Source organism: Castanea sativa, chromosome 12, assembly GCF_040712315.1.
Source record: "Castanea sativa cultivar Marrone di Chiusa Pesio chromosome 12, ASM4071231v1".
In the NCBI taxonomy this organism is placed as follows: Eukaryota; Viridiplantae; Streptophyta; class Magnoliopsida; order Fagales; family Fagaceae; genus Castanea; species Castanea sativa.
The window spans coordinates 21,475,045-21,619,223 of record NC_134024.1 but is presented as its reverse complement, the minus strand read 5'-3'; the positions used below and the strand labels follow the sequence as shown (position 1 = coordinate 21,619,223).

At 34.9% G+C, this 144,179-nt stretch overlaps 8 protein-coding genes, 1 long non-coding RNA gene and 2 pseudogenes across 13 annotated transcripts in view; 1 reads left to right on the top strand and 10 right to left on the bottom strand.

Annotated features, from left to right (window-relative positions):
• Positions 1 to 3,515: 3,515 nt before the first annotated feature.
• On the bottom strand, positions 3,516 to 6,569 carry LOC142621009 (uncharacterized). Of its 2 annotated transcripts, none has more exons than XR_012841676.1 (3): positions 6,300 to 6,569; positions 6,032 to 6,127; positions 3,516 to 4,410 (listed from the first exon to the last, which is right to left on the bottom strand). It is a non-coding gene; the product is annotated as an uncharacterized LOC142621009 (long non-coding RNA). The 2 variants fall into 2 exon arrangements; XR_012841675.1 differs by lacking the exon at positions 3,516 to 4,410 and adding an exon at positions 4,443 to 5,372.
• A 16,859-nt stretch (positions 6,570 to 23,428) lies between these two features.
• LOC142619149 (aspartic proteinase CDR1-like) lies at positions 23,429 to 24,601 on the bottom strand. Its single transcript, XM_075792224.1, has one exon. The coding sequence runs from the start codon at positions 24,599 to 24,601 to the stop codon at positions 23,429 to 23,431; it is 1,173 nt and encodes a 390-aa protein (XP_075648339.1).
• Positions 24,602 to 32,607: 8,006 nt separating this feature from the next.
• On the bottom strand, positions 32,608 to 37,606 carry LOC142619891 (uncharacterized; annotated as a pseudogene).
• A 1,352-nt stretch (positions 37,607 to 38,958) lies between these two features.
• LOC142620354 (uncharacterized) lies at positions 38,959 to 39,947 on the top strand. Its single transcript, XM_075793735.1, has 2 exons — positions 38,959 to 39,495; positions 39,639 to 39,947. The coding sequence occupies exons 1-2, from the start codon at positions 38,959 to 38,961 to the stop codon at positions 39,945 to 39,947; spliced, it is 846 nt and encodes a 281-aa protein (XP_075649850.1).
• Positions 39,948 to 46,671: 6,724 nt separating this feature from the next.
• Positions 46,672 to 47,843, bottom strand: LOC142619306 (aspartic proteinase CDR1-like; annotated as a pseudogene).
• A 6,612-nt stretch (positions 47,844 to 54,455) lies between these two features.
• On the bottom strand, positions 54,456 to 55,625 carry LOC142619307 (aspartic proteinase CDR1-like). The gene has a single exon (XM_075792369.1). The coding sequence runs from the start codon at positions 55,623 to 55,625 to the stop codon at positions 54,456 to 54,458; it is 1,170 nt and encodes a 389-aa protein (XP_075648484.1).
• Positions 55,626 to 62,332: 6,707 nt separating this feature from the next.
• On the bottom strand, positions 62,333 to 63,505 carry LOC142619308 (aspartic proteinase CDR1-like). The gene has a single exon (XM_075792370.1). It carries the CDS (start codon positions 63,503 to 63,505, stop codon positions 62,333 to 62,335), a length of 1,173 nt encoding a protein of 390 aa, XP_075648485.1.
• Positions 63,506 to 68,667: 5,162 nt separating this feature from the next.
• On the bottom strand, positions 68,668 to 80,522 carry LOC142619889 (uncharacterized). The gene is made up of 8 exons (XM_075793240.1): positions 79,948 to 80,522; positions 78,599 to 78,694; positions 73,560 to 73,674; positions 73,181 to 73,486; positions 72,367 to 72,457; positions 71,162 to 71,495; positions 70,373 to 70,521; positions 68,668 to 69,523 (listed from the first exon to the last, which is right to left on the bottom strand). The coding sequence occupies exons 1-8, from the start codon at positions 80,260 to 80,262 to the stop codon at positions 69,013 to 69,015; spliced, it is 1,917 nt and encodes a 638-aa protein (XP_075649355.1). The 5' UTR covers positions 80,263 to 80,522; the 3' UTR covers positions 68,668 to 69,012.
• A 2,024-nt stretch (positions 80,523 to 82,546) lies between these two features.
• LOC142619960 (4-coumarate--CoA ligase 2-like) lies at positions 82,547 to 90,951 on the bottom strand. The gene is made up of 6 exons (XM_075793371.1): positions 89,733 to 90,951; positions 85,801 to 85,999; positions 84,883 to 85,028; positions 83,688 to 83,755; positions 83,483 to 83,585; positions 82,547 to 82,907 (listed from the first exon to the last, which is right to left on the bottom strand). Exons 1-6 carry the CDS (start codon positions 90,819 to 90,821, stop codon positions 82,785 to 82,787), a joined length of 1,728 nt encoding a protein of 575 aa, XP_075649486.1. The 5' UTR covers positions 90,822 to 90,951; the 3' UTR covers positions 82,547 to 82,784.
• Positions 90,952 to 103,629: 12,678 nt separating this feature from the next.
• Positions 103,630 to 109,550, bottom strand: LOC142619309 (cellulose synthase-like protein D3). Its single transcript, XM_075792371.1, has 4 exons — positions 109,225 to 109,550; positions 107,683 to 108,589; positions 105,894 to 106,701; positions 103,630 to 105,729 (listed from the first exon to the last, which is right to left on the bottom strand). The coding sequence occupies exons 2-4, from the start codon at positions 108,555 to 108,557 to the stop codon at positions 103,972 to 103,974; spliced, it is 3,441 nt and encodes a 1,146-aa protein (XP_075648486.1). The 5' UTR covers positions 108,558 to 108,589; positions 109,225 to 109,550; the 3' UTR covers positions 103,630 to 103,971.
• A 27,562-nt stretch (positions 109,551 to 137,112) lies between these two features.
• LOC142619821 (putative arabinosyltransferase ARAD1) overlaps positions 137,113 to 144,179 on the bottom strand; it is a 12,990-nt gene continuing 5,923 nt past the window's right edge. The window contains exons 8-10 of one of the 4 annotated variants that reach the window (XM_075793113.1): positions 143,849 to 143,917; positions 142,691 to 142,805; positions 137,113 to 137,376 (exon numbers count right to left, since the gene is read on the bottom strand). In XM_075793113.1, the coding sequence (XP_075649228.1) occupies positions 137,297 to 137,376; positions 142,691 to 142,805; positions 143,849 to 143,917 (264 nt within the window). In that variant the 3' untranslated portion in view covers positions 137,113 to 137,296. Of the gene's footprint in view, positions 137,377 to 138,989; positions 139,436 to 139,472; positions 140,761 to 140,798; positions 140,824 to 142,690; positions 142,806 to 143,848; positions 143,918 to 144,179 lie in introns of those variants that run through there. The other 3 variants (XM_075793114.1, XM_075793116.1, XM_075793115.1) reach the window with 3 other exon arrangements.

Below are 144,179 nucleotides of genomic sequence, written 5' to 3'. Positions count from 1 at the left end.
ATAACTGTTTTTTTTTTTTGCCAAATATTTTTAACAAATTGTAAGTAATTCTTAAGTATTCTTAGAGCATGGAGAACGGTGTTCCATTTTCTCAAATTTATAGTGGAGTCCACTCATTAAATTCACGATGGAGTTCACCATGAATATGAAAGGAGAAAGCACTATTTTCTGTACTTCGAAAGTACCTAAGAATTTTTTCAAATTGATAGTAACGTAGAAGAGTGATACTAATGGACAAAAAAAAAAGAAAAAAAGAAGCTTCGTTGATTACGTTTGGTCTTTATTATAGTTGGACAATTGAATTAAATTTTAAAGCAATGGTTTGCAAATAAATAAGAGAAATATTAGATGTATTTATGATAAAGAAAAAGCTATTCATATAAATGAATCAATACCATTATTTTATATAAGTACCTAGTCCAATCTTGCCCCACCCAAAACTTACCAAAACGAAGAAACAAAACCTCCCCCCCCCCCCCCCCCCCCCCCTCCCCCAACAAAAAATGCACATTTATTCAAAAATTGTTTTGTTTTTGATGCGGCAGTAAAAAAGTAACACTAACCAAAAAGAACCACAGAAACATCATTGATTACGTTGTCTTTACTAATTGGACAACTGAATTAGAATTTTAAAGAAATGGTTTACAAATAAGTAAATTACAGGATAAACCTTCATTCAATTATTATAAAAAAAAGGTTAAAAAGACTAGCTTTGGAAGCATATTTTGCAAGTGACAAAAACCATGTTTTATTTCATGCAGTACGATATCATTCATTTATATGACTTTAAAAACTTCTGCTAATTTTTGTTTTATTATTATTATTTTTTTTCTGTTAGTCAAAAAGAGTAAAGAAAATATAAATTAAGGATAAAAAGCCATAGCATTCAAGTATATATAGTAAAAATAATATGTACCTAGCTGAGAGTGGACGCATTTGAATTCTGCAACAAACTGAGATTTTGCACAGTAATAGACGGGTAACAATAGATCTCTTTCTTCTTCACAAACATGACAATAGAATTCGTTAGTCTCATCTTTTACTTCCTCTTCAATAGGTGAATTTGTAAGGATGAGGGGATTTATATAATCTTTGTGTTTAATGACATATGGTAATGGACCGCAAAGAGATGGAGATTGAGATCACAATAGAGACAAGTGAAGGCATATGATTCACAAATATTTGATTTGCAACCGTTGCACTTCAGTTTATCATTCTCCAAATTATCTTCCCTGAAACGTAGAAGGTGAGTGTGACCTTCGTATGTCATGGCAGGCATCATTTCACTGCATTCAGCGTGCAAGAGAAAACCGCAATTATTGTGACTCTCACAAATGTAGGCGATGCTATGGGTATAGGTTATGGAAGTGAAAGCATGGGTTGACTTGCGACAAGCATTGCATGTATTACCTTCTTGCTTGAGCAGGGTGAGAGTGAGAGTGAGAGTGAGAGGGTGGCATGGATGGAAGGGATGGCAGATCTGTTGTGGCAACTCAAGACATGATTTGTGACAGAAACTTTCCTTACAGAATGACAAGGAACCGTTTTTACAAAAATAGGTAGTACCTATGCAGCCTTTCCCACAAACACGGCAATCATGAACTACATTTTCATCATCCTGGAGCTTGTTCTTACGGCGTGATAGTGGATGTCCATGGAGAAAATGATGGATTTGACTTTGAGAGTTGATATCAATATCAATTGTTTTCGGCGACAGAGTGCAATCAATATCCATCGCAATATCATCGCATTGTTTACAGCTATAATACCAATCCTGCTCGTTTAACAGTCTGTAACAAGCTTTGCAAGTAATATCTGGATATGGTTCTGATTGTGTAGTGCAAAGGGTAAGAGGATGGGGATGATAGAAGTGTTGGATCTCTTGTGGCAACTTCATCTCAAAACATGATCCATGGAGAAAGAAGCCACATGGGATGCAACAATAAATTGGATCTGGGTCCGAGCAGAATTCTTTACATACAGGGCACCGAAAACGATTGTAGGGCATCTTCTCAAAGAGTAGCAAAAAATGGCGGTGGTGACGAGATGCAGGAAGGTGCAGTTTTCCTTGCCCTTCCCCTTCTTTTTTTTACCTATACTAGCCTCATTGAAGCGCATTCAAGATCAAGTTCGAAATTGCACTTGTCGCAGCAGAAGATGAAGCCCGTGAAGCAATGGTGTGTACAAACATCGCAGAAGCAGGTGATATCACCGGAGCCAAGTCACTGTAAGGTAAGTGGGTGTTGTGGGTGAAAGGGGCTTTGCAACTGTTGCGGAAGCTTTGCACATGATTCGTGTAGGCCGTATCTGCATCCCTCGCTGCAAATGTAGGTTTGACCAACGCAGTCTTTTGAGCATGCCTCGCAATGGATCTCATCGTTTCTCGTCTTGTTACTCAAAGATAACAGATGAGGGTGATCAAAATGTTTAATTTCCACCATCTCTCTTTCTCTCTCCAATATTTCCTCCCAAATCATGTACCAAATATCAATATGAGCTTCTAATTATATTCTAAATTTGAAGAAGAATGAGTAATGTGCTAAGTGGAGGGTTCGCTTCCCACTGGGGTCAGCTTTGATTCATTCTTTCCTGGTGTCTGTTTCTTTCATTAATTAATTTATATATATATCACTTAGAGATAACAAATGAGGGTGATCAAAAGGGTGATCAAAATGTTTAATTTCCTCTCTCTCTCTCTCTCGTATTTTCCTCCCAAATCATGCACCAAATATCAATATGAGCTTCTAATTATATTCTAAATTTGAAAAAGAAGAAAAAGAAGAATGAGTAATGTGCTAAGTGGAGGGTTTCCTTCCCACCAGGGTCAGCTTTGATTCATTCTTTCCTTGTGTCTATTTCTTTCATTATATATATATATATATATATATATATATATATATATATATATATATATATATATATATATATATATATATATGCTACTTGCTTATTTTGGAATTTGAAATGTGTTTAAGAGCAATATTCCATCTAGAAATGTTAATGATTGGTATGACCTGTGAAAATGACATGAATTTTTACTAGTTAGAGTTAGGATAGCAGATTCAAATAATAAATGGGTCGACGTGAAAGTGACATGAAAAGAAATGTGTCATATGCAGGTCAATTTGCATTACCTGTAATTGACATGCTTGATACGTCACTTTATTCGTGTCAACTTGAAATAATACTACCCATTTAACTCATATAACAAATAAATATATATTTTTTATTTTAGATTTGTGAAATTCCTTTTATATCCAACCTATTTTTTAAACTTAAATATCATTTCAGTAAAAAAAAAAAAGGTTTTTTGAACTTAAAGAGAAAAATGAGTAATTACAAAGAGTTATAAGTGATAACAATATTAATCAAGTGCTTTTTTGAAGCAGGTTAAATTGACCGTGAAAACTCACTTAGTGTATAAAACACTTGTGAATATTTAGACCTCCAAAAACAAAATTTTTAATACAAGCTTATATTCAAACAATATATGTGCGGAATATGAAGTATAAGCAATACCCAAATTATCAAACTACTTTAAGTCATTAATTGATTACAACTAACAGAAATTAAGAGCTAAGAGTAAGGGAAATAGAGATGCAAATACAAGATAACACTGACATGTGTTGTCGAAGAGGAAACCAAAGAACTCGGCGAAAAACCTCTCCGCCGCCCTTCAAGCAGTAAATGATCAGCTAGAAAATCAGTTGGAATACATGAATAGCAATGGACTCTCCAAGCCTAATCTATCCAATGCACCTAAGCCCTCTAAGCTTCTTGCTCTAATAAGGTTAAGCCGAACCGTGTCTCCTCTAGCTTACCGAATCCTGCAATTAGCCCATTACATCAACCAATATGAATTTGTTCTCTCTTGAATTGCTTCCCAAACCAAGAACCTTCTCACTACTCTAAATTGGGTGAGGTAAGGATTTGGCTTATGATCCTCTCATGGGTATGACAATGAAGAGGGTGTGAGTAGAGGAATTTGGAGAATCAAATGTATAAAATTGTGGATGAATCAATCTTGTTTTTCTTTAAGGTTTTTCTCTCAAAATTCTCTCTCTGAGAGTTCTCTAAGCTCTCTACATTTCATGGGTATAATGGTATTTATAGTAGGGTATAAGATGGAATGTAAAGAATCACTTTTCAATAAAACAGGGTGCACTGGTGAGTCACTCGCGACTGGGATGAGTAGCGAGTTCCAGTCACCAGTTACTAGACAAGGCCAAACTGTATTTTTTGTCCTGTAGTGATCCAGTTGTCTTGACTCTTCATCTTCCTGCATGCTTCACACGCGTACTTCATTTTGGCGAGTCACCACTCGCGAGTTAGTCGCGAGTCACCTTCTTGTTGCACACTCTTGATCAAATCTTCACATTCTCTCACACACAACCCTTACATTATTCTCACCTAAATACAGAGTTTCTAAATGCTGAATTACAAGCAAATTTGGCACGGAATAAAATTAATACATAGTTGAATAAATTCAACTTTACAGATCGATTTTGTGTTAACTCAACATGTTTAATATTAAACAGGTTGAAATAAGTCGTGTCACATTTGCGTTAACCTAAAACGACCGTTTATATATAAGTGTGTCAAGTGCATTGTGTTGTGTCAACTCGCTTCATTAATAGATCGTGTTAGGGTTAAAGAGGCATGACACAATTATTAAATGAGTTCGGTTCAAGTTGAGTCATTTAACTGAATATCTCAATCTTAATATGACACGAACACGATACACTAATTCGAATTGACACTCCTAGATTTCCATCAACACTAAATGAGCTAAAAATTTACATACGGAGAAGGTTATCACGTTATAGTGTTTTGTAGTTTGCTTTTTGATCTATTATGCTTGAATCAATTCATTGCGATTTAAGCACTCAATATGACGTGTGGGGTGATGGTGCTTACTTCATATTCGTAGTCATGTGCTTGTTCACCTTTTCCCTTTAGTCTATAATTGGTCGAACACTGGTCTCATATAATTGAATCAAACGGTAAATCTCATTATATTGTACTGATTATGAAAGAGAGAGAGAGAGAGAGAGACGGTACAAGATACACATTATTACAATTTAGTTTCTAGTGCTTTATTCATTTCTCTTGATTTAAGCAATAGAGAATCCCTAAAACTGAAACAATGAAAACTTCTTTTTTGTTCAATTTTTATTCCTTTTAGGTTATTTGTGTACTCTCCTTAGAAGCGAAAAAGATGATATCAATATTGAATTTTGTTGTTGTTGATACAAGATAAAAATTCTACTCTAGTATAATCTAAAGTGTATATGTGTGTGAAACTCCTTCTTAGAGATTTGAACATCGGCCCTTGCCCCCACACTCCACAAGCATTAAGCAATAGAGAATCCCTGAAATTGAAATAATGAAAACTTCACATTTTGTTTAACTTTGATTTCTTTTATGTTATTCATGTACTTTCATTAGAAGCAAGAGGGATAGTATAAGTATTGAATTCTTGTAACTCAACAAGTGGTATTCTTTGAAATATTTCCTTAAATTTTCAAAATTCTATACTAATATTTGTTCCTATATCTTCTATTCTCTGTTACATGTTTATAACTTTATATTAATTAGCTGTGAATTGCATGACAATATGTAAATATTTTGTAATGGGATATATGATATATAATTTATTTTTAAACTATTTGTTACAACAAAGTGTTTTTCTCATAAGAATAAACTATATATTATAATTTATTTTTTAAAATATTCCCAAGATCATATATTAGGATTGCTTCTATGTAACAGAGGTAATTTTCTATTTCACATAAGAATACAAATTCCTTTATCCTAGTCAGACTAAACTCCACACAAATCCCATCTACTAACCCATACGGATCTAGCTTAAAGAACTCATATCCAACTTTGGCCCAAGCCCCTCTCATTAGGATGTTGTTCTATTAAGAAAAAACAGGACAAGAAATTGGAAAAAGTTTATCAAGAAAACACAATCAAATAGAAGGAATAAATGAATCAAAGTGGCAAAAAAAGTTACAAAGAGATTTACCTGCTATATGTGTGATCTGTAATCTTTGGAAAGAGAGAGCTTCAGTTTCACAACTCAACGAAGTTCAACAAATCATAGTCAGTCCATAATCGCTAGCTGAATAGCAAAAGTTAAAAGGTAATAACATGTACATGCCAAATTATCAATTACATGGCATAAATTTTCTATTACTAATTGAATTAGAAAAAACCAAAGAAAAAAAAATCAGACCCATGGAAAGGAAAAGAAGTTTTGAGGAGAGGTAAGGATCTAAGAAAGAAATACCAACCTGAACATTATTTTGCCATGAAAATCACTGCTTGATTTTAGGTTGTGCGATTTCTCCGCTTTCAGTCGCCCAAGGTTTTCTTTTCGGATAGAAATTTGATTTGAGGGAGCACACTCTCTCTCACTCCTTTCACCTCACAATCTCTCTCTCTCTCTTCATTTAATTATCATCTTCAACCAAATGCACTGTTTTACTCAACAAAAGGACAAAACTTAACCAAACCAAAATCATTGTGGAAAGATCATTTGCTCTTTTTATATAGTTAGTAGATTTGTGTTACCAAAATTGCTTTAAAAAAGAGACTTAATTCCTCACATATGTGGAGTTATATTGATCAAGAGAATCACACATCCAGTTACGGTCATAACTTATTATCAGAGTGCAGGAGAAAATAATTAAATTATCAATTTGTATGCATTGGGTTTAGTTTGAATTTTGAAATTAATTTAATCACAAGCATGTGATGATCAACAGAGGGCTTTAGTTTTAGTTTGAATTTTGAAATGAACCTCTCTCTCTCTCTCTCTCTCTATATATATATATATATATAGTTCCCTCTTTTTGTTCCGTCCACCTTCCCTTAAACATAACCATGATTTTGATTTTCGAGTCATATTCGAATTTGTGGTGTCTTTATGTTAGAACTTCATCTCCTTTGGTGTGTATTTTGTTTTTTATTTCTAAAAAGTAAAAAAAAAAAAGATTATAAATTAAGGATGAACTTCAAAAGGCCCTAGCTTCATCTCCTCTAGATTAAAAGGCCCTACTTCCAAATCTAAACAATTCAAATTTTATTAGTTTTTATTTACCTACTTGAGGGAGGACGCATTTGAATTTAGCAACAAAATGACATTAAGCACAATAATAAATGGGTAACAGTGGATCTCTTTCTTCCTCACAAGCATGACAATAGAATTCGTCTGTCTCATCTTCCACTTCCTCTCGAAGAGGTGAATTTGTAAGGAAGAGGGGATGTATAATATGATCTTTGTGTTTAATGGTATATGGCATGGGACCACAGAGAAGATGAAGATGGAAATCACATTCTAGACAAGTGAAGGCATATGATTCACAAACACTGGAATTGCAAGCACTACACTTAAGTTCATTGTTGTTTATTTGTCGTCCTTGAATCGTAGAAGGTGATTGTGACGTTCATATGTTGTTATGGCATGCGTTATTACACTGCAATTGTGACCCTCACAATAGTAAGCGATGAGGTAAAGGCCAACTAATGTGAAAGAATAATCATGGGGTGACCACTTGTGACAAGCTTTGCAATTTCCTAATTCTCTTGTTTGCTCAAGCAGGGTAGGGTGGGGTGGAGCCAGGGGGGTCGAGGGGAGGCAGCCTGCCCAAAAAACACCCTTAGTTCTTAGCTAACACCTATTAAAAAACCACTGCCTACTATTTTTTCCTTTTGATAGAAATATTAACATTGATATTGATATATTTTTGTGTTGTGTGTCTTTTGGTTTTGTAACCATTTTTACATACATGATGCTTATCAAGTGGTATATGTGATGATGTATGTGTTTCACTCTTTATCTCACATGTGTTGTTTCTTTTCTCTTTTTATACACATGTTTCTTGTTTATTTAACTTGTCATTATTTTCCACATGGTACCTTGATGTCTTTTGTTTAGTGCCTTTCAGGAAAGACAAGTTAAAGCCAAGTCAAGATTCCGAACCTTCTTTTTGCAGCAACTTCCAAGGTTTAGATCTTTTAGACTAAGCTTATTTATTCTGTAATCTTGAGTAGAATGTATTCTAGAACATTCAATGTACTCTTGTGATTTTGTCACGGATTGCCAAAGGGGGAAATTGTTGGGGACATATTTTTATGTAATTGGCATATCATTTGACAAAACGCACGTTACTTGTATTTGAGTAAATCTAAGTAGATTCAAGATGATCATTACAAGTGGTTAAATTAAAGACATGAAGATTACTTAAGAACTGCTCAAGAAAAGTGCAAACTGCAAGTCTCGATACCTCCTCGACAGAATCTCGATCTGTCGAGATTCATTAAAGCTCGATAGATGTCCTGATCGATCTAGCTTACGGGTTTCAGATTATAGCCAGCAACATTTTTACTCTAAAAGGCTATTTGTTTATGGGTTTGTATAATTCTTATTGGACTAGGAAAGCTCAAGGTTTGTGTAAATCTATTTGGAATAGGATAGCCCATTAAAGCTCCTATTTAAAGGAGGTGGAAAAAGAAAAACCTAACTCTAGAGAGTTTCATAAGGTTTTCTTTTTGAAACCCTAGTCTCCTCCTACAGAAGAAAGAGTTCTTGTTGCGTTTCTTGTACGCCTTTGGGTTTTGTAACTAAGCAAAGTCTCTTGCACCAACATTGAAGATCTTATTGGTATTTCTATGTAAAGCCGCTGCAAATCAATTACAACAATCAAAGGGTTGCTGTGGAGTTAGTCACGTACTGGGATTCGTGCAAAGGAGTAAGCCGCGTACTAGAATCCGCTCATCAAATTGGTTAGTCACGTACTTGGGAGCCGTGCATTGAAAGGAGAAATAGTTACTACATAACAAGTCCCATTGGGTATTGGGGTAAGGGTTCAACTGTAAGTTGGTAAGGTACTTGAGATTTCTTTACTTGGGATTTCTTTACTTATAACCGTTTGTTGTGATAATAGTGGAATTTTGGGAGTGGTGACCTTAAAATCACCCGGTGCGGTTTTTGTCGTGTAGGTTTTCCCCATTCGTAAACAAATCACCGTGTCTTTTATTTTCTGCTGCATACTTAGTTTAATTGGTGATTTGTTTGTGCTACCACGCTTTGCATCTTAAATTGGTTAATTAATTGAACTTGACTAATTAATTAATTAATCCATCACAAGGGGTCAATACGTTTTTGGCCTATCAAGTGGTATTAGAGCAGGCACACTTTGATTAGGTTTTAATCTTTGCTGTGTGATCCATTGACTCCTGTTGTCATGGAAACTCTTGATTGTTTTGATTTGAATGATCTTGTGTTGAATGATAATGATGATATTCATGATGCCTATTGCAAGCTTTATAATTTTTGTATGAAATCTCTTGAATGTTCTATAAAATTAAAAGCTAAATTTAAAAAGGTCAAGTTTGAAAAAGATGATTTGATTGCAAAATTGGATGAAACTAATAATTTGCATAAGAATTTTAAAAATCAAATTTCATCTCAGGTGGATAAAATTAAGAGTTTGGAAGAGCAACTAGTTGAATTTAAAACTGAAGTTAAAAATTTAACTAGTGCCAAACTTGTTGTTGAGTCAAACTCAAAGGAAAAAGATTTTATATTCCTCCATTTAAAAGGAATAATGAAGAGTTGAAGGCTAATATTGCTAGGGTAGACAAAGGTAAACAATCTGATGTTAACGCTGAAGTTTCTAAACCTATGTCTAAAACTCCTCCTAGGTTGAATAAAAATTCTAAATTTATCCCCACTTGTCATCATTGTCATATTGTTGGTCATATTAGGCATATTGTTGGTCATATTGTTTGTCAACCTCTAAGGTTAAACCTCCTTCTAGGAAGCTGAGTAACTCTAAAACTACTCATGTTTGTCACCATTATGGTGCTTCCGGTCACACTCGGCCTAATTGTTTCAAGTTGTTTCCTCATAAACGAGTGTCCAATAGGTCTCATCCTTTGTCTAAAATCTCTGTACCTATTCTTGGTTAGTTATTAGAAACTTTGAGCTTTTTAACTCAATTTCAGGGGAATTCTAATTCCTCTATGTCCTTTAGTAGTCATACTAGGACACGTGCCTTTTCATTTTCACGGCCAAAGACTCGTGCTGTGTGGGTGAGCAAGGATCCTAAGACTTAATTGTCTTTTTTTTTTGTCCTATGCTTTAATTCTTTCTATCTAAAGTAGGACTCTTTTTGCTTGATTTCTTATCTGCTTTTGGAATCATGCGTTCATGCATTTGCATCTTTCCATTATGCCTTCATGCATTTGCATCTTTCTTTCATGCATTCATAATTGTTTGTCTATTTTTGTTTGGTTGTTTAATTTTTTATTTTTTGTTTTCAAAAAAAAAAGATGGGAAATCAGAAAAATACAAAAACAGTGTGTGTTTGTGTACATCGGTTCTTGTGAACCTTAAAATGGCCATTGAAACAGAGTTTTCTAAACTTTGTATCTCTTGTAACTTAGATGAGCATCTCTATGCACAACTAAGCAAGTGAGCTTTGTGACTCTTTGTTTTTGATGAGTAAGGTTAAGTGATCTCTTGAACTTAACACTCGTATCACTCTTTTTGACGGGTAGGACTAGAAAATCCTAAGAGAAAGGCATAAATAACCATCTCACCACTGTTGCCCGCCAATCATGATATGACATTAGTATGCTTCAGCATAGTAAAAGTGCAATGTCAATGACATCTGTATGCTTCGGCATAGCAAAAGTGCAATGTCAAAAGCTTAACATAATTGGGTATTTCTTTTCTCTCCTTTATATACCCATGCATGGTTTGCTTAGTAAAAAGAAAATATGCAAAGAAAAATAAAAGCAAAAAAAAAAAAAAATCTTTAAACATGATCGCAAGCGTGTTTTCCAGGAGATGTGGGAGTTATAGGATGTATCTCGAAGGTGATAGTTTCCATCAAACAGTTATAACTGTGTGTGAGTTAAAGTGATTTTCTCATATCTCAAATCGTCATAACTTTGAGACACTTATGTAATCTTGCAATGTTTTTCACACACAACACGCAATATTCTTTGTTACTCTTGATACATGTGCAGGTACAATGTGATTTGACCATCACAAGGTTAACATGTGTTGATGTATGCTCACTAAACTGTCTTAACTTGTTTTTGATATATAAAATTGGTCAGACTTGTTTAGTGTGTGTGTGTGTTTTTGGGAGTTCAAGGCTAAACTCTTTGTTGATTGAGAGATGTTTTGAAAGGTTAAAATGTTGGTTGGATCTTTGGCTGAGTTGCATGTTTGATTGCATTCATATCTGTATTTTTCCCTTCTTGAAAAACTGCTTTTAAGCCTTCTTGATACCTTCTCAACACCTCTCAATACCTGGCTTATCTGCCGAGCTCTTCTGTTGCATCTTATTGCAATCTCGACACCTCTCGATAGCTAGGTGGATCGATCGAGATATATCTTGTCTTCTGGATAGATCCTCGATACCTTCTGGATCCATCGAGGTTGGCTCGATAGCTTTTCGACACCTCTCGATCGATCGAGATACCCTTGCATGCATTTCATTTTTCTTTGTTTTGCATTTTTTTGTGTCCATAGCATCTTGTTTTTCTTTTTCTTGTAGGTCTATGGTTCCTTGTTCTCCTCGTTTCCTCTATATCTATTTTCTATCTATTTCCGGTCAAGGCTTTTGGCTTTTTATGCCCTTTGACAATTGTGTCAAAAAGGAGGAGAAATTTGAGAATTGAATGTCATTCCTAAGGAGGAGTAATAGACTTAGGGGGAGAACTTCATGTTAAAGAGAGGAAAGTTTTTTATGTAACTAACTTAGGGGGAGAGTTAGGTTGATACACATTGATATTGATATATTTTTGTGTTGTGTATCTTTTGGATTTGTAAACATTTTTTACATACAAGATGCTTATCAAGTGGTATATGTGATGATGTATGTGTTTCACTCTTTATCTCACATGTGTTGTTTCTTTTCTCTTTTTATACACATGTTTCTAGTTTATTTAACTTGTCATTATTTTCCACATGGTATCTTGATGTGTTTTGTTTAGTGCCTTTCTAGAAAGACAAGTTAAAGCCAAGTCAAGATTCCGAACCTTCTTCTTGCAGCAACTTCCAAGGTTTAGATCTTTTAGACTAAGCTTATTTATTCTGTAATCTTGAGTAAAATGTATTCTAGGACATTCAATGTACTCTTGTGGTTTTGTCACGGATTGTCAAAGGGGGAGATTGTTGAGGACATATTTTTATGTAATTGGCATATCTTTTGACAAAACGCACGTTACTTGTATTTGAGTAAATCTAACTAGATTCAAGATGATCATTACAAGTGGTTAAATTGAAGACATGAAGATTACTTAAGAACTGCTCAAGAAAAGTGCAAACTGCAGGTCTCGATACCTCCTCGACAGAATCTCGATCTGTCGAGATTCATTAAAGCTCGATAGATGTCCTGATCGATCTAGCTTACAGGTTTCAGATTATAGCCAACAACGTTTTTTACTCTAAAAGGCTATTTGTTTATGGGTTTGTATAATTCTTATTGGACTAGGAAAACCCAAGGTTTGTGTAAATCTATTTAGAATAGGATAGCCCATTAAAGCTCCTATTTAAAGGAGGTGAAAAAAGAAAAACCTAACCCTAGAGAGCTTCATAAGGTTTTCTTTTTGAAACCCTAGCCTCTTCTTACAGAAGAAAGAGTTCTTGCTGCGTTTCTTGTACGCCTTTGGGTTTTGTAACCAAGCAAAGTCTCTTGCACCAACATTGAAGATCTTATTGGTGTTTCTATGTGAAGCTGCTGCAAATCAACTACAACAATCAAAGGGTTGCTGTGGAGTTAGTCACGTACTGGGATTTGTGCAAAGGAGTAAGCCACGTACTGAGATCCACGCATCAAATTGGTTAGTCACGTACTTGGGAGCCGTGTATTGAAAGGAGAAATTGTCACTACAGAACAAGTCCAATTGGGCATTGGGGTAAGGGTTCAACTGTAGGTTGGTAAGGTACTTGGGATTCCTTTACTTGTAACCGCTTGTTGTGATAATAGTGGAATTTTAGGAGTGGTGACCTTAAAATCACCCGGTGGGGTTTTTGCCGTGTAGGTTTTCCCCATTCGTAAACAAATCACTGTGTCTTTTATTTTCCGCTGCATACTTAGTTTAATTGGTGATTTGTTTGTGCTACCACGCTTTGCATCTTAAATTGGTTAATTAATTGAACTTGGCTAATTAATTAATTAATCCATCACAAGGGGTCAATACGTTTTTGGCCTATCAAGTGGTACCATAGCAGACACACTCTGATTAGGTTTTAATCTTTGCTGTGTGATCCATTGACCCCTGTTGTCATGGAAACTCTTGATTATTTTGATTTGCATGATCTTGTGTTGAATGATAATGATGATATTCATGATGCCTATTGCAAGTTTTATAATTTTTGTATGAAATCTCTTGAATGTTCTACAAAATTAAAAGCTAAATTTAAAAAGGTTAAACTTGAAAAAGATGATTTGATTGCAAAATTGGATGAAGCCAATAATTTGCATAAGAATTTTAAAAATCAAATTTCATCTCAGGTAGACAAAATTAGGAGTTTGGAAGAGCAACTAGTTGAATTTAAAACTGAAGTTAAAAATTTAACTAGTGCCAAACTTGTTGTTGAGCCTAACTCAAAGGAAAAAGATTTTTATATTCTCTCGTTTAAAAGGAATAATGAAGAGTTGAAGGCTAATATTGCTAGGATAGACAAAGGTAAACAATCTGATGTTAACGCTGAAGTTTCTAAACCTATGTCTAAAACTTCTCCTAGGTTGAATAAAAATTCTAAATTTATCCCCATTTGTCATCATTGTCATATTGTTGGTCACATTAGGCCAAATTGTCCAAAATTGAGGCAAGAACATGGAATAGATGGTGAGAACCTTCAAACAATTGTGGAGATCCACCAACGGCTTCAAGATTCGCAATCATAAGGATCACAGGGTGCTTTTTGTTTTTGACAACTAAAGCGATGTTGTGGATTGAAAGCAAAGGCACCCTTTCGCCTAATCAACAACAATTCAACTCTAGTTTGAAGGCATCACCATACTTGGCCAAAGGAAAAAAATGCCATTTTCGTTCCAGGAGTCTATGAAGGAAGGAAATCCAGTTTTCGGGTACCACAGGAAGTCAGGCCATATCTCGTGACGGTGGTGGATAACTCAAGGACGGGCTCATCGGAAAATGTTCAATCCGACATGGAGCTAACGGTTGAGGAGGAAAACAATAAATGGGAGGAGCATTTAAACGCTGAAATTGTAGGTGTGGAGAATACGTTACAAACAGATGCTGTAGTTATACCAAACGAGAACTCTATCTCAAACGATCCTTATCCAAATTTAAACCTGAATTTAATGGAGAAGAATATTAATTTTGAGGGTTTACTTCCTAAAACTGTTTCTTCTGCTGAGCTCCAAATAAGGGAAATTGATGAGGCCCTATTTAAATTTGGCCTGCACACAGATGAGAAAGTAAATGCTGGTGCTCCAGAGAGTCAACTTTGGGACAAACTTGGTCAAAGTTAATGAAAATCACCAAATAGCTCAGGTTTAATGTAGAAACATGAAAAATGTTGTGGAAATTAGCTATTGTAATGTCATTCTAGAACATTATTTAGACAACATGGTCTATTAACTCTTTACTTACAGATTTAAATTCTACATGTGTGGGCCTACTCTTACGTACCATCTTCAACATGTGACCTCAATTGTCTAAAATAAAAGGGAAATAAATATCCCAAACTCGATTTGTTTACAAACAATAAAGATAATGTTTTTCATGAGTAATAGCTGGGCCCGTCGGTTATGCAGGGCAAATGTGCCTCTTTTTTTCTCTCTTTTTTTTTAGACAAGAAAGTAGGATTTTTTTTTTGGCTTTGCAATTTATACGGAACTACATTTCTTTTTAAGACAAAGAAAGATTTTCTAAGTAGTAGGAATGCCACTTGGCCTAAATGCATTTCCAGAACGTGAAATGAATTTAAACTTTTACTAAAGCTTCTGTTCTTTAATGCTCATCGAATTACTCTATCAACTACCATAGAGTGGAAAAATAAATAAGAGTTCTCTCATGCTAAATAAGAATAAATGAATAGGAAAATTACATATAGAGCTTAATGACTTGTATTTGTTGCTCAACTTCAGTTAAATTTAAAAAAGTTGATTTCTTAATCTTATTATATTAAAGGGAAAAATATTGTGCCTCTCTACTCAGATCTGGTGGCTGAGGCTTGCTTTGGCCTTAGGGGGCTTTCCCTGCCTCTCTGATCCCCAACACACCCCAAAAAAAAAAGAAAAAAAATACTAATATATATATATAGGTAATTAATTTTAGAAAATTTGTCCAATAAAATTACACTTGGCCCCCTAACAACATCATTGACCATCTTCAACAAAAGCATAATTCCCATAAAAAACAAATGAACAAGCCCAAAAAAGATTGACCAAACCACAAAATCACCAAGAGAAGCTCAAGAAAATTTAGCCCAATTATTCAACAAATTAGACCTGGCCCTTAAAAAATTTAAGCAAAACTAGATTGATCTTACAAAGCAAATTCCCAAAACCATTCCATCAAAAAATAAAAAATAAAAAATAAATAGGAAACTGAGCAAAGGCACTTGCTACTTGTGAGAAGGGTTGACCAACTATGCTAGTAAAGCATGACTCTTGAGGCAAAGCAATGAGACCTAGTAAAGGCAGGCAACATGACACCACTTCAGGCTCTAGCCACCAAATCTGAGCAAAGCATCATGATCTCTCTCTCTCTCTCTCAGTATTATCCTCACCAAATATGAGCTTTTAACTATATTCAAGATATGCAAAAAAAGAAAAAAAAAGTCAAGAATGCAAAGCCAACCCAACATAATATGGGGCCAAAGACAAAACATTTATATGAGGCCTTTTATATGTAAACATTAATTAAATAAAATTAGTTAATACTAGTAATTAAAAGAAGAATAATTTGTTGCGTGGAATTCATAAATTGATGAATAATACTAACTAAACTAAAGTTAATTTTATATGAAGGATTGGATATCATAGTTGAAGCATAAATTTTAACAAAAAAAAAAAATTTGAATTTTTTTTTTTTTAAAAGAAGCTTACTTTAATTTGGATATAAGACGATGCATAGTTAAGTAAAATTGTAATCTAAATTTTAATTTTACGTCTTCTTTTTTGGAGAGAGAGAGATAGATAGATAGATAGATAGATATTATTTGATGTCTGACCTTTTAGGAATTAGCTTACAAAAATTAAATTCTCAAATTATTAGGAGAGATTAGTTATCATTGATAATCTAACACATTTGCAACATTTTTTGGTAACATTTTAGGGTTTCAATTGGGTTAAATTTCTATTGCTCTTCTATTTTGGATGCCTTGTTTGAAAAGAAAAAGAGAAATACAAAATGTTCACAATATGATGAGATAATAACTGCAATTTATGAACTTCAAGACAAGCAATGTCAAAGGAAACCGCTTGCCCGGAGGTAGAATTGATGGTGACTTTTTCTTTGCCCAAAACACCTTTGGTTAAACCACTTGCTTATCCATAGACATAATTGCAACTATTTTGAGGAGAACAATGGACTTCGTCCAATAATTGACATTTTTCTGAATGACAAGAAATTTCACTATATGTGTAGGACCTTTTAGGATCGAACTTGGGATGAATACGACTGAAGCACACATCACAAGGTACATATTCTGTCCACACAAGGTCACTACTTGTATCAATAACGCCGTAGATGTCTACTGGTGGAGTGCCAATTGAGGCCTTCATGAGACGCTGACCGTAGTATGGTATTAATTGTGCTTGGAGGACATTATGAGCTGTAACTAAAAGGCCTATAAGAGGTAACTAAAAGGCCTATAAGATAATATGAGAGAAGGAAGCATGGATGAAATTTGACACCAGTTGCCATTGAATTTGGATAGATGAAACCGTACTGGCTCTACTAAAGACTTTTATATTCTCGATTAAACCAAACTTTCCATGTTCGGCCTAACAATTACTTGATTGCGCCATTAATTTGACCTAACAGAAGGGGGGAAAAAACAGAGAGAGAAAAATTCTCTATCCGTGAATGGCATCAAATGTACTACTAAAAACTGGAAATTTTAATAACCATCAAAATTTGCTTCTCTTAACAATATTTAGAACAGAGATTGTAATGAATGCAATAATACCAATATATCATAACAAATCTCTTGTTTCACTGAAGAGTAGGTCATCAATCCTTATTTAATTTTTCCAAACAAAAAACCTTATTTAAGAATAAATTTGGTTAGCTAGGCCCTCAGTTATGCATGGTAAATTCGCCACATTTTTTTTTTCCAAAAAAAAAAAAAGGAATTATTTTTTTATTTGGCTTTGCATTAAAATTACACTTGGCCCCCTAACAACATCATTGACCATCTTAAAAAAAAAAAAAAAAAAGGAAGCAAAACGCCTTTAAAAAACAAATGAGAAGCCTAGAAAAGATTGACCCAACCATAAAATCACCAAGAGAAAAGCTCAAGAAAATTTAGCCCAATCATTCAACCAATTAGACCAGGCCCTTTAAAAATTCAACCAAAACCTAATTGATCTTACATAGTAAATTCCTAAAACCATTCCGTCAAAAAAAAAAAAAAAAAAAGATACTGAGCAAAGGCACTTGCTACTTATAAGGAGGGCTAACCAACTAAGGTTGTAAGGCATGATTCATGAGGCAAAGCAATAAGACCCAATAGATTGGGATAAAATTATTTAATTGAGATTAATATTGTTTTCAGTTTTACAGGTAATTTTTGTTGTTGAGATATCTTTTTCGGTCTTGTATATTTTGTTTTAGATTTTAGATCTTTAAATTTTTTTATGGTCACTAAAATGAGGAAAATGTTAGAGTTACAAGTTTTTTATAAATTACTGATGTGATAAGCGGTTACTAGTAAGTAAACCAATAAGAATTTGTAACCAAAATAGTTTGTAAAAATGTTATAAAAAAGTTTTTGAGTATAACATTACTCATAAAGGAATTAATGATATTGTTAAAAGGAAACAAAATGTAATTTTATAGAACAAAATTGCTAAAATTAGTACACATATATAATAATATTAAAAAAAGTCCAGTTTTGGGGGGGGGGGGGGGGGCATTGCCCCACCTAGTCCAAGGGTGGTTCCATCCCTTCTCTATCTCTCTCTCTCTGACAAAGTATTTGTTGTTATGGAAAAACTAACTCAGCATCTCAACTCACAAATAGAAATCTTGTGCCCCACTCTTTGTGCGTTATTCTTGTTCGTGATATTTTCATTCAAATTATTCCTTGATTTTTGGGATCTCAATTCTATTCTAATGTTTTGTATGTTAAAATAAAATAAATGAGAAAGGATAAAGAGAGAATTATCCTTGCATGCAAGATACATGTTATTACAGGATGTTTTCATTTAATTTGGTATAACTTTTTAATTAGAACTATATTTATTCCTCTTGTATTAAGTAAAATGAAATCTTAAAATTGAAACAATGAAAATTTTCTTCTGGTTTAACTATATTTCGTATAAGATATTCATCTACCTTCATTAGAAGCATGCAAAAGGGTATCAATAATTGAATCCGTGAAACTCAACAAGTGACATTTTCTTAAAATATTTCTCCAAATTATTAGTATTTGATAGGAAAGTTTTTTCTTCTATCTTCTATTCTTACATGTTAATAATTTTTAGTTTTTTCTAGCAACATTAAGGGACCCATTGTTTTGTGGGGGATAAAACCCAAAGCCCCAATACCTAATAATTCTCTTATATAAAAACAAACAAACACTAGAACAATTTTAAAGAAATCCAACTTATGTTTTTCAAAGAGTCTTCTCTTCTCTACACAGGAGGGCCATTGGACAAAAAAGTCAAACCCTTTACAACAATATATATATATATATATATATATATATATATATATATATATATATATATATATATATATATATATATATATTCAAATGGCTCCAATTGTATTACTTGATGAACAAGAAATACCCTATTGCTTCCAATAAGAAATTGTTTTTTTTTTTTTTTTGTATTGAAGAAAATATTTTTCTTCCACACCAAGAAAAATCATTTCCTTCCACAAAGAAGAAGAAGGGAAAAAACTAATTGGATTTGGTTTAGAGGTAATTTATAACATTTGTATAACTTTTGTGATTATAAAATATATATCAAAATTTTTAATATTATGAAATTAATACCAAAGAAATCATCACATAAAACCATTTCTTAGCATATATGCCCACTGTGATTTTGAGATTTGAATTGGGTGTAACCAACTGCTTCAATAATATGTGGCAGGTATATTGAGGGAATCATACATCCTTTGCTCAAAAAAAAGAAAAAAAAGAAAAAAAAGAGAGAGAATCATACATCCTGTTATGGACTTATGGTCAAAATTGAAATTTATATATTCAACGCATGCACACAATATATATATATTCACCAGAGGAAAAATGAAATATGGAACTCAAGTTTAATAAATTGTTACTAAATGTTGTTGTCTTATTTTTTTTTTTTTTGTGGCTAAAAAGGGGTTAGACTTTGGTTCAATTGGGTGCCTTGACATTGTAAATTTACACATTAGGTTTTATTTTGTATTACAAAATGTGCTTTCCCTTAAGGAGAAGGTTCTATCACATTCATGCTGTTGACATACTAACACCTTAGTACCAATGAACAAACTTTAGAATAAATACATATTGATAGGCCAAAAACGTATTGACCCCTTGTGATGGATTAAGTTGATTAATTGGTCAGTTTATTAATTAGTCAAATTAACATGCAAACGCGTGGTAGCACAAAAAAATCACCAAATCACTAAAGTGCAGCCGAAAATAAATTGACACGGTGATTTGTTTACGAATGGAGAAAATCTCCAAGGCAAAACCCCACTGGGTGATTTTAAGGTCACCACTCCCGAGAATCCACTATTATCACAACAAACGGTTACAAGTAAAGGAATCCCAGTACCTTCTACCAACCTACAATTGAACCCTTACCCCAATACCCAATTGGACTTGTTCTGTAGTGGCAGTCTCTTTCTTTTGATGCACGGCTCCCAATACGTGACTAACCAATTGCGCGGATCCCAGTACGCGACTTTAATCACTAACTTGAGAAAGATGTTGGTTGCAAAGTTCTTCAATTCATCCTTACAATGAAGAACAAGAAGATGCTTGGTTACAAAACCATACGGTGCAAAGACACAGCAGCTTCTTCACAAAGAGATGAACTATGGCAAACTTTTTCTCCGATCACAAATTGCTTGAACAGACTTTGCTCAATTCTTGTGCAACTTGTGTCTACTTTTACGGCCCTTAAAATAATCCTTTTATATGTCTAGGGTTGTGAGAAAAGAAGGCCCAAAGACATATCCACGGATTGGAATCAAAACAAATCTGAAAATCTGTTTTCCTTAAACCTCGATAGATAGAGGTGTTGAGGTGCTGTCGAGCAGCTGTCGAGCCATGGGGCTAGAACAGCTTCTTAAAGCTCGATAGATGCAACTGTTGAGCCAGCTGTCAAGCTTTAATGATAAGCACTTCTCAGCTTGTTTCTTGGATAGACTTGCATGACTTTAACACTTGATCTTGAAACCTTATTTCTTGAAGTATTAAAAACATCCTAGATCAACCCAATTACAAGTAAAGTGCATTTTGTCAAAGGATTAGCCAATTACATAAAAGAATGACATATGTTCTTATCAAGTGAACTAGATATGTCCTAACACATATGCTGACATATTTATAAATACAAAGATGAATATGCATGCCAATTTGGAGACGCTCAATGTTCAAGTTTACTGTAGTCCTACTCCTAATGTTGTTCACTTTTTGGATAGAAGAACCTTTGACTCAATTAAGCTAAAACTTGTTGATTTTGCGGTTCTTATGTGCCTAATCTTTGCCTTAAGCACCAGAATATATATGTTAAGTTTAGCAAGAGTATTGTCTACTTGCTTTGTAATAAGAACTAGGAAGATCAAAGTGAGCATGCTCGACTCTCTGCAAATTATCAAAGGCAAATTGAATTATAAACCCTCTAAATTGCACATTTTTGAAGATATCCATTTTTTTAGAGAATCGATAACGGTATTGTTCCACATGCTAAATATGCACTTATATAGCAAGCATATTATTAGACACAAGATGGGTATGCTGAGATAGATATGTTGTTGTGTATAGAGTCCTGCTGTTGCATGAGGTGTTTATTAGGCGGATTTTGGGTATATAAGAGATTACAAAGAACGCTAACTAGCAAGCACGTTATTAATCCTTTTGAGGTATATCCCAAACGTGGCTAACACAACCTTCCATGCAACTGTAAACCTAGGATCTTGAAGCAATCACCAATCAGTATGTATTAAAGCAATATTAGTGAATAGTACAGTTAAGTTACTGAATAATTGGCTGCTTGCTGGTCCTCTAAGACAACGATTTATTGGCCCATTAGTGGAACAAGACTTTCAATTAAAAAGCTTTGTTACACTATCATATTAACTGATTAATTGTTGGAATCCAGCAAATCCAAATATGGCTATCTATTGATGAAATTTGTTCCGTCAAGGCAACAAGTACCTTTTTTGATACCAACAACTTCCTTCAAAAACTTCTACCAAATGTTAGAGTTGGCTTTGGCATTTGTTGCCCAAATAATTTAAAATATATTGTATGGAAATGCACACATGACTGCTTCTTGACCAAGAACCTCGTCTTCGCCCATTCTTCTAGTTACAAAAATGTGACTAGCATGAAACTTCATTACACTATCTTTGCGATGGGCAAAGCACATAAGTCACTTAAATGTCATTCTACTTATCGATATAGTTCTTTCAATTATCCCTACTCAGTCAGTTAAATGTTGATTTTTTAATCACATTATATAAGAGGGAGAAATTAATATCGTGCCTCTCTACTCAGATCTGGGGGCTGGAGCTTAGAGTTAAGGACAAAGTCATTATTTGGCCTTAGAGGGCTAAATAAATACTAGTGTGTGTGTGTGTGTGTGTGTGTGTGTGTGTGTGTGGAGGTAATTAACCTTAGCAAGTTTGTCCAATAAATTTACACTTGGCCCCCTAACAACATCATTGACCATCTTAAAAAAGGCCTTTAAAAAAACAAATGATGAGCCCAAAAAAGATTGACCCAACCATAAAATCACCTAGAGAAAAGCTTAAGAAATTGAACCCAATCATTCAACCAATTAGACTAGGTCCTTTAAAAATTTGACCAAAACTAGATTGATCTCACACCGTAAATTCCCAAAACCATTCCATCAAAAAAGAAAGAAAAGAGAGAGATTGAGCAAAAACATTGCTACTTGTAAGGAAGACTGAAAAACTAAGGTAGTGAGGCAAGGCTCGTGAGGCAAAGCAATGAGACCCAGTAGATGCTGGCAACATGACACCAGTTCAAGCTCTAGCCACCAAATCTGAGTAAAGCAACATGCTCTCTCTCTAGACAAAGTATCTGTTGTTATGGAAAAACTAACTCAGCATCTCAACTTACAAATAGAAATCTTATGCCCCACTTTTTGTGCGTTGTTCTTGTTCGCCATATTTTCATTCGGATTATTCCTTGATTTTGTGATCCTAATTCTATTCTAATGTCTAATGTTTTTTTTTATGTTAAAATAAAATAAACGAGAGACAATAAAGAAAGAATGATCCTTGCATGCAACATGTTATTACAACCCAAGGGGTGCCTTGGTAGCCTACACTATTTGGCAGTCATGATTATCTATGAATGCATTAATATTCTATCAAAAAATCTCCTTTCCTTCAAAGTGCATACATAAACCTAGCTAATGAATTCCATTATTTCATTTCTAAAATTAGAATGAACACTAGTGTATGTGAACCACTATATATTTTGGACAGCCCCCAAATCCCCATGCATTAAATTCAAATTAGATGTAAATTGTAATCGGTAATCTGGGACTTGGTTTCATCAAGGATTGGGAAGAGAATTGGTTAGGAGGTTACTCTTTAAACCTAGGAAACACCAATAATAACACATTAGAACCTTGGTCAATTCATTATGGTTAGGACAGTGTGTGTGGAAATTACCTACGTACTGTAATGTCATACTAGAACCAAATTTAGACAGCATGGTCTCTTAACTTTTTACTTACGGATTCAGATTCTACATGTGTGGGCCTAGTCTTACGTACCATCTTCAACATGTAACCTCAATTGTCTAAAATATAAGGGAAATAAATATCCCAACACTCTAAGCAACAGAAGAAATACAGAAGATATTTATACAAACTTCTTTTTCCTATTTTATAGGAGATACAATTTGGTCCACTTTCAGAAACATATTACATAGATTAATACACGGGTAGGTATATATCTTTCATTGATCGTATAGGTTACATGGAAGTGCCAAACTCTACAGTTTGGTGCAATCAGTCGGCTTGAAGGAGACCATCCTTGTTTCCAAGTCAAACCCAATCAAAAAATTAGCTTGAACAAAGTTGCCATATAATCCTTGGTCACCCAAATCTGCCAATTTAGTTTTTGCATGATTTATAATTGCAAAGCAATAGATATCATATCCTCTAACTGGTTGATTGAAAGTTTGTATAGGCTTTAACTCCACATCTGCACCTTCAAAATGGACAGTCAATATTGGTCCATTATCATTAGTAATTTCAGTTCTATAGCAAAGCCGGTCCCCCAAAAGAGTGTCATTTTTCATGGGTTCAATTGAAATCCGTTTCTTCACTTCCACCTCTAAGCGATTATAAAAATCTGGTGGCAAAGCGAATAGTGTTGATCCTGAATCGATACAAATGTTGCCCTTAGAAACCTTACCTGAAGAGTTAAAGGGCACATATGTGTCTCCAACACTAATTCCTTCTAGTGTCACATTATATTGTTCTCCATCTATAAACATTGGTGTTGAAACCACACCATCACCCACAACTTCACTGCCATTACCAAAACTTATCTTGCTTGTAATATTAGGATAAGTATATTCAATAGCATATGGCAACAAGCAATAAGAAAACCTCTTGCTACCAATTTGTGAAGGAAACGACAAAGGCCCTACTCCTAATGCAATGAGTCCCGTTGTGTGATTACTGTGACTGTAAGTAACGTTGTGTGCACATCCAAAAGCAATATCATAGGAAACTGCTTGCCCGGAGGTAGAAGTGATGGTGAATTTTTCTTTGGCCAGAACACCATTGGATAAACCACTTATATATCCACTGACGTAATTGCAACTATTTTGAGGAGAACAATGGACATCGTACCATTCGTGACATTTTTCTGAATGACAAGAAATTTCACTGTATGTGCAGGACTTTTTAGGATCGAACCCGGGGTGAATCTTATTGAAGCAGGCATCACAAGGTACACATTGTGCCCACACAATGTTACTAGCTGTATCGATTATGCCGAAGATGTCTACTGGTGGAGTGCCAATTGAGGCCTTCATGAGATGCTGACCGAAGTATGGTATTAATTGTGCTTGGGGGACATTATTAGCCATAACCAAAAGGCCTATAAGGTAATATGAGAGAAGGAAGCATGGATGAAATATGACACTGCTTGCCATTGAATTTGGAGAGATGAAAGAGTACTAGCTATACTTAAGACTTTTATATACACAATTAAACTGAACTTTCCATGTCCAGCCTAATGATTACTTGATTGCACAATTAATTTGACTTAACAGAGGGGAAAAAAAATAGAAAGAAGAGAATTCTCCGTCCGTGGATGGCATTGAATGTACTACTATAAACTAGAAATTTTAATAACCATCAAAATTTGCTTCTTTTAACAATATTTAAAACAGAGATCATAATGAATGCAATAATACCAATATATCATAACAAATCTTTTGTTTCACTGAAGAATAGGTCATCAATCCTTATTTAATTTTTCCAAACAAAAACCTTATTTAAGAATAAATTTGGTTAGCTAGGCCCCTTGGTTATGCATGGCAAATGTGCCTCTCTTTTTTCTTCTTTTTTTTCCAAAAAAATTATTTGGCTTTGCCATTTATAAGGAATTACATTTCTTTTTAAGACGAAAACAAGATTTTTTAAATAGAAGGATATATACAACTTAGACTAAAATCAGTCCCAAACATTATATGTATTTAAACTTTCACTAAAGCTTCTGTGACCGTGTTCTTTAATGCTCATCCAATTACTCTACCATTAAGAGGAAAAAAAAAGTTCTCTGGTGCTAAACAAGAATAAATGAATAGGAAAATTACATAAAAAGGCTTAATGAGTTGTATTTGTTGCTCAACTTCACTTAAATCTAAAAAGTTGATTTCTTAATCACATTATATAGGAGAGAGAAATTAATACCGTGTCTCTCTACTCAGATCTAGTGGTTGGAGCTTAGAGCTAGGGACAAAGCTATTCTTTGGCCTTAGAGGGCTTTCCTTACCTCTCCCCACCCCCAAAAAAATGAAAAAAATAAATAAATACTAGTATATATATATATATATATATATATATATATATATATATACAGAGAGAGAGAGAGAGAGAGAGAGAGAGAGAGAGAGAGAAATGCTAGTATTAATTAGGTTATAAGATGGAAAGTATTAACATTTAATGATGTTTTTTCAACCATTAGATCTTTTAGAAATCTATGGCTTAAAAAATATGTAACTCTTATAGAGTTACACCAGGTGTAACTTGAACTCATCTCATATATATATATATAAAGGTAATTAATTTTATTAAGTTTGTTCAATAAAATTAAACCTGGCCCCCTAACAACATCATCGACCATCTTTAAAAAAAAAAAACAAAATGCCTTTAAAAAACAAATGACAATCCCAAAAAAGATCGACCCAACCATAAAATCACCAAGAGAAAAGCTCAAGAAAATTTAGCCCAATCATTCAACCAATTAGACCAGGCCCTTTAAAAATTTAACCAAAACCAGATTGATCTTACACAGTAAATTCCCAAAACCATTCCATCAAAATTAATTAATTAACTAAAAAAAAACTGAGCAAAGGCACTTGCTACTTGTTAGGAGGGCTGACCAACTAAGGTAGTAAGGCATGACTCGTGAGGCAAAGCAATGAGACCCAGTAGAAGTGGGCAACACGCCAACACCTCAAGCCACCAAATCTGAGCAAAGCAACATGGTCTCTCTCTCTCTCTCTCTCTCTCTCTCTCTCTCTCTCTCTTTGTGGACAAAGTATCTGTTGTTATGGAAAAACTATCTCAGCATCTCAACTTATGAATAGAAATCTTATACCCCACTCTTTGTGCGTTGTTCTTGTTCGCTATATTTTCATTCGAAATATTCTTTGATTTTGTGATCCCAATTCTATTCTAATGTTTTGTATGTTAAAATAAAATAAATGATAGAGGATACAGAGTGAATGATCCTTGCATGCAAGATACATGTTATTACAAAGATGTTGTCATTTAATTTGGTATAACTTTTTAATTAATTAGAACTTTATTTATTCTTCTTGTTTTAAGTAAAATAAAATCATAAAATTGAAACAATGAAACTTTTCTTTTGGTTTAAATTTTTTTCGTATAAGATATTCGTCTACCTTCATTAGATACATGCGAAAGGGTATTAATAATTGAATCCGTGAAACTCAACAAGTGACATTTTCTTGAAATATTTCTCTAAATTATTAGTATTTTATAGGAAAGTTTTTTCCTCTATCTTCTATTCTTACAAGTTAATAATTTTTAGTTTACTCAGGCAACATTAAGGGACCTATTGTTTTGTGGGGAATAGAACCCAAAGCCCAAATATACCTAATAATTCTTTTATATAAAAAACAAACAAACACTCGAACAACTTTAAAGAAATCAAGTTTATGTTTTTCAAAGAGTCTTTTCTTCTCTATGTGGGAGGGTCATTTGACAAAAAAATCAAACCATTTACAACAATATATATTCAAATGACTCCAATTTTATTACTTGATAAACAATAAATACCCTATTGCTTCCAATAAGAAACTGTTTTTTTCGTATTAAAAAAAATATTTTTCTTCCTATGGCGGGCCTTTTTGTGTTGCTAGCTTTGGTCTCTCCTGCTGCACTATGGCCCGTGAGTCTGAGGTAAGAGAGTTGGGGCTGGCCGGGCTGGCCTAAATGAAACATACTTTAGGCGTTTCATTTAGGCCAGTTTGTGCACAAGTCGAGCCATCTCAACACAGACGCGTTCTGGCAAAGGTATTGAGTGTACGGTGTGCTCATAGTAAGAGCAACTATTATAGATCTTATAACAGGAAAACAATATGGCAGAATAAAAATAATACTAAACAAATGATGTTAACACTAAAATAAAGGAAAGTAGCTTAATAAGATTATGGCAGAATAATACAACAAATAAAGATAACGCTATAGCAGTCAGTTCAATAACTGAACGATAAACTAATCACCCAACAAGCATAAAAGAAAAAACTTTTCTGCCAAAAAAGTAGGCTTAGCTTCTCAACAGATGCAGGTCCAAGAAGGGAACCAATCCCTAATGTGAGTAACCTCAAGGAATGCTTCTGCCATAGAAGTTACACACATTGGAAAAATTGCCTAAATGGTTTAAGCTTTAATCCTCAATTTCTTAAAGATTGGGTCTGTCAAGAGAAGGAGAGAGAAAGGTAGTCTATTGATGCATGCCTCTATTCCTACCACTTATGCCTCTCTGATTTTTGTGTATTCTTTTCTTTTCTCTCTTTTCTTTCTTATTCTACCTCTTCTCCTTTCGTTTCTTCTGTCCCCTATTTTACTGTTCACAACTACCACTTTTATACTATCTGTCATAGTAGGATTTACCATTTTTACCCCTCAACTGCTTTTGACTCCTTTTGAGTGTCCTTCCAAGACTACCTACTGGCTTGCTAGCTACCATTGCTCTGAATGTGTTGGTTGCACCAGTCCCCATTCCGAAACAAAATTACTTGTCTTGTTTCTTACCTCTCTCTATTTTTCATTACACTCATCTGGATAAGAATTAAACCTCTCCATCACCTACCTCTATGTCATGCATCAAGTGGTCCCAGCCCACACTTACTTCTTCTGAGTAAGATACCATTTTAGCAGAACATTTCTCCCCTCTTTCTCCCCACCACCATACCACACCCTCTGAATACCTTGACCCGTGGCCCACCTCACATCTATTGGCTGGGAACAATTTGGTGGTGCCCTAGCCATTTATGCATACTCCACTTCATCTGAATTTGTTTCTTTTCTGCCTTCACACCATTTTTGCTGCCTCCGTGTTTGTTTGATTTTGCTGTACATTCTAATTGGTGTTTATCTTTTGTGGCTTGAAAGACGTGTGGGCTTTTGGGCTTATGTTCCCTGCCTTTGATCCCTTCCTAGGCTAGGCGTTGCTTGGGCAAAGGCCCTCGTCTTCCTACTGACCCCATGTTTTTCTTCCTTGTGTCTGTGGGCCTCTTGGCTATTGATCCTACCATATCACTTCATCTTGCCTACTATAGCTTTACCCTCCCTTTTAGTTCGTGTTATCTTATGAACTTATGGGCTGACGTTCATGCCGTGCCAGCCTACTTCTTCATCAAACTTGTGCCCAGGGCTTCCTTGGCCCACTTTTCACATTTTTACCTCTTTTGAGCTTTATTGGCCCACATTTCTGCCATGCCAACCCATTTTACTACTTCATTCCTTAGGATTCCTCGGCTCATTTACTTTTTATTTACCTTTTTTACTCCCATTGGCCTTTTGCTAGATTCTTTGGGCTTCCTTGGCCCAATTACCACATCTTTACCTCTTATTACTTTTCGGGTTCATTGACCTTTAAGCCAACCCAATGAGTTTACTAATTCATTTCACGAGCTTTCCCGGCTCACTTACTTCTTCTTTACCTCTTTTTTATTGTTATGGGCTTGCCAGCCATCAGAGCATTCACATTCGGTTTCTACAAAAAATTTCATTTTACCATCTCAAAACTTACTTTATCATTTATACAATATCATTTTACAGCACATCCAACATCCCAACTTTTATTTTCCTATTCAACTTATTAAAATAATATATACTACCCAATAAAATAATATAATCCAATCTCTCTTACTCCATTCTCCACCATCAATCTGTTTATCTTTTCCTCACTATCTCCCTTTCAACCACCCATCATCACCACCACCTCAATCACAAGAAACCCACCACTACGACCGCTAAAAAACCCATCACCACTAACTCTACCACAAGAAACCCACAAAAACACAAAAAAAAAAATCAAAGAAATCAAATAATCCACCACCAAAGCAACACAACAAACACCCATGGCAACACAAATAATCCACCACCACCATAGAACACAACAACACAAAAAATAAAAGAAAAATCCACGAACACCACCGCCATGGACAGAAACCCACAAAAAATCAAAGAAAAATTCACATCAAAACCCATCGGAAATGAAACCCATTATCACCATGAGGCACCGAAAATCAAACCCAAAACCCACCCGAAATTCACATCACCACTGCGAGGCACACAACACCAGTCTCACCACGCCACCCTTACACGCCACGCCACGCCATGCCCACGTCATGCCACTCCGACCTCCACGCTGTGCCACGCCGGCCTCTAACCCAACTCCAGTGGCATGCTTAAGAGAAGAAGACAGAGAGATATGACTCATGTGAGAGAGGGAGTGAGGATGAAGACAAAGATAGAATCAGAGGAAAGAAAAAAGAAAAGAAAAAAGAAGAGAACTGAGTGGCTGAGAGTGAGAAAACAAATAATAAAATATTTATCCAAGATGCTACAATACCGTCATAAAAGTATGACGGTACTATAGCAGTATTGTAAAAATTTTACAATTTGAAGACCGGGTGACGGGGGGTTTTGGACTTTGATGCAAAATATTATCAACATATGACATTTACAAGACCTAATGTGAATGCTCTCAATCCTGCCATTTTAGCCTGTGGGGCTTGTTTCCTTATTCTTTTACTATTTTCTCTTTCTCACCTTTTCTATATTGCTAGGCTTCTTCTGCTATTGGACCATTTTTCAAAAGTAGGCATCAACACTTCCACACCAAGAAAAATCATTTCCTTCCACAAAGAAGAAGAAGGGAAAAAAACCAATTGGATTTGGAATTTTGAGGTAACTTATAACATCTGTATAACTTTTGTGATTCTAAAATATGTAACGACAATTTTAATATTATGAAATTAATACCAAAGAAATTATCACATAAAACCACTTCTTTGCATATATGCCTGTTGTGATTTTGAGATTTGAATAGGGTGTAACCAAAATTGCTTCAATAATATGTGGCAGGTATATTAAGAGAATCATACATCCTTTGCTCAAAAAAAAAAAAAAAAAAAACAAAAGAGAGAGAGAGAGAGAGAGAGAGAGAGAGAGAGAGAGAGAGAGAGAGAATCATACATCCTGTTATGGACTTATGGTCCTAACTGAAATTTATATATTCAATGCGCACGTGCACACAAAAATTATATTGGCCAGAAGAAAAATGAAATATGAAACTCTTGTTTAATAAATTGCTACTAACAATGCTGTTGCCTTTCTTTTATTTGCTAAGAAGGGGAAGACTACTTTGGTTCAACTTGGTGCCTTGACATTGTATATTTACACATTAGGTTTATTTCAATACAAAATGTTCTTTCTCCTAAGAAGAAGGTTCTATCACATTCATGCTGTCGACATACAAGCACCTTGGTACCAATGAACAAACTTTAGGATAAATACATATCCTGACATATTTATAGATACAATGATGAATATGCATGTCAATTTGGAGAGGCTCTCAATGTTCAAGTTTACTGTAGTCCTACACCTGATGTTCTTCACTTTTTGGACAGAAGCACCGGAGACTCAATTAAGCTGAAAGTTGCTAATTTTGCGATTCTTATGTGCCTGATTTTTACCTTAAGCACCTAAATATATATATATATATATATATGTATGTATATATATGTTGAGTTTAGCAAGGATATTTCTTTGCAAATTATCAAAAGCAAATTGAATTATAAACCCACCAAATTGCACATTTTTGAAGATATCCATAACAACGTTGTTCCGCATGCCAGATATGCACCTAAATAGCAAGCCTATTATTAGCCACAAGATGAATATGCTGAGATAGATATGTTGTTGTGTAGTGGGTCTTGCTGCTCCTACATGGAGTGTTTATTAGGCAGATTTTGGGTTTATAAGAGATTACAAAGAACCCTAATTGGCAATCATGCAATTTATTCATTTAAGGTATAGCGCAAATATGGCAAATACAACCTTCCACGCAACTGTAAACCTAGGATCTTGAAGCAATCAGTACACATTATAATAATATTGGTGAATAGTAAGTTACTGAATAATTGGGTACCTGGTGGTCCTTTGCCCAATGTTCTAGTTACAAAAATGTGCCCAAAATGTGACTGGCATGGAAGTGATGAAACTTCATTACACTTTCTTTGCGATGGGCTAAGCATATAAGTCTTTTAGTTACCCCTATCAGAATGGTTTCAAGAGAATCTCAAATCCAGAGTCCAACCAAAAAACACAACATGCCCCATGCCCATAGGGTGCATTGGTAGCCTATACTATTTTGGCAGTCATGGTTATCTAGGAATGCATTTATGTTCTGTAAGAAAATCTCCTCCCCTTCAAGATGCATCCATAAAATTATAAACTTAGCTAGGAGCGCTTTTTTTTTTTTTTTTTTTTTTGTAAAAAAAAAAAAAAAAAAATCTCTTTCACAACAAATTATAGGTGGTAAATTGTTATTGGTTCTAATTTGAATCTATAACTTAAATTACTTTTTTTGCACACTTGTAACAACCAACAACCTTCCACTTTTTCTGAAATTATAAACCTAGCTAATGAATTCCATTTTTTTTCTGTTTTAAAAATAAGTTGAACACCAATGTATGTGTGAACCGCTATATATTTTGGACAGCCCCTGGATCTCCATACATTAATTAAACTCAAAACAGATGGAAGTGTAATTGGTAATCCAGGACATGGCCTCATCAGGGATTGGGAAGAGAATTAGTTAAGAAGTTACTCTTTACACCTATGCAACACCAATAATAACACATCTGAACCTTTGTCAATTCATTATGGTCTAGACATGGTGTTGAATTTAGCTACCGTGATGTCATTCTTGAACCGGATTTAGATATAGCATGGTCTCTTTACCTGCGTATTCAGATTCTACATCTCTGGTGTGTCTACTCTTATGTACCATCTTCAACATGTAACCTCGAGTATCTGAAAATTAAAGAGAAAATTCCCGAACTGGATTTGTTTAAAAACAATAAAGAAAATGTTTTTCATGAGTAATAGGTGCTACATAAGGAAAATGTCAAAAAATGCATTTTTATGTTGTGTTTCATTAATAATGTTATATTTGAAGTGTAAATGAATGAATTAATATCTTTTTTAATATAGTTTGGAACTAATATACATCAATATAGGAATATTGGTTTCTTTAAAACTTGTATCAAGTTAATTAACTTGTCAAAATTGGTGAACAACTCAAGTTTTTTAGCAGAATTAAAAAGACCAAGCTTGAACACAAAAATGGATGGTCTACCTAGTGTTTGGCAGTTGGCTTGAGCTTGCAACAAATTAGACAAACTAAGCCTAAACTCCTTCATACTCGACTTAACTCGTTTACATCCCAACTACAAGAAAACAAATGTAACAAATACATAAACTATGAATAATTCAGTTGCCACCGGCATTAAATTTTATTAAAGCAATCCAAATGCCAAATGGGAGAAAGAGAATTCCCAACTATATGGATAAAAATAACCTATTTTAACAGATACCCCTGTGAATATAATTGACAATTATCATCAGCATTAACATCTAGTAAAACCTAAGATGCTCAATACCAAAATCCCCAAATCAGGAGGGGGCAAATAATCATAAGACAATGGTGCCCTGAACAAAAAGCATGGGCCATTCCTAGCAGCTAAGCAGATAGAAACCTGACAATGCATGGCCACCCGATACAAAAACTGTGCGTTAAACATCAATAATCATACACCACCTTTATCAGCTGCCAATTTCTTTCTCTGTTGATGCTCTGCAACTTTATAATCTACCACTTCCCGAAACAGGTTTGGATCAAGCACACAATTCTCACTCCCATATACAGCAGCTTGGACACCTGCTATCAACTTTGCTATCTCTCTTCCAGAAAACCCCAGTTTTAGCTGCTGCTTCCCTTAAAATATCACAGTCAAACCCTTGATCTCTATCTTCTGCTGTTCCATTTTGAACAAATTTTTAAACCAGCCAGATTTCTTCGGTCCAGCCTGAGCTATATACTTGTCCAGATAGAGTTTTAACAACTTGTAGCGTTCCTGTTCCCCAGGCAATGGAAATTCCAGAGCTTCATCAATACAGTCTGCCACAGCTGAATCAAGATCATCAGGGAGATTTGTTGCAAGAGCAAGTACTATGTCTTTGGACTGATCACCTGTGCGGAAAAGGAGAGCATTGAGTTCACTTCTCTGAGCTTCACCCATGTAGGTCTTATTCCGCCTGCAACATTTGGTCAACACATACAACAAGTTCTCAGCCACGTTTCCAATAAACTAATGGATTTGTCTCATCTATATTTGAATTTCATCATACATACATTACTGGAAATAAGCTAATGCAGAATCGCAGATGTAAGATTGAATAAAGCATTTTAATAAGATATGGGAGTGTAAAGAGGAATCAATTAATGGCGCTTTAAAATAAAATCATTCACTCTTGCATTTGCATTATAACAATTTTTTGAGGCTTTTGAAAGAATTTTTTTTTTACAAAAAAGACTTTACAAATTTGGATATCTCATTATCAGATCAGGGACTAATTTGACTTCCAAACATTCAGTGGTAACGAAATAGATCAGAATGGCTCCAATTGTTATTAACAAAAATGTAAATCATTGTATATTTTCTAATGCACAGATGCCCAAACAGTGATTGTGCTTTTGACAGTAAATAAATACTAGTTATTGTCCGAACTTCCATTAGTATTGAAAACCTCAGAGTCGATCTATTATTATGATTTATCAAAGAAGCCAAATTTTATCACCAAGTCTATGTTAAGTCAAGGATAGCATCCACATTCAAATTCTACAGCTCTTTTTTTTTTTTTTTGATAGGGACATTCAAATGCTACAGCTATTCCAAGGCATATTTGTTTATTCAGTCAAGGAGAGAAGCCAAGGGCCAGATTCATCACATTCTGCCAAAAAGCACTTCATTTTCCATTTGATGTTTAATAACAGACATCTAAGCAAGCGATTGGCAAGCATACACTATGCCTTGTTTCATGTACAGTTGGTTTGGGACAGGTCTTAGGTATGCTAAATATTGCCTGATTAGGGGAAATTTGTGGCTACTTACTCGCACAAAAATGCATCAGCTTCATCAATGAAAAGCAATAAACCTTTCCATGACTTTTTGGCGCAATCAAACAACCAGTGTATCTTGGTGACAGCCTGTGGTCCCAACGGAGCAACATCTCCTCCAGTCATCAATGCATAATCTAACCCCTTGAAGCATGAAAAATAATCATCAGAGAAAAATGCTAATAACGAGGAAGAAGAAGAGGAATGCTGAGGATGAGGATGAAGCAGTAGAGCACATTTTTTTCATACACATATCACAATGACATGAAAACATATCCAACAGCCAATAAGCATGGACATTGTTCCATATATTCACTGACAATCAATTTATTTCAAAATTGCCCAAATTTTTTGTAACATTGTTGTCTATTAAACTGCTGGACAGAAACTATGAATCAATTTCAGTTCCCATGGGTCAGTATATTTCTGGGGCCTTATTTTCCCTTCCAGAATGCCTAAAAGTTCCATTGACATCAAAAGTTTGAAATGTATATGACAAAAAAGTATTTTTATCAACCTTTTAAAATACATCCACAGACTTCATATTTCAACTTCAATTCCAAAGTTTATCAAATTTATTTCAAGCTTAAAGATCATCTAAGATGTGCAATACTCTTTTAATAACTTACAAGCTTGCATTCATGCATATATTTTTTGATGAACTACAAATCTTTATCAGGAGAGAAGGAATATACATCATGCATGTATTTATGTTAACAAATGGAAAAACATTTATATATACATACATAACTTATGAAATTAAACCAACAAGGACATGACATAATATAGTGGTAATATCTTATACAGATTTACGAGCCAGCTTTCTAGCAGCCATTGTTTTTCCTGTTCCTGGAGGACCATAGAAAAGCATGTTCCGGAATGGTGCCTGATGGGATTTTGTATTGGCAGTTGCGCAAGCTAGCTGTTCAATCCTTTTCTGAAGAGATGGGTGTAAGACTACATCACCAAACGCATTTCCATTCTTCGAAGCAGATCCTTCATCCACACCACGAGAGAGAGTGCTCATGGCACGAGAAAACGAGCCTGGCCAAGGGTATTTCCCTCTGGATGACTCTCTAATAAGTGATGGGTGTCCTAATATACTATCTACATAGCTCTATATCACCCTTGCTCCTTCTCTGCAATGGAGAAAATCGACCTGCATAAGCTATTACTTTGCAGATAGAAAATCGCAAACAATGTAATACAACCAACATGTCCAATCAACAAAGTTCATTCAAATACAACTCCTCAAGTAGATAAACAGCCAAATTACTAGGACATTAAAGTTAAAGGGCTTTGACAGATAAAAAATAATCCAATGAAGATTAAGTGACATTGGTCACCGTGCCTGAAGAAATTGGTGCATTTACAGAAAAGTAACCAATTTTAGAAATTAAATATATATACATCTTTTCATAGTATTAAAAAAAATAACCCAACGAAGATTAAGTGACATTGATCACCATGCCTGAAGAAATTGGCACATTTAGAGAACAACAACCAATTTTAGAAAATGAATATATACATCTTTTCATAGCATGCTTGATACTACAAATAACAATTATTCCTGCTTTAAACCAATCCCCAATAAGAGCAACAAAATAATATAAGCAAGAATGACATAGAATTCATCTTTAGTGGACAAAGTATCCCAAGACTCACAAACTTCAGCCAGCCCAAACAAAAGACAACACAAGCAGAGGCATGACTGACTAAAATTTTTTTTTTCACCCCCAGGAAAAATTCACGCCCAAAGGAATTATCAATACCCTAACACAGATTTCACTAAAAAATGAGTAGAAGTAATTCCAGACATGGCCATCTAAACATGGAAATATCAACAACAAAAATCATTAATAGCCAAGAACAATAAATACAACTCAGAAGAAAAATGTCAAGTCCATGCAGATCACCAAGTAAATATCTAAGCTTTCAAAGGAAAAAAAAAACATGCAAATACCAGAAGGATAGTACATACACATCCTTTAGTATGATTTTAACAACTACCTTGTTGTGTAACCCCTGCTGCTAGAGCCGTCACTCCACCAGCAAACACAGCCAACTTATTTTGGTCTGTTAGAATGGCTCTAAAACCCCCTGGAAATGATAGACAAGTCCACGTCAGGTCACACCTTTTCAAGAAAAAAAAAAAAAAAATACAACAACAAACTCTCACTTACAAAACTATTATCAAGAAGTAAAAAATACATTTAGAAAAAATGCCGCAGAACAATGAAGCATCTCAATTGCAGCCCTGTAAGTCCTCACTCAGCTGAACTTTTGGTCTGAAAAATGAATTAAGGAATATAACATGCAATAAGAGAAGCTTGGTTTTTTTAAAGACAGGTCTTGCTCCTCAAGAAACTACTCAACTCCAAACCTTATTCACAAACTTGAATGCATGGCATGAGGAAAATCAAACAAGATAGTCCACTACTTTATGCACAATATCTGAAATTTGGGAATTCCATAATGGCATTTGATTATATGATGAATATTTGACACAGAAACATTTCAATGTAAAATGGTATTGTTACCAAGAGAGTTTATATGCAGTTGACTCTTTTAGTCTTTTTTTTTTATCATTCTTTTTATTTTTCTTTTTTCAAAACAACAAAAATGAGTAATATTGTTCAATTTGTGTAAATACAAGCAGAATACCATATATATTATTGCCTGAGATGAGATAATGTAAAAACGGCATGTTTGTCTTTGTCTTGATTAATTATCTAAAATGGCATAACAAAAAACATGTACCCAACCAGATAGTGAGAATAGGTCTTTCTTGAATCAAATTAGACAATATAACCAATTATATACCTCCAATATGAACAAAATTAGTACTTATGGCAGCTACCCATTTTTCTCTCTCTGCATATTTGCACGATCTACTAACATCCGCCGGTTGACTTCTTCACCTAACTTCGCTTCATGGGCTCTCCTTTCTGCTTCTGCCATAGCCCTCACTCTGATCATTTCTCGTTCCATCTCAGCCTTCTCCCTCTCTGTTTGTCGCCGTTGTGCTTGAATCTGTTCTTCAGTTGCTCTTCGAGCTTGCTCCTGCCTAACAGATGATTCTTCTTTCAATTTTACAAGCTCTTGATTCCTGGCTCTATATAACACATTTTCTGCCTGCCATAGCAATATAGCAAATTAAATTCTCCACCAAAAATAATTTTGTAAGAACCCAGATTAAGGTACTTGCCTGCATCCTCTTCCTTGCCAGGTCATCCTCGTACTGAGCAATTTGGGATTTTGTTTGTGCTTGCTGTTGAGCTAGCTTCTTCTGTTCATCATATATTACCCTTTGTCTCTCCCATCAAGCACAAAATAGAGAAGTTACAAACCAATCAGAATACCAGCATACGCTTTAATATAATATCTTCATAACAAGCATCTACCGGAAAAACTCATTGCTAAATAATGCTTATTCAAAAAGCGGGCACACACACTCACACACACATGCTTTAAGACCCAAAAAAAAACTATAACATATTGATCAATAATATACACAACTTACTTTCTTACACCCCACCCCCCCCCCCACAAAAAAAAAAACAGTTTAAGGCCCATAGAAACATAAGAGATTAATCAAGTACCACATACACAATTATTTTCTTTAATAAATACCTTAATACCCAAGGAAACAACAACAGATTAGTCAAAAAACACACTTTAAGACCCAAAGAATCAACAGATTAGTCGAATCCCATACACAATCATATTCTCAACCAAAAAAAAGATATAGATAAACAGAGAGGGGGGCACTGACAATGGCATCAGTTGAACAGTCGACAAACCACTAGTTGATGTCCCCCTTTGAATAAGGGGATGGCTCAATGTAGATGTTAAGAGTGCAAAGAAGTGTTGCATGCCTCAAGCCACACAGCTAGCTAGTGGTGCAGCAGGTATTGATGAGGGATGCACTAGCCCAGCCACAAGGGCAGCAGGCAGTGCAGCAGTTGCTAATGCTCAGTGCATTAGACAGGCCACAAGAGCAGCATTTGCTGATGGGGTGTGCACTGCTCAGGGCACGAAGCTTGCATCAAAGGACGTGATTAGCTCAGCAGTCTTGGAATTGCTTGAGTCCATGCCACATCATGAGTTCTTCCTCCAGGATCGTTGAGGCAGTTAATTCCACAAATCCAGGAGTTAGTTATTTAGGCTAGCCACGTGTACAGCTTCTGGAAAGTTCAAATAATGGTTTTGGCGCCAATTGTACAGCTAGTTGTTTTCTTTGTATATAAACAGGGGATCATTTAGATTTTTATTAATTCTGTTCATTTCATTGTAATTCATTTTTCTCAATCAATGAAATTCTCCCAATTCTATTTAGTGTCCCTGTTTTACATGGTATCAGAGCCCTAGCGTGTGCTAGTTTCGTGTTTCGATACAACATTTTCTTGCTTACCAAACAGAGATTACTTCAAGAAATTTCTTGAATTCTGATTTGCAGAGTTTCAATTCATCTTGTTGATATTGAATCTTGAAGGATTTCTTTTTTTTTTTCTTCATTTCCAATTTCATTAGAAGTTCCATTCAAGCTCGTGAGAAGCATCAATGGCTTCTGTTGAAGGAAGTGATTCTGATCCTACGCCTAACCAATCCACACAACATGTTCCTCAATCCAACACAAAGTCTCACTCTCCCAATCAATTTTTCCTTAGTGCAAGTGATAATCCAGGAAATATCTTGGTCACTCAACCATTGCTGGGAATGAATAACTATCAATCTTGGTCTAGGGCTATGGTTCTAGCATTAACTGCCAAGAAGAAGATAGGATTTGTGAATGGCAAGATTGCTAAACCTGAAATTGATTCTCCTTTGTATGAAGATTGGGAAAGTTGTAATACAATGGTGCTGTCTTGGTTGATCAACTCCATGCATGTTGATGTTTCAAGCAGCATTATGTACTATGAGACTACGAGGGAGATGTGGCTTGAGTTGCAACGTGTGTTTTCACAAGGAAATAGACCAAAGATTTATAATCTTCAACAAGAAATTTCACAGATAACTCCGGGCCAATTATCAGTGACAGCATATTACTCTAAATTCAAGAAGTTTTGGGATCAATTTATTCATTATGAACCTTTACTAGTCTGTACTTGTGGAGCAATGAAATTCTGAGCATTGCACATGAGAAATCTTATGTGATGAGGTTCCTAATGGGGCTCAATGAGAGTTTTGAGACAGTGAGGAGTCATATTCTCATCCTTAAGCCATTTCCTTAAATGAGCAAGGTGTATGCTCTGGTTCTCCAAGAAGAATCTCACAAAGGTATTGGTCATGGCTCTGCCTTCACACCTAGGCTTGATGCAGTGGTAATGTATGCCAATACTAAGGGGAATTCAGGTAATAAAGGTGGTCCTAAGAAGGAGAGACCCTTGTGCACTCATTGTAACATGCTTGGACACACTGTGGACAAGTGTTACAAGCTCCATGGGTATCCACCAAGTTACAAGCACAAAGGCAAGCCTAATTCCAATGCCAACCAGGTTTCATATCCTCAAGGTCAAGCTGTTGAAGTTTCTTCTAATGCACCTGCTTAGTGTCCTATTTCTTAGGCATAGTGTAAGCAATTGCTTGGCCTTTTCAATTCTGAAAATGATCATGGTGCTAATCACCATGTTGCAAGTGTTAGTACAAGTGTTGTTGTCTCTAGCATGCTATCTGGAGCTACTGCTGTACCTGTTGCAACTGGTGTGCCTTCCACAACTATGACATCTTCAGACAGTGCTCATTCTACTTTTGTTGACACCATGTCAGGTATCAATTCATTGCTTCATTTCACTCCTTCCTTGAAGCATTCTTTTTCTGCCAAAGTAGTTAATAGAGAAGTCTTTCATGCCTCTGCTTGGGTCATTGACACAGGGGCTACAGATCATATGGTGCATTCCATTGCATGTTTCACCACTATCACTGCTACTCTAAACACTTTTGTCAATTTACCTAATGGAGAAGTTGCTTTTGTTACTCATGTTGGCATTGTGAAAATATCAGAACACCTTATACTTCACAATGTTCTTTGTGTTCTATCATTTAGTTTCAATCTTATTTCTATCAGTCAATTAGTTAAGTCCACTGCTTGTTGCCTTATTTTCTTTGGAAATTTATGCTTTATCCAGGACCTTGCTCATTGGAGCACACTTGGTCTGGGTAGAGAAAGCAATGGACTCTAATTACTAGACAAGGGTTGCATTTCTACACCTGTCATTGCTACTTCTGTCCATAGTTCACAAGTTCACATCTGGCACTCCAAATTGGGTCACTTTTCCAATGCCTAATTGGCTTCAATAAAACCAAGTGATGTACCTAGTTTCATTCTTGTTGAAAACTTTAATTGTGACATTTGTCCACTTGCAAAACAAAACGTTTACCCTTTAATAAAAGCTCTCATTTGTCTAAATCTTGTTTTGAGCTGATTCATTGTGATTTGTGGGGACCTTTCTCAGTCTCTACTATTGATCATTGCAAGTATTTTTTAACCATTATTGATGACTATTCTAGATGCACTTAGGTTTATTTGTTAAAGCATAAGTCTCAAACACAATCTATTTTGGAACAATTTTGCACTATGGTGGAAACTCAATTTTCCAAGAAAATTAAAACCTTAAGGTCTGACAATGGGACTGAGTTCATCATGAAAGATTTTTTTGCTAAAAAAGGCATCTTGCATCATTTAAGCTGTGTAGAAACCTCTCAACAAAATGCTATTGTTGAGAGGAAGCACCAACACATCTTAAATGTGGCAAGAGCTCTCATGTTTCAATCCCATTTACCTTTGCGTTTGTGGGGTCATGCTATACTAGCTGTTGTCTATTTAATCAACAGAATTCCCTCATCTGCTTTGTCAAATTAGATTCCTTTTGAAGTGTTTTTTAGACATCCACCTAGCTTTGCACATTTAAAAGTGTTTGGTTGCTTATGTTTTGCTTCCACCCTTTCTAATCATAGGTTTAAATTTGCCCCTAGAGTTGTCAAGTGTGTTTTCTTGGGATATCCTTTTGGGGTTAAAGGATATAAGGTTCTTGATTTGTCTACCAATAGGGTGTTTCTATCTAGGGATGTGGTTTTCCATCAACATTCTTTCCCTTTTGCTTCTGTTTCATCTCATATTGCAGATCCTTTCCTTCCTTCTACTGTTGAAGCTCCCCGCTCAGCTGGTATTGATAATTTTGTTACTTTTGTTAGCATTTCTGATCCATCTTCCTTGGATATTGCTGATACTCCTTCTTCTCTTCAGTTTGTTCCACCTGTTTTACCTTCTCGTCCTATTTCTTCTTCTAGTCCTATACAGGTGTCTCATTCTGATCAGGTGCCTTCTTCATCTCCACCAGTTGCTTCAGTGCCTCCAGTGCCTCTAAGAAAGTCCACTAGAGATATCAGACCTCCTGATTATTTGCAGGACTATGCTTGTACTACTATTGCAGCTGGTGCTCCTTATGATCTTGGTCAATGTCTTACCTATTCTCATTTAGAGCCATGCTATTATTCCTATTTGCTAGCTGTTAGTTCTAGTCCCAAAGAACTTGCCACTTTTTCTCAAGCTGTTTAAGACCCACTTTGGAGGGTTACCATGGACAAAGAAATTCAAGCCTTTGAACTGAATCACACTTAGGATGTGACTACCTTGCCTAGCATCCTGGTAAGTCCCCCATTGGCTGCAAGTGGGTTTATAAAGTCAAGCTTAACCCTGATGGTAGTGTTGAGAGATTCAAAGCCAGGCTGGTTGCTAAGGGGTATACTTAGAGGGAAGGGCTTGATTTCCTTGAAACCTTCTCTCCTATTGCTAAAATAGTTTCAGTGAGGGTCTTGATTGCTCTTGTTGCTGCCAAGTAGTGGCCTTTACACCAATTGGACATCAATAATGCCTTTTTACATGGGGATTTGGATGAAGAGGTCTATATGACATTGCCACCTGGTTTTCACAGTAAGGGGGAGTGTGTGTCAGCCTCTTCTACTACTCCTAAGGTGTGTAAATTGGTTAAGCCTCTTTATGGTTTCAGACAAGCTTCAAGGCAGTGGTACACAAAGCTGTCAGCAACAATAAAGGAGCTTGGTTTTGTTCAATCTCAAGCTGATCATTCCCTATTTGTGCATAGCTAAGGGTCTTTGTTTACTACTCTACTTGTATATGTTGATGATATAGTAATCACTGGCAATGATCTTGCTTGTGTTGCTTCTTTCAAGTCTGTTTTAGATCAGAAGTTTGGCATTAAGGATTTGGGATCACTCAAGTATTTGTTGGGTTTAGAAATTGCAAGAAACAAGAATGAGATCAATTTAAGCCAGAGGAAGTATGCTTTAGAAGTCCTTGAGGAAACTGGTATGACAAGATGTAAACCAGTCCAAAGCCCAATGGAACAGCAATTGAAGCTATCTAAAGGCAGTGGGGACTTACTTTCCAATCCAGGACAGTACAAAAGGCTTATTGGGAAGCTTATGTACTTGACTTTGAGCAGGCCAGATATCACATATGCAGTGCATAGGCTTAGCCAATTCTTGGCACAGCCTAGAGCACCACATATGAAAGCAGCCTCTAGAATACTTCAGTACATAAAAGGAATACCTGGTCAAGGAGTTTTCTTCGCCACTAAATTTGATCTGCATCTAAAGGCATATTGTGATGCTGATTAGGCAGGGTGCCCTGACACAAGAAAGTCTCTAACAGGCTATTGTGTGTTTCTTGGTGATGCCTTAGTGTCTTGGAGGTCTAAGAAACAAAGCATAGTATCTAGGTCCAGTGCAGAAGCTAAATATAAGGCCATGGCCACAACCACCTATGAATTGACTTGGATTTTGCATTTGCTACAAGATTTGCATGTCAAACATGATAAGCCTGTGCTGATGTATTGTGACAACCAAGCATCAATTCATATAGTAGCAAATCCAGTGTTTCATGAGAGATCACTGCCATACTGTGAGGAATAGGATCCTCGATGGTACACTTAAAACCTTCTATGTTTCAACTAAAAATCAATTGGCAGATGTGTTAGGTTCTAAGACCTTAGGGACTAATGTATTAGAACTTCAATGTATATTGTGTTGGCAAACCATGATCAAAACATTTAGTCTAGGTTTAGACTTGCTCAAAGTTTGGTTTAATGTAAGTTTGGAATCGAGTAGTTGCAGGAAATTACTGTTCTACTTCTGCACAGCTCAATCGATCGAAGAATAGACTCGATCGATCGAGAATCGTGTATCAGGAATTTTCTGCAGAATTTTAAGTCGGCCCAAACACAGTTCAAGCCCATTAAGGATTAGGGTTTCAGATCTACTTCTCTAACTATATAAAGGAAACCCTAAGCACGTTTTTAAAGGCTTCTAAGAGAGAGAAGAGAGTGCCTCTTTTTTGTATCTAGGGTTTTATACCCAAAGTTCTCTAGAGTCTTTGTTGCTCATATTACTGTTTGTGTGAATCTCTTGTGAGATCTGAGAGGTGCTTGCCTTCACACAAGTTTGGGATTATCAAGAAGGAGATTTCTTCAAGAACTTGATGATCATTCAGTTGCTGCCATAACAGTTTAAAGATACACAAGCAGGAGTGCTTGTGCTTGCTGGAGAATCCAAGAAAGAAGGAGTCCGTGGTCTCGGAGCTTGCACTTGGTCGTGTCAGTTCTCCGCAAATCCAATTCTCCGCATTTTACATTGATATGATTTTATGATTATGTTAACCTAGATCTGGAATTTGGACTAAGTAATAACTTGGCTTGTTAACTAGGTTAATCCAATTGTGGTTTAAGTGGTCTAAACAAACTCTACAAGATGTATTTACCAAGGCCTTGGGAGTGTAAAGTTTCTTAAGGTTGATCAAAAGGCTAGGTGTTATTAATATTTTTGCTTCTAAAGTGGAATATTCTCATACTGGTGTAGAAGATCAAAAGGCAAGAGTTGTGCTCTTAAGGGGGAGTGTTAAGAGTGCAAAGAAGTGTTGCATGCCTCAATCCACGCAGCTAGCTAGTGGTGCAGCAGGTGTTGATGAGGGATGCACTAGCCCAGCCACAAGAGTAGCAGGCAGTGCAGTAGTTGCCAATGCTCAGTGCATTAGACAGGCCACGATGGCAACAAGCAATGCAGCATTTGCTGATGAGGTGTGCACTGCTCAAGCTACGAAGCTTGCATCAAAGGACATGATTAGCTCAGCAGTCTTGGAATTGCTTGAGTCCATGCCACATCATAAGTTCCTCCTCCAGGATCGTTGAGGAAGTTAATTCCACAAATCCAGGAGTTAGTTACTTAGGCTAGCCATGTGTACAGCTTCTAGAAAGTTCAAATAATGGTTTTGGCGCCAATTGTACAGCTAGTAGTTTTCTTTGTATATAAATAGTGGATCATTTAGATTTTTATTAATTCTATTTATTTCATTGTAATTCATTTTTCTCAATCAATGAAATTCTCCCAATTCTATTTAGTGTCCCTGTTTTATAGTAGACAATAGGAAGCACACCACACCGTCACCTCCAGAAACTTTAGCAACACTTACAACTTCCATAATGGTTGTGAAGGTAAAGAAGCAAGTTTTAGAAAGGTTCGAACGAGGATGGGTACATTGTGCCCACTGAACTGGACACACCATTTTCTCTCACCATTTTCTTCTATAATGTTAGGAACAGGTATAAAGGAGCATAACTGTAATTGAGGTTTCTGTCACCATGTTTCTCTTCAAATTTGATGGATGAAATTTTGCAAGCCCAAGTGGAAAACACCTAGCCATGCCATTTTCTTTCCTCTCCCTTGTCATCTTAGCCAACCGCTAAATATTTTTTCTTTTTATATGTAAAAATTAAGATAATGAACTTGGAATATTGTCCCCACAGCTGAAATTTTAATTCTCCCCCTCAGCTTCTTCCCCCCAACCCCTCAGCTTGATAAATAACTTGTTTATGTTCGTTTGTTTAGAAAACAAGTCAAGTTCAAGCCTTAAGATTAGGCTCCATTATTAAACGAGTCAACCTCAAACATAATGATGTACTCGTGAACAAAATCATGAACATGAGGGCTCGATTTAACTATATATAATATTATATTTTCATATGTATACTTGTCTAAAAATATATTTATATAGACTTGAAATTGGATTGTATAAGTTTGTTAATAGGTTCATGTGATATTAATTATTATTTTTAGTTTATTGATGGTATAAACAGTCTATTTGTAGTAAAAAATCATAACATTGTAAAGAAAGAAAACATTTCAGTCATGGTTTCACAATATATAGCAAAAGAATAAGTTAATCAAGTACCTCTTAAACAAGCTCAAGCTTTCTTAACAAGATAATGAGCTAAGCTTGAACATAAAATCTTTTTTGGTGTCGAGCTCGAGGTTGGCTCGTGTTTGAAAAAAAAAAAATATAAGAACAAGCCAAAACTTTTAAATCTCGACGCGGCTCGTCTCATTTGCAGCCCTACTTTCTCTCTCTATCTTGTCCAAAATCCATCCAAAATAACTCATTGAAACTGAACTAATAATGGAAAGACAGAAAGATGAATGTTAGGCTCTTAGCAAGAAATGTATGCCACTTGAGGCAGAATAAACAACAGGGGATAGCTTGTGATCAGTTTAAGTACACGTGTAAACATTCAAGGCATTCAGCTTGTGCTCAATTCTATTCATTGGGCTCAACTCTATTTCCATCATTAGCAAGCGGTTTTTGTATTCTTGAAATTGTAAAAAGAAAAGAATCTCCAGCCCTAGATAATATAAAAGAGAGGTGAACTCAAAAGACGTTTTACAATTTCCTCTAGAAATACAAAATTTTGTGTTTGTTTTTTTATAGTGGAAATAATTTTATTTTGAAAAATAAAAGTTTTTATTTTTATTTTTTATGATAACGTAGTCGTAGTGTATCTCACTAAAGAAGAGCCCTTTGAACTCACCTATGGCCAGTACAACTAACACCATCTAACAGAACCAATAAGTTGAGTAATCTTGACGCATTCACCCTTGACGCTGTAAGCAAAAGAAGAAATATAGAAGATATATATACAAACTTCTTTTTACTATTTTATAGGACATAAGAAGAAATGAAATCTTTGAACCTTGGATCACACATGCCCCACAATAAATTTCAACATTTCTTTTTCAAATTCATTTAATAGGAAAATAGAATTCATGGACCATAGAGGACCAAACTGCTGATCTCAACCTCCACCCCCTGTATATCTGGAGAGGAGATACAATTTGGTCCACTTTTAGAAACATATTACATAGATTAATGCATGAGTAGGTATATATCTTTCATTGATCGTATAGGTTACATGAAAGTGCCAAACTCTACAATTTGGTGCAATCAGTTGGCTTGAAGGAGACCATCCTTGTTTCCAAGTCAAACCCAATCAAAAAATTAGCTTGAACATAGTTGCCATATAATCCTTGGTCACCCAAATATGCCAATTCAGTTTTTGCATGATTTATAATTGCAAAGCAGTAAATATCATATCCTTTAACCGGTTGAGTGAAAGTTTGTAAAGGCTTTAACTCCACATCTGCACCTTCAAAATGGACAGTCAATATTGGTCCATTATCATTAGTAATTTTAGTTCTATAGCAAAGCCGGTTTCCCAAAAGAGTGTCATTTTTCATGGGTTCAATTGAAATCCGCTTCTTCACTTCCACCACTAAGCGATTATAAAAATCTGGTGGCAAAGCGAATAGTGTGGATCCTGAATCAATACAAATGTTGCCCTTAGAAACCTTACCTGAAGAGTTAAAGGGCACATATGTGTCTCCAACACTAATTCCTTCTAGTGTCACATTATATGTTCCTCCAGCTATAAACATTGGTGTTGAAACCACACCATCACCCACAACTTCACTGCCATTGCCAAAACTTATCTTGCTTGCAATATTAGGATAAGTATATTCAATAGCATATGGCAACAAGCAATAAGAAAACCTCTTGCTACCAATTTGAGAAGGAAAGGACAAAGGCTCTGGTCCTAATGCAATGAGTCTCGTTGTATGATTACTGTGACTGAAAGTAACGTTGTGTGCACATCCAAAAGCAATATCAAAGGAAACTGCTTGCCTGGAGGTAGAAGAGATGGTGACTTTTTCTTTGGCCAAAACACCATTGGATAACCACTTGCATATCGACTGACGTAATTGCAACTATTTTGAGGAGAACAATGGACATCATACCATTCGTGACATTTTTCTGAATGACAAGAAATTTCACTGTATGTGTAGGACTTTTTAGGATCAAACCCGGGGTGAATCTTATTGAAGCAGACATCACAAGGTACACATTGTGCCCACACAATGTTACTCGCTGTATCAATCATGCCGTAGATGTCTACTGGTGGAGTGCCAAGTGAGGCCTTCATTAGATGCTAACCGAAGTATGGTATTAATTGTGCTTGGGGGACATTATGAGCTGTAACCAAAAGGCCTATAAGGTAATATGAGAGAAGGAAGCATGGATGAAATTTGACACCGCTTGCCATTGAATTTAGAGAGATGAAATAGTATTGGCTATACTAAAGACTTTTATATACACAATTAAACCGAACTTTCCATTTCCAGCCTAATGATTACTTGATTGCACCATTAATTTGACCTAACAGAAGGAAAAAATAAATAAAAAGAAGAGAATTCTCCGTCTGTAGATGGCATCGAATGTGCCACTATAAACTGGAAATTTTAATAACCATCAAAATTTGCTTCTTTTAACAATATTTAAAACAGAGATTGTAATGAATGCAATAAATGAATGAAATAATACCAATATATCATAACAAATCTCTTGTTTCGCTGAAGAATAGGTCATCAATCCTTATTTAATTTTTCCAAACAAAAAACCTTATTTAAGAATAAATTTGGTTAGCTAGCCCCTCGGTTATGCATGGCAAATGTGCCTCTCTTTTTTTCTTCTTTTTTTCCCAAACAAAAAATAGGAATTATTATTTTTATTTGGCTTTGTGATCTATAAGGAATTACATTTCTTTTTAAGACGAAGACGAGATTTTTTAAATAGTAGGATACAACTTAGCCTAAAATCATTCCCAAACATGATATGAATTTAAACTTTCACTAAAGCTTTTGTGACCGCTTTCTTTAATGCTCATCCAATTACTCTACCATAGAGAGGAAAAATAAATAAGAGTTCTCTAGTGCTAAACAAGAATAAATGAATAGGAACATTACATATAAGGCTTAACGAGTCGTATTTGTTGCTCAACTTCACTTAAATCTAAAAAGTTGATTTCTCAATCACATTATATAAGAGAGAGAAATTAATACCGTGTCTCTCTACTTAGATCTGGTGGCTAGTTATTAGAGTAAGGGACAAAGCCATTCTTTGGCCTTAGAGGGCTTTCCTTGCCTCTTCCCACCCCCAAAAAGAAAAAAAGAAAAAAAAAATACTAGTATATATATAAAGGTAATTAATTTTGGTAAGTTTGTCCCATAAATTTACACATGGCCCCCTAACATCGTTGACCATCTTAAAAAAAAATAAAAAATAAAAAAGAAGCAAAATGCCCTTAAAAAACAAATGACAAGCCCAAAAAAGATTGACCCAACCATAAAATCACTAAGAGAAAAGCTCATGAAAATTTAGCCCAGTCATTCAACCAATTAGACCCGAGCCTTTAAAAATTTAACCAAAACCAGATTAATCTTACACAAAAATTCTCAAAACCATTCCATCAAAATAAATAAATTAATTAAATAATAATAAAAGACTGAGCAAAGGCACTTGCTACTTGTGAGGAGGGCTGACCAACTAAGGTAGTAAGGCATGACTTATGAAGCAAAGCAATGAGACCCAGTAGAGGCAGGCAACACGACAACACCTCAAACTCTAGCCACCAAATCTGAGCAAAGCAACATGGTATCTCTCTCTCTCTTTGGACAAAGAATCTGTTGTTATGGAAAAACTATCTCAGCATCTTAACTTACGAATAGATATCTTGTGCCCAATTCTTTGTACGAATAGATATCTTGTGCCCAATTCTTTGTTATGGAAAAACTATCTCAGCAAAGTAACTCTTTGTGCGTTGTTCTTGTTCGCGATATTTTCATTTGGATTATTCCTTGATTTTGTGATCCCAATTCTATTCTAATGTTTTGTATGTTAAAATAAAAATAAATGAGAGGGAATGATCCTTGCATGCAAGATACATGTTATTACAAAGATGTTGTCATTTAATTTGGTATAACTTTTTAATTAGAACTTTTTTTTATTCCTCTTGTTTTAAGTAAAATAAAATCTTAAATTTGAAACAATGAAACTTTTCTTTTGGTTTAACTTTTTTCCGTATAAGATATTCGTCTACCTTCATTAGAAACATGCGAAAGGGTATCGATAATTGAATCCGTGAAACTCAGCAAGTGAGATTTTCTTGAAATATTTCTCTAAATTATTAGTATTTTATAGGAAAGTTTTTTCCTCTATCTTTTATTCTTACAAGTTAATAATTTTTAGTTTTTTCTAGCAACATTAAGGAACCTATTGTTTTGTGGGGGATAGAACCCAAAGCCCCAATCTACCTAATAATTCTCTTATATAAAAACCAACAAACACACAAACAACTTTAAAGAAATCAAGTTTATGTTTTTCAAAGAGTCTTCTCTTCTCTATGTGGGAGGGCCATTCGACAAAAAAATCAAACCATTTACAACAATATATATTCAAATGGCTCCAATTGTATTACTTGATGAACAATAAATACCCTATTGCTTCCAATAAGAAACTATCTTTTTGTATTAAAAAAAAATTTATTTTTCTTCCACACCAAGAAAATCATTTCCTCCCGCAAAGAAGAAGAAGGGAAAAAAACCAATTGGAGCAGTCAAGATCAAGGTAGAATTTGCACTCGTCGTCGTTGCAGCGGAAGATGAAGCCGCTGCTTTTATTGCCATAACCATTGCAGTTGCCACTGGTGAAAATGTTACTTCGCTGTAGGAGAAGTGGGTGGTCTGTGTGATAGGAGCTTTGGATCATTTTCGGAAGCTTTGCACATGATTCGTGCAGGGCGTAGTTACAAAATAACCTGCCACAAACGTAGGCCTGACCATCGCACAAGCTTGAGCAGGCCATGTACATCCTCCATAACAGATGCTTGTGATCGAAATGGTTAATCTCCATATCTCTCTTCCTCCTCTCCCTTTCCTGTATTTTTCTCCCAAATATAAATATGAACAATAATTATATTATAAAGAGTAATATGTGTTGCACATAAACTATTTTACACTGCCTAAAAATATAAAAAACAAGCATGAGTAAAGTGCTAAGGCCAAGTGGAGAATAAGTGTAGGGTTCCCACCATGGTCAGCTTTGGTGCCTTCCTTGAGTCTGTTTTCTTGCAAGAGAGACAGGAGATTCCTTGTGAAATGCAAGCAACAAATTTTATTGAGCTTTAATTTCTTGTAATTTTATAGTTACATTTCAGCAATAAAATTTATATAATTTTGCCAAAAAAAAAAAAGCACTGAGTGAATTATTGACAAGTTATTATGTAACTTTGCGTGGTAATTTTTGTCCCACAGGGCAATTAGTGCCGTGAGTTTCCCCCATTTACACCGACTTTGAAGGCAAAGAAGAGATCAATTTGTTGTTATAATTGTTTTTAGATACAAATTACACACCCTAAATTTGCTTAAAAATGAATTCAGTTCCATAACTTCATATTCATTCAATTCAATTTAATCCTCTAATAATTAGTTTATCAACAAAAATTACCAATAGCCAAAATAAATAAATAAAAAAGATCAATTGACTAATTTTACCTAAAGTAAACAACTTGATCTTTTAAAAATTTTAAACAAAATAATTTTGTCTTTATCCTGCAAGCCATAGTATGCATCAAAGACACTTTATAAAAAAAACCCTAAGTGGCTAAATAATAAAGCAGGAGACCGGAGCCGCCTCATGCAGCTAGCAGCAAAATCGTCTCCTAATTTCAAGCCTTGACTCCATTACTGGCCCTCCCATTAGTAAGAAGTTACTTTACCTTTCTATAACTTAGCCAATCCCCACATTCCTTTCTAGTCAAATTTCCATCTAATTTGTCTGTTTTAGTTCATTCCAGACCTCCCCACATTTCTTTCTAGCGTACTGCTTCCTTAGGAAGCCTTCCTGTCACTTCTCTTACGTTCATTTTTTGTTCTTTCAAATTTTCTCAAAAAACTCAGAAGCACCATGCGTCTCTTTGTCTCTGTCTTTCTCTCGCAGTGGCTCTAGATCTGGTGTCGTTTTCAGCATCAGTACCATCTTCGATTTTTCTACCTCCAAGCCATTCACGTTTTCAGTCACCTCTGCAGGCAACAAAAGATAATTAATTATCTTGAAATTTCTAATTTTGGTTTTGATATCTTGAACTTTCTATATTACTCAGAAACATCTTGTTGGTTGAATTTGATTGATAGCTGCTTAGCTGTTTTTTAAAAGTTACAGTTCATGTGTAGCTATTGTTTCTAATCGGTTATCCAAAAAAAAATTTGTACATCAAGCATGTTTCTAACATATATACGCCTACAATGATTTTGAGAAGAGAATCGGGTAAACTAAAACTGTTTCAACAAAAAAAGAGCTGTTTCGTCACATATGCGTAGGTATATTGACCAAGAAAATCACATACTGTTATTGTCTTTTCTTTTTTGGTTTTAATATTTTTGGGCATACCATGGCAAATGAACACGCCTCTCTGTGTGCAATGTAGTTATGCAACAGAGAAGTTCGAAATTTGACATTAACTAATAGCATTGACATGTGAATAATATTAATAATTATGCGTACTATCAAATTTCTTTAAAAGAAAATTTTTCAAAATATACGCCCGCTGTGAATGAAAAGAGGAAGTGATCTCTTCTCTTCAATAAATAGGTAAGTTCTTCACATCTACATGGCTTTATTGACCAGAAAATAGGTGACTCTAGGTTGATAAATTATGGCAATAACAGTTCTTTTACCTACAGCATAATGAGTACACATAGCTGACCCGCGATAGAATAATGCAGGAATAAATAGACATACATGCATACAATAGACATTTAACTTGGTCGTTGATAAATTATTTGTTGCGTTAAATTCATAAATTGATGAATAATACTAACTAAACTAAAGTTAATTTTATATAAAGGATTTGGATATCATAGTTGAAGCGTAAATTTTAACAAAAAATAAAAATTGAAAAAAAAATTATTTTATTTTTTTAAAAGAAGCTTACTCTAATTTGGATTTAAGACAATGTATAGTTAAGTAAAATTGTAATCTAAATTTTAATTTTACCTCTTCTTTCTTAGAGAGAGAGAGATAGATAGATATTATTTGATATATGACTTTGTAGGAATTAGTTTACAAAAATTAAATTCTTAAACTATTAGGAGAGATTAGTTATCATTGATGATCTAACACATTTGCAACAATTTTTTGAAACATTTTAGGGTTTCAATTGGATTAAATTTCTATTGCTCTTCTTTTCTGAATGCCTTGTTAGAAAAGAAAAAGAGAAATACAAAATGTACTACATAATGTTCACAATATGATGTGATAATAACTGTAATTGATGAACTTCAACAACCTAATTAATGAGTGTTTGAATTTTTTTATTATTTTATAATTGGTGACTTGTCAGTTTGTAAGTCTATAGTTAAATTTCAAGTATCCCTCGCATCACTTATTAGAAAAAAAAAAAAAGTGCTCAATCATTTATAAAATTTTGAGCCTTTTACAATGAGAATGACCCTTTTTTTCCTAGGGGAAATTTGTTTTTGTGGTGGGGTCTTAGGCCTAGTCCTTGAGCCGATCTTGTTGCCAAGAAAACAAACAAAAATGAGAGAAAGGAATCATTTTTTTTTTTCACAATTAGCCACATAAAAATTTTCCATCTACTGCTTAAACACAGAGATCATTTCGACAAAATAATAAAATGCTAAGGACTAAACTAACACATTTGAAAGGTCAGAACCAAATTAACATAATTTAAAGGTCAGGAACCAATTAATTAATTTACCCTTGAAACTTTGAATGGTTAATACTTAAATGTTGACATTTTATAAAGTTAGTTGAATGTAGTGTTGTCTTGTGTACATATTGTTATTTTTAACATCAACAATGATTATCTTCTTTATAGATGATTATTAAACGTAAATAAGATGACAAATACAACTTTTATTTTAGGTGTCAACTTTTGAATTGTGCATATTGCACTCGTCAAGATTGCAATTAATGCAAATTTTGTCAAACTATCCCAAAAACAAGAGTCATTTCTAAAATGTTCCAGTTAAATTTTTTTAATAAAACTAATAGACTTTTGTTCCATTTCTCTCCCAGTCAAAACAATTTTTTTTTTGTCTTTTTCTATGATCACGTTTATTTTTTCTTTTTCTTTTTTTTTTTTTTTTTGGTGGAGATATTAATAGCAGTTTAAATTTTTATTTTGTGGTGGAGATATTATTTTTATTTTAAATTTTTACTATCTCAAATAAAAAACGATTTATTACTAAAAAAATAGTTTTACTTATTAAATATATGATAAAAATAGTCTTCTTTTTTTTTTTAAACATTTTGTCGCTCTGAACCCTAAGTCCTAGTTCCATCTCGAGACAAGAGTGATGACAGCTCTCTAGAATAATTAAGATTTTCTAGCTCCTTTTGGAAATCTTATTCAAGATTCTCAAGTTTAAGACGAATCTTTCTAGCGGTACCTACTTTCTCTTGTCCGTAGAAAGGGAAATACCACAGCTCATCTCCTATTTTGCAAAGCTAAAGAAATAGTAGATATTGTTATTTGGTTGGATAGTTTTCTTTCTGATGTTTCTGTTTGAGATCAATTGTTTCTTGTAATTTGTTTCGTTCTTCATTTGATTAATACAAAGTCTTGCCAGTTCCTAAAAAATAAATAAATGAACAAAGCGAAGCTGTTGCAGAAGACAAACATAGAAAGTAAAAACATTTCTTTAAGCTAGAAATGTAATTTAGTAATTAGATTGTAATGAAAATAAATGTCTTCTTTTTTTTTGTTAAAAAAAAAAGATAATTAAGCTATATATATAAAGTATGAATAGGTATATATCTTTCATTGATCGTATATGTTACTTGAAAGTGCCAAACACTACAGTTTAGTGCAATCAGTCGGCTTGAAGGAGACCATCCTTGTTTCCAAGTCAAACCCAATCAACAAGTTTGCTTGAACATAGTTGCCATATAATCCTTGGTCACCCAAATCTGCCAGTTCAGTATTTGCAGTATTAGTAATTGCAAAGCAGTAAATATCATATGCATGAACCGGTCGATTGAAAGTTAGTATAGGTTTTAACTCCACATCTGCACCTTTAAAATGGACAGTCAATTTTGGTCCATTTTCATTAGTAATTTCAGTTCTATAGCAAAGCCGTGTCCCCGTTAGAGTTTCATTTTTAATGGGATCAATTGAAATCTGCTTCTTCACTTCCACCTCTAAGCGATTATAAAAATCTGGTGGCAAAGTCAATGGTGGTGATCCTGAATCGACACAAACGTTGCCCTTAGAAACCCTACCAGAAGAGTTAAAGGGCACATATGTGTCTCCAACACTAATTCCTTCTAGTGTCACATAATATTGATCTCCCACAGCTACAAATGGTGTTGAAACCACACCGTCACCCACAACTTCACTGCCATTGCCAAAACTTATCTTGCCTGTAATACTAGGATCAGTATATTCAGTACCATATGGCAACAAGCAATAAGAAAACCTCTTGATACCAATTTGGGAAGGAAAGGACAAAGGCCCTAATCCTAACCCAATGATTCCCGTTGTGTGGTCACTGTCATGGATGGTATTGTTGTGCGCACATCCAAAAGCAATGTCAAAGGAAACCGCTTGCCCGGAGGTAGAAGTGATGGTGACTTTTTCTTTGGCAAAAACACCTTTGGTTAAACCACTTGTATATCCATAGACATAATTGCAACTATTTTGAGGAGAACAATGGACTTTGTCCAATAATTGACATTTTTCTGAATGACAAGAAATTTCACTGTATGTGCAGGACCTTTTAGGATCGAACTTAGGAATACGACTGAAGCAGACATCACAAGGTACGCATTCTGTCGACACAAGGTCACTACCTGTATCGAGAACGCCATAGATGTCTACTGGTGGAGTGCCAATTGAGGCCTTCATGAGATGCTGACCGTAGTATGGTATTAATTGTGCTTGGGGGACATTATGAGCTGTAACCAAAAGGCCTATAAGATAATATGAGAGAAGGAAGCATGGATGAAATTTGACACCGCTTGCCATTGAATTTGGAGAGATGAAACTGTACTGGCTATACAAAAGACTTTTATATTCTCAGTTAAACCGAACTTTTCATGTTCGGCCTAACGATTACTTGATTGCACCATTAATTTGACCTAACATAAGGGAAAAAAAAAACTGGGAGAAGAGAATTGTCTATTTGTGAATGGCATTGAATGTACTACGTACTAAAAATGGGAAATTTTAATAACCATCAAAATTTGCTTCTTTTAACAACATTTAGAACAGAGATTGTAATGAATGCAATAATACCAATATATCATAACAAATCTCTTGTTTCACTGAAGAATAGGTCGTCAATCCTTATTTAATTTTTCTAAACAAAAAACCTTATTTAAGAATAAATTTGGTTAGCTAGGCCCCTCGGTTATGCATGGTAAATTCGCCACTTTTTTTTTCCAAACAAAAAAAAAATAGGAATTATTTTTTTTAATTTGGCTTTGCAGTAAAATTAAACTTGGCCCCCTAAGAGCACTATCATCAGGTATCTTAAATGTGTTAAATGCTATAATATAACACATCTGACATACCAAACACGAAAAAGGAAGCTTCATTAGCTGTGCAAAATGTCTTAAAAATTTGAGACATGCTACAGTACCGTTCCATCTTTGGAACGGTACAGACAGGTGTGTTAAAAAAAATCTTTTTTATTACTTTCTCTCTCTTCTTTTATTACTTTTCTTTCTTCTCTCTTCTTTTATTACTTTTCTTTCTTCTCTCTTCCTTTTTCCTTCTTTCTTCCTCCGCCTGTTCCTCATTTCAGTCACTCCCTCTTCCCTTTTTCTTCTTCTTTCTTCTCCAGCATCTTCATTGGCTTCGGGTTCTTTCTCTCTTTTTTTCCTTTTTTTCGTTCCCTTTCTCTGCACTTCTTTCTCTATTTTTTTTCCTGTCACGAAGAAGAAGACGATTCCGATTGAAGGGACTCGCCGATCTGAAAGGACTCGCTGATCTGAAGCAGAGCTCGTCGATCTGAAACTCAACTCGCCGATTGAAGCTTGCCGACCCAACCCAAAGCTCGCCGATCTGAAACTCTTGCCGTATGTCTCGGTATATATTCGATCTTTGCTCGTCGTAATTAACTATTATAATTGATTTGGTGGATTTGGGATGTGGGTTTGTTTGATTTGGTGGAAGTGGGTTTGTGCCGGTGGTGGGTTTGGGATGTGGGTTTGTTTGATGTGGTGGAAGTGGATTTGTGCCGGTGGTGGCTGTGGCTATTGTTGCAGCGTGGTTGTTGGTGGCTGTTGTTGCGGCAATGATGGTTGTGCCACCATTGTTGTTGTTGGTGTTGACGATGATGATGATGATGATTGGAGGAAATATATTATTTTAATGTGTAGTAAATATTATTTTAATGTATAGAAGTGAAGGATAAAACATCTGATAAATTGGATATTATAAAATGATGTGGTAAAATAATAAAGTAGGTGTTTGATGTGTCAAAATGAGATTTTTTTTTTTTAAACATCTGATGAGAATGCTCTAACAACATCATGACCATCTTTTTTTTTAAAAAAAGACGCCTTTAAAAAACAAATGAGAAGCCCAAAAAAAATTGACCCAACCACAAAATCACCAAGAGAAAAGCTCAAGAAAATTTAGCCCAATCATTCAACCAATTAGACCAAGCCCTTTAAAAATTCAACCAAAACCTAATTGATCTTACACAGTAAATTCCCAAAACCATTCCGTCAAAAAAAAAAGAAAAAAAGATACTGAGCAAAGGCACTTGCTACTTATAAGGAGGGCTGACCAACTAAGGTTGTAAGGCATGATTCATGAGACAAAGCAATAAGACCCAATAGATTGGGATAAAATTATTTAATTGAGATTAATTTTGTTTTCAGTTTTACAAGTAATTTTCGTTGTTGAGATTTTTTTTCGGTCTTGTATAATTTGTTTTAGATTTTAGATTTTTAAATTTTTTTATGGTCACTAAAATGAGGAAAATGTTAGAGTTACAAGTTTTTTATAAATTACTAATGTGATAAGTGGTTACTAGTAAGTAAAAAAATGATGAGTGGTGTGCCCATATGCAAACCGATAAGAATTTGCAACTAAAATAGTTTGTAAAAATGTTATAAAAAAGTTTTTGAGTATAACATTACTCAAAAGAATTAATGATATTGTTAAAGGGAAAAAAATTTAATTTTATAGAACAAAATTGCTAAAATTAGTACACATATAATAATATTTTTTAAAAATCTAGTTTTATAGGTAATTTTTGTTGTTGAGATTTTTTTTCGGTCTTGTATATTTTGTTTTAGATTTTAGATTTTTAAATTTTTTTATGGTCACTAAAATGAGGAAAATGTTAGAGTTACAAGTTTTTTATAAATTACTAATGTGATAAGTGGTTACTAGTAAGTAAAAAAAATGATGAGTGGTGTGCCCATATGCAAACCAATAAGAATTTACAACTAAAATAGTTTGTAAAAATGTTATAAAAAAGTTTTTGAGTATAACATTACTCAAAAGAATTAATGATATTGTTAAAGGGAAAAAAATGTAATTTTATAGAACAAAATTGCTAAAATTAGTACACATATATAATAATATATTTTTTTTAAATCCAGTTTTGGGGGGGCCACTGCCCCACCTAGTCCAAGGGTGGTTCCATCCCTTCTCTCTCTCTCTCTCTCTCTCTCTCTCTCTCTCTCTCTCTCTTCAGATTATTCCTTGATTTTTGTGATCCCAATTCTATTATAATGTTTTGTATGTTAAAATAAAATAAATGAGAAAGGATAAAGAGAGAATGATCCATGCATGCAAGATACATGTTATTACAAGATGTTTTCATTTAATTTGGTATAAGTTTTTAATTAGAACTATATTTATTCCTCTTGTATTAAGTAAAATGAAATCTTAAAATTGAAACAATGAAAATTTTCTTTTGGTTTAACTATATTTCGTATAAGATATTCACCTACCTTCATTAGAAGCATGCAAAAGGGTATCAATAATTGAATCCGTGAAACTCAACAAGTAGCATTTTCTTAAAATATTTCTCTAAATAATTAGTATTTGATAGGAAAGTTTTTTCCTCTATCTTCTATTCTTACATGTTAATAATTTTTAGTTTTTTCTAGCAACATTAAGGGACCCATTGTTTTGTGGGGGATAGAACCCAAAGCCCCAATTCCTAATAATTCTCTTATATAAAAACAAACAAACACTCAAACAACTTTAAAGAAATCCAACTTATGTTTTTCAAAGAGTCTTCTCTCCTCTATGCAAGAGGGCTATTGGACAAAAAAGTCAAACCCTTTACAACAATATATATTCAAATGGCTCCAATTGTATTACTTGATGAACAAGAAATACCCTATTGCTTCCAATAACAAACTGTTTTTTCGTATTAAAGAAAATATTTTTCTTCCACACCAAGAAAAATCATTTCCTTCCACAAAGAAGAAGAAGGGAAAAAACTAATTGGATTTATAACATTTGTATAACTTTTGTGATAATAAAATATATAACAAAATTTTTAACATTACGAAATTAATACCAAAGAAATCATCACAATAAACCATTTCTTAGCATATATGCCCATTGGGATTTTGAGATTTGAATTGGGTGTAACCAAAAATGCTTCAATAATATGTGGCAAGTATATTGAGGGAATCATACATCCTTTGCTAAAATTAAAAATTAAAAAAATTAAAAAAAGAAGAAGAAGAAGAGAGAATCATACATCCTGTTATGGACTTATGGTCAAAACTAAAATTTATATATTCAGGGCGTGCACACACAATATATATATATGCGCCAGAGGAAAAATGAAATATGGAACTCAAGTTTAATAAATTGTTACTAAATGTTATTGTCTTTTTTCTTCTTCTTTTTTGTTGCTAAAAAGGGGTTAGACTACTTTGGTTCAATTGGGTGCCTTGACATTGTAAATTTACACATTAGGTTTTATTCTGTATTACAAAATGTTCTTTCCCTAAAGGAGAAGGTTCTATCACATTCATGCTATTGACATACTAGCACCTTAGTACCAATGAACAAACTTTAGAATAAATACATATGCTGACATATTTATAGATACAAAAATGAATATGCATGCCAATTTGGAGACCCTCAATGTTCAAGTTTACTGTAGTCCTGCACCTGATGTTGTTCACTTTTTGGATAGAAGAACCTTTGACTCAATTAAGCTAAAATTTGCTAATTTTGCGGTTCTTATGTGCCTAGTTTTTGCCTTAAGCACCTGAATATATATGTTAAGTTTAGCAAGAGTGTTGTCTACTTGCTTAGTAATAAGAACTAAGAAGACCAAAGTGAGCATGCTCGACTCTCTGCAAATTATCAAAAGCAAATTGAATTATAAACCCTCTAAATTGCGCATTTTTGAAGATATCCATTTTTTTAGAGATATTAATATATGCACTTAAATTGCAAGCATGTTATTAGACACAAGATGGATATGTTGAGATAGATAAGTTGTGTACAAATTTATTAGGCGGATGTTGGGTATATAAGAGATTGCAAAGAACCCTAACTAGCAAGCACATTATTAATCCTTTTAAGGTATATCCTAAATGTGGCTAACACAACCTTCCATGCAACTGTAAACCTAGGATCTTGAAGCAATCACCAATCAATATGCATTAAAGCAATATTAGTGAACAGTACTGTTAAGTTACTGAATAATTGGTTGCTTGGTGGTCCTCTAAGACAGCGATTTATTGGCCCATTAGTGGAACAAGACTCTCAATTAAAGAGCTTTGTTATGCTATCATATTAACTGATTAATTGTTGGAATCCAGCAAATCCAAATATGGCCATCTATTGATGGAATTTTTTCCGTCAAGGCAACAAGTACCTTTTTTTATACCAACAACTTCCTTCAAAAATTTCTACCAAATGTTAGAGTAGGATATTGCATTTGTTGCCCAAATAATTTAAAATATATTGTATGGAAATGCACACATGACCACTTCTTGACCAGGAACCTCGTCTTTGCCCATTCTTCTAGTTACAAAAATGAGACTAGCATGAAACTTCATTACACTATCTTTGTGATGGGCTAAGCACATAAGTCACTTAAATGTCGTTTTACTTACCGATATAGTTCTTTCAATTATCCCTACTTAGTCAGTTAAACATTGATTTTTTAATCACATTATATAAGAGGGAGAAATTAATATCGTGCCTCTCTACTCAGATCTGGTGGCTAGAGCTTAGAGTTAAGGACAAAATCATTCTTTGGCCTTAGAGGACTTTCCCTGTCTCTCCCCATCCCCCAAAAAAATGAAAAAAAATAAATAAATACTAGTGTGTGTGTGTGTGTGTGTGTGTGTGTGTGTGTGTGTGTAGAGGTAATTAACCTTAGCAAGTTTGTCCAATAAATTTACACTTGGCCCCCTAACAACATCATTGACCATCTTGAAAAAAATGCCTTTAAAAAACATATGACGAGCCCAAAAAAGATTGACCCAACCATAAAATCACCTAGAGAAAAGCTCAAATTAAATTGAACCCAATCATTCAACCAATTAGACTAAGCCCTTTAAAATTTTGACCAAAACCAGATTGATCTCACACCATAAATTCCCAAAACCATTCCATCAAAAAAGAAAGAAAAGAGAGAGATTGAGCAAAAACATTGCTACTTGTGAGGAAGGCTGAAAAACTAAGGTAGTGAGGCAAGACTTGTGAGGCAAAGCAATGAGGCCCAGTAAATGCTGGCAACATGACACCAGTTCAAGCTCTAGCCACCAAATCTGAGTAAAGCAACATGCTCTCTCTCTAGACAAAGTATCTGTTGTTATGGAAAAACTAACTCAGCATCTCAACTTACAAATAACAATCTTATGCCCCACTTTTTGTGTGTTGTTCTTGTTTGCAATATTTTCATTCGGATTATTCCTTGATTTTGTGATCCTAATTCTATTCTAATGTTTTTTTATGTTTAAATAAAATAAACGAGAGAGAATAAAGAGAGAATGATCCTTGCATGCAACATGCTATTACAACCCAAGGGGTGCCTTGGTAGCCTACACTGTTTGGCAGTCATGATTATCTATGAACACATTAATATTCTATCAAAAAATCTCCTTTCCTTCAAGGTGCATACATAAAATTATAAACCTAGCTAATGAATTCCATTATTTCATTTCTAAAATTAGAATGAACACTATTGTATGTGAACCGCTATATATTTTGGACAGCCCCCCAATCCCCATGCATTAAACTCAAAACAGATGTAAAGCGTAATCGGTAATCCAAGACTTGGTTTCATCAGGGATTGGGAAGAGAATTGGTTAAGAGGTTACTCTTTAAACCTAGGAAACACCAATAATAACACATTAGAACCTTGGTCAATTCATTATGGTCTAGATAGTGTGTGTGGAAATTACCTACATACTGTAATGTCATACTAGAACCAGATTTAGACAGCATGGTCTCTTAACTTTTTACTTACGGATTCAGATTCTACATGTGTAGGCCTAGTATTACGTACCATCTTCAACATGTAACCTCAATTGTATAAAATAAAAGGGAAATAAATACCCCAACGCTCTAAGCAACAGAAGAAATATAGAAGATATTTATACAAACATCTTTTCCTATTTTATAGGAGATACAATTTGGTCTACTTTCAGAAACATATTACATAGATTAATACACGGGTAGGTATATATCTTTCATTGATCGTATAGGTTACATGGAAGTGCCAAACTCTACAGTTTGGTGCAATCAGTCGGCTTGAAGGAGACTATCCTTGTTTCCAAGTCAAACCCAATCAAAAAATTAGCTTGAACATAGTTGCCATATAATCCTTGGTCACCCAAAGATGCCAATTCAGTTTTTGCATGATTTATAATTGCAAAGCAGTAAATATCATATCCTCTAACCGGTTGATTGAAAGTTTGTATAGGCTTTAACTCCACATCTGCACCTTCAAAATGGACAGTCAATATTGGTCCATTATCATTCGTAATTTCAGTTCTATAGCAAAGCCGGTCCCCCAAAAGAGTGTCATTTTTCATGGGTTCAATTGAAATCCGCTTCTTCACTTCCACCTCTAAGCGATTATAAAAATCTGGCGGCAAAGCGAATAGTGTTGATCCTGAATCGATACAAATGTTGCCCTTAGAAACCTTACCTGAAGAGTTAAAGGGCACATATGTGTCTCCAACACTAATTCCTTCTAGTGTCACATTATATTGTTCTTCAGCTACAAACATTGGTGTTGAAACCACATCATCACCCACAACTTCACTGCCATTGCCAAAACTTATCTTGCTTGTAATATTAGGATAAGTATATTCAATAGCATATGGCAACAAGCAATAAGAAAACCTCTTGCTACCAATTTGTGAAGGAAAGGACAAAGGCCCTGCTCCTAATGCAATGATTCCCGTTGTGTGGTTACTGTCACTATAAGTAATGTTGTGTGCACAACCAAAAGCAATATCAAAGGAAACCGCTTGCCCAGAGGTAGAAGTGATGGTGACTTTTTCTTTGGCCATAACACCATTGGATAAACCACTAATATATCCACTGACGTAATTGCAACTATTTTGAGGAGAACAATGGACATCATACCATTCGTGACATTTTTTTGAATGACAAGAAATTTCACTATATGTGCAGGACTTTTTAGGATCGAACCTGGGATGAATCACATTGAAGCAGACATCACAAGGTACACATTGTGTCCACACAATGTTACTAGCTGTATCGATAATGCCGTAGATGTCTACTGGTGGAGTGCCAATTGAGGCCTTCATGAGATGTTGACCGTGGTATGGTATTAATTGTGCTTGGGGGACATTATGAGCTGTAACCAAAAGGCCTATAAGATAATATGAGAGAAGGATGCATGGATGAAATTTGACACCGCTTGCCATTGAATTTGGAGAGATGAAACAGTATTGGCTACACTAAAGACTTTTATATACACAATTAAACTGAACTTTCCATTTCCAGCCTAATGATTACTTGATTGCACCATTAATTTGACCTAACATAAGGGGGAAAAAAAAAAAAAGAAGAGAATTCTTTGTCCGTGAATGGCATCGAATGTACCACTATAAACTAGAAATTTTAATAACCATCAAAATTTGCTTCTTTTAACAATATTTAAAACAGAGATTGTAATGAATGCAATGATACCAATATATCTTAACAAATCTCTTGTTTCACTGAAGAATAGGTCATCAATCCTTATTTAATTTTTCCAAACAAAAAACCTTATTTAAGAATAAATTTGGTTAGCTAGGCCCCTCGGTTATGCATGGCAAATGTGCCTCTCTTTTTTTCTTCTTTTTTTTCCAAACAAAAAATAGGGATTATTATTTTTATTTGGCTTTGTGATTTATAACGAATTACATTTCTTTTTAAGACGAAGACGAGATTTTTTAATAGTAGGATACAACTTAGCCTAAAATCACTCCCAAACATGATATGAATTTAAACTTTCACTAAAGCTTTTGTGACCGCTTTCTTTATTGCTCATCCAATTACTCTACCATAGAGAGGAAAAATAAATAAGAGTTCTCAAGTGCTAAAGAAGAATAAATGAACAGGAAAATTACATATAAGGCTTAATGAGTCATATTTGTTACTCAACATCACTTAAATCAAAAAAGTTGATTTCTTAATCACATTATATAAGAGGGAGAAATTAATTACCATGTCTCTTTACTCAGATCTGGTGGCTAGTTATTAGAGTTAGGGACAAAGCCATTCTTTGGCCTTAGAGGGCTTTCCTTGCCTCTCCCCACCCCCCAAAAAAATTAAAAATAAAATAAATACTAGTATATATATAAAGGTAATGAATTTGGGTAAGTTTGTCCAATAAATTTACACATGGCCCCTGAACATCATTGACCATCTTAAAAAATAAAAAATGAAGCAAAATGCCCTTAAAAAACAAATGACAAGCCCAAAAAAGATTGACCCGACCATAAAATCACCAAGAGAAAAGCTCAAGAAAATTTAGCCCAATCATTCAACCAATTAGACCCGGGCCTTTAAAAATTTAACCAAAACCAGATTGATCTTACGTTGTAAATTCTCAAAACCATTCCATCAAAATAAATAAATAAATTTTTTATAAAAAAAAAAAAAGACTGAGCAAAGGCACTTGCTACTTGTGAGGAGGGCTGACCAACTAAGGTAGTAAGGCATGACTCGTGAGGCAAAGCAATGAGACCCAGTAGAGGCAAGCAACACGACAACACCTCAGGCTCTAGCCACCAAATTTGAGCAAAGCAACATGGTCTCTCTCTCTCTCTCTCTCTCTCTCTCTCTCTCTCTCTCTCTCTCTCTCTCTCTCTCTCTCTCGACAAAGAATCTGTTGTTATGGAAAAACTATCTCAGCATCTTAACTTACGAGTAGATATCATGTGCCCCACTCTTTGTGCGTTGTTCTTGTTTGCGATATTTTCATTTGGATTATTCCTTGATTTTGTGATCCTAATTCTATTCTAATGTTTTGTGTGTTAAAATAAAATAAATGAGAGAGGATAAAGAGAGAATGATCCTTACATGCAAGATACATGTTATTACAAAGATGTTGTCATTTAATTTGGTATAACTTTTTAATTAGAACTTTTTTTTTATTTCTCTTGTTTTAAGTAAAATAAAATCTTAAAATTGAAACAATGAAACTTTTCTTTTGGTTTAACTTTTTTTCGTATAAGATATTCGTCTACCTTCATTAGAAACATGCGAAAGGGTATCAATAATTGAATCCATGAAACTCAATAAGTGAGATTTTCTTGAAATATTTCTCTAAATTATTAGTATTTTATAGGAAAGTTTTTTCCTCTTTCTTTTATTCTTACAAGTTAATAATTTTTAGTTTTTTCTAGCAACATTAAGGGACCTATTGTTTTGTGGGGGATAGAACCCAAAGCCCCAATCTACCTAATAATTCTCTTATATAAAAACAAACAAACACACGAACAACTTTAAAGAAATCAAGTTTATGTTTTTCAAATAGTCTTCTCTTCTCTATGTGGGGGGGCCATTCGACAAAAAAATCACACCATTTACAACAATATATATTCAAATGGCTCTAATTGTATTACTTGATGAACAATAAATACCCTATTGCTTCCAATAAGAAATTGTTTTTTCGTATTAAAAAAAATTTATTTTTCTTCCACACCAAGAAAAATCATTTCCTCCCACAAAGAAGAAGGGAAAAAAAAAACCAATTAGATTTGGAATTTTGAGGTAATTTATAACATCTGTATAGCTTTCATGATTCTAAAATATATAATGAAAATTTTAATATTATGAACCAAAGAAATCATCACATAAAACCATTTCTTTGCATATATGCCCATTGATATTGAGATTTGAATTGGGTGTAACCAAAATTTCTTCAATAATATGTGGCAGTTATATTAAGAGAATCATACATCCTTTGCTCAAAAAAAAAAAATGGAAGAAGAAGAAGAAGAAGAAGAAGAAGAGAGAATCATACATCTTGTTATGGACTAATGGTCCAAACTGAAATTTATATATTTAGCATGCACACACAAAAATTATATTGGCCAAAAGAAAAATGAAATATAGAACTCTTGTTTAATAAATTGCTACTAACAATGTTGTTGCCTTTTTTTTATTTGCTAAAAAGGGGAAGACTACTTTGGTTCAACTAGGTGCCTTGACATTGTAAATTTACACATTAGGTGTTATTTCAATACAAAATGTTCTTTCTCCTAAGAAGAAGGTTCTATCACATTCATGCTATTGACATACAAGCACCTTAGTACCAATGAGCAAACATTAGGATAAATACATATTCTGACATATTTATAGATACAAAGATGAATATGCATGTCAATTTGGAGAAACTCTCAATGTTCAAGTTTACTACAGTCCTGCACCTATTGTTCTTCACTTTTTGGATAGAAGGATTGGTGCAGGCTGAGACCCGCTACATAGGCTAAATCAAAGATTTAACCTAATGATAGGATGAATAGTTTAGGGATGCCACTAAACCGAAGGTAGCGGATGTCACTCAACGCTATTAATCGCAGATGTCACTCAATGCGACCAAGTCACACTTGATTGTTGGGAGAAATCACTCAACTCTAAAGCAAGGACACTTACAAATGATTTTCTAAATAGAAACTTTATGCCTTCTTCTAATTTCTTATTGATAATTATAGGTGAATACATTGCATTTGAAATAAATGTTTTCAACTAAATGTTTGACACTTCCAATACAGATGACAACTCCCTAGACTGACTTCACATCACCCTGTGATTAGATTTATTAGGTTGGAACAACTACTGACAAGACTCATGAGTAACTTTGACTAAATAATAAAGATAAATAAAAGACAACTAGACTGATAAAAAAATGACACATGTTGCCTATGTAGCTGCCACATAAATGCTCTTACATCAAGCACCGCTGACTCAATTAAGCTGAAAGTTGCTGATTTTGTGGTTCTTATGTGCCTAATTTTTACCTTAAGCACCTAAATATTTATGTTGAGTTTAGCAAGGGTGTTGTCTACTTGATTAGTAATAAGAACTAAGAAGACCAAAGTGAGCATGCTTGACTCTTTGCAAATTATCAAAAGCAAATCGAATTACAAACCCACCAAATTGCACTTTTTTAAAGATATCCATAACAGTGTTGTTCCGCATGCTAGATATGCACCTAAATAGCAAGCTTGTTATTAGCCACAAGATGGGTATGCTGAGATAGATATGTTGTTGTGTAGTGAGTCTTGCTACTTCCACATGGAGTGTTTATTAGGTGGATTTTGGGTTTATAAGAGATTACAAAGAACCCTAATTAGCAATCATGTCATTAATCCATTTGAGGTATAATACAAATGTGGCAAATGCAACCTTCCATGCAACTGTAAACTTAGGATCTTGGAGCAATCAGTATACATTAAAATAATATTAGTGAACAGTAAGTTACCCAATAATTGGGTAAACACAACGTGCCCCATGCCCATAGGGTGCATTGGTAGCCTATACTATTTTGGCAGTCATGGTTATCTAGGAACGCATTTATGTTCTGTAAGAAAATCTCCTCCCCTTCAAGATGCATCCATAAAATAATAAACTTAGCTAGGAGCGCTTTTTTTTTTTTTTTTGGTCAAAAAAATCTTTTTCACAACAAATTATAGGTAGTAAATTGTTATTGGTTCTAATTTGAATCATAATTTAAATTACTTTTTTTGCAAACTCTTAACAACCAACAACAACCTTCCACTTTCTCTAAAATGATAAACCTCGCTAATGAATTCCATGTCTTTTCTGTTCTAAAAATAAGTTGAACCGCTATATATTTTGGACAGCCCCTGGATCCCCATGCATTAATTAAACTCAAAACAGATGGAAGTGTAATTGGTAATCCGGGACATGGCCTCATCAGGGATTGGGAAGAGAATTGGTTAAGAAGTTACTCTTTACACCTATGCAACACCAATAATAACACATCTAAACCTTTGTCAATTCATTATGGTCTGGACATGGTGTGGAATTTAGCTACTGTGACCGGATTTAGATATAGCATGGTCTCTTTACTTGCGTATTCAGATTCTACATCTCTGGTGTGTCCACTCTTATGTACCATCTTCAACATGTAACCTCGAGTATCTGAAAATTAAAGAGAAAATTCCCGAACTGGATTTGTTTAAAAACAATAAAGAAAATGTTTTTCATGATTAATAGGTGCTACTTAAGGAAAATGTCAAAAAATGCATTTTTACGTTGTGTTTCATTAATAATGTTATATTTGAAGTGTAAATGAATGAATTAATATTTTTTTAATATAGTTTGGAACTAATATACATCAATATAGGAATATTGGTTTCTTTAAAACTTGTATCAAGTTAATTAACTTGTCAAAATTCGTGAACAACTCAAATTTTTTAGCAGAATTAACAAGACCAAGCTTGAACACAAAAATGGATGGTCTACCTTGTGTTTGGCAGTAGGCTTGAGCTTGTAATAAATTAGACAAACTAAGCCTAAACTCCTTCATACTCGACTTAACTCGTTTACATCCCAACTACAAGAAAACAAATGTAACAAATATATAAACTATGAATAATTCAGTTGTCACCGGCATTAAATTTTATTAAAGCAATCCAAATGCCAAATGGGAGAAAGAGAATTCCCAACTATACGGATAGAAATAACCTATTTTAACAGATACCCCTGTGAATATAATTGACAATTATCATCAGCATTAACATCTAGTAAAACCTAAGATGCTCAATACCAAAATCCCCAAATCAGGAGGGGGCAAATAATCATAAGACAATGGTGCCCTGAACAAAAAGCATGGGCCATTCCTAGCAGCTAAGCAGATAGAAACCTGACAGTGTATGGCCACCCGATACAAAAACTGTGCGTTAAACATAAATAATCATACACTACCTTTATCAGCTGCCAATTTCTTTCTCTGTTGATGCTCTGCAACTTTATAATCTACCACCTCCCGAAACAGGTTTGGATCAAGCACACAATTCTCACTCCCATAAACAGCAGCTTGGACACCTGCCATCAACTTTGCTATCTCTCTTCCAGAAAACCCCTCAGTTTTAGCTGCGGCTTCCTTTAAAATATCATCAGTCAAACCCTTGATCTCTATCTTCTGCTGTTCCCTTTTGAACAAATTTTTGAACCAGCTAGATTTCTTCAATCCAGCCTGAGCTATATACTTGTCCAGATAGAGTTTTAACAACTTGTAGCGTTCCTGTTCCCCAGGCAATGGAAATTCCAGAGCTTCATCAATACGGTCTGCCACAGCTGAATCAAGATCACCAGGGCGATTTGTTGCTAGTGCAAGTACTATGTCCTTGGACTGATCACCTGTGCGGAAAAGGAGGGCATTGAGTGCACTTCTCTGAGCTTCACTCATGTAGGTCTTATTCCGCCTGCAACATTTGGTCAACACATACAACAAGTTCTCAGCTACGTTTTCAATAACCTAATGGATATGTCTCATCTATATTTGAATTACATCATATATACATTACTGGAAATAAACTAATGCAGATGTAAGATTAAATAAAGCACTTTAATAAGATATGGGAGTGTAAAGAGGAATCAATTAATGGTGCTTTACAATAAAATCATTCACTCTTCCATTTGCATTATAACAATTTTTTGAGGCTTTTTGATGGAATTTTTTTTTTTTTAATCCATAAAAAAAGACTTACAAATTTGGGGTCATTCCAAATCTCATCATCATTGCAGGGACTAATTTGACTTCCAAACATTCAATGGTAACAAAATAGATCAGAATGGCTTCAATTCTTATGAACAAAAATGTAAATCATTGTATATTCTCTAATGCACAGATGCCCAAACAGTGATTGTACTTTGACAGTAAATAAATACTAGTTATTATCCAAACTTCCATTAGTATTGAAAACCTAGAGTCAATCTATTACTATGATTTATCAAAGAAGCCAAATTTTATCACCGAAAGGATAGCATCCACATTCAAATGCTACAACTTTTTTTTTTTTTTTGATAGGGACATTCAAATGCTACAGCTATTCCAAGGCATATTTGTTCATTCAGTCAAGGAGAGGAGCCAAGGGCCTGATTCATCACATTATGCCAAAAAGCACTTCATTTTCCATATGATGTTTAATAACAGACATCTAAGCAAGCAATTGGCAAGTATACCCTATGCCTTGTTTCATGTACAGGTGGTTTGGGACAGGTCTTAGGTATGCTAAATATTGCCTGATTAGGGGAAATTTGTGGCTACTTACTCGCACAAAAATGCATCGGCCTCATCAATAAAAAGCAATAAACCTTTCCGTGACTTCTTGGCCCAATCAAACAACTGGTGTATCTTGGTGACAGCCTGTGGTCCCAGCGGAGCAACATCTCCTCCAGTCATCAATGCATAATCTAACCCCTAAAAGCATGAGAATTAATCATCAGAGAAAGATGCTAATAATGAGGAAGAAGAAGAGGATGCTGAGGATGAGGACGAAGAAGCAGAGCACATTTTTTTCATAAACATATCAAACAACCAATAAGCATGGACATTGTTTCATATATTCACTGACAATCCATTTATTTCAAAATTGCCCAAAATTTTTGTAACATATGTTGTCTATTGAACTGCTGGACAGAAACTATGAATCAATTTCAGTTCCCATGGGTCAGTATATTTCTGGGGCCTCATTTTCCCTTCCAGAATACCTAAAAGTTCCATTGACATCAAAAGTTTGAAATGTATATGACAAAACAATATTTTTATCAACCTTTTAAAACACATCGACATACATCATATTTCAATTTCAATTCCAAAGTCTATCAAATTTAATTCAAGCTTAAAGATCATCCAAGATGTGCATCACTCTTTTAATTACTTACAAGCATGCATGCATGCATATATTTTTTGATGAACTGCAAATCTTTATTAAGAGAGAAGTATTATACATCATGCATGTATTTATGTTAACAAATGGAAAAACATTTATATATACATACATAACTTATGAAATTAAACCAACAAGGACATGACATAATATAGTGGTAAGATCTCATACAGATTTACGAGCCAGCTCTCTAGCAGCCATTGTTTTTCCTGTTCCTGGAGGACCATAGAAAAGCATGTTCCGGAATGGTGCCTGATGGGATTTTGTATTGGCAGTTGCTCCAGCCAGCTGTTCAATCCTTTTCTGAAGAGATGGGTGTAAGACTACATCGCCAAACACATTTCCATTCTTCGAAGCAGATCCTTTATCCGCACCACGAGAGAGAGTGCTCATGGCACGAGAAAACAAGCCTGACCAAGGGTATTTCCCTCTGGATGACTCTCTAATTAGTGATGGCTGTCCTAATATTCTATCTACATAGCTCCATATCACCCTTGCTCCTTCTCTGCAATGGAGAAAAGCGACCTGCATAAGCTATAACTTTGCAGATAGAAAATCACAAACAATGTAATAAAACTAAGTACTAACATGCCCAATCAACAAAGTTAATTCAAATACAACACCTCAAGTAGATAAACAGCCTAATTACTAGGAAATTAAAGTTAAAGAGCTTTGACAGACAAAAAAATTAATCCAATGAAGATTAAGTGACCTTGGTCACCGTGCCTAAAGAAATTGGTGCATTTGCAGAAAAGTAACCAATTTTAGAAAATGAATATATACGTCTTTTCATAGTATTAAAAAAAAATAACCCAACGAAGATTAAGTGACATTGATCACCATGCCTGAGGAAATTGGCACATTTAGAGAACAACAACCAATTCTAGAAAATGAATATATACATCTTTTCATAGCATGCTTGATACTACAAATACCAGTTATTCCTGCTTTAAACCAATCCCCAATGAGAGCAACAAAATAATGTAAGCAAGAATGACATAGAATTCATCTTTAGTGGACAAAGTATCCCAAGACTCACTAACTTCAGCCAGCAGATTAACCCTAACAAAAGACAACACAAGCAGAGGCATGACTGACTAAAATTTTTTTTCACTCCTAGGAAAAATTCACGACCAACACCCTAAGAAAGACTTCATTAAAAGATGAGTAGAAGCAATAACAGACACAGCCATCTAAACATGGAAATATCAACAACAAAAATCAGCAATAGCCAAGAACAATACATACAACTCAAGAAAAATGTCAAGTCCATGCAGATCACCAAGTAAACATCTAAGCTTTCAAAGGCAAAAATGCACATACAAATACCGAAAGGACAGTACATACACATCCTTTAGTATGATTTTAACAACTACCTTGTTGTGTAAACCCCTGCTGCTAGAGCCGTCACTCCACCAACAAACACAACCAACTTATTTTGGTCTGTTAGAATGGCTCTAAAACCCCCTGGAAAAGATAGACGAGTCCACGTCAGGTCACACCTTTTCAAGAATTAAAAAAATAATACAAAAACAACAACTAACTCAGTTCCAAAACTATTATCAAGAAATAAAAAATACATTTAGAAAAATTGCCACAGGAAAATGATATCATTTCAATTGCAGCCCTGTAAGTCCTCACTCAGCTGAACTTTTGACCTGCAATATGAATTAAGGAATATAGCATGCAATAAGAGAAGCTTGGTTTTTTTAAAGACAGGTCTTGCTCCTCAAGAAACTACTCAACTCCAAACCTTATTCACAAACTTGAATGCATGGCATGAGGAAAATCAAACAAGATAGTCCACTACTTTATGTGCAATATCTGAAATTTGGGAATTCCATAAGGCATTTGATTATATGATGAATATTTAACACAGAAACATTACAATGTAAAATGGTATTGTTACCAAGAGAGTTTATATGCAATTGACGCTTTTAGTCTTTTTTTTTATCATTCTTTTAATTTTTCTTTTTCAAGACAACAAAAATGAGTATTATTGTTCAATTTGTGTAAATACAAGCAGAATACCATATATATTATTGCCTGAGATGAGATAATATAAAAACGGCATGTTTATCTATGTCTTGATTAATTATCCAAAATGGCATAACAAAAAACATGTACCCAACCAGATAGTGAGAATAGGTCTTTCTTGAATCAAATTAGACAATATAATTAATTATATACCTCCAATATGGTCAAAAGTAGTATTTATGGCAGCTACCCATTTTTCTCTCTCTGCATTTGCACGATCTACTAACATCCGCCGGTTGACTTCTTCACCTAACTTTGCTTCATGGGCTCTCCCTTCTGCTTCTGCCATAGCCCTCACTCTGATTGTTTCTCTTTCTATCTCAGCCTTCTCCCTCTCTGTTTGTCGCCGTTGTGCTTGAATCTGTTCTTCAGTTGCTCTTCGAGCTTGCTCCTGCCTAACGGATGATTCTTCTTGCAATTTTACAAGCTCTTGATTCCTGGCTCTATGTAACTCATTTTCTGCCTGCCATAGCAATATTGCAAATTAAATTCTCCACCAAAAATAATTTTGTAAGAACCCAGATTAAGGTACTTGCCTGCATCCTCTTCCTTGCCAGTTCATCCTCATACTGAGCAATTTGGGATTTTGTTTGTGCTTGCTGTTGAGCTAGCTTCTTCTGTTCATCATATATTACCCTTTGTCTCTCCTATCAAGCACAAAATAGAGAAGTTACAAACCAATCAGTATACCAGCATACGCTTTAATATGATATCTTCATAACAAGCATCTATCAGAAAACCTCGTTGCTAAATGCTTACTAAAAAAGTGCGCACACACACACATGCTTTAAGACCCAAAAAAACTATAACATATTCATCAAATATTATACACAACTTACTTTCTCACCTAAAAAAAAAAACTTTAAGACCCATAGAAACATAAGAGATTAATCAAATACCACACAATTATTCTCTTTAATAAATACCTTAATACCCAAGGAAACAACAAGAGATTAGTCAAAAAAACACACTTTAAGACCCAAAGAATCAACAGATTAGTCGAATCCCATACACAATCATTTTCTCCAAAAAAAAAAAAAAAAAAAAAAAGGAGAGAAAAAAAAAAGATACAGATAAACAGAGAGAGGGGCACTGACAATGGCATCAGTTGAACAGTCGACAAACCACTAGGTGATGTCCCCCTTTGAATAAGGGGATGGCTCAGTGGAGACAACAGGAAGCAAACCACACCGTCACCTCCATAAACTTTAGCAACACTAACAACTTCCATAATGGTGGTGAAGGTAAAGAAGCAAGTTTTAGAAAGGTTCAAATGAGGATGGGTACATTGCGCCCACCAACCTGGACACACCATTTTCTCTCACCGTTTTCTTCTAGAATGTTGGGAACAGGTATAAAGGAGCCTAACTGTAATTGGGGTTTCTGTCACCATTTTTCTCCTCAAATTTGATGGATGAAATTTCGCAAGCCCAAGTGGAAAACACCTAGCCATGCCACTTTCTTTCCTCTCCCTTGTCTTCTCAGCCAAACCACTGAATTTTTTTTTTAATAAGTAAAAATTAAGATAATGAACTTGGAACATTGTCCCCACAGCTGAAATCTTAATTCTCCCCTTCAGCTTCCCCCCCAACCCCTTTGTTAGAGTTGTAAATGAACCAAGCTATTCACCAAGCTCGGCTTGAGAAAAACTTGTTTATGTTCGTTTGTTTAGAAAACAAGTCAAGTTTAAGCCTTAAGATTATGCTCAATTATTAAACAAGTCAACCTCAAACATAATGATGTATTTGTGAACAAAATCATGAACATGAGGGCTCGATTTAACTATATATAATATTATATTTTCATATGTATACTTATCTAAAAATATATTTATATAGACTTGAAATTGGATTGTATAAGTTTGTTAATAGGTTCATGTGATACTAATTATCATTTTTAATTTATTCACGATATAAAAAGTCTATTCGTAGTAAAAAATCATAATATTGTGAGGAAATAAAACATTTTAGTCATGGTTTCACAATATATAGGAAAAGAACAAGTTAATCAAGTAACTCTTAAACAAGCTCAAGCTTTTTCGACAAGGAAATGAGCTAAGCTTAAACATAAAATCTTCTTTGGTGTTGAGCTCGAGCTTGGCTCGTGTTCAAAAAATAAAAGAACAAGCTTGAACTTTTAACACTCGGCTCGGCTGATTTACAGCCCTACTTTCTCTCTATCCTGTCCAAAATCCATCCAAAATAACTCATTGAAACTAAACTAATAATGGAAAGACAGAAGGATGACTGTTAGGCTCTTAGCAAGAAATGTATGCCACTTGAGGCAGAATAAACAACAGGGGATAGCTTGTGATCTGTTTAAGTACACATGTAAACATTCAAGACATTCAGCCTGTGCTCAATTCTATTCATTGGGCTCAGCTCAATTTCTGGCATTAGCAAGCGGTTTTTGAAATATAGGATCTCCAGCCCTAGATAATATAAAAGAGAGGTTAACTCAAAAGACCTTTTACAATTTCCTCTAGAAATACAAAATTTTGTGTTTGTTTTTTATATTAAAAATAATTTTATTTTGAAATATAAAAGTTCTTTTTTTTTATAACATAGGGAACCTTTCTAAAGAAGAGCCCTTTGAACTCGCCTCTAGCCAGTACAACTAACACCAGCTGACGAAACCAACCAGTTGAGTAATCTAGACACATTCACCCCTAATGCTCTAAGCAAAAGAAGAAATATAGAAGATATATAGACAAACTTCTCTTTCCTATTTTATAGGACATAAGAAGAAATGAAATCTTTGAACCTTGGATCACACATGCCCCACAATAAATGTCAACATTTCTTTTTCAAATTCATTTAATAGGAAAATATAACTCATGGACCATAGAGGACCAAACTAGTGATCTCACCCTCCACCCCCTGTTTATCTGGAGAGGAGATACCATTTGGTCCACTTTCAAAAACACATTACATAGATCAATACATGAGTACATCTTGAGAATTTTATTCCTTTTAACTATATATAATGTGTGTGTTTGTGTATTGTTAGGTTCAAGTTACACCACTCAACATTTTTTTATTGAATGCAAATTTCAACAAAATTTACCATTGTATTAGATTTCCCTCTTATACTCTACATGCTTGCAAAATTTCAACATATCCAAGATCAATAACCATATCATCAATCAAATGTTTAATTTCAATTTTTTGTATTTGAATTTGAGTATAAAAGATGGTTTTTTAGATCAAATAGAATATAGCATCCAATTGGCACCTTAACTTGATATGTGTGTTAAGAACATAGTAAATATATAATCCAACAGTGATTTTTGAAGTAATAATCCAATAAAAAGTTATTAGGTGGTGTAACATTACTTAAAAACTTAAACCCAACCCTATAAATATATATATAGATAGATAGATAGATAGATAGATAGAGAGAGAGAGAGAGAGAGAGAGAGAGAGAGAGAGAGAGAGATCTTTAACAAGAAATCCCAAAAATAGCAACTCATCACAAACCCCAAACTCGAGACCAATCAAACAAAGTCCGGATAAGCAACTACCTCAACTGATTTATAGTTCTCATAACATCCTCAAAAGGGCGGTTGTTCGTTCCCTCCAAACCAACCACGCAAATATGCCAGTATCATATTCCAAACATCTAAGAAATATTTCCCCAACCAGTTCCTCCAACCAAACAACAAAGATGCAACTTTTTCTTGCACCACCATTGAATCCCAAACATCAAGAAAACTTCACTCAACAAGGTATGAGCATACTCACAATCAAGCAAAAGATGATCCACTATTATTTCCCCACAACATCAGCACATGCAACCCTAATTAACTAGGAAATCCTCCTCTTTGAAAGGTTATTGATTGTAAGAATCCAACCCCAAGCTATTGTCCATAAAAAGAATAAAAAGAACTACGCCCTTTAGGGGACCTTCACGAGTCAAATGCTCTTCCAGGAGAAAGAAAGAGTGAGGAAGCACTAATAGAATTATAACAGGATCGAACATCAAAAGTACCTCTCCTAGTCAATCTCCAAATCATCTTTCCATCTCCCTTCCCCCTAGGCAACTTGGAATAAAGAAACTCAATGAAAGAAAACACTATCTCCAGCTACCAATTGTGAAAAGCTCTATGGAATTGTAAATCCCAACTCATATTGCCCCAATCTGGAGGAAAAATCACATCACAAATCAATGGTTCCTTAGAAGCTAAGCACACAAACAAATCAGGGTAGGATTCTTTAGAGGAAGATGCCCACTCCAAGGATTGTACGAAAACCTAATGCGGTTACTCTGTCCACATAAGTGAAGAAACTCTCCCCACCCACTCTAATGCAACCATAAGCCCCTTTATCAACTCTAGCAGTCCAACCCATCTATCTTCACCAAATTTGGTTGCAATTACTTCATGCCAAAAATGGTTGACTTCACGTCCGAAGCACCATAACCACTTCCTAGTAAAGCTTGGTTAAAATTCCCAATCCTCCAAATCCCCAAACAACCTATCTCAATAGGGGAGCAAACATTACCCCAAGCCACTAGCAGGTATTTGAATTCTTCCTCTGTCAGCTCCAATAAGAAATTCTTCTAAATTTTTTCTAATCTATCAGCCATAGATTTAGGAACAATGAACAAAGATAGATAATAGATCGGAAGGCTAGATAAAGTGATTTTTAACAAAGTGAGTCTACCACCCTTAGACAAATATAAATGTTTCCAAAGGGATAGTTTCCTCTCCATCTTCTCTATAATAGGATCCCATATCGAAATAAAAGGAAAGGAGCCCCAAAAGGCATACTAAGGTAGGTCATTGGCAAACTACCAATTTTGCAACATAAAATATTTGCTGGAGCATTTAAATTGCCCCCCTTGACTACTGGGAAAATCTCACTCTTGGCAACTTCTACAATTTTATTAAAGTTTTGGTAACTAAAAGTGACATTGAAAAGTACATTTTCAAGGGTTAGTTGAGTTGACAAATAAAGAACTCAAAAAGAAGCACCAAAAAATATTGGGAAGTTTTAGTTAAAAAAAAACAGTTACAAGTACTTTATTCAACACAATAACTGACAGACATAAAGGAAACATTGATTATACATTCAAAAAAAATTCAGATAATGGAAGTGATTTGACTTCAGTCAATCAAGTAGTATCCTTTATCATATGCAAATTTGAAACATGGTTTTGGATCATCATTAAACCAAGCAGATGCTTTTATATATAAAGTTCTTGTCAAGACAAAAAAGAAAATGTCACACCAGAAGGCTGAAGATCTACTTAACATTCACAAGTAACTTCACTTAATTTGCTATGATGATTAAAAGCTAATAAAATTTACATAGAAGAAGAAAATGCTAGATAGATGAGCAGATGCGCCTTTATATGGCGGATTTGCAGTTACGGAATGAAAAAATATTTAAAGAGTACTGATCTCCAAAATGCATATCTAGCAACCAAATAATTTTACACACACACACACACACACATATATATATATGAATGCATAAATACACATAGGATAAACATGCAGGTTAGTCAGGGCTCTCACTTAGCTTAAAGTATGGTAATGAGGAAGGGATAAAGAAAACAGTGTCTTACAGTCTCAGCTTGAGCTTGCATGGCCTTGAACTCTGCAACCTTCGTCTCCATCTCCGCCTGCCTTGTCTCTTCCTGCTTTTTTATAACTTCAAATACCTATAACCACAAAAAAGCACCCATTTTATTCCCTCAAGTCATCAATTCTGCGCAAGCCAACAGTTTTTTTTTTTTTTTGATAAGTAAGCAAGTCAATGGTTAAAAACATATTCAATGGACATTCTTAAACATGTATTCTACTTTTGGGGTCTGAACAACTAAACTGGCCATAGAAAAGCATCTGGTGGGTGAGAACTTCATAACTTCAAAACTTTCATCTCCCTTATGAGAACCAACGTTTGAATCCCCCCCCCCCCCTTCTGCACTTGTTGTAACAACTAAATCATTAAAAAAGTTCTTATTTAACACCAAAAATAAAAAAAACTGAAATTTATTATTTCTGTCCTCCATTTTCCTCAGCATTCAAATAGAGTGCATATGCTCCTAAAAAGGCTCTAAACCAAATACACTATAGTCCAATCCATTCTATTATTTTATTATCTGCCTATTCCATTCCTTACTTTTAGAAACTACCACGCATAATGTAATACGCCAATTCGTCGATATAACATTCTTGAACAAGCTTTTTATATAATTTGCTACCTGCACCCTTCATACAAGATTGGTTTCTATGGCCTTCTAATTTTCTAACACATCCCTACAAGATGGAACTCATGACCCCTCCACCTCCTGTTTATTAGGGGAAGGAATGTCATTTGATCCAATGATAATTGGCCTTAATTATAGAGCAACATAGAAAAAGAATGAATTTATTACATTGAATCTAGACCTTCATTTCTGAAATTCCCCAAAAACAAATCCCACCAGTCAATTGAGACTGAAACAACAGTTTTACTTAACTAACATAAGTCTTCTTTTCTGAAAGACCAAAGATGCTAAGAATGTACAAAAGTTCAACATTGTTGTTACTTTTCTTTTGTTTTCCTCAGTTAAACAGTAATGATCTACTTGGCTTGACCGACATCACTGATTCATTTTATCAAAAAGCCAAATTGTATTGACATCTCCCACGTTTCCTTACTCAGCAGACAGGGCTTAGGAATTAACATAAACTATCAATTAAACTCAAAAGGCCAGTATTTTTCCAAAATAAAGTAATGCATGGAACAACTTATCAAAGCAAAACCCCAAAGCCTATTAAAAGTTTAAAACCCATAAAAAGTAAACAAAACCCATTTGTAGAAACTACACAAAAACAGCATATCCCATCAACAATACTTCATAAAAATGACAAAACCATGAACAACTCCCATAATGAAAAGAAAAAACTTTTTAAAAGCGAAATTCCAAACCTTCTTGGCATGATTGGAACTGCTGATCTCCCTCAACGCCTTGGCCCCCCTCTCCAGCGCCTCAGGATCAAACCCGGCCGACGTGGTTCTCGGGTTATCATTCCGAACCTTAGGCAAAGCCGGAGGCTCAGACTCTTTATTAGCCGGAGCTTCCGGTGGCAGATTGGACGGCTGAGATTGCCCAGAAGGAGAAGAAGAAAATGGAGAAAATTTGAAAGGGCCATCAGCATAAGCCACATGGGCTTGGGATGACAAGGAAGCTGTGGCAGAGGCTGCAAGGGCTGAGATGAGCCCTATTGCGTAGGCTTTACCCATTTTCTCTTTTTCTTATTTCTGGGGTTTTTGATAAACCCTGAGAGATGGGGTTTTTTTCTTGGTTGGTTGGTTATATGGGTGTGAAAGTAAATGTGAGTTTGGGTTTTGGAAAAGGTTTTAATAGGGGAAAGAATTAGCTTGCAGAGCAAGAATGTGGAAATTCTCAAATGTTCTCTCTCTTACCATAGAAGATGGTAGAGAGACAAAGGTGTGAGTGTGTGAGAGAGACTTTGAGGTGTTCAGGGTTTTGGTAGGGTTTGTGTTACTCTTTCTTTTTGGGTGTTGTGGCGGTTTTAGGATTTTGGACCCCAACGTTTTAACCCGGTTCATTTTTGTGGGCTTGGGTCATTTGTCCACCCTCTAGCTTCTTAGTTCTAAAATGGGTCGCACCAAATTGGGTTTTTTTTTTGGGGGGAGGGGTGTGTTTAGGTTTGGAATTTAGTGTGGCTGGCATCCAACCTTTGAAGATATATATAATACAAAGAGATTGACCTTTGAAGATATGTACAATAAAATGAGATTTTATGTATATATATATTGGGTTAAATTATTTCACTCTTTAGTCTTTTACTCATGAAATACCTTGAAAATCTTATAAACCGATAAAGTAGAGAATTGAATTTGAAACCTCAGAGTTTCAACACGTCTTTCAAATTAATTAAGTACATTACCTAAGTGTCCTTGAAGGAACATATAGTAGAAGAGTTACTTGTCATGTTTTAATAACAAAAGGATTTAAAGAGTTTGTTTTTGTTTACCACAATCTTTCTATTAAATTTTAACAAGTCTAATATACCATGTTTAGGGTTTATTGGAGAAAATATCTTATAGGAAATATATATGGTTTAACAAAACTCTTTGTGACACCACATGATAATTTTTTTTATATAATTGATATTTTGGAAATTCCATTGATTGATTACATCTTTTTTTTTTTAGTACGCACTACAAATTTCTTGCTAATAAGATGTTATTTATTATCTGATAATTCGTACACTTATGCTTTGGGGATAACTTTTAAGCAAAAGATAAAAATTGAAACTTTTTTTATATATGGGATAGTTATTGAATATTTGATCTTTGACCATTATGATATTTTTCAAGCATGTAGGCTATAAAACAACAATGAAATGTAATGAAAGAATTTCCAAAAATAAAATCCGATAGAAATTATTATGTGGTAGAATATATATATATAGAAGGAGTGGTATAGTATAATACTGATAAAAGTTGCAAAATTTATAACTTTAACCAAATGTTATGGATAGGTGTTATTTAGATCATACATGTGTTTGCTCATAAATATTCATATGACCACTTCAAAGATGGTAAAATTATTCAGTGCATTATACATTCCTCTCACATAAAAGTGAATTTTATGGGTTTCACGCATGAAACTCACAATTATGTTAAAAAAAAATAAAATGTAGTATACTAGATGTATCCAATGATTTCTCCTTCAAGGGCTTATCTTTCACTATGATTCTCTCACATTCGACTTACAAAACATACATGCACCTTAAGAGCGTGTTTGGATTGAGGGTTAGGAGAGAGAAGCAAAGGAAAGGGGATGGAGAGGCTTTAATGAACCTTATTTGGACATTTTTTTAGAGAGGAAGGGGGAAGGATTTGAGCCCTCCAAAACCCCTCATTTTTTAATTTGGGGGAATTTGGAGGGGGGGGAGGTGAGGATTTTACTAATATTAAAAACTTTAAATGATCTTTTTGTTCTTATAATGTCAATTTATATCTATCTCTTTAAAGCTAGCAAAAAAAAAAATGATCATAGATTCATAATTGTCAATTTATACAGGTAATCTCCTCCCCTACTTCGTTGATTCAGTTTCAAATCTAAGAGTTCCTCACTTGGAATTAATCTCATGAATTTTTCCCTTTGGAAATTAGTATATGCCCATGATTGGCTCAATTTTAACATCAGTTCTGGAACTTATATCCCATGTAGAGGGTCTGACCCTAATCAAAGTAGCAATTGGTTGGTCGAACGGGAACTCACATTTGTCCAGTAATTTGAGTTTTAAGAGTAATTCTCTGGTATCAATATTTGAAGCTTTGTAATGGTTGGCTTTAACTTTTGCTTTTAGTTTCTTCTAACAAGAAAGAACTTCAAATACACAAGTTATAGCCTGTTTTTATTTACATTGACAAATGTTGCATGCTCATAAACTTACCTTTTGTAAACTAATCTCTTTGACAGTCTTAATTAAAGGTTATTTCCATATTTTGTAATATGTAATAAAGAAGATTCATCAATCATCTAACAATGTGATACGTAATGTTTGAGATTAATGAAATAAGTAACCAAAAGAATTTTCTTAGATGACTCTTATTATAAAAAACAATGTAGTGACTACACATCAAAATTACAAAGTTGAAGGAGAGGAGATCCCTTGAGAAGAATGATGACTTTGTGCAATGGTTTCTTTGATCTGCTCTGTACCTTGAAGGCTAAGATAGGTGACTTATAATGGCTGAGGAAATATAAAACCAGAATTAAGAGAATTCTAAGGCATAGGGGAAGCTGTAGCCAACTTAGCTCTGAGATCTTTTCTTAAAATCTTTCCAGAGGGGGACTTTGGAATTGCATGAACAAAGTACACCTTGTGTAGTCTCTTGTAAAAAACCACCTGTTTGGTAAAGAACACATGACCATCATGTTAGTTATAACCCCCGATTAAGGCAGGATCAACTGGTGTAGTTTTTTTTTTTTTTTTTTTGTCATCCATTCAGTTATACATAAGCAGAATAAATTGCATATGACCATGGATGAATATTAAAATTTTCCGTTGCCTTTTGCACTTGCTATTCATTCAAACACCCAATTGACATGAATTTTTCAAAAACTGCAATGATTTAATATTAAATACACAGTTTCTCAAAATGCACAAAAACTAATTTTGCTTTAACTCATTTGTTGTCTTTAACTCCAACTTCTCCTGTGACCACTCCATTACAGAAAGAAATACTTTTGAGCCTTTAATGCTAAAGCTATGGAAAACAAAATCATGCCACACCCAAGGAATGTCCAAACGTCCACTCTAGTCATTTTCAATACTTTGTATGATTGGAAGTAGAAAATTTTTATAATGTTTTTAAATATAAATTTGTGATGACTTTTTAGCACAACCTTAAAGGTTTAGATGTGTGTGTGTTGTTTTTTTCTTGTTATAATGATAGAGGGATGGCAAAAATTCCTTTGTACCTGTTTTGCTATGAATTCTTTCACAGCCTCTTCAGTAAGTTCATAGCCATTTGATCTCACCACGAATGCAACAGGAACTTCACCAGCAACATCATCTTTTTGCCTGTTAACATAAGGAATTTTAGACACATTTATATTTTCATTACACTAGGAAAAATTTTCACCTTGTGGCTTCTTAATAAAGAGTAGTCTAATTGGAGCTTACGGGACAACAGCTGCATCAGCAATTGATTGGTGGCTTACAAGAAGAGCCTCAAGCTCAGCTGGCGGCACCTGAACAAAGTAATAGAAGGTTTTATTAAACATAGAATGCTTTACTTTAAGGATGTTAATATGCATCCTAATTCTTATCAAGGAAATAAAAAATTGCATTGCACATTAGTACTAGAACTAGAAGTCAAGTGATAGCTCAAAGGTATCAATAGCTTGAGTTCTTTTGGTACCATAATTTTTATTCCACAACTTTTGTCATAATTCTGATCAGGACCAGCCTAAGATAGTTTGAGGCCTAAAGTGAAAATTTTAAAGGGATCTTTTTATATCTCATTTAAATAATATTTAAGTTTTTTAAAATAATATTTAAAGTGACACTAATCATATTCATGTCACATTAATTTGTAAGTTTTTTGTCGTAAAATTTGTATTTTCTTTAACATTTTTCATTCACTTAATGGTGATTGGATTGTATTTCTCTTCTTCTTTTTTTCTTTTTTTGAGAATATGTTAAACTTACTACAAATTTTACTACAAAAAAACTTATAAACTGATGTGACAATGAGGTAGCATTTTAACAAAAGAATCAATGAGTATTAAATTACTCGCACATCAATTTATAGGACCTATGTAATCAAACTTATAATATACTAGCATAACTCTAATATTTTAGGCTTTTTAAGAGTGGGAAAAAAATTTACAACTAACTCACATTTTTTCCTTAATTACATGAAATAAAATAAAAAAAATTACTGCCCCCATATTTGGGGGCCTTCTATGTTAGGGGCCTTAGGCCATAGTCTAAATGGCCTAGGCTTAGGGTCAGTCCTAATTCTGATATGGTAAAATTGTAATTGAGCTATTTATTACTTTCATATTGGCCTACCATTTTTCTGCAATAATCAAAATTAGTCACATCATGGTTGTGGCAAAAATTGTACCCCAATAATATTTCTAGTAGCTTTCATGTTTTATTACAGAAAAAAAAAATTAAGGCCATTTGAAAAAAAAAATGGTGTCCTGACTTATTTGTCAAGTATTATATTTAAACAATGATTTCATGAAGATAACATCTTTAACATAACAATAATGTGTTTCCTTTCCATAGGCCTCAATAAAGGAAAATAACCTATAGATAGGGAGAAATAATGGGTAGAAAAATTCTATATATAATAGGGAGAACATGCCTGGAAGCCTTTGAATTTGATGAGCTCTTTCACTCTGTCAATAATATAAACCTCATCATCATCATCTACATAGCCTATGTCACCAGTGTGAAGCCAACCCTCAACATCTATGGTGGTGGCTGTGGCCTGGGCATCATTCAAATATCCTGTAATTTTTTTGTGGGATATTTGATTATTGTTAAATCAAAGAATTAGGCTAATTTTGAAACAATAAAATATCATAACCATGAGCTGCATAAATAAAATAAAATTGATTATAATATCAATTGACCTCTTGGGATAAGAACAAATTTTTGGAAGTATTGGATGTTTGGTAAAGTACAAAATTGGTTCACTTTAGTATTAGCTAAACTGTATAAATTATATATAATAAAATCAAGTTCAAAGTTTAGGTGGTTTTATTTTATATTTAACTTATATAAAATAAGTGAGTTTCAATTAACTCAACTGATAATATTTATGGAAATTAAAATCTATAGAATCTATTCAATGATTATTGTTTTCTATCATCATGCCAAGATACAAATTTTTTTTTTTTTTTTTTTTGTGGAGTGGAATTCAAATTTAAATCTTTTATTCAACAAGCGACTTTAGTAACCTACTAAAGAACCAAAGTTAAAATAACTTTTTATAATACAAAAAATGGGAGAATAAATAATATATGATCCAATATTGAACAGAAAAAGGGGGAAAAGATTTACAAATCATAAACATTTAACACCAATTGTATTGTTATTAACTAACCTGCTTTCATTATATTATATGCTAAGCAACCCTTCAACTATAAATAAACTAAAATAATAGGCAAAGTTGACTAAAACTATTGGACTAGTTTGCTTAAAAGATGAAATAGTTTCAGCCTTGATCGTGCTGTATAGCTTATAATTATCCAAATGATATAGTAGATAAGAACTAAACCTTTCATAATCTGAAATCCACGAATGCAAATCTCGCCAGGTTGGTTGTACCCAAGTGAGCAACCAGTTTCTGGGTCAATGACTTTGAGCTCTGCATTCCTAACCACTGTACCACATGAGCCTGACTTGGTTGGAAATGGCTGCTTTGCAAATGCTAGGCACATCGATAACACAGGCCCAGCCTCTGTCATACCATAACCCTGTAGAGAAGAGATAACATTTTATTCAATAATATGGTACCAAATGTCACATTATGATTCAGAAATTAGAGAGAAAAAAAAAAAACTGAAGAATTAGAAAAAAATATTGGTCTTAAGTATATGATAAATTTTTTTAATATCATGTTAAATATTTAGAACCAACTTCTATCAATATCTGGATGTTGGACTTGTATGTGGGTTTTGGACCTTTGGTAGTGTTAGAAAATGTTTTCAAATACAGACTATAGGATGTTCTATCAAAGTTACGCATAGCAACTATGTGGAATATTCTCTTATACAAAATTAGAAAATACCAGTTGAAATGTTCAAGTCCAACGAGGAACACATACTTAAAGTTTTAAACAAAACAAAAAACAAATATTCTCTCTCTCTCTCTCTATGTGCGCACGCGCGTATGACTTTATTTTTTCAAAATAACAAAAATATTTTGCAAAAGAGATTTACTTATATATTTTTATCAACTTATATTTTCCCCTAAAAAAAACTTATATTTTAAATGCCCCTAAAATTAATGACTTGTACATGAAAAAAAAGTCAATATCAAAAATAAAATAAAAGAAATAACAATAAATTAAAGAGTATATATATTAATTAACGAAAGAGGGTCATCACCTACAAGTTAGGTAATATTTAATATTAAATAAAAGGAGAGGGAGCATTTTTTAGCTCTCAGTGTTTCTAAACTTTTTGGAAATATGTATGTTATTTTTATTCAAGAGTTATGCCTTTTTAGATATACACCGTAAGTTTTTTTTTTAAAAAAATTTTTCCATTTTCCTACGTGTGTTAAAAATATTTTTTTTATATAAGATAGAATTTCTACTCTAACTTAATCTAAGTATATATGTGTGTGAAACTCTTTCTTAAAGACTTGAACCCGGCCTTTACTCTCAACACCCCACAAGCATTTATATTTATAAAATGATCATCACACTAAGCGAAAGCAGTGCGACTTAAAGATACTTAATATTCTAAAAAAACAAAAACCTTTTGGAAATATTAATGTTTGTCATTAATGCCACAATATTGGTTTATTCTCGTGTCAGTTCCACAAGGATCGCATGACTGGCAACGAGGACTAGTGTCATATTTTTCCTTTTCACAACGGAACCATCTCAGCCTCCACATGAAGAAATTTCTCTCAAAAAAGAAATTTCATGAAGAAGTTGTGCCCACTAATTAATTATTACATCAGTGCACAGCCAAGTTTACACTGATTAATAATGATTAATTACTCTAAAAGCTACCCAATGTTTTAGTATCTTCAAATCTTTATGAATTTCCCAAAAATTTTGCTAACATTTAAGTAAAATAAAATTTCCCTACTTTGTAGTTTATAACCTTTTTCTTTTTTTTGATACGTTGTGGTTTGTAACTTTGTAAACGCATTTTCATTGATTTCTCAAAAAGTTTAGCTAAATTTTAATTAAAATTAAACTTTTCTACGGTTTATTTAACCATCTTCTTCAATACTCTCTAGTCTCTGCCTAAGATTTTATTAACTAACAAGTTAAGTGACACACTCAATTTTACACATAATTTTCTTGAACTGGATTTCACATTGATGATCAAAGGCGAAGGGAGGGGCATGGCCCCCTAGAGTAAAAAATAATTCCTCCTCTCTCTTATATTTTTTATAAAAACTAATAATTTTAGATATAAATTAAATAGTAGCCTCCTAATTTTTTACTAAAAACATATAATAAATTTATATAAATGATTAATGTATCATTTTTATTTTCTTTAATTACTCTTGTAGCATAAGAAACTCTATAAGTCAAGACATATTTAACATATTTCATAAAATAGAGGATAGAATAGAACTTCTATCTTATATATATATATATATAAAAAATAGATATATTAATACACTATTTTTTTCCCTCTAATTACACTGGCTAAACTAAGACATTAATCAATTTTAGTAAAGGCAGGAATTGAATCTTTTTTTTTTTTTTGAGAAATGACAAGGATTGAATCTAAAATCTCTTATTCAACCATCAAATATTTTTCTAATTAAGCTAACATGTACCGACCATTTAGAATATATGTTAAAAACTTTGTTATACGTAAGAAAAAACATAGATTAAATCATGCTAGAAACATATTTAATGTATAAAGCAATACACACACACGAATATTCATACCAAGCAGTTGTTATTTACTATTAAATCCATAAAATCATATTTTATTCATTATTTTAAATTACAAAAATTTAAATTTAAACAATTGATTGATGACATAACTATTGATATTTAATCATCTTAAAAATTTTGCAAGCATAACTATTGTCATCAAGGGAAAGCCCAGAGCTGAATTATTTATTTATTTTTTTAATCTCTGCCACTGCCTAACATGCCATCGAGAGCAAAAGTGATGTTATTATTTTTATAATTAATTCACCTGGATACAAAATTGTAAGTATCACTATAATTTTTTTTCTTTAATTTTATTTATTTATTTAGGGTTTGGATCCCCAAATCCAATGGGCAAGACCAGGCTTTAGAAAGTTGAAACTGATTCCAAGTTGTGAAACCCGTACCATATCCAAGATCAACCACCAATCTCTCACAAGTCACAATACAAGATTGGTCACTAGTCATTGCAACCCAAGATCCTGATCGACTACCACAACAGTCCACAACACTCCCAGACCCAAAATTGCTAAACCATGGACCACTGAGCCGCAACCCATGTTGGAACTAGGAAGGTAAGTCCTAACGCCTCCTACCTCATCAAACCATATAAAGTACAATTTAAACGCAGCCCACAAAAAGTACAAAAATGTTTTCAATTTTTCAGTTTCCGTGTGTTAGAAGGAGAAGTAATAGTTTTTCAACAAATTTTAAATAATAAATTATTATTAAAAAAAAATCAGTAATTTAAATTAGAATTAACAACAGTTTATTATTTAAAATTTATTATGAAAGTATTGTGAATATATTATAATTATAACACTTCTCATTAGAATGTATATTTTTGAGTTCAGTTAACTAGTGTTCATTAAGGTTAAGTTTTTAAGTAATGTAACAGTTACAAATTATTTTACAATATTTTTACAAAATATTTTGTAGCCAATTTCTTATTGATTTTCATCTAGACTCACAATAACATCACTTTTTCAACTTATCAATAATCACTTACCGCACTAACTATTTGTAAAAAAAACTTTATGAAAAAGTTGGTATATCTACCGTTACTCTAAATTTTATATTATAATTATTTTGAGAGTCAAGTAACATTCAATAAAAAAGATATTTGTTTTTTAAAATTTGGCAATTCTACATAATCTTAGAGGACTTCTCAGGCTCTTACCAAAGGTGTGGGCGTTATTGTGGACCCACACCTTTAGGAAGAGTCTGAAACAGTGCTCTGAGTCTTATCTAAATATTTATGCCTTTTATTCACGAGTGCCAATTTTCTATCCCACTCTTCTTATTCTAGTCTATACTCTACTAATAAAAATTTATCAGGTATTCACCTAATTAATTAAATATTATCATTATTAACTTATTAATACTACCGTTATTAATTAATAGTAGTATTTAATTAATTAGGTGAACACGTGTTAAATTTTTATTGGTAAAATATAAAGTGAAGCAAAAAAAAAGTGTTACAGAAGATTTGGACTCCCCACTCTCATGCCGTGAAATCCGCCCAATCTTAAATAAGCTAGCTGTGTTGTGCAGTGACAAAAAAGAAAATGACAAACCTGGCCCAAAATCGCCTGAGGAATCCTACTCTGGAGAGCCTCTACGAGCTCCTTTCCGAGCGGCGCCGCCCCAGAAAGCACCACTCTAATGGAGCTAAGGTCGAACTTCTCCACCATCGGATTCTTTGCCAATGCCAGCACTAGCGGCGGCACCACTGCTGCTATTGACACCTTATGCCTCTGTATCAGCTCCAACAAAGTCCCTATCTCAAACTTCTGCATTAACAACACCGCTGACCCAGTTCTGAGCGAGCACAGAAGCACACTGTTGAGTGAGAATATATGAAACAATGGAAGCACACACAGCACCACGTCTTCTGGTTTCAAGTACAGGTTTGGATTGTCTCCATCAACTTGCTGAGCCACACTTGTTATCAGGCTTTTATGAGTCAAAACCACTCCTTTTGGAAGCCCTGTGGTTCCAGAAGAGAAAGGTAGAGCCACTGGGTCATCTGGGTCGATTTCAACTTTTGGAATTTCGTTCTCGTTTGCCTCAGAAATCACAGAGAAATGCAAACAATTCTCCGGTGGATCATCCACTGTGATCACCACAAAATCATCCCCGAGTTTTGGATAATTCTGATCACCATGGTCTTTAAGCTTGTCTACGTATTGTGACTGGGTTACGATCAGTTTAGCACGTGAAGCAGTGATTTGCTTGAAAACTTCAGCGGAGGTATAGAACGGGTTGGCGGTGGTAGAGACTGCACCGAGCATGGAAGCTCCAATGAAGGAGAAGACGAATTCAGCGCAGTTTTGGAGAAGAATCATGATGCAATCTCCTTTCTTGATGCCAAGGTTGGATAACCCAGCTGCGATTTTGAGTGAAATGAGATGAGTTTCGGCGAAAGAGTAGGTTTTTCCGGTGGAACCAATGATGAGACATGGTCTATCAGAGAACTGTGAAAGGTGCTCGAAACAGTAGGTGTGGAGTGGTAGGTGATTGGAGATAGGTATGTCTGGTAATTTTGATTTGAACACACAAGGTGGGGTTGTAGTTTTATCCAAAGGTTGATTTGGTGTGGAAGAGATTTTAGGAGAGAGTGTTTCTTGGGTTTGGGGCTCAATGGATGAAGCAACAGAAATCATGGTGTTTGAATGAGTGTTTTCGCTTGTGTTTGTTGCCTTTCAATTTCTGTATCAAGGGGTTGGTTTGTGTGTGTGTGTGTGTGTGTGTGTGATATGTATTCAAGAGAAAGAGAAGGGGGGGTTAGAGAGTGAGAGAAAGTTGAGATGTGAAAGTAATAAATACCACAAGAAATGACGTTGGAAAAGAAAGGGTAGGTAGGAACCAATAGGGAGTGTGGGTGTGTGTGGGAGTTGGGGAAGTTGGGGTTAGCTATAGCATATGAGAGTGGAGTTTGGTTTGGAAGGAAATGAGACGAAGCAGCATGCCTCACCTCACATTCAATGGCCTAATTGTTTCTTTATCCATCAAAGCTCTTACCTACCACCCCCCCCCTTGATCACTTTCATAGTAATGGCCTAATGGGGTCTTCCACCTCTTTTACTCTTAACGTATGGTTCATGGGGGTACACACTACCTGTGACACTTAAATTCATTTGAAGATAACATTTTTCTTCTTTGAAACATTTTTAATTATTCTCCCCTGCTCTATTTCTTTCATTTTGACCTTTTTTTTCTTTCTAATTAAGTAATTAAATAATAATAATAATAATTTTCATTGGATTTATAGAGATGTAAATTTTTTTTTCAATCTCAACAGTTCTCAAAGAAAATGTCCTGGCCATTTTGTTTTCATTTTGTCTTTTGTCTTTTATGTTGAAGTGTTTTATTAGATCTCAGTTTACTCTTCACAATGACACGAAATCAGGGGAGACTAGTGAGACACCAAAGGATTGGCAATAAGTCTTAATGTATCTTTTTTTCTTTTCTTTTTTTTTAGCAATTACAATCTCCTCCTTTAAAATTTGAGAGAATGACACTTCACTTCAAACCTTAAAGAAAAAAAAATATATTTCCTCTATTAACATCTGTTTAACCAAACTTTGTTAAATTGATATTAAAATTAGTGCATTAACTTGCCTTTTACTTAATGACAAGTTTCCAAAATAATTCTCCCTTTTGGAATTAAAATATTGTTTTGAATTTTTAATTAAAGAATAATTTGTAGTTGTAAGTCTTTTAGTGCTTGATAAACTTTATATTTTAATTAAAAATTTATCGGTTATATTTTAGTTTACTAATCGTGATTAAACTTTGTTAAAGAAAATCTTATAAAAATTTAGAATATTTTATTACTAATATAAGCAGGAGGAGGGGAGTTTGGATTTGGGGTGAAGTGTTATTTCCACAAATCTCAAAGGAGAATAATGTAATTACTCTTAATTTTTTTTCGGAAAAGTTAATAGATACTTAAAGGGCATTGATTTATAAAATATTTTTTAAAAATATATCTAAAAAAAAAGTAACTAATATTTTTTACATTTTTTTTTATATTTCCCATAAGTAGTATCAAAATTTTATCTTAAATTGTCCATTAAAAAAATATCTAAAAGCGCCCGTTAATCCTTAATCAGATCTAATTTTTTTCATGATTGTTGACAATGACTATTGTAATTATTGCACAATTAAAGTAGTATTATTGGCGAACCCATATGAAAGTAATGTAAATTTAATCACAACATATCATGCTACCATCTTCTCAAAAAAAAAACTTTTCATGCTACTGTACATCATTGGCATAATAATCATTCTATAAATACAAATACTTATGGGGTTGAAGAGCAAGAATTGAAGTTTAAGTTTTAAGGAGGAAGGTTCACTCACATACACTTAGACTGAGTAAAATCACAAGTCTAAAGTTACGTATTTGTTCATTAAAAATAAAATCACACACCCCTATGCCTCTAGCAATGTAATAACATGAACTTTGTATTACAACTCATCTTTTTAACTATTTTACTAATTTTAAATAAAACAATAATGCAAAGGCGAGTTAGATAACATGAGCTCAATTTTTTAATGTAATAATCTATCATTCTTCAATATCAATTGACTGAATAAAATAATAAGTCTAGAGTTACGTATTTGTTCGTTGAAAAATAAAACCACACACCCCTCATGCCCTCTAGCAATGTAATAACACGATACTCTGTATCACAACTCACCTTTTTAGCTATTTTATTTATTTTACATAAAACAATAATGGAAAGGCGAGTTAGATAACATGAGCTCAATTTTTTAAAGTAATAATCTATCATTCTTCATAAAAATTGACCATTCTATAGTAAAATTTGAAAATAATTATATAAACCTTAGATCTTGATAGTATTTTCAAGTTAAACCATGAAGTTTTTAAAAGTCTTGTGAACTTTGTAGTGTTTTTAATGAAAAAAAATCTAAAGTTCAAATTCCCTTCACATTGTAAATTTTCCATCTGATCATTAAGTTTAACAAAAACTAATGTAATGTTGTTACAAAAATTAATTCCATGAGAACTGTGATATTCTGTAAATGAAAAAAAAAATGAGCATAGCATATATAATGTAGGGGGAAAAATAATTTTCTCTCTATATTTGGGAAAATTCATAATTCTCTCATTTATTTTTGAAACCAACTAGTTTCCCCTTCTGTATTTGGAAAATAAGCAAATACCCTAAATCCGTTACTTTACAATTAAATCCAGCAGAATCACATTAATTACAAATGCAATCCAAGAAGACAATAATGCGATCCTCAATGTTTTATCTTCATTATGGCATACGACTAAAAAAAAATTTCAAAAGATTCCCATAAATTTAACCGAGAAATTAACAATTTGGGGGTATCTGCTCATATTGAGCTCATCAAGCACAACTACATCATCGAATCCACTTGACCAATATAGCCTCTAGCAAACTGTTTTCTCAATTTCTAGCGCATGATGACCAAAGACTTAGAGATCCGTGCATTAGGATTCCAGAACATATAGAAACTCATATTAAGTTATCATTAATACAAGGAGAACACTCTCTCAAAAGGAGGTCTTGCTGGGACATTTGTACCAAGCATGGTCTCCAAATCCAAAGTGAAGATCAGTAATTGTTTCAAGTGAAATTCTTGCCAGGGTGGTTAATACCGTATCGGTACCAGCCGTACCGGCTAGTGCACCAGGACCGGTACACTTTTATTTTGTACCCAAAAAAATACCGGCTATACCGGACCGAAACACAAAATGCTATGTGTGTGTGTGTGTGCTTTTTTTTTTTTGTAATTGTGGCAGTTTTTGTCTCTAAAATAATCAATAATGAACGTATTTTGTAGATAATTTCTTTATTTCACCTAACATTTGATCTCTCCAATTCTTTTACTTAATTTGGATTTGGTGTTTGAATTAAGAGTTCCATTTTCTTCTTTTTTAATTGTTTTACCTGCATCAATTCTAATCTCCAGTTGATCTTTAGGTTCCTGTATCAATGAGTACACAATAGTTGAAATGAAAGGTATTTATGAGACTAAAAGTTGGAGAGTCTGTGTGTGTATGTGTGTGTAAATAGAGATTTTGTGTGTGTATCTGTGTGTGTGTATATATATATATATATATATATATATTAAATATATAAAATAGCGGTAAACTCGAAACGATACACCGGTATTGACCGGTATCCGAAATATATCGTACCGGTGGCCAAACCAGTACAGCCTCCGGTACGATATTAACTTCCTTGAACTTCTTGCACAAGGCTATTACAAACCAAGCTATTGTTGTGGTGAGTTAGATATGGATTGGATATTTTATGAATCGGGAAGAGATTCACATGATAGAATATATAGTTCAAATGAGTTTGAGTTGCATGTAGTCATGTGAGTAAGTTGTACTATAGATATCAATACTAGAATTGGGATATTATATCTTGTAAACTTCAATTTTGTCTTAGTTAATTCTTCAGATTGGTGGTAAGCTACAAACTAGTGGTAGGTTTTTTCAGTTAAGGTTTTCACTTCCTCTAAATCCATTTTCACATTTAAAATAAATAAATAAAACACAAATTTTTACTTCAAATTTATCATATACATATATAATTTAGGCAAAAGATAAAATAATATTTTTTATTTAAAAAAAAAAAATTTAATCTTGGAGAGTCACTTGCTTAAAATGTTACTAGATTTATAAGAACATTCACATCAAATGTACTAAAATAGTTATAATACTATTTTAGCACCGAAAAAATATATTATGTACTACATCAAAGGTACCAAATAAAAGTCAAATTTTTTAACACCTAACTACAATAAACATAAAAAATATTATTTAAATAAAAGTTCGAGAGAGAGAGAGAGACTTGAGTTGTAAAAGAAAGAATAAAGGACATGAGTGGTAAAAGAATAGATATTTGATGTTGAGTAGATTGTAAAACAATTAAAATAAATAAAGTAACATTTTTAGTTGTTAAAAACTAAATTTTTTTTAACACTTTTTTTTTTTTTTGAGACGTTTGACATGAATGCTCGGCAAAGCAAACATGGATATAAATTGATTTGAAGATATATTGAAATTCCCAATAATATTCCAAATCCCATTGATGCGCGCAGAAACGTATAAAATGAGTTTCTTAGAACTAAACGTTATATGTAAGAAACGGCCAGTCTTCGAAATGGCACATGCCCAACGTGTAATGAACCTAAATACCTAATTGCAACAATGAGCGTAGAGGGGTCCGCCGTTGAAATTAATGGACAAATGGTCCATTCACATACATATAAAATATCTATCTCTATATCATATTTCTCATCTATTTAGAGTTCATTTGGGATCCCTTATTTTATTGAAACTAAAAATTTTTTGCTAAAAGTACTATAGATAAATGCAAAAGATAATTGAAATAGTACGTGAGATCTATGAGTAGTATCAAAGAGTGTAGTAGGGCCCATAAATAATAGTAAAAATAAGCTAAATAATAAAATAAGTTGACATTTTAATTTGGAGCCAAACACACACTTAGGATGTGTTTGGATACTGCTTATTTTGCTGAAACTAAAAAATTATTGCTAAAAGTATTGTAAATAAAAATAAAAATTAGTTAAAATAGTATAGTGGGCCCATGAATATTGCCAAAAAGTGCAATGGGCCCGTAAATAGTATCAAAAATAAGTTTTTTTTCTTTTTTAGAATTATAGCAAAAATAAGCTAAATACTGAAACAATTTTAATTTTTAATCCTAACCTAAACGCACACTTAGGGTCTGTTTAGGATTAGCTTATTTTGCTGAAATTGAAAATTTTTTACTGAAAGTATTGTAGATAAAAGTAAAAGTTAGCTGAAAAAGTACCGTGAGACCCATAAATAGTATCAAAAATGCAGTGGAGCCCATAAATAGTAACAAAAATAAACTGAATAGTAAAATAAATTGACAAAAATAATCTTGCCAAACAAACACTTAGTTTATTTAATAGAGAGCTCCAAAAATACTCTTATTTTGTTGGGTGACAGAGGAAACATTAGCTTGGAGTTTTGGTTAACAGTGAAAAAACAAGGTAGATACCCTCAAAGGGTTAGATGGCATGACTCATTAACTTAGAAAAATGCATGTTATCAGACAAGTAGGTCGGATCTTACTATTTGTTTCGGCTCAACCAAAACAAAAACCAAAAAAAAAAAAAGAGAACCCTACAATTATGCCTCTATATCCAAGGAAAATATAAGAGATTGTCTGTATCCAATAATTAAGAATAGTGTAAATTAGTTTATAAAAAAGGGGAGAATAAATTAGACTAACTTTTCTTCATCGAGGTTTATCAAAATAATACTTCCTTCAAATAAGTGACCGAGTCAAAAAATTTCTTCAGGGGAGGCCAAGCTAAATTTCTTCGAGGAGCCAATCTATTCTTCGATGGATTAATAAGAAAATTCATTAGACATCAACTAGAGTGAGGAAGAAGATTTTTTTTTTTAATTTTTTTTCCGATTTATCTACGACTACAAGCATGCATACTTGCCATTGAGGTGAACATCAAATGTATAGTCATTGAGGTGAAAATCAAAGTGTTTCAAGTTTTTTATTGTCTTTTCTATTTGGAATTTTTGGCAGGATGTGATTTTTTTTATCTAGATTTCAAGATTCATGTAAAATTGTGACTTGTGAAACACTCAAAGTAGATCTTGGTTTTTATACATGATTTGTATGAGATGCGCATATCTTTCTGACATAATGCGAAATGTTGATTATGGGTCTGATATCATGTAAAACAAGAACTGAGAATATGCATTCTATTGTGTATAGCAACTGAGGTACATAGAGAGAGGTATATATATTATATATGAAGGCATGAAAGTCTTAAAGACTACAAGGACTGCTATTATTGTCCGTAGGGACTAGTAAAACAACTAAAATATTACTATGGGTCTAAGCCCACATATGGGTTTTAGCTAATATAACTTAACAAATACAATTGGAACGCATTGCTGAAAAAGCTAGAGGAAACAGGAGAATAATCTAACTGAAAAGTGAAAACCCAAAGTAGGAGCAACTCCTAAAACAGAGGATAACCTACTAGACAATACAAAACTTAAAAGCCCATAATCAGCGGCGGAGCTAGAAAAAAAAATTTAGGAGGGTCAAATTAAATATAGGCGTAAATGCACTTTTAGTCCCTACATTTTGACCCTATTTCTATTTTGGTCCCTACATTTTCATTTTACCACTTTTAGTTCCTAAACCAATTAACGCGTGTTATTTTAGTCCCTAGCGTCACTCAACAAACCGAAAATGCTGACGTGACTAATGGAGGAATTAAAATATTATTAAAAATCCACCGTGGCACTCATTACCCATGCCACGTCAGATTATAATTTAAAAAAAAATTAATTTCTCAATTTTAACAAAAGAAAAATGTATACATCCGTTTAGATATGTGTTCATCTTCAACAAGAATACTAAAGAACACAAACCCAGATTTTAGACATAAGAACACATAAGAACACCCAGATTTTCTCACATTTTCATGCCCTTTCTTGTCAACCAAACATAAGAACACGAACACAAACACAACCGATCTCCAGCAAGAACACAAACACAAAACCAACAGCAGATCTCAGATTTTCTCAAACCAAAAAACCCAGATTTTCTCAAACCAAAAAGCCCAGATATAAAGGATCACAGCTCAAGCCCATATTTTCTCATCTTTCCGAGAAACCAACACAAAATCAATTTAAACCAAACACAAACCGATCTCCAGTAAGAACACAAACATAAACCCAACAGCAGGTCTAGAGCAAACCCACAAATATCAAACCTAGAAAACAAAGTAACCCATAAATTTCAGAACTAAAAATTCAAAACAAACAAAGACCATTAGAGCAAGATCCCTTCAAACCCAACCGATCCTTGCAACTTCCCAATACAAACAAACCCATATGAAACTGAGAACCCAAACCTATATAAAACTAAAACCATAACCGAAGATCTGAGATTTTGAACCTGAGAATCCGAGTCTTCAAGTGGAGGTGTCGAAGCCTTCGATTTCGACGTGGTTGGCCGCCTTTACTGGTCCACAAAGCTCCATTGTTGAAGTGAGCCCGAGTTTTAGATTTGATCTAGACGAAGTCCCATTCTTAAGCACTCAATCAATTAAGGAAAAGAGAAAGATCAAAGACCCATAAATCCATAAGCCCGAACCAACCACCAAAAAAAAACCCAGAAAACTAAAATTCCATAAATGAAAATCGGCTTCTGTGGGAGAGAGAGAGAGAGAGAGAACATATGAATGTTCTTTGGGAAGAACTTACTTTTCCAAAAAAATCTAATTAAAAACGTGCATGTGGCATCCAACCCATCTATTAATGCTTAGAAATTGGGAATTGGGAGATATACAAACGCATGGCAGCCATGTGTTCAAATTTTTTTATTTATTTTGGGTGTGTTAATATTGATTAATATTGTGGTTGTAAATTGGTTTGGTATTTTGTTCATATTTGGGTATTTTGAGTTTGTTAACATTTGGGTATGTGATGGGTTAACTAATGATATTGAATTGGGTTTGTGTTGTTGTTCAAGTTAAATTAGATCTTAATTCATGTTACTCTTAATTTTAAATTCTGTTTTTTATTTTGTTAAATTGAGAAATTATTATTTTAACTCATATTTTCTTTTGTTAAAATTGAGAAATTAATTTTTTTTTTAAATTATAATCTGACGTGGCATGGGTAATGAGTGCCACGGTGGATTTTTAATAATATTTTAATCCCTCCGTTAGCCACGTCAGCATTTTCTGTTAGTTGAGTGACAGTAGGGACTAAAATAACACGCGTTAATTGGTTTAAGAACTAAAAGTGGTGAAATGAAAATGTAAAGACCAAAATAAAAATAGAGTCAAAATGTAGGGACTAAAAGTGCATTTACGCCTTAAATATAACAAATTTTTTTGAGTAAAAAAATTATAAACTAATATTTTATAAATTAAGTTCAACTTGTGTCATACACTCTTTTATGATACTAATTTTATTTACAGTTAAAGTTAATATAAAGTAAGTTTTCTAGCAATCTCTCTTTCTGCATACACATTAAAAAATAACTGAGTTTCTCAAAAATAAAAAATAAAAATAACTGAAAATGCATTTTCAATCTTGGTAAGAATCTTTGTTTTGATAAGTTTGATGTTGAAAATACACATTTCATAGTTGTTGTTAAAACAACAAAATTAAGTACAAGTCTAATTAATCTATCAACAGTACATAAATTGTTCATTTTTAAGCTCTCACCGACGCATATCATAATTCAAAATATATTATTTAGATATGGATGTTTAGATTTTCCATATAACTAATTAAAAAAATGGTAGACAGTGAAGGGTAAATAATTATTTAAGAGCTATCTAAAATCCAAACGATTGCACAGTGTATAAAACTTTTGTACAGTTCCTTAAAGAAAAAATATAAAGCATCAATGTGTAACAAACAACACTAACCTACCATATATTATTCAACAACCACAAACCTATAGTATTTTATTTTTTTGGTATTTACCATTTGGAATTGTTAATGGAGAAAATGAGTTTTCGATTTGGAGGGGCCAAAGGCTGATTTCTAAAAATGGGCTTAAAGGGCATTTTTCTTTAATAATTCAAAACTTTGAACAAAAATTATAATTTTGAAGGCCTTTTTTGGGATTTTCTAGAATAATTCAAAAGGTTTGAGGAGTTAAAAGGCCTAACTTGTAAAATACGAGATGTCAATAACTACATTTTTCTATAATTTGTTGTTGTTTTTTTTTTTTTTTTTTGTATTTGTAATGGAAAATTGAAAAAGCTAGGGGGGCCATGGCACACCCTAACTTCACCTCTGCCCATAATAGACCTAAAACAACTCTTTCTTAAGTGGTTTGGCTCTATTAGTCTATGGATGATAGAATTGGATTATCTTCTCTGGCCTTAAAAAAAAAAAAAAGGAAAAAAACTTAGATATTTTGCTTTAGAGAAAAAAAAAAGGGGGGGGGGGGGGACTTCAATACATTTTTTTAGACACAATTCCTTAGATTTTTCAATTAAATTCAATCATGCAATTTTATTAAACAATGAATCACATGATTGAATTTAGTTGTAATTAGAAAAGATAACAATATTTTCGTTGCATTGGTCAAAATCACCATGTTCCTAAAATTAATTTAAGAACTTAAGAAACTGTACATAAGTTTTTTCCTGATTAGTGAGACCGATTATTATATAAGAGGAAGGATCATTATTCTTGGGATACTAAATATTTACTCATATTATAAATATATATATATATATATATATATATATATATGTATGTATGTATATAACCTAGACATTACAAACACTTCATTTAAGTTGTCATACCTATGTCGAATACGGAACACACTTGGGGACACTTTTGCACTCGCGTCCCAGCCATGTCCTTTATTTTCTTTGAAAAATTGTGGGACACAAGGACACTTATCTTTTATTTCTTTTTTAGTTTTTATCTTAAACACTCATCTAGTTATTTTTATTTACACCCTTTTAAATCTTATTCTTTGTCTATAGTCTGATTTCTAAATATCATATATAAGTCATGTATTCACTTTATTAGTCTATTTTTTCAACAATTGTCATGTCACCGTATCGCACCCATACTCGTGCCCCTGTTTCATAGTATATAACACTACCAGTAACACGAGTCTATAAAGTGACTTACAAAGACAACATCATCATGATAACTTAAATGGAGATATTAAACTAATAACAAACCAGAAGAACCCAAAAACCTAAGACAGATAACAGGCCCTAAAAACCAAGTGCAAAGCCATGAGTTACTCCAAATACATCAGTGCCATAATCAGCAGAGGGCCAGAGATCTCTGAATGGAATTCCAGGGTAAAAACAGTTCAATCTTGGAGTGAATTGGTTTTTGTTTAGCTATTGCTAAATTCAAAATAGTAGCCGATACATATTATAAGACTAGTGCATAATTGCATATTGGCGTTTTCCAACAATGACTTGATTGTTCAGGCCAAAGAAAAAAGTCAAAAACAAGGACTTCATTGTGAAAATTGTATAACTAGTTGGCCCATGTGCAAACTTTCAACATCCCTGATTTAGTTAGTACTGCAAAGGTTTCAAAATTATAGTACACTAGATAGACCCCACTATTAACACCATCACACAGGTCACAAAGAATTTCAATATTCTTCCATGAGACAACCATGGAGAAGACCCTGATTTGTGTGGCTTGGCATTTGGTTGAGTTGGAGTTGGGGCAGTTGCTGGAGTAGGATTAAGTTCACCAATTGGTGTTGTCGGCAATGGCAACGATGGAGCTGGTGCTTTAGCCTCTGCAACAGGAGGACTTGAGCTGTTAGAGCAAGAAGGTGAGGGAGGAGAAGTGTTATTATTCTCTGGCATCACTATTAGTGACAAAACTCCATCAATGCCATGGCACCTAATGGAAGACCCTGCTGAACAAATATTTGGGCTAATGATTTTCACATTGTTCAGAGAGAAATTTCTCCTACCATTGTTTGAGATTTTGAGCATGTAGTCCGGCAATGAACTAGGTATGATAGAACCTGTAGGGATATGCTGTAGATAATCGAAAAGCAGAGGTGATGGGATTGAATGGCGGAGTAAGAAGTCGAAAACAGTGCCTTGTGGCATCAAAGTCCTTGATAACATCCGGTCATTGGGCATCAAGAAAGTGACATTGGTTTGGATTCTTTGGTCAAGAGAGACCATGTTGATTAGAGTGACAAAGGTGAAGTAGTTGGCTCTTTGCATCTCTGCAATGGCATCAAGAAGTTCATGGTTTTGGTTCCTTACAGGATAAGTAATGGGGGTGGCCGCTGAGACAAGCGCTCCTAGAAGAATTGCTAATCTGATTAAGGCTGCCATGTTGGTCATTCTCTGCTTGATGGGTGATGAAATCTCTCTTAATATGAAGGGGGTGCGAATGAGTTTGTGACAGATACTGGGGAGGTTAGCTAATCTTTCAGGAAAAAAAGAAAGAGTTTAGCTTGGACATGCCACTGTGCTTGCTTAACAACTGGGTTTCACACTTCCTGCATGCATGTATTGGAGTAGGACTATTTTAAGGGTAGGACTTACATAATAGGTTTTCTTGTTGAAGTTTGTTACCACTTGCCACTACATTTTGGGCTATACAATATAAGGTTTGAAGAATTCCTTTCCAATTTGTGTGAGGTTGAATAGCAGGGCAGAATCACTGTGATTGACTTCAATGATTCTGCCAACTGATCTCGGCAGCCTAACTCCAAAATTTAACGTAATTAGATAGTCATACACTAATTCTCAACTCCAGCTTTGTTCAGTTCCAAGTTCCACTTTTTAATATTTTTCAAGCTTGTTACTCAAAATTGTTTTTACCGAGTGTTGATTTGAAAATAGGTTTTTTTTTAGATTGGTAAATAGTGGGAGAATGAGAGATAAGGTTCAAATCGCAAACATGACATGAGACACTCTTAACTTTCATTTAACTTTTTAACTTATTTATTTGAGAGGTGCTACGTCCACAACATTTTTACAACATTTTCACAACAAATCATAGGTGGTTAGTTATTATTGGTTCAAATTTGAACTTAACACTAAGATTACTTTTTTGCCCCAACAATAACAACCAGTAACAACCTGCCACTTAAGATTTGTTGTAAAAATGTTGTGGACATATCATTTCTCTATTTATTTATATACAACTTTTTAAAACTTCATTATATACTCAACCAACTAAGCAAATAAGTTTTCAACAAAAAATTACATTCAACTCACTAGAATTTTTTGCGGATAGGAAATATATTGCATCCAGGGAAAGAGTATTCTTCTTTATTGCAACTTTTGAATTATAAAACAAAAACAACTTAATACCCAAAAATTTTACTACAAATCAAGTATTTTTTTTGCGCATAGGAAACATATTCTTGTTTCCAGGGGAAGAGTATTCTAGAACTGTATATGATATACCTATTTTAGTGCATTGTTCAAATACCCTAAAACCATTATAGATGAACTAGGGTTTTTTTTTTTTTTCAGCTAGATAATAGTTCGATGGCACTTGTGCAATTTGACAATTAACAATTTAAAATGGTAAAATATGATTAGAGGCAAAGGACCAGTCTAGGAACAACAAAATAAATAATCACGAAGTTAATAAAGCCGAGAGTGTTTATTATTTTCTTTTTCTTTTTTTGGAATTATTAGGTATGGAATAATTTTCATCTTTAGCCCAACTATTCCACTAGAATTATAAGAATATATTCAGAAGCTCACACCAAAAGAGGAGGTTCACTAACACTAAGGCCTACCTCGGGCACAATGATATAATTTTGAGTGGTCAGATTACAAACTGCAATCAAAGCTGACTTCCAGGCTACATCCAAATTTCAGACCAAATGTTTCTGTCCAATCTAGAATTTCCAGATCAGATGACAACAAAAATGCCACCACCAATTTGAAAATTAAAATTTATAAATAAGTAACAAAAGAAGATGAACTTCGAATTATACAGAAGAATGAATTAAATTATCCTAACCCTTGAGGTGAAAATGAGATGTTTAAATTAAGAATCCATATAAGACATCATACAACAATCACAAAATCTGGGAAAACCACAGTTTTTCCCATTCTCTTGCTCCCATCCATCATTAGTCAGATTGCTAAAAGCTCCAAACATTCAAATGGGCTCAAGAAAAAGAACATACCTAGTCCATTCAGATTGCCTTTTTGATAGAGAAATAATTTAATGAAGGAATATTGCTGAACAAATTCGAGTTGACAGGAAAAAATGACCTATCAGGGGAACTGGAATGAGCCTCCAATTTGATCAGTGCTAGAAGGGGGACTGATTGCCACCCAAAGGAGGGATATTGTGATTGCAATGAGTCCTGACCATACAAAAACAATGGTCGGTGTCCTCCCTCTTCGTCCCATCAGCCCTTTGGCGAAAGGGTAGAGATGAGCCAGGACCCAAAAACTGAAGAAAACACCACCTATTAACTTGCTCCACTGTGGTATAGTACTGTATATCGTTCGGCTAAATCCAACAGCAATAGCAATTAAGTTGACCATCATGATTGTGATTGGTGGTATCATCAAGGATGTCCATTTGACTACATAGAGATCAGCATACTCATCATCCACATCATCACCTCCTGATTTTGATGTCAAAGTGAAAGAAATTTCAATCCCAGCAAGGACTTTTAGAAGTCCCTGAAGCACAGCAGCAAGGTGAGCACTAGTCCCTCCAATCAACCAAAACTGCTCATTCCTCCACCATTCCTCTAGCTCAATGCCAGACCATTTAATCTCAAGAATAGCAAGCATACATAGAGTCAAAGTGATAACAAGGAGGTAGACAAGGAAAGTGACATTGAGGGTCTGGACAATGAACTGGCCAGAGAAAAGCGAGAGTGCTGGGAGAAAGCAGTATACAATCAGGAAGATGGAAGTAAAGGGGTAGATGCCAACATTAAGGTATGCTATTCTCTGCAGAAGCTTCATTCTTGGACTGGCAAGAAGGGCATTGTTGCGGGAGAAGAAAATCTCAACTGAACCAGTAGCCCACCGCAGGACCTGATGGAGCCTATCGGTAAGATTGATAGGAGCTGTTCCTCGGAAAGCATCACGCTTGGTCACACAATACACCGATTTCCACCCCCTATTGTGCATCCTATACCCTGTGACCACATCTTCAGTAACTGACCCATAAATCCAACCAACACGTTGTCCCCACTCCGTCTTGTCTTCATACCAACATGAGATAACACTGATTGCCTCCGCAACAGTTGATGCATCAAGAAGCTCACGGGGGATAGTGAGAGCACCAGGTGGGCGTCCATTTTTCACAGCTGGGTGATCTGCAAGAGGACGACCTTGGAACTCTGCCACTGGGATGGAATCAATGAGGAAAGTTGAGTTTCCAAACCTTTTAGGAAGCAAAGAGAGGTTCATCTCTTCATCATCAGAATCACCCATTCTCAGAGATCGGTTCTCTTCTGGGGTGTTTGCAACTGAGGAATGCTTTTTGGTACGGCCAAAGCAGCAACTGCAGCAGCCGGGGTGGTGTTCTTTAGATCTAGGTGGATCAAAACCATAAAGGGCTATCCTTCGAAAGAGGCATCCAGTTCCGACATAGACAGGGCCCATAATCCCATCAAGGGCTCTCATGTTGATATCAAAGAAAACAGTGTTGTGATTGGCATATCGATCAGATGGATCAATCCCCTCAAACCTCTGGGGGAACTGAACATAACAAAGGCGATCACCTCCTCTGTCCATCATGAAGCACATGCCCTCCCTCATAGCTTGGGAGTTGTAGATGTAGTGGTCACAGTCAAGGTTGAGAATGAAAGGGCCATTGGACATAATGGCTGAAGCTCGAACCAGGGCATTCATGGCCCCAGCCTTCTTGTTGTGATCATAGCCTGGACGCTTCTCACGAGACACATAAACAAGAAGCGGGAGACGAATATCAATGTCAGTGACGTCAATAAGCTTGGTATCATCAGCAATTCCGAGTAGTGGTTCATCACTGGGAGGTTTCAACATCACCTGTATCATTTTAAGGGGAAAAGAACTCAGCCTTATTCTGTCTACTTTTGTCCTCTTGTCATTTATTTTCTTAATCTAAGTTATCTAGTCAATAAATAGAGAAAGGGCCAACCAAAAACTGATAGGCCAACTATCAATACAAACTAAAGAGATCATAGAAATACCTGTATTATACCAGCATGGTCTCCTTTGGAGTGCTCAGATGAAGATTGCAACCAAGTCCCTGGCCAATGAGTTCCATCAGCCATCCATGTTGCTTTTGAGATCTTCACACCCTCTACTTGTTCATCGCCCCTGTTCTGTCTCTGAACCTTCATGGCCTTGATTTCCTCCCGAGCATGATAGGCATCTGAACGGCGGCGAATAGAGTCAGGCAAGCCATTGATCCGGACCTTGAACTCATCATACTCACGCTTCACTCGTCTACGATCTTTGACAAAATCTGACTTTACTTTGTTCTTGTAAGGATCCCTCTTCAAACTGAAGTAAGATTCTGGATTCCTGGGCTCAATATCATGTTTACGACAGAATGGAACCCATATATTAGCAAAGCTTGCAGCTTCGGCCATGGCCTCAAAGGTTAGAAGTGCACCTCCATCGTCAGAAACATAGCAAGCAAGCTTTTCAACTGGATAATCAGCTGCAAGAATAGATAAGATAGTGTTTGCAGTGACCAGTGGTGGTTCTTTCTCTGGATCTGCAGTAGAGACAAAGATATCTACGCCTGGGAGATCAGATTTTCCAGTGGGGTTGCTGGGACTAGGTGTTTCAAATTTGTCCTTTAAAACATTAAGATCTGTAGCACGATTGATTGGGCAGAGTTTGGGAAGTTGATCAAGCAGCCAAGAAAAAGCAAACCATATCTCACAAACTACAGACATTCCCCATAGCCACATTGCATCATTGTTGGGGTGGTTGATCCTCCACATCAAAAACAATGCAAGAACAGCCATACGAATGACAATTAGAAGCCTGCATACCAATGCAAAATAAAGCAAAAGGCATTGATCAGTCTGAGGATGAAGGAAATGACAAAAGGAACTTATCAAATAAATTCTACAGAAAACTCAGAAAGATGTCTTTTTTTAAGGCCCTTAATTATGGCCTACATTTAACATTATATATTACAGGAACTAGGCTGTTGGTTCAAGAATATTTAAGTGATAAAGCACGTTATAAATAGATCCATATTAAGAGGGGATCTAAACAGTTCATAGACATAAGATGTAGTTCTTTTTTTTTTAAGACTAGTTATTTAGACTTCACTAGCAATAGACCAAATTAAAGTTGATTTCAATAGGGCACCAATGCAAATAAAAATAGAAAAAATAAAAGGATAAGATACTCAGGCAACTTTAACTTGTATATACTTCCTTCAACCATTTTTTTTATTTATCATGAAGGTCCAATTTGCAAAGATAAACATGGAAAATCAAAAGTTACATTATCAGCAACTGATTTGCATAGATGAACCAAAAAATAAATATCAGTGTATCCATTGAAATAAATACTTTCACCAACTATTATCCTCAAAATATGATAGTATGAGACTATCATGGCTTGACTAGGATGGTTGGACATGATCTTCTACACACAAGGATAGCATGAGAGAAATAATTTATACATGCACACACACACATGCTTGATCTAGGAATCACAAAGCTGATAGTTTTAGTAGTTTAACATCATATTATACTTCAAATTGGGGACGTGTCCGCACATGCGCAAGGCATGTGTGCATGCATGTCCTTGTATGCCTTCTCGTTAACATTCACTACTTATACATGATTGGACGATATGAAAATGTTGCAGGATGTCAGTTGAAAATTTGACAAACATCCTTTTATATAGAAGAATTCTCCCATTATAAGAAATAAGATCTAAAGGAGAATAACAACAGCATCAACAATCAAGAAACAGACAGCATCAACAATCAAGAAACAGAGACCATACCTATATGGGCTGATAATGGCAGCAGGTATCTTCAATTTCCGTGTAAGTGGCCTCCACGGTTTGTTCATCAACTCCGTTGGCTCAGTAGTTTCATCATCTTTCCCATTTTCAAAACCCCCATCCTTTGGCCATATGGCATTCCCATATCCATAAGTCCCCCTGGTTTCAAACAGCCACCGATTGTGATCAAAGTCCCCAGTTTGACTCCTCATCAACACCGACTTTGTTGACTTCATCAACGACAACCTCCTCTCCATTTTTGACATCCCATTTGGCGGAGGAAGGGGAAGTGGCCGCCCACTACTATCCACAGCTCCTTCATCCAAATCAGTGTTCTTATAAGGCTCCTTACACCCTGGACAAATCCCACCCCCAGTTTTCACTGCATCAATATAACAGTCCCGACATATTTTGAAATCACACTCACAAGGAAGAATGTCCGAGCCACGCTCATCACTCATCACATTTGCATCACACCCAGGAATTGCACATGAAGAGCCTTTTGCACCAGCCATCTGGGGATGGCTTGTATCAGACTCAATCACCTTGTCCATGAGATGAGCTCTAGTAACACTATTAAACCCACCTGTAAAGAGTGAATTCGACACATATTGTTCTTCAACCTTTTGCGATATCATTGGATCCATAGGCTGGTTATCAGGGGTTGGCGGTATATGTACTGTATAGTTCATGAATTCACCACTCCCAAGCTCACTATCAAGATCATCCCTGGAGTAGCTGATGTAACGACCGGAGGGAGTTCTCCGGCCAAAGGTCACAGTTGGAGGCAATGGAGGCTTGTTAAGAGATTCAGAAACCGCATCAGAAGACGTCGATAGATTTGATCTACTCATGTGAAAGGACTTGGACGCCATAGTCAAACACTAACTGCAACTATCCCAAGTTCCTGTTGTTTCAGAAACACAACAAATTCATCAGCATAGTTTCAATTCACCACAACAAAACCCACGACCAGATCTTAAATATGCCTTAATTGAAACAAAAATTCAAAGTGAAATTTTTTTTTTTTGTTGTTCTACATTTTTATTCCCGCAACCAAACAGACCAATTTTAGCGGTACAAAACCTTTGACACAGTTTACACTACGTCAAAATCTTAAGACAAAAAAAAAAATCCGAAAAATGTGGTAAAGCAACAGATCATCTTCTAATCTCTAAAATCTCTGTTTGGTTCCAAAATATTTCAAAAAAAAAAAAACGACTACGAAGTACTACTACATGAGATCCAATTTTCTTTTCTTTTTTTCCTCCTAAAAATCTGAAAAAAAAAAAAAAATCCAAATACTCAGCAACCAAACAGACCATAAGACAAGATCACCAGTTCAAAATCCTCAAACTAAGTAAAAAAAAACACTCAGAAATCTAAGATCCAAAAGAATTCTCATCTCATTTTCTGAGCAACCAAACAGACCATAACAACACTATCTCAGTACTACTACTACATTTTTTTTTTTTTGAGCTGAAAAAAGAAAAAGAAAATAGATCACAGAGCATTGAAAGGGAAAGAGAAAAGGGGGTGTACCTTGTTGTGTGTAAAACTCCTTTCCGAGACTATTAGGCAAAATGAAGGGAAAAAAAAAATGCAGTGGGTTTTTATGAAAACGAAGAGACTATAATATAATAGTTCAAAACTTTGAAGCAATCTATAGGTAGTAGTATAGAAGAACTGTTCAAACAGGGTGACTTGTTCTACAACAAGCAGAACAGGCCTTTAATTCCATAATAATTCCAAAGACTCCTTCGTATTTGTCACAGACACGAGCTTAAAAACACAACACAGATAGAGAGACTTGGTAATAGAGAGAAAGAGAAAGAGACAGAGAGAGAGAGAAGAGAAAAAGAGTGTTTGGGGACTTGGTATTTGGTCGTGGGAAAAACTATATGGGCACTAATAGGCCATGATTGAAGGGAACATTGTTTTCTTTTTTTTTATTTATTATATTATATATTATATTTGATTTTGATATTCTTACTATATATGTTTTTTTTATTGTAGAAAGAGAAGGTTCTGAGATTTGATTTGAGGTAAAAGAAAATATGTTGTGCTGTGTATATGTTTGGGTTTGGGTTTGTGTTTGCGTATCGCCGGCTTCTTATTGGACCGCTGGTTCGTACGTGTTTTTTGTGTGTTTTTTAAGGTTAAGACTTAAGAGGAGAGTGTTACAGTTTTGGTTTTTTTTTTTTTTTTTTTTGGTTTAGGGTTGGGGTTTAGGACAAGACTGGAGTTAAAATAGGCTTTGTGTTTTTTTATTCACCGAAAAGCGAAGTAACTTAATTTTAAAGTCATGAAAAAAGGGTTCTATGTTTTGGATAAGATACGTATTATGTTTACAATATTTTTACAATATTTTCATAAAAAATTATACGTGGTAAATTGTTATTGGTTTTAATTTTAACCTACTACTAAAATTATCTTTTTGTCCATCAATTACAAATCGTAACAACCTATCACTTCAAATTTATTATGAAAGTGTTATACAAATGTTGTGGATATATCATTTGTCTTTAGATAATCGACTCGACTTATGGAACAATTAGTCTAGATTCTTTTTCCTTTTAACAAAATTTTCACCATTGACGAGGTGGCAAGTTGTAAATGACGAATAAAAATAATAAAACGATGCCAATAGTAAGCTCAAATGATAATTAATAGCGACTTAATAACTTTATAATTGTGAAATTTATTGTAAAAATATTGTGTATACCGCATTTTTTCTTATGGAAATGATCTTGAATTATTTTTTTTCTTTTTTTCTTTCTTTCTTTCTCATTTTGGGGAATTTTTTGGGTTAAAAAAGTGAAGTGAATTTTTATGATATTTTTGAACAAATTGTGTCACAAATTAGGGAGATTTGATAATAATATATTTACAGGCCTTCAACTTTGGAAAGAATGACCATGGTTATTTTTCTTTCCAATTTAGAGTTTAATTATTTAATAACTGATTCATTTATCTTTTAATTAGTACAAAGGTTTTTTTTTAATCTAATTAGTACACTGTGATTTTTTTCTTTTTATAAAAGTACACTATGAATTTTTTTTTTTTAGGGGGTACACTATGATTTATTGTTTTGTAAATTGGGTGTTTTGAGAATGAGTCATAAGTATTAAGTATTAAGTATTGATATCTTCGTTGGGATGATTATCCAAAATAATAGTCCAAGAGAAGACAATCAGACACGACCATTTCTAATATTGATGTCGTAGGAGTAAGTAGTATATAACATAAGAGCAAGAATTTGAATTATCCAGCTTAAAATTGACCTTTTATTTATCATTAATTAATAAGACTTGTTACAATTCAGACTAATGTAACAAAGCGTGTATACTTAGCTGTTGTTGTGTGTAAAATGTGAATACGCGTTGACGTGTCAACACGCTAGTTGTTATTGTGCTGTATAGCATGCCTTTTTGCCTTTTTCACATTAGGCGAGTTCGTTCAGACTAAATTACCATAAATATGTTTTTTTTTTTTCTTCTTTCTTTTTTAAGAAAAAATATTAGGTATGTATACATAAAAAAATAAATAGATCAATTCTATAAGTTGTATTATAATTAATTTGTGCTCGGTTGTCCACACGTTTCTTTGAGATTACAAAAGTGCCAATCTCTCCTAGGTATCCACTTTCTGTTGGCTCGTGTATAAACCACATTTTTTCTTTTCTTTTCTTGTTTCTTAGATATATATAATCTACTAATGGCATCTATCTATTATATAAGAGAGATATTTAAGATCTGTTTGGAATCTGCTTATTTTGCTGAAGCTGAAAACTTTTTGTTGAAAATATTGTAAATAAATGTAAAAATTAGTTAAAATAGTACAGTGAGACCCATGAATAATATCAAAAAGTACAGTGGAGCCATGAATAGTAGTAAAAATAAACTGAATAGTAAAATAAGCTGGCAAAATTAATCAGACACTTAATATATGAAATAATTATTACTAGTGTACACTATAATCTAGTCTAGTATTTAGGGTTTTTTTAACATAAAATGTAGGTATAGTTCCTTAATTGTAGATGTATTACACATTAGTTTTTCCAATTTAATATAAATGTGTGATTCTATTAACCAATGAAACACAAATAGTATTATCTTTTAATTGAGGAATCTGATATACAAAACTAAAGAATGTAGACTTAAGTTTTATTTATGTTTTTTCTATGACAATTGTAAGTGCACAATTGCACCTGGACCCAAAGACAATCACGGGCTCAGGCCCAATAAGCCTTAAACAATAAAATTTGTAGAGCGTGGGCTTGAAACCTAGGTTTGAAGTACTGGGAGCTCGATAACAGGCTTTTATAAACAAATAAAGGTAAACAACGAACAATAATTGCAATGGATATCCTCGAACTCGAGCCGAAGACTACTTCTTTATTATTTCTACTTCTTCCTTAAAGATTACACTTTCTCAATTTCTTTCTTAGCTACCGCCCCCCTTTTCTTTGGCCTTTACCCCCCTTTTATCTTCACACTTACGATACTTTTTGAACGGTGACTAGAAGTTTCCATTTGTTCGGGCGTCACCTCACGTTAATGCGGCGGGAAATAGGTGCGAGCGCTTTAATGCGGAGGTGGCGACCTTTACCCTTGATATTTTCTTTAATACTAGTGCATCTCAGAAGATTCGGGATGTCCCTTTTAACCACTATTCTTTCCCGAGTTGTGCCTTGACCTTTATACTGAAATCTTGAATTCTCTAGGATCTGTCCGAGGTGAAACTCTCTCTCGGCGATATCCTCGGACCCTCGGCGTATGTGCCAACTCATAGAGTTTAATCTGGAGCGAGTCGGCCTCCATGTTACGGCCCCAAAAGGCCCATATGCCCACTTGGGCCCTTTTACTCCCCACAATAGCCCCTCAAAACTCTATTTTTTCATCATCCGAGGAGAAAAATAGGGTTTTGATCCAACGAACACTTCCTCCACACTTTTTGCAAATAACCACACGTGTGAAAACCGTTTCGCGTTCCGGAGGGTGACACTTGGCGGTTTTATTTTCAAAAACGCGCGCATTTATTACTGTAAGTTATACCTTGTCCCCCACGTTCAACGGTGAGATGAGCATCCAACGGTCCTTATTATCCCATGAAAATTTGGGCGGGACAAATATAATTTCGAGGCCGCTTCTCGCACGTCGTGACACTTCAAGAATCTGCGCCTTCATTTATTTCTCCAGAGACTAATCCCATCAAAACATCAGAAATCACCTTTTGTCTACACAACTCCGTGGAAACTCGCATGACTTCAAGTCTGTAAGTTCTTATTCCTTTTTTTCTCTTAACCCTTTATCCTCGGACCCTGTCCTCGGCTCTCCTTATAATCATTCCCCCTTTTAGAATTTAGCCTTTCGTTCATATTTGATGGGAAAATTCAAGTGTCTAGTTGATACCGCCTCTGGAATGGAAGGCTTCAGAGCTAAGTATCACATTCCCGGCGATGTAGGTTTAAAATATTGTCCGGCAGAAGCCGTGGCCGGCTCTAGAAAGGAGGGAGAGGTTATCATCCCAATGATAGCCTTTGTAGAGGGTGGGATGACCCTCCCAATGAAGCCTGTAACTAGGGAGTACCTTCGTAACCACCAGTTGTGTCCCGATCAGTGCCTCCCAAACGTTTTTAGAGTTTTGGGTAGCGTCGATACTCTAAACGAGCAAATGGGTCTAAACCTCACCTGGCACGATGTCGTCTTTCTGTACGAGTCCCATAAACTCTCCAACGTAGGTTACTACATTAAATCCCGCTCCAGCATCGTTAGGCTAATCTCCTGCCTTGAATCCAACAAAGGCATGAAGGATGACTACGATCGTCTACGGGAGCGGCACAACCCGGCCTCCATTGCCCGATTGAGTGGGGAGATCCAGGTGCGACACCATAGGATTAACCTCCCCCCCCCCCCGCACAAACTCCTCTAATACTCACAAAAATGCGCATTCACATGTATTCACGTTTATTTAGGTTTATTATATGTTGTGTGAATCTGACTATGTTCGTTTGATTTGGTGTCTTCCTTTGCAGATAAGTAACACGTGCACCCACGCTTAAGCCACTGCAACGTTGCAGATCTCAACCGAAGTCTTGTGCTCAGGGTGTTTGTCGGCGAGGACCTACTGACTCGGGCTGCTCATCGATTCTAGGGTACACTCTCATTTCTTCGGACTTCCGGGGAGATAGAAAACGCCATAGTCGCCCGGTGGCCGAAGGCGAAGGAAGATAAACGTAGCCCGGCCCCACTTTTGGACGACCACGATCTCACCGACGCCCACTCACACCGTTTTATACACACGGCCCGTAGCGGCAATTCCCCTCGCCGTGCACTCTCGGGCAACCGTTGTTCCGAGAAGAGCGAGGTGTCTTCTTCACACACGCTAGACGAGGAGATAGAATAGTTCCAAGCTTGAAGACAGAAAGACCTCGAGGGAACCCGGTTCGTCGTACTCTACGACGAGGAAGAAGAAGCCACGAGGCTTACGGAATTGTAGGGGTTAGTCGTTGCCCAACCGGAAGGGACGAATCCGAAGAGGATATGGACGGATGAAGGGTCTCCTTAACCAATAGAGGCTGCGAAGGTTGTTGAGAGAAAGACGGGGGGTCCCAAGCTCTTCCATCTTTGCCACCTCCACTCCTCCGGTGAGCCAAAACTTCCAGCCGAGGATCCCAAAAAGAAAAGAAAGGGGAGGCCGAGGGGGAAGAAGCGCAAGGACCCCGAGAAACCACGACAACAACCCCCACCGGTTCGACGGCGAAGGCCGGATAAAGGCAAGGGTAGGGCCCGCTCGGTTGAAAGCGGGAAACCGGGGGACGTGGCCGAAGTGCGCCGAGCACCGGCCACACTGTCCCCCAACTTAAGGCCCGGACGGTGCACCCATCTCTTGCCAATCCGGTATAAGGGCGGTTCAACAAGGCCATGCCCACCACTGGCCGAAGTGTTGGAGCGCCCTCGCTCACGCCCAGGACATGAAAACCTTGGAAAAATGAGCCGGCCACAACTATTCCTCTCTTTAAAAAAGGATTTAGCGGGTAAGTTTAACCACTTTTAGGAAGATTCCATTTTTAACAATATCGGATTATTCATAAGTGTCTTGCTATATCGACTTCCTCGCACTTTATTGCGGGCCATTCGGGAAGTCTTCGTGGCCGAGAAATTTATAGAAGACACTCGAAAGAAGGCGGAGGCGAGCTTGAAATCGAGCCGGAGGCGAAGTCCTTGGGCACGGCCACTTGCGAAAATGAGAAGCTTACCTCGGAGGTGGTTGAGCTAAAGAGAGAGAAAAATGGGGCCGAGGCGAACACAGAAGACCATGAAGACCCGGATAAGAGCGGCGCAAGCTTCTTCGTGAAAAGATGACGAGCTCTCCCAAGCCCAAAGGGAGCGCTCGGATTTGGAGAAGGAACTTGCGCGAATGAAGGAGGAAGCCGGCGCATTCCATCGTTCTCTAGAAGCCGCCAAGCAGGCGAGTTATGAGGAAGGGGTAGCGGTCACCGAGGAGCAGGCGACGAAGCCTTTGCGGCCTTGTGCGGGAGTGCGTCAAAAGGTGCAGGGGAAGCTCGAACGTAGCAAGAGTTCCTCTATCCTCGGATGCGAGGAAGTCAGAGAATGTTCGACTTCCCCGGAGATACAAAAGATTGAAGAGGCTCCTGCTGCTACTCCTACCCCTGAAACAACTCTCCCTGCTCTTCCTCCCATGGTCCCAAAGCTAATTCCAGATCCTACAGAACCTTCGGGTTCCAGTAAAGAAAAGGAAGGAGACGGGGATGCCGAGAAGGACCTGAGCCAGAATGTGGAGTCCAACGTCCCTCCAACAAAGGCAGCAGACAAAGGAAAGCAAGTCTTTGTCTCCCTTTGAGTGGAGTTGAGAAGAGCCCAGAGGCCACCAGCACTTCTCAGCAAGACCCCCCTCCAAAAGCTTAGGACCTAGCTTAGGACTTCTCTTTTTCCATATTTGAATTAAATATGTAATGTATATTTGAATGATTAATGAAGAACAATTTCATTTGATTCTTACCTATGTTGCATCCATTTTACTTTATTCTTTTTGTATTTGTCATAAAGATTGCCATTAGTACATCGTCAAAAAGGGACAGAACAAACAAATCTAACTTCAAGTATTACACAATCATAACCTCCACGCAGTCATTCGCATGTTTTAGTATTAATGACTTAACAACAGATGACATGGTTGAGATATTTTAAACAATGCCTTGGTAAAAAAAAAAAGACCTCATATAATGGTTAAACCCTTATAATGTGTGGTTTTGTTTTTAGTAGGATGTAAGATCCAAGGACCATTCCTTACATAAATTTGCTTAACACTTAAAGATATAGAACTTTAAGATCCGATCTAACAAACAGTAAGGCACTAATTTCCAGACGCAATAAGAAATTAACTTTAATCAAGTTTGCAGTCCGAGAACAAGACTTAACCAAGTTTTTGTTTGATTATTTAGATCAGTAACTTCAAATGTTAATTTTCCCAAAGTAGGAGGTCCGAGGACCCGGCATAACTAAGGTTCTGTTTAACAAACGACAAGACATCAATTTCCACAAGGTTTGTGATCCGAGGACTACACTTAACCAAATTTCTGTTTGATTCTTAAGGATTGTAACTTCAAATGTTAATTTTCCCAAAGTAGGAGGTCCGAGGACCCGGCATAACTAAGGTTCTGTTTAACAAGTGACAAGATATCAATTTCCACAAGGTTTCTGGTCCGAGGACGACACTTAACCAAGTTTCTGTTTGATTCTTCAGGATTGTAACTTCAAATGTTAATTTTCCCAAAGTAGGAGGTCCGAGGACCCGGCATAACTAAGGTTCTGTTTAACAAGTGACAAGATATCAATTTCCACAAGGTTTGTGGTCCGAGGATGACACTTAACCAAGTTTCTGTTTGATTCTTAAGGATTGTAACTTCAAATGTTAATTTTCCCAAAGTAGGAGGTCTGAGGACCCGGCATAACTAAGGTTCTATTTAACAAGTGACAAGATATCAATTTCCACAAGGTTTGTGGTCCGAGGACGACACTTAACCAAGTTTTTGTTTGATTCTTAAAAGTAGTAACTGCATGCGTCAGAGGTACTCATAACTTTGAAATGTTAACTGACAAAAGCACATTTTATTAATAATAATACCTTCTAAGATTATTTACATTCCATGGGCGTGGTACAATTCTTTCATCTAGGTCAGCTAGCCGATATGACCCTATGTCTGCTACTGAAACAATGCGATAGGGGCCTTCCCAATTGGGTCCTAGCTTACCCCAAGCTGGGTTCTTAGAGGTGCCCACAACTTTTCTTAGCACAAGATCGCCAGGTGCAAGTGGCCTTAGCTTCACGTGGGCATCATATCCTCGTTTTAGCTTCTGTTGATAATAAGTCATTTGGACCATAGCTGCCTCACGCCGTTCCTCAAGTAAATCAAGACCTTTCTCTAGGAGTCCCTTGTTATTCTCTGGGCTAAAAGAGCTCGTCTTTAGGGTAGGAAAATCAGATTCCAGAGGTATCATCGCCTCGGCTCCATAAGTCATAGAGAATGGCGTTTCTCCAGTGGACCTGCGCGGTGTGGTCCGATACGTCCACAGAACATGAGGGAGCTCTTCTACCCATCTGCCTTTCGCATCGTCCAACCTCTTCTTGAACCCGTTGACTATGACCTTGTTAATGGCCTCGGCTTTTCCATTTCCCTAAGGATAAGCTGGGGTGGAGTACCTATTTATGATACCCATGTCACCGCAATACTTCCTGAAAGCTTTGCTGTCAAATTGGACACCATTATCTGATATAAGTGTATGTGGTATTCCAAATCTAGTGACGATGTTCTTCCACACAAACTTCTTGGAATCAACATCTCTAATGTTTGCCAAGGGCTCCGCCTCGACCCATTTAGTAAAGTAATCTGTTCCTACAAGCAGCCATCTTTTGTTACCTACTGCCCTTGAAAATGGCCCCACTATGTCCAATCCCCACTGTGCGAAGGGCCAAGGACTGGAAAAGGGGTTAAGAACTCCTCCAGGTTGATGGATGTTAGGGGCGAACCTCTGGCATTGATCACATTTCCTAGCGTAGTCTTGAGCCTCCCTTTACATATTGGGCCACCAATAACCCTGAGTTAGAGCTCTGTGGGCCAAGGACCTTCCCCCAGTGTGGCTGCCACAAATCCCTTCATGCAGTTCTTCCAGAAGTGCTTCCATTGAGTCAGGGTGCACACACAGCAAGTACGGTCCTGAAAAGAATCGTTCATACAGTTTCTGATCCTCGGACAACCAGAAGCGTGGCGCCTTTCGACGTATCTTATCTGCTTCCGATTTTTCCTCGGGAAGGATGTCATTCTTAAGAAAAGACACGACCGGGTCAATCTAACTAGGTCCAAGCCTTACTAGATGGATGCGAGCCACATTGATGGGGGTAAGAGTTGGCTTTAGCAAATCCTCCACAAGGATAATCCTGGGCAAACCCTGAGCCGAAGATGTTGCCAATGTGGCTAAAGAGTCTGCATGGGTGTTTCCACTCCTAGGAATGTGAGCTAAGGCAAAGGAGTCAAATTTGGCTACGACGTCAATGGGCCAAATATTCCTACATTCTCGGGGTCTCTAGCCTCCATGGTCCCCATGACTTGGCCGACCACTAACCGAGAGTCCGAGAACACATGGATTGCCCTTCCACCCATCCTACGTACCATCCTGCATGCCTACCCAGATCGCTTCATACTCGGCCTCATTGTTAGTAGCCGAGAAGGCCAATCTTAAAGATTTTTCGAAGACAATTCCTTCAGGGGACATTAGAACAAGTCCAACACCAGTACCCTCTCTCGATTAGCAGCCCCATCCACATACACTTTCCAAGCCGAGGGCATCGCGGCCGTAATCACTCCAACCGATTTTCCATCCATGTGTGCTTCTTTTACAGTTTCTTCTAGCAATGGTTCAGCAAACTCGCCACCAAGTCAGCGAGGACTCCGACCCTTCACCGAGGTGCGAGGCTTGTATTTAACGTCAAAAGCCCCCGAGATGGTCCCCACTTTGCTATCTGCCGAGTAGTCGGCACTACGCAGCACCGCCTTGAAGGAAATTGGTCGGACAACCACAAGCAAGGGACTCCGGAAATAATGAGGAAGCTTTCGCGTGGCATGAACTACGGCCGGTAAAGTGCTTTCTCCAAGGGTAGATAACGCACCTCGGCATCGTTTAAAGATTTGCTAACGTAGTATACCGGCCTTTGCACCCCGTCATCATTCCTTATAAGGACCAGCGCTGACCGCATGGACAAACACGCCAAATAAGCAAATAAGACCTCGTCCGCCGGACGAGACAAAATGGGCGCCGAGAAAGATATTGCTTCAGTTGTTAAAAAGCTAACGCGCAGTCCTCGGTCCATTGGAACCATTTCCATTTGTTCAACAACCGAAAGAAAGGACGACATCGGTCACTCGACCGAGATATAAATCTGTCAAGGCGGCAATCATTCCGGTTAATTTATGGACTTCTTTTGGGTTCCGAAGGAGGCCGCAAGTCCCGAATAGCCTTAACTCCGTGTTCGGGTTTACCTCTATGCCTCTATGAGTGATCATGTACCCCAAAAATTTTCCGTACCCAACGCCGAAAGAGCATTTTAAGGCGTTAAGGCGCAACTTATACTTTCTTACCCTGAAGATGTCACTGTGTCTCTCACGTGCGAGGGTATTGTTTTGCTCTTCACCACCATATCATCCACATATACTTCAACGGTCTTCCCGCAAGGTTGTTGTTCAAACATTCTAGTCATCATCCTTTGGTAGGTAGCCCCCAGTATTCTTCAAACCAAATGGCATGACCTTATAATGATAATTCCCGTTGGAGTAATGAAAGCGTCTTCTCTTGATCCTCCAATGCCAAGTGGAATCTGGTGATACCCCGGAAGGCGTCCGAATACTCATCTTGGATGTCCGACAGAAGCATCCACCGCCTGATCAATACGAGGCATTGGGAACGAATCCTTGGGGCAGGCCTTGTTCGGACCGCAAAGTCCACACATACCCTCCATGTCCCATTCTTCTTTTTAACAACAACAAGATGGGGCCAACCACTCGGGGTAGAAAACTTCTTTGATAGCCCCAACCCTCTTCGAGTTTAAGAACCTCTTCCTTCACAGCCTCAGAATGTTCTCTAGAAGATCGCCGAGGTGGCCGCCTTTCGAACAATAGCCGGGTTGACATTTAAATGATGACAAATGAAGCTCGATCAACGCCCTGAGCTTCATAAGGATCCCACGCAAAAACATCAATATTGTCCTTCAAAAATTCTAACAATTCCATCTTCTTCTTGGTGTGGCAAAAGTATACCGACTTGAAAGAACCTCTCGGGTCTTCTGGCCATCGGAAACTTTTCTAACTCCTCACAATGTGTCTCCTCTCTCCGTCACCATTCCAATGAATCAGAGCTATTAACTCGCTATAAGTCTTTGGTGATTAAAGCCGAAGGCTCGGCTTCTGTCCGATGCGCACGTCGCCGATATGCACCGCCCGGCTACCGATCGGGTCGCCGAGGATTTCCTCAACACATTCCCCCCCCAGGGGAATTTAACTTTAACATGCAAGGTAGAGGAGACAAACCTCCAAGCGCGTGCGGCCCAAAGGCCTGGCGAGGATGGCTGTATATGGAGAGTACGCGTCAACCACAATAAAGTCCACCTCAACCGTTTCTGAGCCGGATTGAACGGGCAAACGGATCTGTCCCTTCGGCACAACGGCTCTCCCTTCAAAGCTTATAAGCGGCGAATCATACGGAGTAAGATCTTCCAACTTCAACCTTAACCCCTTAAATAGATCAGGGTACATGATATCTGCACCGCTGCCCTGATCTATCATCACCCTCCTCACATCGTAATTCCCTATCCTAAGCGTAACTACAAGAGCATCGTCGTCATGGGGATGGGCCCCTACCTTATCCTCGTCGGAGAATCCTAAGACGGGCAAAGTGCCCTTCATCCTCTTCGGCCTGCTGCCCACATCCTCGGCCTGAGAATGGGAAACCGCCATCACCCTAGTGGGACCTGAGCCGGTCCTACCAGGTGCAGCGAAAATAACATTGATTGTTCCCAATGCCGGCCGAGACGAATTGTTCCTCTGATTGTTTGAGCCTGACTAGCTGCCCCGACCTCGCAGGTCGACACAAGTGCCGGCGCTTCAGTTTTCCTTCACCGACAAGCTGCTCCAAATGGTTCCAAAGGGTCCGACAGGTTCTCGCAGTGGCCCACATCCCGATGGTACCGACAAAAAGGTTCGGATTCCTCTTCGGGGCAGGTCTCCCCGACATCTTACCAGCCACTTGAAAAAGGGCTCCTTGCGAACTTTTCTAACAACCGATGCACCGGTTCTCGAACACAAGTGCTCACGGCTCGAGGTGCCGCCGAGCCGACTACCCAACGTAATCTCTCCTCGGCCTGTTGTTGTGGTACCTGTCCGACCTGAAATCCCTTCTCTCCTGTGGGATAACCTTCTCCTTTCCCTTACCTTGCTGTTGGTCTTCCTCCACTCTCTTATACTCGTCAATACGGTCCATGAGGCGACGTACACTACGGACGGGCTTTTTAGTCAAAGACTTTCTCAAGTCGTGATCAGTAGGAAGGCCTACCTTAAAGGTATTAAGTCCCACCTCATCAAAGTCACCATCTATTTCATTAAACATCTCCCGTATACGGCCGGAGTATGCTTTCAACGTCTCCCCTTCCCTCATGGTCATGGATAACAGCGAGTCCAATGGCCGAGGTACTCTGCTACACGTAATGAACCGCGAAGTGAATGCTCTAGTAAGCTCCCCAAACGAACCTATGGACCCCGATTTAAGGCCGTTGAACCACCTCATAGCAACAAGTCCCAAGCTAGAGGGGAAAACTTTACACATCAGGGTCTCGTTGTGAGAGTGCACCGCCATCCTCTGGTTAAAGTGACTCACGTGCTCCACCGGATCAGTCCGGCCATTGTAGATGGTAAAAGTGGGCTGGGTAAACCTTCTAGGAAGCCTTCATTTCTCAATCCTCCGTGTAAACGGAGATTTGGAGAGTTGGTGCAACGCCCTACTCATAGCATCGTTGCCTAAGCCCCTAGAACGAAGCTTCTTACGTCCTGTGGGCCATCGTCCTCCTCACCGAGGACGTTGCACCGGTGGGGGAGCGCGACCTTGAGCCGTAGCCACCTCCCTATCCTCCTCCGAGGAAGAATTAGACGAGGACGGTGAAAACCTACGTTTAGCACGGCACAACTTCCTCTTCAAACGATTGATTTCCCTCGCATGGACTCGAACCCTCCTCGTGGGTAGTGCTACCCCCAGCGAGTATGGCTAGCCCCCGGGTATTCTGCGTGTGGACGCTTCCCTCACGATCCCTTCGACGTTCAAGACGCTCGAAATGATCCTCCGGTTGTGATCCCTGTGACTCTGCATGGTGAGCACCTAAGCCTGCCATAGTATCCCTACCTCTAGACTAGATTTCCCACAGACGGTGCCAATTGTAAGTGCACAATTGCACCTGAACCCCAAGACAATCACGGGCTCAGGCCCAATGAGCCTTAAACAATAAAATTTGTAGAGCGTGGGCTTGAAATCTAGGTTTGAAGTACTGGGAGCTCGATAACAGGCTTTTATAAACAAATAAAGGTAAACAACGAACAATAATTGCAATGGATATCCTCGGACTCGAGCCGAGGACTACTTCTTTATTATTTCTACTTCTTCCTTAAAGATTACACTTTCTCAATTTCTTTCTTAGCTACCGCCCCCCTTTTTCTTTGGCCTTTACCCCCCTTTTATACTTCCTGCCCTGATACTTTTTGAACAGTGACTAGAAGTTTCCACCTCACTGTTCAGGGGTCACCTCCCCATTAATGCGGCCAGGGAAATAGGTGCAGAGCCTTTAATGTGGAGGTGGCAGCCTTTACCCTTGATATTTTCTTTAATACTAGTGCATCTAGAAGATTCAGGATGTCCCCTTTTAACCACTAGTCTTTCCAGAGTTGTGCCTTGACCTTTATAATGAAATCTTGAATTCTCTGTGATCCGTCCGAGGTGAAACTCTCTCTCGGCTGTATCCTCGGACCCTCGGCGTATGGGCCAACTCATAGAGTTTAATCCTGGAGCAGGTCGGCCCTCCATGTTACATTCCAAAGGCCCATATGCCCACTTGGACCCTTTTACTCCCCACAACAATCTTTCTCATATGATAAAGGTAATTTTGAAGGATTTTTTTTCCAAATCTATTAATTGGTTATTATGGCTCATGTTATTTTTTTTATATAACATACTTTATATTTATATATATATATATATATATATATATATATATATATATATATATATATATATGTAAGTAAATTAGTCAAGAGAATCCCACTCCCCTGTGTGTGTGTTCAATCCGTGTTTTTCTCAACAAAAAAAAAAATGTCCAAGAGAATTATAACACAGTGATATAAACTGTTTTTATTTATTAGGAAAATCAAGATATTGTACTTTGTAACTGAGGCATCAAAACAAATAAAAATAGTTAGTGAATTGAAAGTTCATTACTGTCCGCAATAAATATGTTTTATTTTTTTTTTAAAGAAAAATGTTACATGTTTACATATACAGATACGAAGATCAATTTTAATGCAAGATTAAAGTAAACAGATCAATAAATATTATCTACTGATTTGTATATTATATATTTGCTCAGTTGTCCACACGTTTCTATGAGATTACAAAAAATGCCAATCACTACCAGGTGTCTTCTTTCTATTGGCTCAGATATATACCTTTTTTTTTTAATATTAAAACAGAAGTGTAAACTAGGTGTCCTTTTTCTGTATTGATTCAATTATAGACCACATTTTTCTTTTTCTTTTTCTTTTTTCTTAAATAAATATAAACCATCATAGTGCACTGCAGGGCAGGGAGCCTAATTCCTGCAATTGATTGGGATTTTTGAATTAAAATGTCACAATCCAAGAGTAACCTTCGGGGGAAGATATTTGGAATCCTCAAATGCACCTAAGATATATGCATGTTTTCTTGTGTGGGTTACATATAACTATAAGATTTATATATTGTGAAAAGAAGAATGCATATATCTATCTAATTTGTGAAATAATTATTGTTTGTATCCGATATAGTCCAATATTTGGAGGAATTTTTGGTGTGTGCAAAATGTAGCTATGGTTCCTTAATTGTTGATATATTACACTGTAGTTTTCCCAATTAAATATAAACGTGTGGTTATATTAATTGATGAAGTACAAAAAGATTTATCTTTTTCAAAGATAATTAAATTCAATATAATTACATATTTGAATTAAATTGAGGGATCTAATGTATTGCAACTAAAGAAATTAGACCTAAGTTTTACCCATTTTATTTCCTATCTACAATCTTTCTCATATGATAAACTTAACTTTGAAAGATTTTATTTTTTCAATCCATTAATTGGTTACGGTTCATGTTATCTTTTACATTTACTGATAATAAAAATTTAAAGTAAGTGAATTAACCAAAAGTCTTATATCTCAATGATATAGCATGCTTTCCTTTATTAGGAAAAATCATGGTTCAAAACTTCAAATACCTCCTCCCCCTTATTATAACTATTGAGTTTTTTGTGTTTTTTTTTTTTAAAGGTAAGTGAATTAAAAGTACATTACTGTCAACAATTAATTTTAAATACATCATATAATTATAAACATCAGGGGTAATCATTCAAGTGTCACATAGTGACATACATGGGTGATAATTGATTGTCGTGTATTGTCTTAAAAGAATGACAAATTTTAGATATAATTCTGCAAGTGCAATATATTAAACCCCACCAATAGAAAGAGGAGTGATCCAATATCAAACGTTTATTCTCATATGATTTGGATTAACATCTTGAGTTTGAATCCTCAAGAATTCATAAGTTTGTTCTTAATATATCTACCGGCTTATACTATTAGAATCTCAAATATTGATTGTGTGTGTTTAGTATCCGCTGTTTATAAACTCAGTATACAACTACAAAAGTTATGCCCTTTTGTAATTATATTTTAGTTATATAATGTATTATAAACCTAGTTTAAAATACTAATATTACATTTTTTATATGTATTGTAATAAGTATTACTATTTACTCAAAACAAAAAAAAATCCAAATATAATTGAGTTTAAGATACGAATGAACCCACTTGAGAAAGCATATGCAATCCTCCATTCCTCACAAAGAACCCTCAAACATTAGTTTATCATCTACACTAGTCTACACCCAAGCAAAGCAAAAGCCTTATAGGAAATAATCGTCCCTACCCTTTTGTCATTAGAAAAAACACAAGCTCTAGCAGCGTTCAAATTGTGAATCATTACCTTGTATTCATAGGAGATTGAAATGTGATTTAACATAAAAGCCATTGACCTAAACATCACAATTCCATATGCGGAAATAACGGAACAATTTTTGTGTGAGTCCCTATCTCTCATACGTGTTTTGTGACTTTTGGACTGTCCGAGACTGAGGCTGAGATTGGGACCTTTAGGAGCGTGAACATCACAGTCCAATCATGGGTTTCTTACTTTCTTTGATGGTAAATTGGTACCCACACATCCATGTTAATGTACTCAATCACCATTTCTTTGCACTAATCTATATATTTATATATAATAATAATAAATAAAACTGAGAAAAAATTAAATTAAATTTTTAAATTAAATTTTCAATTTTATGCTATGTGTTTTAAATTATTTATTCTTAAAGAGTTTTATTTCTTAATTTTAGAATTAAATGTAGGACCACATTATAAATATTCATCAAAGTGAGGTATTAAGTACAAAAACCAAAAAGTCTAGAATGAATGTATCGTTAAAAAAAAAGTGCTTCACAATATAATAATAATAGATGAAGTTGAGAGAAAATAAAATTGAAGTCTAATTTTGTGCCACGTGTCTTATTTAATTTTAAATTTATGTGTCAAGTGAATTATTAGATGCAAAAATCAAAGAGTCAAAATTTAATTAAATTCTAAATTGAATTTTATTTGAAGTTCAATTTTATGCTATGTGCCCCATCTAATTTTTTTAAATTGTATGCCAAGAGAAGTATAACATTTTCTATTTTATATATATAATTGTGATTGGTTTTAAACGTACTGTGCATATGTACGGAGTTACATGCTAGTAATAGTAATAGGTGAAGCTGAGAGAGAGAAACAAAACTCAGAGAAAATCTAATTAGATTTTAATTGGATTCTCAATTTTGCATCATGTGTCCCATTTAATTTTTAATTTTGTTCCAAGTGAATTATTAAATGTCAAAATCAAAGAGTCCACATACAATTAGATTCTAAATTGGATTTCAATTGGAGCTCAATTTTCTGCCATGTATCCATCTAAGTTTTTAATTTTTGTAGCAAATAAATTATTGGGTGCAAAAATCAAAGAGTCTAAAACCAATTTTATATATATAAAATGAGAAACCATTTCTTATTTTAGAAGTGTATGGTTTTAAAAAAAGTGCAGGCTAATACCATGTATAATTTGAATATCTTCTAAACAAAATGTATAATTGTGATAAAATCCAATTAAATTCGAAATTTGAGTCTAATTTTGCATCACGTATCTCATCTAATTTTTAAATTTGTGTGCCAAGTGAATTATTAGGTGCAAAAATTAAAAATTCTAAATTCAATCAAATTCAATATTGAATTTTAATTCAAATTCAATTTTGCACCATGTGTTCCACCTGATTTTTTTAATATTTGTGACAAGTAGATTATTAGATGCAAAAACTGAAGAGTCGAAATCTAAATAGATTTTAAATCATATATATATATGCAATTGTAATTATTTTTAAATGTATCTGTGCATATGCACGGGGCTACACACTAGTATTAATAATTGGATAGTAAGGGTGTGATTTAGTGGCAAGAAGCTCTGGTGATATATCGAACTTGGGAGTTTAAGATATGGTCTATGTTGCTCTTGGCCTAATTTTTTTTAAAAAATATAACAGTATATATTAGGTATTAATTTTAACAATTTTGTTTTATATAATTACACTTTGTCCCTATTAACAATATCATTAATTATTTTAAGATTATGTTATAATTATAAACTTTTCCACAACATTTTTTCAAATTATTGAGATAACAAATTTTTATTGGTTCACATTTGAGTCCACCATTTACACTACTTTTTTACTTACTAATAATCAATCACCACATTAGCAATTTATAAAAGAGTTTGTAGCTATCTCATTTTTTCTCCTTTTAAAGACCATAAAAAAATTTATTAATTTAAAATCTAAAGTAAAATATACAAGCTTAAAAAAAATTAGTTCAATAACAAAAATTACCAATAATAAAACTAAAAAAATTAAATCCAATCAACAAAATTTACCCAAAACAAACAACACGTCCTTCAAAAAAATTTTGTTGATACTCAACAACAAACACATATATCAAGGTAAAAATTTTGTCGTTACGCTTGTGGTCTGTGTAGGATCCACTTATTTTACAAAAAGTACTGTAGATAGAGGTAAAAATTAGCTGAAACAATACAGTAGGACCCATGAATAGCACAAAAAAGTGTAATGAGACCCATGAATAATAGTAAGAACAAGCTGAATGATAAAATAAGCTAGTTTTTTAAGCTAGAGCCAAGGGTGCGTTTGGCATAGATAAAATTTGTCAACTTATTTTACTATTAAGCTTATTTTTGCTACTATTCATTGGTCTCACCGCATTTTTTGATATTAATCATTGGTTCCACTGTATTATTTCAACTAATTTTTACATTTATTTACAGTACTTTCAACAAAAAAATTTCAGTTTTAACAAAATAAGCGGATCTTAAAAAAAAAAAAAAAAAAACTCAGCAACTTACTGCTGCATATAGTCAACAATAAAGATGCCTCTCTAACTTCAAATTCTAACTCCATACCTGGTTTAAGAGTTATTGATGTGAGTAATAGCAAATCTCACTAATTCTAAGGTAATCTCACCCATACGTGACAAAATTTAATTGAACGGAGATAATGGCCACATGCGCCGGGGTCCCTTTTTTTTTTTTAATTAAAAAAAAATTAACTGGAGAGTGCATTATACTCGCATTGGTTGCACTTGCGCTTGCACATCAGCACATGGTCCTATCCTCCCACAGATGACAGATACGTCGAGCCGCAACGTAAACTTTTTGTATTTAAAGACGTGAACGAATCTTGGTTCTAAAAAGTTCCATCTCCATTCGCACTCTGCACCAACCGCTTTCCACGATAGAGATGCAAATAACCAAATATGAGAATAGTTTCAAGTTTCCCATTTCAATAATATAACTGTTTTTAGATACGTTTCTTGTGCTAAAATTGAAAAATTATTGTTAAAAATATTATAAATAAAAGTAAAAATTAGTTGAAATATTACAATGATAGTTATAAATAATGTCAAAAAGGGTAAAAGTAAATTGAATAGTGAAATAATGTTAATTTTTAATCCTAACACAAACGCACATTAAGGATGTGTTTGGATACCGCTTATTGCTGAAAACTGAAAACTAAAAACATTATAACAAAATAATTTTTAAATGTGTGAATAGTACCGTGAGACCCAATTTTAACTTAATTTTTGCATTTTTTCATACTTGTGGGTCCTGTGAACAATGCATGAGACCCACATTTAAAATGCCAGAAGCAACTTTTTTCATTTTCATTGCAATCCAAACATACACTAAGAGTGTGTTTGGATGTCGCTTAATCTAAAAACTGAAAACTGAAAATACTATAACAAAATAATTTTTAAATGTGTGAATACTACCGTGGGATCCAATTTTAACTTAATTTTTACATTTTTTCATACATGTGGGTCCCTTGAATAGTGAATGAGACCCACATTTAAAATGCCAGACGCAACTTCTTTTCATTTTCATTGCAATCCAAACATACACTAAGGGTGCGTTTGGATATCGCTTATATTGCTGAAAACTGAAAATATTATAACAAAATAATTTTTAAATGTATGAATAGTGCCATGAGACCTATTTTAAATGAAAATTTTGGTAAAAAAAGAAATTTATGGGTCCCGTGACAGGATCCATTGACAAACATTCCCACGTAAAATAATGCGCTTCTCAATAAAAAATAGAAAAAAGAATGGAAAACGTAAACGTAGACGAGTAATAAACCCTATCCAAGCGCTCACTAAATGTCATTTTCTCTTTTTATTTAAATATCTTTTGATAGGTTCAAAATATATAAGTCAGACTTATTTTCTGCACAACTCAGTTTCAAATTTCAAAAATTCGAGATATTTTGCGTACTTTATTCTTATTTTACTAATACTAAACTAATGAAGCTATATATCATATTTTATTTCATTTTATTTTATTTTAAGTAAATTAAGCATAATATTTTGTTTCTTAACCATCATCATTTTTTTCCCTTACTGTGTGCTTTGAATATATCCTCACATAAATCATCAATTTTATAATGACAATTTTATATTATATTTCCTTATAATAAGTGAAAAGGGAGAATTTGAACCCAAATTTTCTACCTAGAAGAGACCACACCACATATTACCTTTGAGTCTCAGTTTTTTAACAACATTTAAATTTAAACAATATTTATTGCACTTTATTATGGTTAAATTGATAATATCTCACACTTTTTTTTTCCTAACAATTTAATGTTCACAATAAAAAAGAAACAAATATTGCATAATTACATCCATCTCAACTGACCACAGTGGTGTGGTACAATTGGTAGGTGACTCCTGAGACTTCATCACATCCCAAGTTCGAGTTCTCGCAAGGACTGTAATTATAATTTCTAGTAAGTCCTAGAAACCAATAGAGCCTTAGAGCTCTGGTTCGAGCGGGTGATACCCATGGGCTTACCTAAATGTACTGTGTGACGTAGGTGAATGACTACTACACGCGAGTCCCATTTTTTTCTTCTCCAAGAAAAAAAAAAAAACAACCATCTCAAGTTCTCAACTGATCTTGACTCATAGAGATATATTACCCTTTATGGTAAAATAAAATTGGTAGTTGATACATTCTAAATATTTTGAATGCTAAATACATTAGTATCTTTACGTCACTGTAGATTTTGAATTCCACAAAGACATTAAACATTCTCACCATGAAACAGAGAATGGTTTTATGCACCCATTAAAGGGTCTTTTACTTTTCAGTTTTCACCTAAAGTCAAGACTATAATTAAATTATAATTATGCCTTAAAGTCACCACTAACCACCATGATGACATTAATTAATTAAGACTTGTTCAAAATTCTATCATGCTACTTTGTCTGTCCAAAAGTCTGTGTGTGTCTATATATATGTATGTGTGTGTGTTTTGCGATTCACACTCATGTTGGTCTCAATTATTCTTCAATCCCCTTCTAACAAATACAGTAGATTACAAAATGAGATTAATCCTCCACCTTTTATAAATGTGGAATTTGATCCTAGATGCACAATACTAAAATCAACGCCAAGAGATTTGCTTCATTTTAACTTAAATCTCATTTTTAAACACAAATCTTATTTACGATGCATATGGGTGAAAATTGCATGCAACCTTGGCTTTGTTTGAATGTGTTACATGAAATGTTCAAAGAGAATTTTAAAGTACAAAGTTTGGCTACAAACTTATGTGTAGTCTAAGATTACAACTCTTATTAAACAAATTAATATAGCTACATATTTTAAAATTTTAACTGTTGAATTGCGTGTTATTTATATATAATAATAATAATAATAATAATAATAATAATAATAGTAGGTGACGCTAAGAGAAACTCAAATTAGAATTCTAAATTAAAGTTCCAATTTTGCCCTATGTGTCATAAATTATTAATTCTTAAAGAGTTTTATTTCTTAATTTTAGAATAAAATGTGGGACTACATCATAAATATTCATCCAAGTGAGTTATTAAATAAAAAAATTAAAGGTCTATTTTTTTTTTAGAATACTAAATATTTTTAATACTCATACACATGGGAAGAGGAAAGAAGGTTTTAAAAAAACTTACAGTGGTAAATATCTAAAAGGGCCTAACTCTTGAATACACAGCACAAACTTTATACCTCTTTTAACTCATATTCATTTTCCAATGTGGGATTAACCCACAGTTTTTTCTTTTGAGAATACTAAATATTTTTAACACACACACACATGGAGAAAGATGAGAATGTTTTAAAGAAACTTACAGTGGTCTAGAATAAATGAATCGTAAAAAAAAAAAAAGAGTGCTTCACAATAAAACTAAAGGTTTATAATAAATGAATCGTAAAAATAAAAATAAAAAGTGCTTCACAATAATTTTTTTATTTTAAATGGACAATTTACATTTTGTACCTAATAATATATTTACAAATTTTTTTAAAGAGTTAACAAAATATAAAAATGACTATTAATAATATTTAAATTATATATAGGAAATATTTATTGCATCTTATTGTATATCTTTTGTAAGGACTAAAAGCTCATAAAATCAACTTCAAAACGTTCCTGCTGCTCTATTCACTTGAAAGTCCTCATACAATACATTTGGTAGAGAGGGTTCAACAACAAAAAGCCCCCTTCTCGTAATCTCTTGATTCCTATTTATACTATTCTCTGCTTTCATCGTAGCCTTACACCTTGCAATCTGCGGTCCTTTTCCCGTGACACTTGTCCGTCGGCAATGGAACAAGATTCCACTTTGCATCCCGTACTGTTCAGGTCATGTCCACATTAATGCGACGGATAGAGGAGATGCTTGCTAATTAATGCGGCCAGAATGGTTGTTGCCAAGCATTTAATGCAACCTTCCAAATCAGCCTATTACAACCAGATATTTGTAACATGCCCCTTATTTAGTTATCGCCCATGCCACCTCATCTTCGGGCACACCTGGAGAGACCTCATCTTTCATTCTAAATGTTGGCCTTCCTCTCTTCGGGTCTTCGGGTTCTTAGGTCCTCGGGTCCTCACATCTTTAAATATATCCATGTATATACATAAGGTTACAAGCTAGTGTTCTTAAAACAAATATCAAATATTGGATGTTATTTACTATTCAATCCTTAAACTTATTTTTTATGTATAATTTTATGTTACAAAAACTAGGAATTTAAACATTTGAGTAATGAGTAATGACATAACTATTGATCTTTAATCTTTTTCAAACTTTGCAAGCATGGAAGATATTAAAAAAAAAATGTAATGCAATAATAAATTTGTCAAAATTCACGTCTAATTAAAAAAATATATTGAGTAAAGTTATAATCTTAATCTACAATTGTCCAACTTTAAATCCCCGTGATAGTCTACTCTTTATTAATTAATAAAGGCTATTTTTAGTTTATTTGCATGATTGTTTTGTCGCTATACAGATACTATATAGAATTTCTTTCTACTATGATTGTCCTCTGGAAACTGGAATTCAAGGAAATAAAAAAAAAAAGGATAAAAGTAGAGCTTTCTCTTTCCTTATGTGTACTTAACCACAAGGTCCAAAACTACCACCTCGAACTCGATTCATCAAAGTTTGGTGTTTGGTGGTTAAAGAAACAAAGGGTCAACAGTTCATCCAAAAAAAAAAAGAAAAAAAAAGAAACAAAGGGTCAACATGTTAAGTGGGGTAGGTGTAAAACTTTGAAGTTTCATTTTCATTCAAGCCCAAAATTATCTTAGCCGTCTCCCATGTGGCCGTGTCCCACATGAGCGACCATTAAGGGTTTGTTTTTAAAATAAAAAAAAAAAAATTTATGGGGATCATTAAGTATTTTGATAATTCTTCGAACAGTCTCAAATAAGTTGTTACTAATTGACCAATAATTATACGAAATTTATTAACCAATCATTTTAGAAAATTTTGATACTATTTTTATAAGAGATACAACAATTTTTCAAAAAAATAGTTTTTTATTTTTATTTTAAAGGTGTTACCCATTTACTCTTGCCTTTTTTTTTTTTTTTTTTTTTTCTCAAGCCCAAGAAAGTGAGATAACTGGAGATTGAATAATACTACAAATAATATATGTTTTACAACATTTTTTAAAACAATTGAGTAGACAGATTTTTATTAGTTCTTATAAAAACCTACCGTTAACATTACTTTAATATTTACAATAACAATCAGCCACTTTGACCTAATGTGAAAAATTTTGTGACATAGGCTTATCGATAAAGATGCTATTTAAAACCAAAAGATATCTTATTTGGTACATAAGTTTAAACACATGTTTTCAATTTTTAAATAACATTACACGTATTTTCACACATTTTTTCACCCATACGTATTTTTAAAAAATTTGAAAATTATTGTTTAAACACACGTATTAAATAGGCCCAGTCTCCTATAGAATCTGAGATGTGTCCTTCATATAATTGACACAAATATGAATAGAAAAATATTGTTATTATCTAAGCAAATATAATTATAATTGGACATTTTATGAGCCGATATACTATGGGCCATGGGTAAGAAAGGCCTCTTTGCTTGCAAAAGAGCAAAACGAATCTGGTCTCCTTGGAGGGCGATACCATTGATTAGACAGTTGGACTTTTGTGTTTATTTCACATGTTTTGTAAGACTCCATAATATGGCCCAGTGGGACCACCATCCCTATGTCAGTCCGTTCTACATGGGCCATGGCCTCCTTTCTAATTAGCTGAGAGATAAAATCACAGAAAAAGTTGCGGCATTCCCTCCTCCTCATTTTGATTAAAAAAATTGTCTATTTGGATGTTTAATGAGAGAATCCTGAGGCGCCCTTGTTTTGCTTTCAAAAACAAAATAACAGAGTTCTATGATTCTATCCTTTAATAATAGCATTTTTATAGATTACTCATTTTTTTGTACTGATACTATATGTGGGGGTGGGGAGTTGAACCTACAAACCCTAATTAATACAAACTAATCCAAGGGTATTGGTTGAACACAATGGGTATATATAGTGGCTAAACAAAGCCAATTATTGCAATGAATGTTATCGGACTCGTTCCATTTGTTTGTAACTTGAGACTACCATTCAGACACATATTTTCTCAAGTAAACTGAAAGGACAACTAGGTAGCAAGTCTACTATTAGACCTTAGTTCAATTTTTTGCTAAAACTCTCTCCCTCGTGCTCTATAAATAGCCCTTCATTCAGCATAACAGGGTATGTTTTTCAAGCTCTATGCACTGTAACTCTTTTTTCTTTTCTTTTTTCACTTTTTTTTTATTGGTTTTTAAACTTAATTATTAGAGCCTCCCTGACCACCCCCCTCTTTCTGGTTGGTCTTGGTTGGTCTAAGACCTTCTTTAATAGGTGAGTGGTTCAATCAGGAAGATCCATCATAGTTCAGTTGAATTGTTTATTGCGGTCCCATTGTATCCACCAAATTTCACCCACCCAAAATATTTGTACAAGCAAGTCTAACATTAATAAGACTAATGAGCTAAGTTATATAATGTTCAAGTTCGACGCCAAAGAACACAAATGACGAAGTTGGAAGTCTTTTTTGCCCAAACTCTGCAGGGTTAAAATCTGCCCGAGCTTGAACCAACTTCCAAATAAGTAGAATAGTAGCCAAACTTGAGCAGCTCAGATAATTTTAAAAGCTAAACTGGTCATTGTAAAGATAAAGAAATTAACTATACTAGTTGGATGGACTTCTGGGTGTGTAAATCTAATGAGAAACCTAATGAAAAATGTTGTAAAAACAAGACACCAAGGGTTTCAACTTTCCATTGTCAAAGAATGACCATAAGCCAACAGCATGAAAAGGAGCAGCTGTCCAAATGATGTTTTGCCTTTGATGATCCCAAACCATTAGGTCGGCTGCCAATAATGCTACAGAGTACAAACTACTTCTCACAACAAAATTCATAATTACTGAGCTGGTCGGCTGTGAATGTGGATGCAATTGTGAATTTTTGTTGTGGAAAAAAGTTGAGTTCATAGGATTTCTGGGTCTGCTACTGAAGTCTACCGAGCTACATCAATTACTTATTAGTTATTACCATCTTATTCTTTTTCTTTTCTTTTTTGAGAATCTACCATCTTATTCTTATCCAGGAGAAATTGAAAGGAAAATCACCATATTTGCTGCTCTTCAATTCTTCCTCTCAAGACTGGTTCTCAAATTCTAGGGAGTTATTTCAAAATAATGAATGGTTGGGTCTCAAATTCTAGGGAGTCATTTCAAAGACGTCATATTTGCCACTTTTCGATTCTTTCTCTTAAGAGTAGGTTTAAACATGACTAACGGACTAACGGTCAAAATAAAATATCATTTTCATGCCACATAGATTGCCATATATACCACCACATCAACGACTAAAAAACATACCTACGTAAAAATGAGATCTACTAGTACCACAAAATATTTCACAACTTTTACCAGAACTCACAACTGGCCTGGTGGGTTGTAAAACATTTTGTGGCGCTAGCATTTCTCCGTAAAAATTCCTAACCAAAAGCATGAGAGAAAGCTCCTAAAAGCACTATTCAACGTGATGAGTTGTGAGTGGTAAACAAAATGAGAAATGCTAGTGCTACAAAATGTTTCACAACTTTTACCACCTTGTAAAACATTTTGTGGCGCTAGCATTTTTCCGTAAAAATTCCTAAACAAAAGCATGAGGGAAAGCTCCTAAAAGCACTATTCAACGTATTCATTTTCCAACTTCATCTTCGTCAACTACAGCTTCTGAGAGCGATAAGAGGTAAGAATTAGAGCATAAATGAATTAAATGTGAATTCAAAATCAGTAAAAAGGAAGGGAAAAATAGAAAATATAAAAATTAAAAAGAAAGAGAACGAAAGCAGAGAATAAAGGAAGAGAGCCGAACAGGTATGTACCTCAACCAACACATGAAGCAAGATTCGGGTCATGGGTCTGTCTGTACTATGTATTTTCCAATCTGAGCAGAAGCCAACAACTCCAATCTGAAGAGCGACTTGAGACAAAACCCGGCGAATGGTTTGTTTGGTTTCCACGATTTTTTATTTATTTATTTATTAAATATTGGGGTTTTTTTTTTTTTTCCACAGCTGCTTTTATTTATTATTATTTTTTGAAACATGTAGAAAAATAATATCAACTAAATTTATATTTAGGAGTCCATGGAAATAACACAAAAAAGAATCGACATCAACAAAGGATTTATTAATCTAAAATCTCTATTGAGACTGGCAACATATGTGGTGGTATACGTGACAAAAAGATGATATTTTATTTTGACCGTTAGTCACGTCAATATTTTCATTCATTATTTAATGACATAGACTATTTTGATACGATATTAAAAAGTTAGGAACTAAATTGACATATTTAAAATATTAAAGACCAATTCAATATTGTATAAAGGTTAAGGATTAAATTTGTAATTTATCCTACATTAATTTGTTGGAATCCTAAATTCTAAATCACGTCACTCAGTTTGTAACTTTTTTTTTAAAGATCCAAAATTCCAATTGGGTAACTATTAAAAATTTTTGATATCTTTTATTTTATTTAAAAAATAAAAATATTTATAACTTTGTTTAAGAGTAATTTTGGAAACTTTTATCTTTAAGTGATATTCTATTAAAAATTTGAGTTTTCTAAACACGACCAACAATTAGTGACGGATGGAGAAAAATTTTTAAACTAAAGTGCAAATTGCACTGGCTAAGTTTAACTTAAATTTAATCCAGTTTTCTACCTTTACTTGTGTTCAATTGAGTTCTCTTACTTTCATTTATTCAATTCAAGCTTTTTGTTCAATTTTATTAATAACTTTCCACTAAAAAAGTTTTTTTTTTTACATGAAAAAAAATCTATAAAATTAATTAAAAAATTATGTGAGGATTTTTTTTTTCAAAAAAACTTTTTCATTTAGTTAAATGCATACTTAACAGAAGTTTTATTTTAAAGAAATTGACCAAAAACCCTAAATTAAATAAATTTAAAACTTAGAGAGCTCAATTGAATTTTAGTTAAATTTAAAAGGTGTAATTTGTAGTTTAGTCTAAATTATAGATTAAAGATCCCTTTGAAAAAAACGCATTTAGCTGAAACTGAAATTTTTTTATTGAACGTATAGAAAAATTAAAAATTAAAAGCTAACTAAATAGTACAATACCCATAAATAATACCAAAAAATGTAACGAGACCCATAAATAGTATAAAAAAGAAACTAAAAACTAAAATAAGCTGAACTTTTTATCACATCCCAAACAAACTCTAAATATTGATACGTAACTTGTAAGGGATCTTTCGTTTTCATTTATTTAATTACTTGCTTTTTAGTTTTAACTTTAGCTTTGTTACATGAATAAATATATATAAATGGTAGACAGGGCCTTTTCAATTTATTTATTATGAATTTTGAAGTTTTATGTTAGGACTTTCAAATAAATCAAGGAGATGCGACAAAAATAATAATGACTAATGACACACACACACACATATGTATAAAAGCATGTGAAGACAAAGGTCTGACACTCGTAGTTAAAAAATAAGAGTTATGCTAGTGCCATAACTTGCCCATGTGGCGAGTTGTAAATGGTAAAGAGGTGTCCCAATATAGATCCATCATCAACCTTCTACCATTCATAGCTCTCCACATTGACGAACTATGGCACAAATTGTGCTACTTTATGTGGCACAATCATAACTCAAAAAATAAACCATTATTTCCTCTCATAATTAACTTGTCTGGCCCTCCATGATTGCACTGGTTTGAAGTCACTTGAAAAAAAACAAAAAACAAAAAACAAAAAAAGACAAATAAGCAAACGTGGGATATATGGTTGGCCTGCATGCATAATGCATTAATGTATGTGAAATTTTATTTATTTATATAGTAAAATGGGGAGCTTTAATTTAGTAGTAATTTTAATTTATAATGGCATTCATGCTGAAAAATGAAAAATACAAAAGTTTCTCTCTAGTCTAGTGGTCTACACCTGATTAAATAATTAATTAAAACCAAATGGCCGACCGACTAAAATCCCATTGTCCTCAATGTATCAGACTATCTATCTCCACCTCCACTTTCAATTTTTTTTTTTCCATAGATATTCAACTTCTTCTTAAACCAACAACTTCAATAGTAATTAAGCCATGTTGAAGCCGGAGAGGAACCCATTTCCTTTAGTTTTGAAATTCTACCTATCCTTACTTGTTCCTTATTGTTTATCTGCAGCAGCACCCACAGGCACAGACCGCATCACTTCTTGTTTGACTCATCATAACATTAAAAACTTCACCACACTCCCTGGCAGTGGCCATGGCCGCGTAGAAAATGATCAGTCATCAACACCTTACTATGAGCTCCTCAACTTTTCCCTTCAAAATCTGAGGTTCGCGGAGTCCATGATTCCGAAGCCAATAGCCATTATACTGCCAGAGACTGTCGACCAGCTACTGCACACTTTGATTTGCTGTAGAGAAGGGTCGTTGGAAATTAGAGTAAGGAGCGGTGGACACAGTTATGAAGGGACTTCGTACGTTGCCACTGATGGAGCTCCATTTGTCATTATTGACTTGATGAATTTGAATCGAGTTTTGGTGGATTTGGGGACTGAAACGGCCTGGGTGGAGGGGGGAGCCACACTGGGTGAGACTTACTATGCCATTGCTGAGTCGAGCAAAGGTAGTCATGGATTCTCAGCTGGGTCATGCCCCACTGTAGGGGTTGGTGGGCATGTTGGAGGTGGTGGATTTGGCTTTTTGTCCAGGAAATATGGACTTGCAGCTGATAATGTGGTGGATGCACTTCTTATTGATGCTAATGGAAGGTTGTTATCCCGGGAAGATATGGGAGAGGATGTGTTTTGGGCAATTAGAGGAGGTGGTGGTGGTGTTTGGGGGATTGTGTATTCTTGGAAAATCAAATTGTTGAAAGTGCCACCAACTGTGACTGCTTTCATAGTGTCTAGACCAGGCACCAAAAGCCATGTAGCAGAGTTAGTACACAAGTGGCAATACGTTGCACCCTACTTAGAAGATAACTTCTATTTGTCATGCTTCGTCGGTGCTGATCTGCCAGAAGCTGTAAGTCTAGGAATATCAGCTACGTTTAATGGGTTTTATCTGGGTCCTAGGAGCAAGGCCATATCCATTCTAAACCAGGTGTTTCCTGAGTTGGGTATTGCAAAAGAAGATTGCAAGGAAATGACTTGGATTGAATCAATTGTTTTCTTCTCTGGCCTAATCAATAACAGCTCAGTCTCCGACATGAAAAATAGGTATCTGGAAGACAAGGGGTATTTCAAGGTCAAATCTGACTATGTGAGAACTCCAATTTCTATTATGGGCTTAAGGGCTGCCCTGGACACACTTGACAAGGAGCCCAAGGGTCATGTCATCTTAGACCCTTATGGTGGGATTATGCAAAATATATGCAGTGAATACATCCCTTTTCCACATAGAAAAGGCAATCTTTTTTCAATTCAATATATAGTGACTTGGAAAGAACAAGATAATAGCAGAAGCAGCGAGTACATAGATTGGATAAGAGGATTTTATGATTCAATGGCACCATTTGTTTCAAAGGGTCCCAGGGCTGCTTATGTAAATTACATGGACTTTGACCTTGGAGTGATGAAATTGGTTAATACTAGTGTTCAACCAGAGGATGCTGCAGAGATTGCTAGGCTATGGGGTGAAAGGTACTTCTTGAAAAATTACAATAGACTAGTTCAAGCCAAGACACTTATTGATCCAAATAATGTCTTCCGTAATCAACAAGGTATTCCTCCAAATCCCCAACCAATTTCAAAGCAAATATATAAAGAGTGAGATCCTGAGATGTAAACTGGTAAGTTAGGAACAAAAATCTGTATTCTAGTGTGTAAGCATATAAGAATCACAGACGCAAGCTAGATTTGCTGGTCTGTGTCTGTGTGTGCGTGTGTGTGTGAAAGTTGTTCCTATTTCTATGTTCATCTCTGCATAACAAAAAAGTTATACAACCACACAAATGCTAAGCTGTAGAACACAAGGATCACGAGTGCGGCCTAATCAATTCAATTTCAATCATTTCCTATAATTACATATTAAGTTCCAAGCATACTACAAAATAACCTTTGTCTACTTCCACACAATAATGTACTTTCAAGTCAATTTCATTAAAAATGGAATAGAGGATTTGTATTCAGCTCGGTATCTCTACACACCACTACCTTTATTACTTCCATACATATAAGTAAAATATGACATTGTGAACGCATATGTAACATGTCCTTATCTCTATTATATGATATTACCAATCAAATCTTATCATGTCACTAGTAAAATAAGCATATGGAACATCCTAATATCAATATGCAATCTTATGATGTCACAGATAAATCTTACAAGTCACTTTTACAACAACGTATGCTTAAATTCGATTCTCATATATACAGATAAGTCATAGAGAACCCAAAATTACACCACATAGAAAAAGAAGAGAGAACTTGTCAGAAATTTTATTCACCAAAGTAAGAGTGCCCAGCTAGGAGCCTAGGACTACAACCGTTACAAAAAATTTATAACAAAGAAGTCTTAAGAAGGCTAGAAAACCTTAACTGCCAAATACAGTGATCAAACTATCCAAGGGTAATGGCTGTATACAATGGTTAAGCATAGTGGCCAAACAAGCCAATTATTGCACTGAATGTTTATTGGACTTGTCCCATTCGTTTACATCTTGAGACTAGTGTCTTGACAGACATCACCTCAAGTAAGCTGAAAGGACGACCAGCTGGCAGGTCTACTGCTATGACTTAGGTCAATTTCCTGTCAAACACCTCTCCCTCTCATGCTCTATAAATAGCCCTTCACTCAACATAACAAGGTATGTCTTGCAAACTCTATGCACTGTCACTCCATTTTTCACTTCTCCATTGGTTTTTTAACTTAACCATCAAAGCCTCCCTAGCCACCCCCTCTCTCTGGGTGGTCTTGATTGGTCTGAGACCTTTAACAGACGATCAGTTTGATCAGGAAGGTCCAACACAATTCAGTTGAAGTTGAAGTGCTCATTGAGGTCCCATAGTGTCCACCAAATTTCACCCACCCACACTATTTGTACAAGCGAGTCTAACGTTGCTGAGACTAATGAGCTAAGTTATACAATGTTCAGGTCTGGCACCAAAAAACACATGACGAAGTTGGAGACTAATGAGCTAAGTTATACAATGTTCAGGTCTGGCACCAAAAAAACACATGACGAAGTTGGAAGTTTAACCAAACTCCGCTGGGTTAAAATCTGCCCAAGCTTGAATCAACTTCTAAATAAGTAGAATACTAGCCAAACTTGAGCAGCTCAGATAATTTTACAAGCTTAGCCTGTCATTCTAAAGATAAAGAATTTAATTGTGCTTGTTAAATTTCTGTATGTGTAAATCAAATGAGAAACCTAATAAACATTCCCCTGCCTACTTAGCTTGCAAACTCTACAAAAATGAGACACTGAGGGTTTCAGTTTTCCATAGTCATGACCATAGCCAGCAACATAAAAAGAGAAATTTTCGAAATGATATCTTGCCTTCAATGATCCCAAACCATCAGGTCGGTTGCCAATAATACTACAGACAACTTTTCTCACAACAAAATTTAAAATTGCTGAGCTGGTCAGCTGTGAGTGACGGGTGCAACTGTGAAATGGTCTGCTGCAGATGCATGTTGAGCCTACATCCATTGCTTATCACCGTCTTATCCACAAGAAATGGAGAGGAAAAACTTCACATTTACTGCTCTTCAATTCTTCCTCTCAAGAGTGGGTCTCAAATTCAATGGAGTTATTTCAACTACTAATTAGATGGAAATTTCCAGCACTATGGAATACAATTAGCTGATTTTCTGAAAAAAAGTTTCTCCAGTTTGCACCATAGATTGCAACATCACGGAGTTCAGTTTCATTACACTGTCACTTATTAATATTTATAGTTTTTTTTTAAATGGTGATTAATATTTTTTTCAATTTTTATATCACCTCTCTCTCATTGTATTAAATATTTTTTTTCCTTCTAAATTTACTTGTGATTTAAGAATTAAGCTTATTTAAGTTGTATTGTTTTCTATTAACCTTATATTATCATGAAAATTTATTTCAAAGTTTGTTTCTATTTTTTAGAGATATTTTTTTTTGTCAATTTTACTAATATTTACAAATTTAATATCTTTAATTTTATTTTAATTAATTATTAAGAAATTTATGACATCATTACGGTTCGACCTAAAAACCTTGAACATCTCCCTTTTTAGTTCTTTGAACAGTTCGGTTTTTAAAATATTGTGCGTGTCAAAACACCAAAACTTAAAATTTTTAGTTTGAAGGAAATGTATTTTAGTATTTGAAAGAACCAAAGCTAAAACCTTTTTTTATATGGAAATATATGATACATCTAATCCCCTTTGAACCAGTTTTTCGAACCAAAAAGTTATAAAACTGAAACAACTAAAGCTAACTAGTTCTTGACTGGCCTGGTTTTTTAGTTTGCCAAACAACCCTAAAACTTAAGAAAGTATCATGATACCTCCTGTGATGGAACCTACAAAGTGGTTGCCATACACTGAACAAGAAAGAGAGAGAGATTGGGGGAGGAGGTTGTGCTTTTGGATAGAGAGAGAGAGAAATGCCTAAAACTTTGAGGCTGTGAGAAGTCAACCAGGTTTTTGAAACTACACTTTCTGATGATGTTGTTCGATTGGTCATTCGCTTCAGTGAAGTTCTCTTTTTCAAACTTATTCAAGTTTCTTGATTAATGTACTCTTTGGCGTCAAGATGTCATCTACATCTTGTATAATCCCTATGTACTTATCTTTGATTCCAATAAAACTTATTACTTATAAAAAAAATCACAAGCAATATATATGGAAACAAATTTCATTCACAATCCAGCTAAATGACAAAGAGATTACCGCCAACAAATTAAGAGACAACAGACCAAAATTTGACAGAGTGGATAACTGAATATTACATTTGACCTAGCAGCATTACACCCATGCATAAAAGAATATTTTAGTCTGAGAAGAGAGAGAGAGAGAGTAGCAATTCATTAAGATAAGAGACCTGGGTTCGTAATGTTGGCAGGTCTGCAATCACAAGTGCACAGGCTTCTAGATTCTTTCACCACACGCTGAGATCTCCGTGTGTGAAGCTTGATATTTACCAACTTACCAGCCATCTGTTAAAAAAAGCAAGGTAAAGAGAACTTTCAGAATTGGAGTTCATAAAAAAAAAAAAATCATTATTATGTTATATGGCTTCTACTATCAGCATAACAGAAACAGATTTCACAGACAGGAAGAAACAAAGGTATAGAAAACTCTAAGAAATGCAACTAAATGACACCACTCACATGATAGCATCCTCAAAATAAAAATTGTGATTTGTCAAAAACGTGGGAGAGATTCACATAAAAAATGTGACATAATGGTAGTATATGCAGTTCTACAGCAATTGGATTTCTACCATAAACTAAGACTTTTTTAGTCTAATTAAACTAAACCATTGATTTTTTTTTTTGCAGAAAATATCAATAATAGTTACATAGGCGTCTATGTATCTAAAGCTGCATAAAAACAAATTTATTTAAACAAGAAAAAGAATTAGGCTCAACACCATCATTTGTTTAAAGTAAAATGATGCCCCCATAGGCCCTCCAAGTTGTTATACAATAAAGAACCAGTTAGGTGAGAATTTAAATGGGATTTAGCTGTCTTGGCTAAACTTCAGGTGCTAAGCCTAATAGAGGGTATTAATGTCAAATAGAGACTGAACTTTTGTCAACTTGAAATCAAGTATCAAAATATTTTCTGTTATTTTAGAAAACCTAACATGGCTCATTATCAGTTTCTAAATTTCTTCTCTAAATTGTCACCCATAACCATTGGGAGATCCATAATTGGTTTAGAAAAGCACAGCAGTATGCCATTTTCATGCTAGATCAGGAATCTTGATGTCAAACTAAATCATATTACACAAAAGACTGTCTCCTAGAATACCCATAATCTACAATACCTCAAAATTTTCCACAATGTAAAACAAAAATTATATACATATAACCCCAGAAAAGGAAATTTACAATAAAAAAATTCTGCAATCACACAAGGAGGCAGATTTACCATCAGCATAACTTTTCTTGAACATTACTTCCTCAAATTTATTCATAAACAAAAATTACAAACACAAGCTAACTTCTGAGTTGAGGAAGAAAAAAACACAAACCATTCTCCAAACCAAGTCTTCTGGACCCAAAGGTTGAGCTGGACTGGAATATAGAAAATGCCTAGAGTACTGCACAAAATTAACATAATAAAGTGATCCCCTCAAAGAAATATCTGATTTACCAACCTAATTTAAATAATTAATGTTTAACACAAAATATCTATCAACTGTGTAAAGGATTTGTGTTAGTACTTAGCAAACTAATTAGATTAGGTATTACGTGTGTATAACCATTCTCAATTCAGTGCATAAATATAGGATGAAGAGTGAAGGAAAAAAAGAAACGATATGCAACAGAATCACAATGGTGGTGGTGGTGGTGGTGGTGGTG

What these genes read in the sequence shown, in the direction of transcription:
- LOC142620354 (XM_075793735.1), top strand. Translation starts at nt 38,959, where the DNA reads ATGGCTTCTGTTGAAGGAAGTGATTCTGATCCTACGCCTAACCAATCC. An exon ending in TTCATTATGAACCTTTACTA is followed by an intron (nt 39,496 to 39,638) that starts GTCTGTACTTGT and finishes TAAATGAGCAAG; the next exon opens with GTGTATGCTCTGGTTCTCCA.
- LOC142619149 (XM_075792224.1), bottom strand. Translation starts at nt 24,601, where the DNA reads ATGGCAAGCAGTGTCATATTTCATCCATGCTTCCTTCTCTCATATTAC.
- LOC142619309 (XM_075792371.1), bottom strand. Translation starts at nt 108,557, where the DNA reads ATGGCGTCCAAGTCCTTTCACATGAGTAGATCAAATCTATCGACGTCT. An exon ending in GCCATTATCAGCCCATATAG is followed by an intron (nt 106,702 to 107,682) that starts GTATGGTCTCTG and finishes ATTGGTATGCAG; the next exon opens with GCTTCTAATTGTCATTCGTA. An exon ending in ACCATGCTGGTATAATACAG is followed by an intron (nt 105,730 to 105,893) that starts GTATTTCTATGA and finishes AAAATGATACAG; the next exon opens with GTGATGTTGAAACCTCCCAG.
- LOC142619307 (XM_075792369.1), bottom strand. Translation starts at nt 55,625, where the DNA reads ATGGCAAGCGGTGTCAAATTTCATCCATGCTTCCTTCTCTCATATTAT.
- LOC142619308 (XM_075792370.1), bottom strand. Translation starts at nt 63,505, where the DNA reads ATGGCAAGCGGTGTCAAATTTCATCCATGCATCCTTCTCTCATATTAT.
- LOC142619889 (XM_075793240.1), bottom strand. Translation starts at nt 80,262, where the DNA reads ATGGGTAAAGCCTACGCAATAGGGCTCATCTCAGCCCTTGCAGCCTCT. An exon ending in GAGAGCTGGCTCGTAAATCT is followed by an intron (nt 70,522 to 71,161) that starts GTATGAGATCTT and finishes TCATGCTTTTAG; the next exon opens with GGGTTAGATTATGCATTGAT. An exon ending in GCCGATGCATTTTTGTGCGA is followed by an intron (nt 69,524 to 70,372) that starts GTAAGTAGCCAC and finishes CAAATGTTGCAG; the next exon opens with GCGGAATAAGACCTACATGA.
- LOC142619960 (XM_075793371.1), bottom strand. Translation starts at nt 90,821, where the DNA reads ATGATTTCTGTTGCTTCATCCATTGAGCCCCAAACCCAAGAAACACTC. An exon ending in TGGATTTCAGATTATGAAAG is followed by an intron (nt 85,029 to 85,800) that starts GTTTAGTTCTTA and finishes AAAAAATTACAG; the next exon opens with GATATTTGAATGATGCCCAG. An exon ending in AAGAATTCATAGCAAAACAG is followed by an intron (nt 82,908 to 83,482) that starts GTACAAAGGAAT and finishes TTTACCAAACAG; the next exon opens with GTGGTTTTTTACAAGAGACT.